Source organism: Mya arenaria, chromosome 12 (genome assembly GCF_026914265.1).
Source record: "Mya arenaria isolate MELC-2E11 chromosome 12, ASM2691426v1".
Lineage (NCBI taxonomy): Eukaryota > Metazoa > Mollusca > Bivalvia > Myida > Myidae > Mya > Mya arenaria.
The window spans coordinates 43,413,868-43,558,046 of record NC_069133.1 but is presented as its reverse complement, the minus strand read 5'-3'; the positions used below and the strand labels follow the sequence as shown (position 1 = coordinate 43,558,046).

The following is a 144,179-nucleotide window of genomic DNA, read 5'->3' as shown; positions in this document are numbered from 1 at the left end:
AGTGTAGATAAACAGTATTTACCCGCCATATCGGGAGTTTGGACTGTTCTTGGTCAAAATATCAACAAGGTTCGTTTCCTATCTTCTTTAAGTGGCCTTTTGAGTAGGTTCTGTAAATGTATTCATAGAGTTATTCACGGATAAAATATATTGAGTAGGCTACTATATTGGAGCTGTCTTAGTATTTCCTAGCGATATGTGTATGGTTTCTTGGGTAAGCATTGTAAATGTATTTCATAGTATGCTACAAGGATAATAATCAATACATATTTCAAATTGAAGATGTCTTAGTATTGGTGCAGAATATATTTTTTAGATGTCCGTCGTAATAGATGTATCGATTATCATATAAATATCAAGTATTTTCTTTTTTAATCCACTCATGTTTTTCAATGAGCAATATATTTGTAAAAATGAAAATTATATAAAAAATATTCGAGCTCGAAATAAACATTCTTTCTTTTTGTGGCAATATTTTTTCTTTCTAAAAACTGCTTAAAACGGACAACCACGTATCATTACTTTGAAAATACACAACAATGATATCAGCAATGGAACAAGCCGTTTCATATCTTATCGTAAGGACGACAACTCTGAAATAGCACGTTGGCAAATACTTTTCAAAGTAGCCTCCCTTGCATTCGTAAGATGTTAAATATGGCACGTATTTCTATCCTATTGCGCGTTATTCATTCACAAACACATGCATGTACAGTGTATAAATAAATTAACGATAGTTACTTCTGAATGAAGCAACATAACCTTCAAAGAAAGGAAAGGGCACATATTTAAGGATACAGTTTATTCATATCTTGTCATTTTCTCTGTGTTTTGGTCCTGTTGACTCGCAAATTGTTGAAACATAGATGCGTCTATTTTTGCATACAATGGCTTAGTAGTGCCGTAGTTTGTTGTTGTTGTTGCCGTCGTCATCGGTTAAGCGCAAAAATCACACTTTGTCTGAAACTGTCGAAATAGTAAACATATTAACAAGAAATCTGGTAAACGAATTTTATTACCATTAATACTTTAATGATGTCTATACAGTCCCATAACTATCTGTAGAGATATGCTCCTTGAGAGAACGGACGAGCGTAGACACCCGCTAGTGGTGTTCCTGTTTAAATTTAAATACAGATTTCGAGAAGGGGGGTTAGTGATGGTGGGGATGGGGTGGGGGTAGGCTTGTTTACGCCAGCAATCGGGTAGGACCCATCCGCCAAGCACATTTACAGTCCAGTTACCATCATTAATATGGTAATTATCACAAGTGTGATTTTCCCGTGCACGTGTGAGGGGATGTTGCTATTGTTATCAAGCTATCAGATGAAAGCCTTATCCCCTGTATCTAACACCACCGATGGTCATAACTTCATCCAGAATCAAGTATCCCAGCAATAAATTAAAGACTGCCCTCTTTCAACGCCCTGTTTGATAAACATGTGTAGAACAGATGATTATTAAGCACCGAAAATATAATTAGTGTTATTTTGAAAGACTCTCTTATGAGTGTTCTCTTTAAGGCCTAATAAAATGTAATAGACTTGTTAGCTTTTTTCAATCAATCATCGTGTGAGGCATTAACCTACCAGCGTGCGTTCCCACAAAATCCCGCAATAAACGGAACGCTGAAAAGACGAGCTCTATCCATCTTTGCGGATTATTCAATATTCAATTTATGGCCACTTCCAAACAATGTCAGCATTTCGTAGACGGGGTTTATTGGCATATTTTCCGGCACATTTCTAGTAAACGCCGATGATATAATTGCCGAGATATTGAAATCACAGTTACTAATTGTAAGAGAATTGGGCGTAATTAGCATTATTGATGGGAATAGAAGGCTAGAATTTCGATTATTTCTCGCCATTTCTCGCCATTTGGGTTCGTCCGAGGGAGGTGTTGAGAATTCATCATGTTTAATGTGCATTAGCATCGGGGTAAAAGGCTTCCCGTCGCTCTTTCCACACATCGTATATCAAGCAGTCAATCCCCGTCTCTAATTTCCCGGTCAGTGCACAATAAAATAGCAGAAATGCCCCGCGCCATAACCACAGAGAAACAAATGGTCAGTTCGGGAAATATGCCCTCTGGACAGGGACTGTCAATGTTCTTTAACGAACCGCGAGACAGCCCTTGGAACGCGTATCTCATCAACAGGATAATTTACATTGGCAAAATATCATGCATGTTTCAAAAACAATAAAGTTCCTGCAACAAAAAGCTTGAATAAACAGATAGTGGGGCTAGTTTGAACTATATTTATTCAATATCATTACAGGCTACGTATCACAACATGGTCTATATAATTCACGAACTTTATATTTTTAGCTTATATAATTCCTTTCCAACATGGGTTAAAGGCACTAGACACCAGATGACACAGTTGCAAGAAAAAGATGAAAGAAAATTGTCAAACAACTTACATACAATTGATATCGTTGTGATCAACACATTGAATCTTACTGACTGATGTAACACATCGCTTACGACAGAAAGTTTCAAAAAACGTCCATATAATTATCTCAACTTATCATGTGATCCTCCGGAAGAACGGACATTGCAGGGAATCAGAATACTTCAGCGAAACAATGTAGACACAGAGCCCGACAGATGATCGGTGATGAAATTAATCGATGGAAATTTTTGAAAGAGATAACTCTGCTGACATGACAGCGATTTGTAGAAACCATTATGCGCTATTTTTGAACAGCGAAACACAGTTGAGACAGCAACATAATTGGTGTGTTTATTCTTTAATTCATGTAAATGATGAGTTATCGACTTTAAACTTGCTCTTATTGACAATTCTAGGCATTGTAAATGCTGTATTTGCCGCATTTGGGACCATCTGGTGTATAGTCCCTTTAATACCAAAAGGTACCAAGCGACATAAAATACATCAGATGTTGGCATTTTCTGGCATTTTAACCGTACGCCTAACGTTCCTTCACATAATAAGACTAGAAGATAATAAATTATACATGTAGGAATCTAAAAATCAAACTCTGGCTATTTCAATATTATAAAGACACGATACTGAACTGTGTGCTACCGATCCACCATTGGTGAAATTATTTCACTTTGAGGAGATAAGTAATAAAAGGTATCGCCCCTCGTAAAAAATGAGTATATACATGCATTGTTTTAGAAATGATTTATTGTTACCTTTAATGAAATAAACCGCACTGGCACATAAAGAGGGGAAATTGATTTTTTTTTACAGAGAGATCCTCTGAACGCACAAATTACGCATGCACAGATGTAATAACAGAGCCCGTTTAATTCATACGGGTTAATACAAATTTATTTTAGCTCGAATGAGAAGACAGCGTATCATTCTCGAGTACGTTTCCTGTGTTGAGACCAGTACTGGTGTCTATGATGAAAAGATCCATGAGAAAGTACCCCAGGTGAGGGTCAAACTCACAACCACTTGAGTGAGTGGCGGACACTTTAACCAATAGACCACTGTTAGCTTGACCAACTCTTGGATAAGAAGCGGACACTTTAACTACCAGACCATTTTCACCCTGATGAAGATCGAACCCACAACCTCTTTGGTGAGAGACGGACGCCTTTACCGTAAGACCACTCTCGCCCTGATGCGGATCGAACCCACAACCTCTTGGGTGAGAGATGGACACCTTAACTACTACACCACACTTGGTGGGAGTGGGTCCCACAACCTCTTGGATGAGTGGCGGTCACCTTTACCTTCAGACCATTCCGACCTTGATGTGGATCAAACCCACAACCTCTTGGATGATGGAATCGGACACCTTCACTACTAGACCACTCTCGTCTTGGTAAGTGTCCAACCCGGACCCTCTTGGGTTAGCGTGGCAAACCTTTTCCACTCTCTCCTTTCACCCTCTTCATATTGGCAAAAATGTTATGTGAAATACTGTCAAAGTCCCAAGCACCGACCTCTTCATGTGTTTTAATTTCATAAGTTTGTGTTATATTCAATGATCTAGAGAGTCCAAAAAACAACAACAAAAAACAGCACACTGTGGACGAAGTAACATCATCACTTTGGTCTGTTTAGCACATGGTCAGAGGGTGAGGCGGACATGGAGGAAAGGACGGAGATAGTTTCAATTTAAATTGTATAATTTTAAAGAGATAATTAAGACGACTAAAGATGCACTCTTACTCTCAAATTAGCTTTACCACACTTAATACAATCGTTTTAATTTACCGAAAAGGATGAATAAATATCGAAAACAATTGTTCTGATGAAGGATACCGTGTTTAATTTGAAAGGAAGGTGCAGAAAACACGGTATTTCCAACTTTGAAACGATAATAAATCAGAATAAATATTTTAGGACACGCCAGTCATCTTATATGTGAGCGTTTTAAGCTATTAAATACAGGGTTACAATCTTGTTATCAATAATAAATATTTTCCATAAAGGCATAATTGAGCAAGGATTTAATGGTGTATCACAAACAAAATTGATGTTTGTTATACATGTGTATGTATTGATTTGAAATTCGAGCATCACTTTAAACAAGGCCCTATGGTTTTATATTGATGCAAGTAACTCATTTTTACCATGATGCCATTCTTTTCTTCGGCATTCAAGAACAGTCACCATGGTTTTAATACTTAAAAATATTGAATATTTTATTGGATAGAAACAATGATCACGATATAATTGTTTTCTAAAGACACACAAAAAATGTCAACCAGTTCTACAAGAATTATACCAATAGCAACTGCATTTAGACGGATCGCGTTGCGCTAAATTCGATCCTGTAATTGCCAGATTGCACCCTCGTAAATCAATGTGGTAAGACCATAAATGTCATGGAAGAAAATTAAAGACATACATTTGCCATCAGTTTACACAAATTCACCAATATGATTTGTTAAAGGTAGTATTTACCCGTCAAAAACGGGCGATTTTTTATCTTGACATGCTGTCAGCCAAGACATGATAAATACTTAAAATACTTGTTAAAATTCAAAATAAAATATTCTATTGCGGATGCATGTCAATATTTTCACACACATTGCCTATTATGTTGTGACATTTCCCGTTCTTGCATGAATCGTTCCTTCAAAATTACGATATGATGTTAAAGTTTTCAACCCATTAAAACAATATATTTATCATCTCATTCTGTGGATTTGGATATGACACGATTATTATCGTTATGTATGACATAGGTCAATGTGAACACACCGATCTGATATTAATGTTCGATGCTTAGGCCAAAAAAAAAATGGTTTGGTAAGGGTTACACTCGTTTAAGAACAGGTGGGTAGGCAGGCTTTTTTATTAGGCTTTATGCAAGAACGTTATTGTCATAATTGGGGAATGGTGTCAAAGTAATCTTCTGAATAAAGCTTTAAAAGTTTTAAACTTCTTGTTAAAGACACACACACACACACAGGCACGCACGCACGCACGAACGCACACACACACAATATATATAACCCTACCTCCGATAAAAGCGCCGATCCTACAGTTTTTTAAGTCAGCTGATAAAAAATAAATAAATAAACAAATAAGTAAATATAAAACTGCCTTTATCGGAGGTAGGGTCAAGTAGCCCGAACCAAATGTATTTGTTAGTTTTTATATGGAAGATATGTGTCGGCAAAATTTCTTGATTTCATGTAAACCGAGCAGGCCGTTTTACAATTGGGTGACAGGTTTAAGAGTTTGTACTTCTTAAACTGTAGTATTCTTTAGTAAGACTTAAAGAATGTATTTAATTAATATTCCCTTCGGGTAACTGATTGAACCATCAACAAAAGTAGGTGTCGATGGTTTAAAAATATATGGTGATGCAAGTGTGATCTGTCTGTGTTGTTTTGTATGTGGTATGTCTGTGCTCATTTGTATGTGATAGATCTGTATTGTTTTGTGGTATGCCTGCGTTGTTTTGTATGTGATAACTGTGTTGTTTTGTATGTGGAAGACCTGTGTTCATTTGTATGTGATAGATCTGTGTTCATTTGTATGTGGTAGGCCTATGTCCATTTGTATGTAAAAGAGCTGTGTTCATTTGTATGTGATAGATCTGTGTTCATTTGTATGTGATAGATCTGTGTTGTTTTGTATGTGGTATGCCTGCGTTGTTTTATATGTGGTAGGCCTGTGTTGTTTTGTATGTGGTAGGCCTGTGTTCATTTGTATGTGGTAGATGTGTGTTCATTTGTATGTGGTAGGCCTGTGTTCATTTGTATGTGATAGATCTGTTTTCATTTGTATGTGATAGATCTGTGTTCATTTGTCTGTGATAGATCTGTGTTCATTTGTATGTGACAAATCTGTGTTGTTTTGTATGTGGTGTATCCGTGTTGTTTTGTATGTGTTATGTCTGTGTTGTATTGTATGTGGTATGTCTTTGTTGTTTTGCATGAGGTATGTCTTTGTTGTTTTGTATGTGGTTTGTCTGCGATGTTGTGTATGTAGTATTCTGTGTTGTGTTGTATGTGGTATGTCTGTGTTGTATTGTATTTTGTATGTCTGTGTTGTATTGTATTTTGTATGTCTGTGTTGTTTTGACTGTGGTATGTCTGTGATGTTTTGTATGTGGTATGTCTGTGTTGTTTTGTATATGGTATTTCTGTGTTGTTTTGTATGTGGTCTGTCTGTGTTGTTTTGCATGATGTATGTCTGTGTTGTATTGTATGTGGTATGTCTGTGTTGTTTTGTATGTGGTATGTCTGTGTTGTATTGTATGTAGTATGTCTGTGATGTTTTGTATGTGGTATGTCTGTGATGTTTTGTATGTGGTATGTCTGTGTTGTTTTGTATGTGGTATTTCTGTGTTGTTTTGTATGTGGTCTGTCTGTGTTGTTTTGCATGATGTATGTCTGTGTTGTATTGTATGTGGTATGTCTGTGTTGTTTTGTATGTGGTATGTCTGTGTTGTATTGTATGTAGTATGTCTGTGATGTTTTGTATGTGGTATGTCTGTGATGTTTTGTATGTGTTATGTCTGTGTTGTTTTGTATAAGTGATGTATGTGTTGTTTTCTATATGGTATATCTGTGCTGTTTGGTAAATGATATGTCTGTGTTGTTTTGTATGTGGTATGTCTGTGTTGTTTGGTATGTGGTATGTCTGTGAAGTTTTTTATATGGTATGTCTGTGTTGTTTTGCTGGTGGTATGTCTGTGTTGTTTTGTAGGAGGTATGTCTGTGTTGTTTTGTAGGAGGTATGTCTGTGTTGTTTTGTAGGAGGTATGTCTGTGTTGTTTTGTAGGAGGTATGTCTGTGTTGTTTTGTAGGAGGTATGTCTGTGTTGTTTTGTAGGAGGTATGTCTGTGTTGTTTTGCTGGTGGTATGTCTGTGTTGCTTTGTAGGAGGTATGTCTGTGTTGTTTTGTATGTGGTATGTCTGTGTTGTTTTGTAGGAGGTATGCCTGTGTTGTTTTGTATATGGTATGTATGTGTTGTTTTGCTGGTGGTATGTCTGTGTTGTTTTGTATATGGTATGTCTGTGTTGTTTTGTAGGAGGTATGTCTGTGTTGTTTTGTAGGAGGTATGTCTGTGTTGTTTTGTAGGAGGTATGTCTGTGTTGTTTTGTAGGAGGTATGTCTGTGTTGTTTTGTATGTGGTATGTCTGTGTTGTTTTGTAGGAGGTATGTCTGTGTTGTTTTGTAGGAGGTATGTCTGTGTTGTTTTGTATGTGGTATGTCTGTGTTGTTTTGTAGGAGGTATGTCTGTGTTGTTTTGTAGGAGGTATGTCTGTGTTGTTTTGTAGGAGGTATGTCTGTGTTGTTTTGTAGGAGGTATGTCTGTGTTGTTTTGTAGGAGGTATGTCTGTGTTGTTTTGTAGGAGGTATGTCTGTGTTGTTTTGTAGGAGGTATGTCTGTGTTGTTTTGTAGGAGGTATGTCTGTGTTGTTTTGTAGGAGGTATGTCTGTGTTGTTTTGCTGGTGGTATGTCTGTGTTGCTTTGTAGGAGGTATGTCTGTGTTGTTTTGTATGTGGTATGTCTGTGTTGTTTTGCTGGTGGTATGTCTGTGTTGTTTTGTAGGAGGTATGTCTGTGTTGTTTTGCTGGTGGTATGTCTGTGTTGTTTTGTAGGAGGTATGTCTGTGTTGTTTTGCTGGTGGTATGTCTGTGTTGTTTTGTAGGAGGTATGTCTGTGTTGTTTTGTATGTGGTATGTCTGTGTTGTTTTGTAGGAGGTATGTCTGTGTTGTTTTGTAGGAGGTATGTCTGTGTTGTTTTGTAGGTGGTATGTCTGTGTTGTTTTGTAGGCGGTATGTCTGTGTTGTTTTGTTTGTGGTATGCCTCTATTGTTTGCGTGTTCTATGTCTCTCGTTTAGTGACAGTTAGGCATGACCTTGTGCCTTCAGCAGGGCAATCGTAAATTGTTTGAACACCAGGCTTGTCCCTGAACTTTTCATTTTATTATGAAAATAACATTAGTTTAATTGTTTTATAAAAAACCTGTTCATTTATTAAAAGTATTGTAATGTGGCAGGCCTTTATGCAGAAAACGAATGTCATTTTTTCCTTACAGAAATGCACTGGTTCGAACTCCAGCATAATCTCAAAATGAACATCAATACAGGATTTATATAGCAAGTAAACGGGTTGAATGTGGAATAAAGCGAGCTAACATAGTGACTACTTTACAGTTCGCATTATCTTATATAAAATATACCCATATTGGTGTAGATTTAATGGTTTTTCCTCAAATATCTTAACCCAAAATTGAGAACACCCAAAAAACTTCAACGGTGTAATATGAATACGTACACCAACACCTGTTTATAGTACACCAGACATTAGAGATCTTGTGTGAATTTTATTATTAATTTCCAAGGCATAATTAGTGCCGAGCCAAGCTATGAAAAATTACTTTCCACCAGGTAACCCTTTTACTAACCAACCGCCTTTGTCCCGGGTAAGTTACGAGAAATTAAATAACTTTATTACGAAATAAATCTGTCTAATTTTTGAAACCCGAAATCAAATAAAAGTTGATAAAAGATTAGTTAAAAGTACGAGCTATTTTGAGGTAATTAACAATACAAAACATTGTAGCATCGCCATCTGTGAGATGGAAAGAAGGCTAACCGCAATGCTAACGACTGGAGTGGTTTTGGGGAGGGTTTTATTAAGATCTGTCCGCACCTATTGCCTGTATGATGGCTTTCAACGTGTGATGAGCTGTATATGGGTGATGTTCTGTCCCCTTGAGCTGTATATGGGTCTATTTAGGCAAGCGGGCGAGATATGATTGAAATAATGTGTACTGTGTACACTGATGAAAACATCTAAAACGTTCATCAGCCAAGAGAGAAGAAAGAGAAAGGGACCAATCTCAGAATAAGGGAGCCCGGTCAAGTTGTTTGTGCATTTGAACCTTCATTATTGACGCTACATGTATTTCGCTAAGAGTTCGTTGTGTCTTGTGTACTGTTATGCTGGTGTGTTTTATTTTTGTTGTGTTTTGTAAATTTAGTTTTTTTGTAACAGAAAAATCCCAAGAAACAATCTGCCGAATTTCCGACTGTTTATTTATTTATTTATTTATTTATTTATGTATTTATTTATTTATTTATTTATTTATTAATTTATTAATTTATTAATTTATTTATTTATTTATTTATTTATTTATTTATTTATTTATTTATTTATTTATTTGTTTATTTATTTATTTATTTATTTATTTATTATTTATTTATTTTTTATTCATTTATTATTTTACTTTAATTTTTTTTAAGGGGGGAGGCATGAATCCTGACAGAAATAAATTATTTATTTTACGCCTTAACAATTTATGGATGTTGATTATTCTTATTTGCTGTATTGTTTGTTTGGATGTTTTGTCGCTTTGACATTATTTATGTTGCAATAAAAGTAATAATTGTATGCTACTGGATGCTAACCTTTTGCCATGTAGTTTCTATCAATATATTGTATTTATCTGTCAGTGTTGGCGGACCAGATGTGTGAGGCCTGCTTACAGGTTGATGTAACACCAAGTTGCCATCAACCACCCTGGCGCATCTTTTCAGAGCCCGTCAAAGCCAGCCATCACTCACCCTTATCTCCATCGCTGAAAAATTATTTCACCATCAGGACCTTAATTATGGCAAAGATATAAACCTTATGACAATAAATATGCCTCGTAAATAACTTCCATATCAGAGCAACATTTATTCTATATTGTAATACCAGTGATTCAGAGAGGTCACTGCGGTGTGATATATTCGCCATATTTGGATGAAAAGTTGGCACAGTTCGGACCACCCGTATTTACGGTAGTTGAATTGCTTATTTGCTTAAAGAGACCGTAGTAGTTAGAAGAAGATATTGGAAGCCAAATCAAGCCAGGTGAGGTGAATGATTTAATGTCGTATTATCTTCAAAGGCTATGGTACCCGGTCCATCTGTCTTCCAAAAATATACCCTTCATTAGTAGTATCTGTTTTCACAGTATTCATACGGTTATACCAAGCTATCTAACATGGAAAAGTTATTCTTTTGTATCACGCAGACGTTTATTAGCCCTCATATTATTTGTCAGATCTGTGAGATCATATATATTTTCGCCATTTAGATAACGCCAGTGTCTGTGTAATCATGGCCATATGGTTTATATGTCTGTGGTCTAGTACACTTATACGTTTTAAAGGGACTAGCTCGTGTTTTTTTTTTTGTAAAATGAACTTCTTGTTTGACGAAATAAAGTGTGGCAAATCATTAGAAGTGTTAATTCTAAGGATATCAAAAGCTGAAACACTTCAGCAAATGTTGATATTTGCTCAAAAATTGTCTTTGAAGAAAACTTTTTTATTACCATAAATAATAGCTTTAAGCGATTCGTTGTTGCGTTATTGGTTAATTGACATGATCACGTGTTGTTATCGATGTATTGTTAAAAGGTCAAAATATTCACCCCTTTCGTATAGCTTCATGTGTAGTAGTGGTTAATGCGTCTGTTTTGTCACTTTATTGGCCAGGGTTTGCACCACACTACATCCAAAATATTTGTTTTTATACATTAATTGTATTTTTCTGCGATTTCGATATCATAGAGTAAAAAAAAGGATAAAATAAGTGTTTTCAAATGCATTTCCGAGGAAACAATGTTTTGGTAAAAAACAAGCGAGTCCCTTTAAGAAACGATAGTAGGTTATTTTATGATGTACACGTGTTTTCACATTTTGTGGTGTTTTACTTACAAACTCACAATTTATAAAAAAAATATGTACTCTCATTGTCTTCTTAGTTATTACAAAGTTCAAAGGCTTTTTTCATGATATTATGTAAATATTATGACGAAGGTGTTATCCGATGTCGCTTGCATCACAAGTGGCTTGTATCGATCAAAGATGGTGAAGAGAATGTTTAAAAGTATGTGAGTAATCTACGAAAACCATCCACAAGTGAAAATAACTTTACGCGAAAAATCACGTTTTTTTTTTCAATTATCTGATTTTTTTTCAGCATGAACGTGATGACGGCGTTTACTGTTAATTAAATGTGAGACACTAGAAATAAAACCAATGTAACGCTTACTAAATCATCGTGGTAAAACACATGATTTATCAAGATGTGTCATTTTGGCCTGTCGCAGGCACTCGCCGAACAAATTCGGAAAAAAAAAATTAGCAATAATTTGGCGATTTTTTAGCTGGGAATTTTGTGGCTATTTACTTATTAATTGAAACCCAAATTTATCCAGACTAATATTTTTTATCTGTACACATATTATCATTCTCATTCATCTGAGGTTTGATAATGATAAATCTTATGGTGTACGCGTAGCATCACCGCTCTGGTGTACGAGAATGACATATCATATGTTTTTTTATATTTTGATTATGAAAGTCAAATGAGTTAAGCATAATAATGTATTAAGGTTGATACGGTTCTTTTGTGTATCTATCAAGTGTAAAACTACAGTGTTCCCCTTTAAAGGGACTCGCTCATAGTTTGTAAATGCAAATTTATAGATTTTGTTTCAAGTACGCAACAAACGGCGTTTTTGTTGATACCAAACCAGTTTCAGTTTTGGTCAAATCATCAAATACTGACAGCTTGAACCCTTCAACAAGTGTTGATATACGCTCAAACATTGTCTTTGAAGTACACGATTTCTAAAACCGTTACTTACGCAATTTAATAAAAGGCTTTAGCGTGATTGGTCGATTGACATTATCACGTGATGAGTTCAAGGTATTTATTTAATGTTAAAATATCCGTATTTGAGTCCCTGTGGCCGAGTGGTCATGCTATCGGTTTTCTAACAAAAAAATCGTGTCTGTTCTAGCGTGTGTTCGCTTCCGACTAAATCCAGATTTCCTTTTTATACTTTAATTGTATTTTTATCTGCAATTGCAGTATCAAAGAGTCAACTTATTATAATATACAGTCGACCTCCGTTGGCTCGAACTCTCAATGACCGGCGAATGTACCTCGAGCCTTGAAAAATTCGAGCCAAGCGGGAATGCTAAGCTTAAGTTTAACGAAATTTGTCCTTATTACATCCAGTTCGAACCAACGAGTAATTCGAGCCAAGCGAGTTCGAGCCAATGGGGTTCGACTCTACATGTTTTTATTGTTGGTGCCAAAACATCATTCTCGTTCACCAGAGTGATGATGCTATGCGTACCAGATTAGATTTATCACGATCAAACTTCTGATGAATGAGAATGCAAAACATGAGCGACGGTCCCTTTTACACCATCTTCTATATGCATACCATAAGCATGGCCTTATAGTTGCATAACCTTCGCATGACGGACATGTTACATGTCAAAAGTCATAAATAAAACTAATATATACCTTTACTGGTTACAGTATCACGTTATGACTCGGAGACAGTTAAGGTATAAATTAACCAAATGTGCATGCTAAAATGCATCTGTCCGCTTCTGTCAAATATAAATCTTCCATACATGCAGAACCAGTTATTAGATAGTTTGCACACGATTTAATTGAACACTTTTCTTGTCCATACGTCAAACTGATATCATAAATCACGGGGACAACATTTGTTTCATTACTGCAAAATGTTCCTTTGCCTCATAATAGACGCATTTGCAGCGATATCAATCAACTGTTTTTCGTGATTTATACCCCGTCAGGACGCGATATGCTAGTCTTGATTTACGTCCGTCGTTTTGATATTTTATGCTAGTCCCACAAAGTTTTCCTTTCGGGTATCGACTGCGCAAAATTACAGGCTTCCGCACCCGTTACCAACAATTAGAACTATTAGCGTAACCTATAGGGTATAATAATAAACACTTAAGTGAACATATGAGATGTCTATGTCTGTCATTATTACCTTAATTAACGACTAATGCAATGTTGCTCATATCCCTTTTACGCTGCATTTACCATGGGTGAATTATCATTTTGGAGATGACATATCTTTTCTCTTTATTATGAATGAAATCATTATAAATGAATGGGAAGCTTATGGTTTTTTTCTTCAATATCAATAAATTGGAAACTTTTGTAACATAAATGGTCAGAATGGTTAACCAAAATTGCTCTTTACTTTCAGTATATGTGAAACGTATTAGTAATGTAGATTTGTATTATATAACATGTATAACATTTGTATGATTTTCGGCCATACGGGTCTATGATCTTCTGGTGAATAAATGTTCTGTTCTGTTCTTTGAAACTTATGTTATATATTTAGTTAGAAGGTTTTCGAATGATTTCTCATCACTTTCGATAAATGTGAAACATATGTAACATATTCGGTCAGAATGGTTTAAGAAGTAATTCTCTCCGCTATCAATGAATGTGAAACTTATGTAAAATATTCGGTCAGAATGGTTTAACAAGTAATTCTCTCCTCTTTCAATAAATGTGAAACTTATGTGACATATTCGGTCAGAATGGTTTACGAAGTGTTTCTCTCCTCTATCAATAAATGGGAAACTTATGCAACATATTTGGTCAGAATGGTTTACGAAGTTTTTCTCTCCTCTATCAATAAATGTGAAACTTATGAAACATATTAGGTCAGAATGGTTTTAGAAGTTTTTCTCTCCTCTATCAATAAATGTGAAACTTATGAAACATATTAGGTCAGAATGGTTTTAGAAGTTTTTCTCTCCTCTATCAATAAATGTGAAACTTATGTAACATATTTGGTCAGAATGGTTTTAGAAGTTTTTCTCTCCTCTATCAATAAATGGGAAACTTATGTAACATATTAGGTCAGAATGGTTAACGAAGTTTTTCTCTCCTCTATCAATAAATGTGAAACTTATGCAACATATTCGGTCAGAATGGTTTACGAAGTTTTTCTCTCCTCTATCAATAAATGGGAAACTTATGCAACATATTCGGACAGAATGGTTTACGAAGGTTTCTCTCCTCTATCAATAAATGTGAAACTTATGTAACATATTTGGTCAGAATGGTTTACGAAGTTTTTCTCTCCTCTATCAATAAATGGGAAACTTATGTAACATATTTGGTCAGAATGGATTTAGAAGTTTTTTTCTCCTCTATCAATAAATGGGAAACTTATGTAACATATTTGGTCAGAATGGTTAACGAAGTTTTTCTCTCCTCTATCAATAAATGTGAAACTTATGTAACATATTAGGTCAGAATGGTTAACAAAGTTTTCCTCTCCTCTATCAATAAATGGGAAACTTATGTAACATATTTGGTCAGAATGGATTTAGAAGTTTTTCTCTCCTCTATCAATAAATGGGAAACTTATGCAACATATTCGGACAGAATGGTTTACGAAGGTTTCTCTCCTCTATCAATAAATGTGAAACTTATGTAACATATTCGGTCAGAATGGTTTACGAAGTTTTTCTCTCCTCTATCAATAAATGGGAAACTTATGTAACATATTCGGTCAGAATGGTTTACGAAGTGTTTCTCTCCTCTATCAATAAATATGAAACTTGTGTAACATATTTGGTCAGAATGGTTTACGAAGTGTTTCTCTCCGCTATCAATAAATGGGAAACTTATGTAACATATTTGGTCAGAATTGTTTACGAAGTTTTTCTCTCCTCTATCAATAAATGTGAAACTTACGTAACATATTCGGTCAGAATGGTTTACGAAGTGTTTCTCTCCTCTATCAATAAATATGAAACTTGTGTAACATATTTGGTCAGAATGGTTTACGAAGTGTTTCTCACCGCTATCAATAAATGGGAAACTTATGTAACATATTTGGTCAGAATGGTTTACGAAGTGTTTCTCTCCTCTATCAATAAATATGAAACTTGTGTAACATATTTGGTCAGAATGGTTTACGAAGTGTTTCTCACCGCTATCAATAAATGGGAAACTTTTGTAACATATTTGGTCAGAATGGTTTACGAAGTGTTTCTCTCCTCTATCAATAAATGTGAAAATTATGTAACATATTAGGCAAGAATGGTTTACAAAGTTTGTCTCTCCTCTATCAATAAATGGGAATTTTATGTAACATATTTGGTCAGAATGGTTTACGAAGTTTTTCTCTCCTCTATCAATAAATGGGAAACTTATGTAACATATAAGGTCAGAATGGTTAACGAAGCTTTTCTCTCCTCTATCAATAAATGGGAAACTTATGTAACATATTAGGCAAGAATAGTTTTAGAAATATTCTCTCCTCTATAAATAAATGGGAAACTTATGTAACATGTTAGGTCAGAATGGTTTTAGAAATTTTCTCTCCTCTATCAATAAATGGTTCATTTATGTAACATATTAGGCAAGAATGGTTTTAGAAGTTTTCCTCTCTTCTATCAATAAATTGGAAACTTGTGTAACATATTAGGTCAGAATGGTCAACGAAGCTTTTCTCTCCTCTATCAATAAACGGGAAACTTATTTAACATATTTGGTTAGAATGGTTAACGAAGCTTTTCTCTCCTCTATCAATAAATGGGAAACTTATGTAACATATTAGGTCAGAATGGTTAACGAAGTTTTTCACTCCTCTATCAATAAACGGGAAACTTATGTAACATATTTGGTCAGAATGGTTAACGAAGTTTTTCTCTCCTCTATCAATAAATGTGAAACTTATGTAACATATTAGGTCAGAATGGTTAACGAAGCTTTTCTCTCCTCTATCAATAAATGGGAAACTTATGTATCATATTCGGTCAGAATGGTTTTAGAAGTTTTTCTCTCCTCTATCAATAAATGTGAAACTTATGTAACATATTAGGTCAGAATGGTTAACGAAGTTTCCTCTCCTCTATCAATAAATGGGAAACTTATGTAACATATTAGGTCAGAATGGTTTACGAAGTTTTTCTCTCCTCTATCAATAAATGTGAAACTTATGTAACATATTAGGTCAGAATGGTTAACGAAGTTTTCCTCTCCTCTATCAATAAATGGGAAACTTATGTAACATATTAGGTCAGAATGGTTTAGAAGTTTTTCTCTCCTCTATCAATAAATGGGAAACTTATGTAACATATTAGGTCAGAATGGTTAACAAAGTTTTCCTCTCCTCTATCAATAAATGGGAAACTTATGTAACATATTAGGTCAGAATGGTTTACGAAGTTTTCCTCTCCTCTATCAATAAATGGGAAACCTATGTAACATATTAGGTCAGAATGGTTAACGAAATTTTCCTCTCCTCTATCAATAAATGGGAAACTTATGTAACATATTCGGTCAGAATGGTTTAGAAGTTTTTCTCTCCTCTATCAATAAATTCGAAACTTATGTAACATATTAGGTCAGAATGGTTAACGAAGTTTTCCTCTCCTCTATCAATAAATGGGAAACTTATGTAACATATTAGGTCAGAATGGTTTACGAAGTTTTTCTCTCCTCTATCAATAAATGGGAAACTTATGTAACATATTAGGTCAGAATGGTTTACGAAGTTTTTCTCTCCTCTATCAATAAATGTGAAACTTATGTAACATATTAGGTCAGAATGGTTAACGAAGTTTTCCTCTCCTCTATCAATAAATGGGAAACTTATGTAACATATTAGGTCAGAATGGTTTACGAAGTTTTTCTCTCCTCTATCAATAAATGGGAAACTTATGTAACATATTAGGTCAGAATGGTTTTAGAAGTTTTTCTCTCCTCTGTCAATAAATGGGAAACTTATGTTAAATATTAGGCAAGAATGGTTAACGAAGTTTTTCTCTCCTCTGTCAAAAAATGAGAACCTTATGTAACATATTAGTGCAGAAAGGTTTACGAAGTTTTTTCAACGTGAAATAGTTGCTTACTGATGATTTGTTCCTATATCTACATAAAACAAACATAAACTATTTCTAAGTTAACAACGATGACCTAAGTATTGGTAAATTTGCAACTTAATTGCTGTTTTACAACCATAAGAATAATCTTAACTTATCTGAATAAAACAAATGAAGAAATAACTATGACAAATCATGTACAGATTTTCAGTATACCAGGGCCCAGCTGCAATTAGATAATAATTATCAAAGTCGTATAACCTACGATGCTTAAGAGTACATGGGCGGAATCTATGTGATAAATGGCCTTACAATATTATTATGTTTTATTGAAACGCAACGGAGATACTCCTGAAAAGTTACGATCTATCTTTGTTAAAACGGGTCCCAGGTGAGCTAGCGGTTGCTCTGCCTTCCTCCGTCGCCATCGGTCGTGATTGCTCATGTTGCAAGTAAAATTACCCGTGTAACCACTCAAAATTTACCATTTGTAATAGAAATTAATTTTGGTTGTTAACAATTATAACAATTCGGTGCGGTATTAGCTTTTGACAAAAACGTCAATGATTTATAACGCCACAAATGTTCATAAACTAACTAGGAATGTTTTTGAAATTTCTAAGGTCCCATAAAGATGCACTCTTACTCCCAAGTAACAAGTACCACAATTAATACAATGTTTTTAATATGCTAAATATGATGATTATATGTCGAAAACAATGGTTCTTATGAAGGATACCGATATTAACATGAAAAAAGGTGCAGAAATCACGGTATTTCTACCTCATGAGATAAGAGTAAATCACAGTAAATCTTTTAGCATTCACCAACCATTCAATATTTTTGCGTTTTCAGCTATTAAATACATGATTATAATCCGTTGTTATCAGTAATTAATAGTTTCCATAAATGCATTATTTAGTAAGCAGCCAAAGGTTTATCACTCAGAATTTATGTTTGTTATTCATGTGTATGTATTGATTTTGAATAAGAGTGTCACTTTAACAGTTATGCTTAGTAAAAAGAACAGAACAGAACAGAACAGAATTTATTACACGTAAACTATACAGTTTTTTTGTGTTTCATATACATATTAGATATATTACAATTATAAACCAAAACATTTTTACTAAGGGTTTGATGATTAGGAATGGAATCTTTTATCTTGCTTTATTTTAATCATAAAACTAAGCAGCGGAATCCGGTCACTTTGGCAAGTTTATAATTATGTATACTTAAGTTTGAAGTGATTATGATAAGAAGCTGCATGCACTTGCCAAAGTAATAAAACAATATTCTATCAATGTAAATACAACATCTTCAAATACGTTACCGAAATTAATTATGATTAAAGCTACTTATAGGTCCTAAATGAGTTTAAAAACATGTTAAGTGCAGTATTTATCGTAAATGAAAAAAGGTACACAGATGCAAAACGCGTTTATATGAATATAACACTGTTACATTAATAACGCAATATAAATAATATGCTGATTTGATACAGATAATAGCAAATTCAGATACAGATAAATTTAACAGCCATAGTTATGGGTGTTTATGTGTAGTTTATGGCAGTTATATGGTTCCTAATTATTTAACAACATCTGCAAGAATCTTGTTCCAGCAGTTAGGAGGGGGAAAGATAAAGCTTAATTGATCGACAGTAATTGTGGTGGAAAAACCGAAGTAGAACATTTCAGGACACTAGTTGAGAGCTTGCTCAAAGAAAGGTTCGCTGGCAACAACCAGCAGATTTATAATAAGAGGTTTGTTTAATTGACGAATTGGCTTTAAACGGTAAAAAAACAACACTTAAATAATTGAGTTTACTTTAAACCAAAATGAATAAATCAGTGTTAAGTTCTTTAATTTGTAACAATTAAACCGAGCTTATTTTGTGATTTCGACATCAGTATATACATAAAACATGACGTGTGCGTTACGTAGATGATTGTTAGCACGAGATCGGCTCATTGTGAATTTGCAGATGATTTAGGGTCGCAGGTTCGATTATTTTTTTTTTTTAAGAATGAAGATCCACAAATATAAGTTCCCACGAAATTGTCCCTTTTCGAAAAACCACGACATTCAAGCCCACGAATATATAAACAATTTCATAGTAAATCGTTTTCAACATGCACGTTAAACAAGAGATCCGCGTAGCGAATGGTAGACGGCCGTCTGTTGTTCTTTCAGGGAAAAGGGACATGACTGGACCATTATCAAATTGACAGAGTAATCGTCCTTGTTTTACAAGTGTATATTATCTCTGGCAATATGTGTACCAAGTTTCCTTTATGGTATGGCCAATCTTAAAGTTAGGGAATCGTTTTTGTCGAAATGGGCATTATTCAATAATTATCAAAGTCAGAGTAGAGTTATGGACCTTGCTATACATAAGTATATTGTCACTGGCACCATGTGTACCAAGTGTCTTTCTTATATCTTGAACGATTTTTGAGTCATGGCCAAAGTTAACATTTTTGCACTAGGCCGACGACGAACACGCCGACACCAAGGCTATCACAGTACATCGAAGTTTGGTCTTCGAAAAAGCAGACGACCGAAAAAAGGTTTAAATCGTTAACGGAGAGAAGCCGCTTGTTTTATACACAGCGGATTGATTCAAAGCAAGCTCTTTAAAGTGACTAGACACCAGATGATACAACTGCAAGAAAAAAGAAAATTGACAAAAAACTTACCTATTTTTATGATATCGTTGTGTACAGCGTGTACAGTTTGTCTACCACGTAAATTTCAGTTTATATGAAAATTGCGTTGTCTTATGTATCTGTACTAATCACGTGACTTTCACGTGCTAAATATTTACATGCAATACTCTGGGAAACCATAATATGCTATTTTTAAACTGGTAATTTCATCTGTGACAGCGACAACATTATCGTGTAAAATGATGCATTCCCGGCCTCATACTTGATCGTATTGACAGTATAAGTACTGTTTTGAGGATATAATGTATTTGCCGATTTTGGAACCATCTTGTGTCTAGTACCTTTAAAGGCGCACAAAATAAGTAGACGCAAAAAATTTATTTAATTTTAATGCATGACTCAGTTGACGTTAATTATTAAAACAAAAAAAGCATATAATTTAGGTACAGTTAAAAATAGTGTTATTCAATGTTAATCAATGTTGTTTTCTTAATAAATTGCTACGTTGCCACAAATTCCCAAGATATAAAAGCGTCAAAATAATTATGTTTTTTAACTGTACCTAAATTACATGCCTTTTCATGTTTTTATCATAAAAGTCAAGTGAGTAAAATACAAAGGTGCATAAAAATTGAGAAGAAACAAAATGTATCGACCTTTACTGTACGCCTTTAAAAAGTGAACTAAAATTTGAGGTTAAATGTCACTAATTTTGTTACAGGTCATATGACACCGAAGCAGGAGTTCATTCCCTTCAATTGACTGTGTCAGGGCTGCGTCACAGCTCGTCAATGATTAATCGATGTGATGACAATTTCTAGACGCATCTCGGTCTGTATCGGAATACTTTAATTTATTCATGGATAATTTACGTCTTAGTGATATTGTCACTTGTTTGTTTTAGAAGTGCGCGTGCGTGGAATTAAAAAGAATACAAGGTTGATTTAACGAGTATTTGAAACATAAATTTTGAGCATTGGACAATTAACGAATATAAATAGTGAATTCAAAAATGATAAAGAGCAATGTTTCAAGTTGTTTAAGTTCTACAGAATTGAGAAATAACAAACATTTTTTCCGGGTCGTTCTCCTGATAAGGTTTAAATCAGGTCAAGGTTAAAATTTACTGTTTTGGAAATAAATATTCGTAGTTATATTTCGAAAACAAGTCGTTAACTTTAAGGTATGCCATCCATCGTTAGGGTGCAAAGATGTGTTTGTGCATTTTAGATACTAACATCGAGATGATTTCTATGTTTGATTTATATAAGTAAACTTTTATTTTATTTTTGCATGGAGTTCATGTTTGAATATTAAACACCATAATGACGCTACTACTATGATAAGATATATTAAAGGGAGCTAATATGACATATTTTTACTCTGATTATATAGTCATTTTATTAATTTGTTTCTTAAATTACATAATGCTTATATAAAAAAACTGAGATCTCAGTAAAACCTTAATAATAATCAAACATTAGTAGCATCTTTTAGTATTAATGATGGATGGCTTACCTTAAACAGAAAACAAACATGTAATTTAGTGCTTTGGAACACAGTTCTGAAACTCTTCCTGATTATTCTTAGAAAGACAAGACTTAGTTTCATACCAATGACGTCAATTGAAATTAAATTTTCAACATTTGGCTCTATCATCTCATATAATTAGTTTGAGTTATGCTATCACCTAAGGTGTTACCATTTGGGTGCGTTATAGCCTTCTTAATTACTAAAATAATAATTTCTAACCCTCTGAATCTAAACTCATTACAGACGTAACTGTTTTTGCACGTGCATGAAGGCATTAAACTAAAGCAATATGCAGCAATTAATATTAATGTGCATTAGTCTGTTTTATTGTGCAACGTAATTACTATTTTCTAGGTAATAAAATAATAAAAAAAAAACATTTCCTAAATCAAAACTAGATAACTAGATATATAATAAAATGAACATACGCCATAATTTAGCATAAAAACAACGTTCGGGTACAAACTATTGTTACAATAGTAAATGAGTTGGTGTTGAATGAACACATGTTCATAAATTTTCTCTGGTTAAGATGTTATTATTGATGGAGGGATGCTGTGAAGGCACAACGTATATATGAAGTATAAACTTGTCTGGTTGAGGCTTTTCATTGGTTCACGGTTGGGTAGATTCATCGCTGGTAATGCTGTCAACGCCGTGAACGTGGTCAACACTGTCAATGTTGTCAACACTGTAAATACTGATGGCATCACCAACTCTGTCAACACTGTCAATAATGAAAACGCTGTCAAAACATCGTCAACTTAGCCAAAGATGTCGACCCTGTCAATACTGGCGACATTGCCAATCACCATTGGCAATGATATCATTGCTGTCAAAACTGGCGACATAGCTAACGCTATTACAACTGTCAATGATGACAACACTGTCTAAACCGGCAACATCTTCAACGCTGACCATGATGTCAACTCTTTCAACACTGGCAATATCGTCAACGCTTTCACAACTGTCAATGATTTCAACTCTTTCAACATTGGCGACATCGTCAGTGCTGCCACCACTGTCAATGATTTCAGCGATGTCACTTCTAGCGACATCGCCAACGCTATGACCACTTTCAATGATGTCAACGCTGTAAATACTGGCGACATCGCCAACGTTATCACCACTGTCAATGATGTCAATACTGGCAACATCTTCAACGCTATCACCGATGTCAATGATGTTAACACTGTAAATACTGGCGACATCGCCAACGTTATCACCACTGTCAATGATGTCAATACTGGCAACATCTTCAACGCTATCACCGATGTCAATGATGTTAATACTGTAAATACTGGCGACATCGCCAACGTTATCACCACTGTCAATGATGTCAACGCTGTCAATACTGGTGACATCGCTAACATTTTCACCGATGTCAATGATGTCAATACTGTTAATACTGGCGTAATCGCTAACGTTTTCACCGATGTGAATGATGTCAATGATGTCAATAATGGCAACATCTTCAACGCTATCACCGATGTCAATGATATCAATGCTGTCAATACCTGCGACTACGATATTGCTGTCAACACTGTTAATAATGTTGTAAATGTCAACGCTCTTAACACTATTAATTATGTCAACACTATTAATGTCAGTACCTTCAAAATTGTAACCATCAAGTATGTCAACAATGGCAATGTCAATATTGTCAACACTAACAACATTGTCGGAGTCAACACTTTTAATTATTGCAACAATGGCATTATCAATACTGTCATCACTGTCAAAATTGTCAGATTCAACAATATGAACAGCACCAATACTTTCAAGGTCAACATTGTCTACACCGTCAACGCGGTCAATGCCATTTTCAATACAGTCAGTGTCGAAGCTGTCAACGCTGTCAATACTGTCAACGCTTACTTCCACTGGCTAAAGCGTAGTTCTGACCTATAAAACTGACATTTGTAGGGTAGTTACATTGTTACATACTTTTGTCTCTATCAATTGTACAACGCAGCCATTTTAAAATAAATGAAACCGATGTCGACACAGAAGTTCGGCTTCTTTTCCGTTCAAAGAGTTAACGCTAACGTTCGATATTTTAATGGTTATGTAAAATGTGTATAGTATTGTCTTGTAGCAATGTGTGTCTTGTTGTATGGTAGAAGGACTTCGATCCGTATGCCATTTATCCACCCCATTTTTAATGTATTGACTTTTGTGCTTGATGGATTGCTTCTTCCCCTCAACAACCCAAATCCAATATGATCCTCTACCGTGTAATGAAGCGAAGGTGACAAGCATTACGTGTCGAGGACTTCGCGTATGCATGGTATGTTCTTCCTCCATCGTGAACAGGCTTGTTTGGATGTTCAAATTTAGCCATTATCGAGTGCATTGAAAAAAAAAAGAGTTTATAAATATACTCCGGTATAGTTAAGTATTTTCGAATTAAAAGTGCAAGTTATTATTATACCAACGATTGAAGAAAGCGTGTAGATTATCTTAAAATATGTTACGACTGTGAAGCCGCCGAAAGGCAATTTCGTCACGAGTTTTATTGCGCTTTACTTGGTGGCGAAAATAAATGCAGAAACTAACAGAAATAAAGATGGAAATAAAATGCATCAATCAGAAGACATAATTTTAAATTGCGTATGTGTTCATATTGATTGATTCTACAATTTAGAAATATTCTAGATCGGACCCGTATTCTCACAGGATTCACTGAAAATGAACACGGTGCGTTTTAAAGTGATAACCTAGATTATATGTCCTACCAGGAAGTATTCTTTCCGATGTAAGTTGAATGCTGTTCGTTGGAGACTCGGATGATTATTAAAAAATAATACCAATATTAACGGCAACTGGTGCTTGATATTGACTGATGCATGCTGTTCCGAAAAACACAATGCATTGTCAGGCGTTGGAACCCAAATTGGACGTTTCTATAAATCGCACAATAATTTGTGGCTATCGCATAACTTGTATTTGCTTTGTGTCGGTAGAAACATACCGTTTTTTTGCGGCACGCGACAGTGAGATTCTGTATGTGAAGAATAATTAGCATCTGTTGATAACAATCAACTTCAATGATGCTACAAACCGCCAGCTTACCTAGAGCTTCGTATGTCTTGTGTAGATACAGATTCAGTGCAAGAGAATGTAGCAGATTCAGTGCCAGAGACGGTAACATATTCAGTGGCAGAGAATGTAACAGATTCAGTGCAAGAGAATGTAGCAGATTCAGTGCCAGAGACGGTAACAGATTCAGTAGCAGAGAAGGTAACAAATTCAGTGTCAGAGAAGTTAACAGATTCAGTGGCAGAGAAGGTAACAGATTTAGTGCCAGAGAAGGTAACAGATTCAGTGCCAGAGAAGGTAACAGATTCAGTGTCAGAGAAGTTAACATATTCAGTGTCAGAGAAGGTAACAGATTCAGTGGCAGAGAAGGTAACAGATTCAGTGCCATAGAAGGTAACAGATTCAGTGGCAGAGAAGGTAACAGATTCAGTGCCAGAGAAGGTAACAGATTCAGTGCCAGAGAAGGTAACAGATTCAGCGCCAGAGAAGGTAACAGTTTCAGTGCCAGAGAAGATAACAAATCAAGTGCTAAAGAAGGTAACAGATTCGGTGCTAGGGGATGTAACAGATTCAGTGCCAGAGAAGGTAACAAATCAAGTGCTAAAGAAGGAAACATATTTGGTGCTAGGGATGTAACAGATTCAGTGCCAGAGAAGGTAACAAATCAAGTGCTAAAGAAGGTAACATATTCAGTGCTAGGGAAGGTAACAAATTCAGTGGCAGAGAAGGTTACAAATCAAGTGCTAAAGAAGGTAACAGATTCAGTGCTAGGGAAGGTAACAAAATTAAGTGCTAGGGAAGGTAACAGATTCAGTGGCAGAGAAGGTTACAAATCAAGTGCTAAAGAAGGTAACATTTCAGTGCTTGGGAAGGTAACAGATTCAGTGCCAGAGAAGGTAACAAATCAAGTGCTAAAGAAGGTAACAGATTTGGTGCTAGGGATGTAACAGATTCAGTGCCAGAGAAGGTAACAAATCAAGTGCTAAAGAAGGTAACAGATTTGGTGCTAGGGAATGTAACAGATTAAGAGCTAGGGAATTTAACGGATGCACAGTTAGAAAATTTAACAGGCTAATTTTTGGGGCATGTTATAGATTCAGTGTCTGAGCCTGAAGGACACGGTCATTTATGTTGGATAGGTTTGTTTTTCCATCAAAAGGCAACAAGCAAATCAGGATGAGGATTTCAACTTGACGGAATTTTGTAGAGCGATGCAATGCTTAAATTTTGGCTAAGGATTGCATCATTAAAATACAAGCAAATCTAAAATAGTTCACACGTGTAGAAGCAGAGCATAACAAAGTATTTTATAGGATAAAAAATATTTTCAAATCTTTTCTGTCAAAAAGTTATTTAAAAATTAACGTCACTTTCTTTTTTGTTAACATCTGCTGTGACCCGTGGTGACCCATGTGAGAACCCCTTTGATATAGCGTGATTCCTCACCATGAAATGAGTATCTAAGGACAGTACATAAGCTGAAGGTCACGAAAGATACTGTTTACCTTAGGATATTTAAGTTTTAACCAAAGGTGTGGACATGACATACCATAGACCTTTGATTTTTAAGAAAATCGAATAAACGTCTTGAATCAGAGTTGTAAGTATTGCTACACGCGGGCGTTTTGTGTCTTGAAACATGTGTTCCTAGTTCCATTCGGATATCTTTAATATGTGTTAGTTATATCTATGTCCAAATTTTAGGTTTTTGCACGTCAACGACGACATTCGACGCAAAGGACATCACAATGTATCGATTGTTTTTCTTCGAAAGAAAGAGATGCAAAACCGAATTCAAAATTAATTCAAAATCGCTTTGTGTGAGATGGGCCTTCAATCTACCCACGTTTGGAAAGTCATGACACATCATTCAAACCATCTGCGGCTGCACAAATATTTATATGGGTGAATTAAATCACCGGTTCAGAGGAAAAGCATACCAAAAAACATTAAAGGTAATTCCAACTGTACTTGGAGCTTGTCTTCCATGGCTAATTTTCATAATGTTGAACTTCTTTTATAACAAAATGCTTAACGAAAAAAGACGCTTTTGAAAAGATCTCCTTATAGTAAAACCTACAATGCTAATTGCGCAAAAACTTAAAGCGCATACAGGTGCATTTTAATTAACATGAACATTAAAAACATTACACACAAAGGAAAGATCACGAAACATTCAACTCCAGATTGGAAGATTTACCAAAACGCGTTTGACCCTTTCTTCAGATATACAACTCGTATTGTCAACCTTCAGATTAGCGGTGGCACTATGCGCGGTTGCCAAAAACGTTTTTGTTCCTCCTCTGGCATTTGGATTATGTTTAGGTAATCAGCTATTCCTTCATGGATCAAGCGTTCAGAATTATTACTACTTGTTTGAAATTGATATTCCATGTAGTTTGGGTATAATGTTTCTTTAATGGAATTATGTTTGTTAATTGATGAAGCGACAATTATATATGAAAGAAGGAATAGATAAGTGTCCAAGATTAACATGAAATACAACTTGATTTTGTCATTTCATTTTGTTGGGCATTAAAAGTACGTATATACACATTTTATGTCATTACCTAAACAGGTAGGTTAAAGAAGAAGATGAATGAATTAACTTTGCATTGCTATAACTACTTTTTAACCCAAATAGTAGTTATAATGAAGAAAACTAATCAAACTCTTTACAGTGATTTCAAACTCAATTTTATGCTAAGGATGGTATTAAAACGTTCACTTTGTATGTTTATTTTAAGACCTATAATATTTTATTACACAAAAACAAAAAGAATTGTCCATACATTAATTTCAAGCATAGCAATCTGACTTACAGCATGTGTGGAACGTATTTGGGATATCATTTTAACAGAAGTGCATAATCTCTGACATTATGTTCTTAATTAGTTTTTTTACTGCACAGGGACAGACCCGGTTACCATGCAATGCGAAATGACCTACTTTAGTAACCGAAGGATTTGCGGCCATGTGGTAACATTAGAATATAAGAATAATTGCAAAAAATAAAGTTTGATTACTTTTAAATCGTTAAATTATCGCCGAATTTCTTTGTGCTACATGTAACTTTTTGTATAATGAACGTATGTTTTCCTTCGAGTTTTTTTAACTATGCCGAAAACAAAAAAGACATATTGTTAAAACACACATTTAACAAAATATACAATATGTGGTAATCATGTGGTAACCTCTTCCATTGAAACTCAACCATGCACTTAAAGCTTTGAAGTTTTCAAGAGACATTTCTAGTGGCGAAAAAAAACAAAAAAAACTATATGAAAAACACATTAATTACTTTTTAATTACATACCACCGTTTTTTACAGGTAGCACAAAAAGCAAGCCAAAGACTTTGACTTGTCGCTGATGAGCCGCAATGCCCTCCAAAACGACGTATTGTACCGCTGTCAAGTGCTCAAGCCATCAACATGCTCACCGCCAGTTTTCCATGACACAAGCAGTTTAGGCTTGACACGAATATCGAATACCTGCCTATCAGATATACGCCCAGAAGGCTCACAAAGGACCCATGGTCCGTAAACATGACCTCGCAGCCCTTTGAGACAAAAAACAACTATGTAGATTTGCGATTGCCTGATAACATTACGTGATTGGTGACGATTTTAGGGATCAATTATCGAGGCCCACCGGAAATATTTTAATCGCTGAAAGATAAGAAAAACACTAAATTGCATCTTTATTACACTTTATCATGATGTTATTTTACCCTTAATATAGAGCAGGCCGTATTATGCGACCGTATTATGCGACCTATTTATAATTTGATAACATCCGGAAGTTCTATTCTTCGGAAGCGCCATCTTTATACCATGTGAAAAATGACTGAAATGTCTTCACAAATTCGACATCCAAAAATGATTCAGTTTGTATATGTTGTTTTAGCTTATAATAATGTCAAAAAGCATATACCTCAAAGAAGTTGCAAGATTTAATGGTTATATCATGCTAATAATTTCTTCCAACTTTCTGGAATACAGATGTAAGGGAGGCATAAACTACACCAACAGTAAAAAAACAAGACTCGGTTTCATTGAGGCTTTTCTCTGAATTGATGCAACATCATAAACTGACTGGTGGGTTGGCCCCTGTAGTTTTCTCTGAAATGATGCAACATCATAAACTCCCACTAGCTTTGCTGGTAAAGATATGTTAAAGGCGCACACTATAGATTGATACCATATTTTTATTTTAATGCATTCAAAAATTGAGGACCTATCTTGTGCGCATTTGAGGCACTTGTGATTTGTCTTCGGTGCTTGTACGTAGTATGTCTCTTATCCATCGTCAAAATAATTTAAACTATCTACCTTAACGCCTAAAAGTTTTACTTGCTCTTCACAAACAATAGTGTGATTACATATATTGAATTCTATTATTTCTTTAACAGACTATGAGCAAACTGAAATTGCTTTAAATTTGTCAGAAATAGCCTGTATTTGATTGGCAGTAAACCAGTTTATCAAAATATTACTTTCTTCATCAAGTGTGGTCTTAACAACATCAGGTTTTTTATCACACACAGAAAGAGTATTGTCATCTGCATAAGTATACAAAGCTGCATTATTGATAAAATGGAATATGTCGTTGATGGAAGATGTTGAATACTAAAGGTCCTAATGCTGATCCTTGTGGCACGCCGTTCAGGATGGAGTCCCACTCACTGGTAAATTGACTATGTTTGACACGTTGCTTTCTGTTTGTAAGATAGCTGTATATAATTTTACATGCTGGGGCTGAGAGACCATATTCATTAAGTTATCTAAGATGGGATCATTGGGGCAGGCAGTCGAATGCTTTTGAGAGGTACATTAGAACTGCACTTACATATTTGTTCTCATCAAGGGCTCATCCATGGTCTGTAAGGCCTTTTTACATGGTCTTTGTTGCGTGTACGTCGTGTAACTCTTGTCTATGGTCTGACAGGCCTTTTTACAAGGTCTATGTTGAATGTTTGGCTTCTACAGTTGTCTCTTTAGATTTATCTTTATTATTATGCCGTATTTTTTTGGAAAAAATCATTTACACATGGCCAATGACGGATCCCGAATGGTTGAAGGATACAACTATATATCTACACTCTACTGAGTACGTGACCACCTTACACAGCCGTTAAAGTATAAGTGTTTTAATTCGTACATTATTTTAACTACTGGGATCGTGTTTAAAGAAAATACCATTATAATCGAATAATAATAATAACGTAAAAACAGTTGTAAAATTGTAGTACAAAACCAGACAAATACCAAATTACCAACGAAGTATAACTTACTGTCAGACTATGCTTAGCATTGACATCGTAACCTTGCGAACAAAAGACTGACAATGTTTCGCATGTCAAATTTCAAGATTATATTGAATGTCTATAAAAACACAAAAAAACATGCAAAAAACCGCAATATCGAAAAGAACTAACATGGAAGGCTTTGTGTTATTTTATCTTAATGGTTTAGAGTGACAAATCGAATATAGTTAGTAACGCTATCAAGATAGTGTTTTTGCAATGGTTTTGTAAGCTTAAAGACCTTGTCACTTTTTTGTTAGCGTACAATTAATGCAAAATATTTCTATGACAGATCTATTAATTCATATGATAATTATGTAATTCCGTTGAGGTAAAATAATTCAATAATCATATTAGTTTTTCACTTCTAAAAATGCAAAGTAGTTTTAATATTTTATGGCATAATTTCAAAGTTAAGTACGGTTAACAATTCAGGTGAATTTAGACTTTCAAAGTAAAGAAATTAATCACAGGTTTACAACAACAAAAACAACCCAAAAATCATTTAATCAGGTATTAATTCAAAACGTTCATTCTCATGACATTGCATTTGTTTTCATATCTATGCTGTTATATAGTTACAAAATATAATTATCTACTTGTTTTATCATAAGATTTATATGAAGTGAATTAAATATGATTGTTATACAAGGTAGGTGCTTTATAATGTTATGCGGCTATTATTATCACTTTTGAAAAACAAATTTTATTGATAGATTTATCATGTTCTCGTAATTAACAGCCATAAAAATATTTTTTTCATCAACATTTTTTATCCATTGATACATTGTTCTGTGTATGTAACTGATACAAGCATACAATGTATATGTATTTTAAGAGCTTTCTGTACACAAAAACTGTTTTGTTTTAATACATGTTGTTATTTAAACATTTCATGAATAAATAAATGACATAGCATTTTATTTACTTTCGCTGCTTGATTTGTATTTCCTATAACCCCATATACATCGATCCGACCTGTCAATCAGACTAATCATTATTGACCAATGAGAAAGCTGCATATTATTCACCGAGTCCCGTCCGCCATCTTTACCCACACACAGCAGCGATAACTGTTGACAACCGGACATTTTATTGAAGTTTTAAGACTTATTTGTGAAAATATAACCCAGTCATACGTGTACATAGTATGAGTCCAAGGAATTTCACCCCATGACCATTCACAAAACTAATCAGCATACATTCAGTAATAAGAACACCCCACTATTAGGACACAATGATTACAATTGTTTAGTTTAAAGGAAAAGGAGGAATAAATATGGAAAACAATGTTTCTTATGAAGGATATCGTGATTAAATTGAAAGAAAGGTGCAGAAAACACGAAATTTCTACCTTATGAGACGAGAGTTGATCACTGTATATCTTTTAGTACCCACCAATCATTTAATGTTCGTTTTCAGCTATTAAATACTCGGTTACAACCTTGTTATCAGTAATTGATATTTTCCATCAATGCATTATTTAGCAAGTAGTTAAAGGTTTATCACTCAAAATTTATGTTTGTTATACATGTGCATGTATTGATTTCAAGTACGAATATCACTTTAAGAAAATAATACATGTAGTAGTTGTAAATTAATAATTTCTCAAATACAATTAGAACTAGGGTTATAAATGATCCAATGTTAATTTTATGATTTCAGAACAGGAAAACACTACTTTGAAAGTGTGTACCATACTCGTGCACCACCCACAGTAAAGAGAAATCCCATTCTCACATGCAGAGGAATCAATCACCAATTCAGAGCCTCACATATGCACCTTCTACTTCAACATGCACCCTCTAAGCAGAAATAATCATAAACCAATTATGCAGCAAAAACAAACAATTTGCTTTCCCAATTAGTAACACAGTATTGGTTTACGTTTTAATGGCGCGGGCTGGATCGAAGTAATGTAGTATTATTCCAAACGAAATTGCAGCCATACCAGTTATTGTCTGATCCCCGGGTGGCTGGCCATAATTAACACTGATTGCAATTGCATAACGTCATTCCAAATCGGAATTGCGTTTAAGCCTTCATGGACGGATATGTTTTGGAGATGGTGGACGACCCTTCAACAATATATTTAATTTGTGTTTTGGTAAAACAATATTAGGGACATAAAAAGGACTTGAGACAGAGGGTAGTTCCCGACAGGTGAGTTCAGGCTGGCCCTATGAGAAATAAACCGGGAAATAAACTTTTATTTCAATGTTTTATTTTATGTCCATAAATTGAGCTGACATACAGATGTGTCAACATAACAGCTGTTTTTTCCATAATTGAAGTTCATATTTATTGCCAAAAAGAGTTTACGATTTCTTGAGTGTTTAAAGATATCTAGATAGAACGAAACATGCTTTGAATATGACCTGAGATGCTTAGTTCTTTGCTCTCCTCGTTCACACTCCAGTCAAATTTCAGCAACTAATAATGGCTACATTTCAGTGTTTTACGTGTTATGGTTGACCATTGTGAAGACTTTTACATTGACATTCGTCGCCGTGAATTTAAGTTTTCATTTAATGATTATTTAACAACACTTTTAAAGGTTTCAAGTTGATATTTAATTCAGTAAACTCCTGTCATACATACACGACAAAATAAACATTGTTGTGAACATATCATATATATAAAGATGCTTTGAAAAATTAACCCAAACCATAATATAATAATTAACATCATGGCATAAAGATGACTACATTATATTCTAAAGTTAACTTTGCTAACAAACTTTAAAAACATATAATACTCTGGATTTAATGTCATAACACGTTTAAATGACAATATTTTTGGTGTTCTTAAAGTAATCAATGAACCGTCGTATTGCATTAATGAAATAACTAAACTCTAACAAATAATGAAATTCATCACCAATACCATTAGAATCACAAAGATGGCATTTTTGTCAATTATGTATATATATTCCGCGAACTACCTACTTCAACGGGACAGTGCACACACAGTATAAAATCTTTAGTAACTGCATGTGCTTCTTTGTGATCAGGTAAATAATTTATCTACTAGCGTCTTGATGCTTAAATGTGTTGTTAACAGTTCCAATTACGTCTCCGCGCTTAATTACTTCACAGCAGCCATTTTATCAATTAATTACCTCGTGTTCTACGAGTCTCGAGGGACCCTTGTTGTGTTTGTCTGTTTTTGTTGCCATAATCACCGCTGCAGGCTCTTCTCTGAAACAACAATAGTTTATAAACTGCTCCCTGGTGAAACAACATCTATCTGCAGCCGTTCTCCAAACTGGTCTCTTGAGAGTCGTTCTTGCTTACTGCAGGATCATTCCTGCTAACAACACCACTGGGTATCTGTTGACATCTTTCGCTGCATGTTCGGCTAATATCTGTTCGGCTTCTGAAAGAACGATCCATTAGAAACACAATCCATATCCAAGATAAAAAAATTGCAGTGACTCTTACCCATGAGGTTGCTGGTTCGAGCTGCACTATCGATACTTTATCATTGCCTCTCAAAATGGACACCAGTACTGGCCCCAATTTCTCGAAACTTCTTAAGCTTAACAGGCTTAAGTCGCTTATTTCAATTAGCCAAAATACATACTGAAAATGTTTTTTGGTAAATAAAAAATGGTTTATTCTGATAATCATACAGATTATTCCTACATAATTTCTGAAAATTCTTGAAGAAGTAAATATAACACATTTTATAGAATAACAAAAATAGTGAGATTAGCTTAATCCTGTTATAAGGGACTTAAGAAGTTTCGAGAAATTGGGGCCTGGTGTCTACCCAGGAAACTGACTTGAGAGGGATTCTATTACCTATCAGATCGTCACAATCGAGCTAAAAGAAATAAGGAAATATTAAAACAGCAGTCGCAGTTTCATTGATACTGTTTAGAGAAGGCTATAGTAAATTCAATACAGTGAACAGTTCCCGCCCCCCCCCCCATAGAACACGCCCTCTAGTACAGGTGCATGCGCGTTCCCATTGTCTTAGTCAATCACATAAACATTACGGTCCTGCATTATGTGAAATACGGCTTTCATATGTCATGGCGACATTGTGAATTGTTTAAAATGATAATACATTCTGGAAAAGAGATTCAGTAAATATGTTTAACGTTACGATTTATACGCTTTAGAAATCACAATCAGTCCAAATACTGTTTTTCATTGTTTGTGCTTTTTGATTATAAACTGGTAAATGTTATAGCATTACGTTTACCCTTTCCCTATCATTATATACTATTTGAATAAAGAACAGGTATTTTAGGTCTTAGGTTAAGACCATTACCCCAACTTACAAAATGGCACAAATATTTTGAGAGCTTAAAAGAACAAGAGTCATTCACCTTACACGTTAACTTCCTGAAGACATAACAGACAGCCAGATGACATCTGATGAGTGCGTGGCAGTTGCTGGATGCCGGACCAACCATCTCCTGGACAAATTACATGGATAGCTTAAACTGAGATAGACGTAGCGATAAACTAATTTAAATCTTCATCTTCCATACTGCTCTTCTGATTGATTACTTTGATCACTACATCAGTACCATATCAATGGTCATCTCGTAGACGCTTGATAAAGCGCCGTTCAGACCTTTGCAGGATCCTTCAGGCGTTTAATAAATAAAGCGTCTGGGGTTCCGGACAAAATGGCTACTTTAGACAGTCCGATCAACTGTGATATTGTCTGCTAAAGATTTTAAGATTGTATCATTGGTTTTCTGCAATATATCATTTTGCCATTTAACAAATTTCTCGGGAATTGCCATAGATTGGTGTAGAAGTATCAGTGAACAGAAAACTGCATACAAGTTACACTGAAGCACCTATTTTCTATTCTAACAGAGAATGCAAACGAGTTGTCAAGGTAAGTATGCGCATGTCTGCTAAATTTATTAAGATAAACGAGGATTCATAATGATGCACTTGCGTTAATCAAGTCCAATTTGTGTAATACTTCTCTTAATATTGATAAGTGAACAACAAAGAAAAACCACTTGGTTCCAAATTATTTATTTTAAATACATTGACTACTGTACTGTATATTTAGGGGGCAACGAATGGTCGAGATATTTTACTTAAACGATGCTATATTTGCAGTTCATTGTGAAAGTGGCGATTAACAGATATAGCTGAGTTTGATGCCAGATATAGCATGTAAACTCTTCCAGTGCCGACTATAAGTAAGTTATTTCCCTTCAATAATAAAATTTTTGGTACAATTTAAATGGACTTAACACCAGATGGTCCCCAAATCGGCGAATACAGTATTTTCTCAAAACAAGCCTAGAACTATCAATACGTACAAGTATGAGGCCGATAATACACCATTTTACATGATTAAAATAAAATTATGTTGCTGTCTCAGCTGAGTTTACCCGTTTAAAAAAAACCTTAAAAGCGTTTATAGTGTGTATATTTAGTAGGGATGCAAACAAATGGCAAAATTGATATTCGAATATTCGGTAATTCTTTCGATCGAATATTCGAATATTCGATAACCAAAATACATCTTTTCGAAGTTGTATTAAACTATTATTATCATTCGCTTAAGTAATAGCCAATTCATTTTGATCCTTCTTTGTCGTAGCAACTACGCGCGGCGGACCCTGATTTCCCCATATGAGCCTCTGAAATTCCCCATTGTTATATAGAAAACGGTAATTCATTATGAACAATCAAAAATCAAAATCGAATAATTCCGCTGCCTTCATATTGTGAAACAATGTGAAATTAGATGGATTCCTAATCATATGGCGTAATGAGCCAATGGAGGGTCTTTCCGTAGGACGAGCAGTCTCGTTCTGGGATAGACCTCTACCTTATATACCAAACCAACTCGGGAACTAGTAAAATGATAAAAAGAAACATTTATGAATTTGATTATTCTACATCAGTAGAGGCAATATATCCTAAAACGCTATACTATACAGTAACATTTCAAAGCAAGAACAGTGCATCGAAACATGGAAAACATTTAACAGCACATACATCTGCATTATTGTAGCAAATGCCATACATAGTATCACGGCAATTTGAGCAATGTTGCATAGCTTAATCTGCAACCAAGACAGCACATTAGTGTGAAGGCCGTTTCCTTAAATCCTTAATTGGCAAAGGCATTGGTGTCACTTGTCCAATAGCAAGTTGTAAAATTACGGGGACTTTTTATAGTACCCGGCGATATGTCCCTAAATGACATATGACGCGTGTTTAGTGTATTGTCATCACATTCACACCTCTGGCATTAGGGGCCAATCATTGTAAAAACATGACAAAAGAACTAAATACACAATTGCAGCCTTGTAGGTCAATGGTTTTTTTATTTTATTTATTCAACTTTTTTTTTCGAATATTCGAATACCGATTTTGCCATTCGAATACCAAACGTTTGATCGAATATTCGAATATTCGAATATTCGTTTGCATCCCTAATATTTAGCATGTAAAAGTCACACGGCTATCTAGAACATATGCATATTCCGACGTTTTTCTTTAAATTAACTTCTTCTTCTTCTTCTTCTTCTTCTTCTTCTTCTTCTTCTTCTTCTTCTTCTTCTTCACTTTATCAAATGCAACTGAATCAAACAATGAATAGTATAAGCAAAGTGTGCTGTTTTAATTTTCATTTCTCAGTTATGTCTCAAGGAATTTGAACTTTTTGTATTATCTGTCCTATTATCTACAATTAAAATGCATTGTTCATAATGTGCGCTGCATAGCTCCGTTTTGAACAGCTCTGGGAGGGAAGATGTCATTAGATGGATGATGGATCGGCCGTGCACCCGCCACCGTGCGGGCCTCCTATTGCGTTGAACCTTCTAGGACTCCAGATGAAAGCATTCTTACTGCTGCTTAGACATTTACGCGGGCTTATAAATGCATCAGCGCTTCAAAAAATAGCTAACGACCGATGAAAACCTGCCGAAACGTAAATAGTGAAGCCATAATGACTGTGAATGAGAATGTTTTTTGTAAAAGAACTAGATACTTACTTCAAAAGAATGGTTCGGTGTAATTTTACGGTATTTACTTGATAGAAATAGCAGGCGATATGCCTTAGATAAGTATGTTTGATTGACAAGGATTCTTTAGATTGTTCCCCCTGAAATTAGACTTGATTACGCCAAGGAGGTACAACAACTGTATCACGTGATTACACATAATACGCAATTAGCCGGAGTTAAGCGTTTTCTCAGAATGATTGAAATCGCATATGTGACGTCACACTCAAATGCTGTAGTGAGTTATTTGATGGGTTGTGAAGTGTTGGTTAATGCTTATTTAATACATTATTTCTCTAGAACAGCTAGAATTATTAGGACTTGGAAAGAGGTACAAAAAACAGCAACATGAAAACAATTACTGACACAAGATTTTATTCATAAAGTAGCTGTATATCAGGGTTTCGTTGCACTCGCCGAGATTCCCCCCTCCCCCCCCCCCCCCTTGATATAGTCCACGTGTACCCAATTATAGAACACGTGACCCGAATATCATTATAAAGTATCAGAGTTTGCTGTGTGTGTGTGGGGGGGGGGGTACAATGTGGCGAGTGCCCCCTTGAAACTGTCCATGTGGACCTATTGATAGAAAAGGAATGCGTAAATTACACCAAATGCACTATTTTAGGCTAACATTTGACTTCGGCGCGACCCACACATCAACCCCAAAACGGCCAACTTTTCGGTTCCTGGTGAAGATGGTGCACGTCTTAAGTCATGACCACAGGTGCACCCCCTCTAATGTACCATCCTGGGTTCGGCATTGGGATCTGCTTCATCAATAGTGTAGTGTACGAGGAATGTTTCATTTGTAGCTGCAATATAGCTGCGAAATCACGTTTTTTTGTGCACATACATGTTCATATCATTGGAAAAGATACTGATTTTTCTGTTAGATTATCATACTAAAAGACGTTTTCCACTTGTACTAGTAGTTCAATGCGATTTTAAAAGGTACCGATCACAAGCTGATTTAGACGGGGGCGCACCCGACGCGCGCCCCCTCTAAAATTGTCTAAGTTTCTTACGCGAAATCCTGAATCCGCTCCTGCCGATTTCGGTGGGCTCAGACAAACATGGTGATACTGTCAAAACCATAGTAGATTTAAATGGCGGTCTTGCAGCGGACGAGATGGGGAACATATCAGGAATAAATGCGTGTGGTGTCTTTGACTATTAAGAAGAAAGAAATTGCTTAAGGTTTGTGCACGCAGAATACCACACTTCCTAACCACAGCGAAGAAGATGGCACGTACCGTGTTGTGCGGGTCAAGTTGCTGCATGATATGAATTTAAAAAAAAAATCCACTATAGCAGCCATGGAGTGGTATTAAAATCTGGTCTTAATTGGACATTGAAACGATGTAGCTAATCGGATTGTTCGATATAAATACCGGGTCAATACAGTGAATGGAGTCAATGGTGTATGACCATAAGATTGACTTAAGTTGCATATTGAATACCACCCCAGACCTTTCACCGTGGGACTTTCTGTTGAATACCCACATCACTTCGTGTCACGGACGTATTTTTGAGACTCTCAGTGCCGATGAAAGTACCTTTTATCAGCGCTTAAGTCATATACCAAATGAAGATAGTTCAGGCATTTTCAGACTAGATTCAAAAAGTGTGTGGATGCCACGGGTGAATACTTGGAAGGACTGAAAGAGACATCTCCGCCGGGACATACACTAAAACTGTACTTTGCCACAGCTAGGAATATGTTTAGCTAATTTATAACATTTTTAGATCGCTAGCGAGTATGAATCATTGTACGAATGGCAGCAGAAATCGGACCCATTGTTTTGATCATTTGGCCGGGATATGCAGGATTAGGGCGTTTTTGTTGGTAATTAACTGGTTTCGGTTTTATATCGGTTTCACGAACTGTGTATTTGTTGTAACAGTTCCAAATAAAACCAAAACCAGTTTCTATCGTTTTTTAACGAAAACCGAAACCGGTTTTTGAAACTATCGAAACCCGTACCGGAAGTGGTTTCATCGGTTCGTTCCATCCGAAAACTAGTTTACATCGAAAACAACATGGCGGATAGTGATCAACTTCGTTTGTTGAAACTCAATCTTTTTATAACAATGCCTTACAATGGGCAAATGAGCTAAATGAAAACGGTTACATTAGTAATTGTGTAGCTTAGTAGCTACTGAAGCTCCGCCATATTGTTGAAAATGTACACAAAACCATGCATTTGTTACTTCAAGCAAAACTATCAAAACCGGTTTCATAACTGCTGAAACCATTGAAACCAAAACTGAAACTGGTTTGGTATCAACAAAAACGCCCTAAAGTACATAATATAAATTTAGCACGGTTTCCATCATCCTTTTTTTGGTTTTGATTAGCTGACAGCTGCGAGGTCGTCACTAAAAAGTATATGGTCAGAAAGTAAATTAAAGTGCAAGTAAAAAGAATATGAATTAATGTTTAGTTTCTGTTAAATAAATCGGAAAACGTACAAATGTTTAGTAAGTTAAAATTTGCTATATTTTTGCTTATGTTAATAAAATTAATTTACATTAAATAATGACAGTTTGTTGAGGCATTTTTGTAACTTTAAGTATTTTGAATGTAAGATTTTGTGAACCTCTATTTCTTACGTTTATTGCATTATTTTGATTGTGATTATGTAAATGATGTATGTGTCTTGTTTATTGTGTTTGGGTAATTTCAGACAGTCGTTCCTTTACGTATAATTGCATTTCGTTGTGTTTTATGACGTTCTGTTATGTTGAAATGGATTGATTGATGGAATGATGATGTGTAATAAATGTGGACGAGTCAGTGTATTAAAAGGAGTTCCTGTTTATTTTTGTGAAAACAGACGATTCCGCGGTAATTAAAATGAAACCGCGATAGGTACCACTACTTATAAAACGCCCCTCGCGTTGCACTGTTAAAAATATCTAAGGTCAAATTATCTCCTTAGGTTATTGATGAAATGGACCGAGGCAATCGTTTCTTCGAACCAATAAAGACAAGGATAAAACAGGTATCTCTTTCAAAGTTGATTTATTGAACTGGTGTGATCAATTTGTTTTATTAATTGAAGAATGATTACTGTTATAATACAATTGATGAGTGAAATCACTCTCATACGAAGTACCTCCAAAATAGATGCATTCATCAATAGGTACTTTGAACAAGGCGTAGTTTATGGTCATCGATCAGTATAATAGGCGAATAGAAAAGCAAAAAGGGTTTAAATGACTGTGACTAATATGGCAAGAATCTTACACAGCTCGTTATCTATTAATTACAAGTTTAGTGTGTTTTTACTTGTTAAAACACCGTTTACTAAAAGCTTTCACATCGCCATTGACATAAATTTACAAAACAACTTGTGTATGGACGTGCCTATTGATTTTTTTTTTCAAATTTGAAAATAAAGCCTAAAGCCACTCAATAAATAACTCGTGTAAGTACTACATATACTGATGAAAAATACTACCAAATGGAGAAGCATTATTGAGTATCCAGGAGTGGTATTAAATACGCAACTTAAGTAAATCTTAGGGTTAATATCATTGACTCCATTCACTATATTGGTCAGTTATTAATAATAAGTTATAAGTAATCCGATAAGCTACATCGTTCTTAGATCCATTTAAGACCAATATTGAATACCAGCCAAAGAGCTTTATTCAATAAGCATCTTAGATTGAACATAAAAAGAAAGTGAAATCTGGCTGTTTTGTTTGTTTTATTAAGATTAATTGACCAATGAAAACACTTAAAATTTCCTCCTCAGATGAAAAGGATGAACTGAAAAAGTTCCATTGTAAATCATAACACTACAATATACTAATACTACAAAAGCCTATTTTGATAATCCTGTACATGTTGGAACACATAAACTTTAATATATGAATTACTAAATTACTTAAACAAATCAAATGAAAGTACTCAATACATGACGTTAATGTAACAAACTGCTGATAAACATACATATCAATTCAATAAGTTAAGCGAATGCTTATGCTATATACATATTTGTACAGCTGTACGGTACCAGTGTAAACATACTAAGTCTTACTCTATAATACCTATAAATATAAGTTTTGTTTTAGCTGAAAATAAGCTGAGCTGAATACAAAAACTGAAATTCGTACTCAATATCATTTGAATCACACACTTGACAATGACGTAAGTACCGCTCTTATATGTTATATCATTCCGGTGCACCAGAGTGATGATGCTATGCGTACCTCGTAGATTTATCATTATCAATCCTCTGATGAATGAGAATGCAATCATATATACGTATACATATTCCTAAATATGAGAACCTCATAAGTAATTTTGAGATAAACACTTAATAGTGCAGCGTTGCAGCGTTCTACAAAATCTCGTCTAGTTGAAATTTTGGCTAAGGAATGCATCATTAGGAAACAAGCAAATCTAAAATATTTCACACGTGTAGAAATAGAAAATAACATTGTCTTTTATAGGCTATGAAATATGTTCCTATCTTTTCTATCAAAAAGTTATTTAGAAATTAACGTCACTTACTTGTTTGTTTACATCGGTTGCGACCCGTGGTGACCAATATGAGAACCCCTTTAAGTCACGTGAACCTCACCCTGACTTTGGGGAATAGCAACAAAGGTTGATAAGATATATAATGTGAAAGATAGCAAACTGTTTTTTTTTTATATGCACGGACTTATTGCACTGCAGATCTTTTCTGTCAAACAGTTATTTTGAAATGAACGTCACTTAATTGTTTGTTTACATCGGTTGTGACCCGTGGTGACCAACGGACTTATTGCACTGCAGAGTCTAAAATACCATGAATGAATTCAGTCCATAAAAGGTCGACGGAGTTAATGAACAACACGCATACTTAACAGAAAATCGTTGATGGTTGACAGACTATGTTATATCAATCTAGTACCGTTAATAGACAATGCAGCTTGTACCTTTATAATTGCGTTGCCCAAACAATGAACATCAGTTTGACAGTGACGTCATAAAAGCAAGTTTTTACTACCTGCCAGAAAACATGAACTAAGCTTTTGTGTGGTAAATGCATTTTAAATGTTTCATAACCCGCAATTATGGTTCTTATAAATGTCATTTAGGGGGTGTAATGGAATCATACGAGACCAGATCTCTAACCGAACGGCGTTGTAATTGTCTAGGGTTACCCCATTTAGGTATGCTCTAAAATGGCTAAGCCTCATCTCTCAGTTTGTCAAAGGCAGCCTTAAATGTCACTAAGGCCAGGTAGTGTGGCATTCATGGGTTTAAATAGCAGTATCTATTTCACAGTCTGCACATATAATGAATATAAAATTGTATACTTTTGATGTGAACCGGTCTGTTGCGAATTGATACAAGACATTTAGCATTCTATCGTAGCCATTATAAACCTGATTGAGTGTTTAATGACACAAACAAAAAATAAAATGGCACACTTAAGATGTTGTCAGCTAAATCTACCATTTCGGACGGAAGACAAAAAAAAAAGAAAGAAACAAATACTGCCAAGTTTTCTTTCGCTCGTAGATGCCCATAAAAAGTGTTTATATCATGTCAAGTTTGGAAAAGATTGGATAAGAAATGTTTAAGTGCTACTCGTATTTAAATTCGATACATACACATGTATTACACACATAAATTTTGAACGAAAAACCTTTAACTACTTACTAAATATTGCATTTATGGAACAATAATTATAACTGATAACAAGATTGTAATAGCTGAAAATGCATAAATATTAAATGAGTGGTGGGTTCTAAAAGATTTACAGTGATCAACTATCGTCTTCAAGGTAGAAATACCGTGTACCTTCTGCATTAAATACGGTATCTTTCATAAGTAACATTGTTTTCGATATTTATTCATCCTCTTTGGTAAATTGAAACAAGTGTATTAATAATGATACTTCGTATTTCTGAGTAAGGGGGCATCTTTAAAGATACATTGTGGACAACAAAAAAGTGGCATGTTTTGAGATCATCTCATAAAATGACTGAAAAGTATATACCAAACAGTTCCCCATTGTTTGCCTTACTTTTGTTTTGTTTGAAGCAAAATCGGTTTCATTCATTGTCTTCGTGTGGTGAAATTAACTTTGTGTCACAGTGCCTTTATATTACCGTATCTATGTGTAAATTGAACATATTTATATCCAGAATTTATGTTGAAAACAAAATTAATATATATACTGAAAATGTCAATGTTTTTGCTTTTAATGATGTTCCTACAGATTTTAATGTTTTTGAAGAAACAAACCTAAAATGAAACTTGCCCCAGGTAGCGTTAGAAACGCCTTTGCCATAATACATCAATGGAAGCGCGCAAGCATTCATGTATCGAAGTAAAAAATATATATTCAATGTGGATAAAGAAAAGCGCGCAAGCATTTGAAAGTATTTGCACAACCATTTACGAAGAAATAAAACACATTATGCATAAACTGTTCAGTAAACGTCAACATAAAAGTCAATCTTATGGTCTTACATCATTGACTCCATTCACTCTATTGGTCAGTTTTTAATAACAAGCAATCCGATTAGCTACATCATTCTTAGATCCAATTAAGACCAATATTGTTTACCAGTCAGCAGCACCCTGCAAGTGAAACCAAGATAATTCTCGCCACAACTCAACTCAACTCCGTTTATTGCGTAGCAAATAAACGTGCTTAAAGCAAATACAAGGGTTGCAAAGGCATGAACTATCATTATCAAAAATGTTTTACATAAGAGCGAAAAGGTATTATTATGGATAAAGGAGAAATAATTACTATTTTTTTAGATGACAGGTGACTCAGAGATTTCTTTTGATAATAAATTGTCTATGGCATAGAGAGCAGTACATATGTGTTTCATTAAATTATTCAAACGTCTGCTTTGCGGTGTATAAGAGTGACTTAAATAAAGAATATATCTGTGTTTACGTATTCACAATTGTTACAAATAATAGAAACTTATAAAACTGTGCCTTTTTGTAAAGGATTCTTTTCAAGAATCGATCAATTATTTTTAATGTTAAAACGAATTGTTTTCTTATCCCCTGATTTAAGTATTGATTTTGCTACTACTAATAATAACATAACTTTGATGTACCGCATGAAATTATGATATTTTTGTTTATTTTTATGTTACTATACATATACACGTTGACGTAATTTATTATAAACATAATTATGTGTTGTTGACGATGTACATTCACTAATCTGTCTGTCTGTTCGTCCGTCCGTCCGTCCGACCGTCCGTCCGTCCGCCCGTCCGACCGTCTGGCTTGCTGGCTGTCTGGCTGTCCGTCTGTCTGGCTGGCTGTATGTCAACTTGTGCACCCTTCTTCCATCTTGATAGGATTTTCCAAGCGTTGTTGTACGCATACACGTAACGTTCAGGTAGCACTTTGCAAAAGCGCAACATTTAGCATGTTTATATTATCTATAAAAAATGCCGTTCGCTGATAAGATTATAACTAATTGCGTGAAAGCACCTGTTGGGGATCTGAAACGATTTAAATATGCAGGTGTATTTTACAAGTTTATGGCGAAAATTGGCGGAGAAGATTTGGAGATTAACTTTTAAACGGTGTGAAAATGTAAGACTTAACAGCTTTGGCAAGTTATACATCACTATATCTTGTATCTTTAACGATGGTTTTAATTGAAAAGAAACGATATGAGCACTGAATAACCTCGGCGAGTCGCATTAACAAGCTCCAAGAAATATCTGCAGAGTGAAACCTTAATTATATTGCCTCTGTAGGAAGAATTATGTCAATGCCGAAGCGTTTCCAAAATGTCAAAGTTCAAGCCATCATGTAATCAACGCAACACCAGTCGTTATATATTGCACATTACTATATTGGTATGTGTAATGTGTCACTTGATCTGTGTGTATGTGTGAGTATAGATTTATTGATCATTTATCTAACGGAATGTATAATACAGTGACACGACTGTCTTAATATATTGACCATTACTTTTATATTTTGTGTAATGTATCGCTTCAGCTGTCTTAACAATACATTGACCATTGCTATTGACCATTTATTTTATATGTTGTGTAATGTATCGCTTCGGCTGTCCTAACAATACATTGACCATTACTTTTATATGTTGTGTAATGTATCGCTTCGGCTGTCCTAACAATACATTGACCATTACTTTTATATTTTGTGTAATGTATCGCTTCAGCTGTCCTAACAATACTTTGACCATTTATTTTATATTTTGTGTAATGTATCGCTTCAGCTGTCCTAACAATACATTGACCATTGCTATTGACCATTTCTTTTATATGTTGTGTAATGTATCGCTTCGGCTGTCCTAACAATACATTGACCATTACTTTTATATTTTGTGTAATGTATCGCTTCAGCTGTCCTAACAATACATTGACCATTTATTTTATATTTCGTGTAATGTATCGCTTCAGCTGTCCTAACAATACATTGACCATTACTTTTATATTTTGTGTAATGTATCGCTTCGGCTGTCCTAACAATACATTGACCATTACTTTTATATTTTGTATAATGTATCGCTTCAGCTGTCTTAACAATACATTGACCATTGCTATTGACCATTTCTTTTATATGTTGTGTAATGTATCGCTTCAGCTGTCCTAACAATACATTGACCATTTATTTTATATTTTGTGTAATGTATCGCTTCGGCTGTCCTAACAATACATTGACCATTACTTTTATATGTTGTGTAATGTATCGCTTCAGCTGTCTTAACAATACATTGACCATTGCTATTGACCATTTATTTTATATGTTGTGTAATGTATCGCTTCAGCTGTCCTAACAATACATTGACCATTTATTTTATATTTTGTGTAATGTATCGCTTCAGCTGTCCTAACAATACATTGACCATTACTTTTATATGTTGGGTAATGTATCGCTTCAGCTGTCTTAACAATACATTGACCATTACTATTGACCATTACTTTTATATTTTGTGTAATGTATCGCTTCAGCTGTCTTAACAATACATTGACCATTACTATTGACCATTACTTTTATATTTTGTGTAATGTATCGCTTCAGCTGTCTTAACAATACATTGACCATTGCTATTGACCATAACTTTTATATTTTGTGTAATGTATCGCTTCAGCTGTCTTAACAATACATTGACCATTGCTATTGACCATTTATTTTATATGTTGTGTAATGTATCGCTTCGGCTGTCTTAACAATACATTGACCATTGCTATTAACCATTTCTTTTATATGTTGTGTAATGTATCGCTTCGGCTGTCCTAACAATACATTGATCATTGCTTTTATATGTTGTGTAATGTATCGCTTCAGCTGTCCTAACAATACACTGACCATTACTTTTATATTTTGTGTAATGTATCGCTTCAGCTGTCCTAACAATACATTGATCATTGCTTTTATATTTTGTGTAATGTATCGCTTCAGCTGTCCTAACAATACATTGACCGTTGTTTTCATATTTTGTGTAATGTATCGCTTCAGCTGTCTTAATAATACATTGACCATTGGTTTTATAGTATTTTAATGTATCGCATTAGCTGTATGTAACCATCTACCATTGCGTTTCTATGGCATTCTATGCAATGTCATTGTTATTGTTTTTGCGGGCTTTAATTTCACATATGGCTTTTGCTTGTCCATTTTATTTTATAGCATTTTTACCTTTAACTGTGGTGTCAGTTACGCATTCTTGATTATAGTTTGTGCATTGTCTTTTTTATGATCTACACTCTTTACTAAACGGTAACCTGTGTACTAGTTAGTAAAAGCGTTTAGTGTATAGTTTCATTTAATTTTTTCTGTATATAACATGTGCGTTGTTTTTTTGCATTCATCATATGGATTTTACATTGTTTTAATCAGTTAGACCAGGGTTTTTAAATCTCCAGCAAATTTTGACCGTTTTTGGATTTGCCTTTTTGATTAATACATTTAAAGGGAAACTACTCTCAAAAACTATTAGACAAAAATATGTCAGCACAAAAATGTGGCAGCAACAAAGGACGTAACCTTTTGATTTATTACATTTATTTTGTCATTTAGGTAGTTATTCTGAATCATTTGGAATTGTACGCACGTACAAATGTGCATATCTTGCCAAATGCGAAGGTCTTTCGTTACTTCAGTCTCAAATATTATAAACGTAGTGAGAACTCATGGTAAGACATAAAACAATATAGAAGAAAACAAACATGAAACAACCATTTACGAGCATTCTTACTGCCAACATTCAGTGAAACTGGGACAAACTTGACCAGTAAGAAAGTAATCTGTTCATCTGTTAGACTTCGTTTTTTTATGTTGTTTTACCACATTTTGGGGAAACACAAACTAATTTGTACACTCTGGCGTACTTGAGTTAGCATAGGTACGCCCCTGCATGTTAAAACACTGTTATGTTGGGTAGAGTAATAATGACATAACAACAAATGAAAACAACAAACACTGCAGAGCACGTGCATCATTTAATTTGCAAGGGCTGGAAAATGCATAAATAAAAATGAAAACAGAAAAACAAAAATTAAAGAAAAAAAAAGAGAAAATAATTGAAACTTACTGGTAAGTTAAAATAAAAGACAAAAGGAAAGAAAATTAGTGAAAGGCATGCCAGCTGTGCATTCGAAACCGATTGCATAAAAACAAACAGTTTAACGAAAAGCCACACGTTGGCGATAACGTTAAGTGCGTATTTACATGCTTTTTGCAGCCCGGCAGTTAATCAGCCATCTATAGAGCACCATTTACGAATTCTGTCAGAAACGCAACATGTTGGTACAAGATTTGAGGCTTATTTATTGCTCTCTGAATTGCTGCATCCCGCTGTCATCGGTTATTTCGTACATTTTTAGAATCGTAGTAATATTCGTAAGTATGTCTTAAAATCCATTTTGTAATAAGTACCAGAAGAGATATAAAATAGCGATATTCTGTCAGGAAAGTCGTTGTTTAGCACTTAAAAATTAGCATCGGACCAATCAGAAACATTCTTTTATTAGAGGCTAGATACAGAAACCGAAGCTGTTTAAACCAGTAACAAGTATATTGCGGATTTATCGACAGACAGTAAAATGGAATCTCCATGGGGGTCCTCGTTTTCCTCTTTGATATCAAATACCTAGGACAGAAAACTCATTTAGAATTCGGCAGTTTTAAAAAACGTAGTGTGCTAAAATGATTACATCTGATTTGTTAAAAAGCTTTAATAACATTTAGCTCCAGAAGTGGTCATAAATCATGGTAAAACTTCCCCTACCTTGGAAAATGTGTGAGAAAGTCTTCGAACTCGGAGAATTTTTTTACTCGTATGGTGTTGATTTCAATGGTCATTCACGCTGAGATATTGTGGCTGGTTGTTATCCGTATAGTACGCAATAACTTCAGAAGATTTTAGCTCTTTATCGGCGTTGCCTATGTATTCCAAACATTTCCTAACATTGTTTTTATATTAGGTTAAGTTTTAACTTTATTTATTTTACGATTGTTATGAAAGTTATATTGACTATCATTGGTACGATTGTACGCAGGTGTGGTCTTGTATCGTGGGGGGAATCCATAGCGCCCGGAGAAGATACAGTTGTCCAGCCTAGTACCTCATATGCGCCCAGTCCGGGATTCAAAACCATGGACGTCTTGGTGAGAAGCGAGTGTGCAAGCAAGACAAATATCTCAGGTTTGTTGAATAAACAGCGTTGCCGACAATGCTAGAAGAGAAATCATTTGAAGATCTCCCATCCACAAACTTCTAAATCTGGGGCACAAAAATTTGGTTTGTTGTATAAGCTAGCTATCTTCTACCAAATTGAAATGGTGTCCATTGAACCTACTGCTTGGTTAAATTTTAAACTAGTAGGCTTGTTCTTACAGTTTCAATTGTTTATTGGTTAGTCCGGGTAACTTCTGTGTTTAGACGTTTATGGAAAAATATATTTCAGAATTCGTATTGTCTTAACCTGCGAGTCGAGTTAAGGTATGAGTTGTACATAACAGTGTCAGCTGGCCCTCTTTCATGTGTCCGATTAGAGAGAAACCCATGATCCCCGTAATGTAATGATTTGTACGACCCTATATTATCCAATATTACTTATTCCGATGTTATCTGGAATAATGCAAAGAACGGGACTGTATAGAATACCTTATAAAGCTTAAGAACGAGCAAACTAAAACTAATATTTATCCGTACATTGAATTCTTATATTTTGCATGTGTTATTTCAGTAGCTAATTGTATCAACAGGCTATTTCCTGCGTTTCTACTGTTGTTGTTTTTGTTGTTTTTTGTCAAAGTTTTCAAAAAGTGTTTATTATTTAGTCAGTATGTATGAAATGATAAATATTGTATAACCTGTCAAACCATGTGGACATTTTATCAAAATTGTATGAAATGCCTGCTAGTATATATCATAAGAAAATAGATGACATACTTATTTTTGCTAAGTTCTTCTACAAGGGCTGTTCGAAAAGTATTGCTTTTTACCGAATTTCACTAAGTCCATTTTGAGCCTAGCTGTTAACCTGTCTTCTATGGAGCGCTATCCAACCAAATCCGATACAACGGTACGGTGAGCTGGGCCCCCGGTGCAAGATAGCGCTTTTTCGATTGTGGTCGTTGTCTGGGACTAAAGTGAACTGTAAACACACGTGGACTTTTTGGCGGCGCTAATTTTGAATTGGTTAATTTATTCTATTTTGATCAGATGACGAATCAGGTCATTGCGCAGATAAATATTGCTGGTATGTGGTTCTGCGCTGGTCCTTTTGCACTAGCCACTGATTGTATATATAAGCTTAAAAAAATGTAAAATATCCATCTTGTCTCAATTAAAAAAAAAAATTCAATAGCTACATCTTCATGTATACATATTGTACTTTAATATTTATACGTACTTCACTTTACAGTAGTATTAAATCATTGTTGTAATTGCTACATTTTAAAAAGAGATCCATCGGAAGAAAAAAAGCTTTCAAAAATCACTTATATTTTATATGTACCTAGATCATATGCCTTTTTTGTCTTGATGATTGAAGTCAAATGAGTGAAACACGATATTGCATTTAGATGTTTTTGCATCAACCTACAGAGTATATTGTACGACACGCATATAAGAGGTATTTCGACAGTTTATTACATCATCTAAACAAAATGCATGTGATATGAGGTACATTTATAAAATATATATACAAAGCACACAATGTGCTTTTAATACACATACCCATAAACTTACAATTGAACCAGGCTGTAGGTTCAATTCATGTTCTGCAACTATTATACAGCTAAACTCATTGCTGAATACACAACATGTCATAAAGTAGATAAATATTATGTTTATTTAACTAAATAGGTTAAGCATAAGTACATAATTAAGAGGTTTTCCCCAGAATCACATCATGTATTGAATGATCCCGAATCATGAACCAAAACTGTTTGCAAACAAAATGCTAATTCACGAGTATGATATGATTGCTCAAAAGTTTAGAACAGATTGTTAACCAAAACAAATCTTCTGGAAATTAAGCATTTTCATTTTCATTTGGGAACTCGGCCGAACATGAAACAGTTCATAGAACCGTAGGTGGAAATTGGAAAAGAAAATTCCGATATGTAGAAACAATCCAAACTTATACACCAATATTTAGACGTTCCAAGTCAGTGAAAGTGACACTAACGCCCAAAAATTCCCCAAAACATATAAGACAGTGTGACGTGAAATAATTATAAATAGTATTCATGATGTAGATCGTGCTCAAGGTATTTCAACATTCAGTGTTTATTTCATCCTTCGTCGCATTTTCAAAGTTACGAATTAATTCTATAGCAGCCAATTTGAGGCCTTTAACAAACTAATTAAAAGACATCTCGTAAAGGGGAATATGAGAGACCTTAAGCACGTGCATACAACTTGTTAGTTGTCAACATAATAGTTTGTCCAATGAGAAGGCATTACACTTTAAATTTACCAATATATTTCTTTCAGCAAATAAGCAGTCAGTCGTTATTAATTGTAATCAGGTGAAGCAGTATATGTAAACAGTTACTGGCCCATTTAGTGGGTAATTTACATTATAATGTATACCTCTAAAAGGTTAAAGATTATTAGTATGTACCTTACACAAAACAAATGATTATGTGGCGCATCAATCCATATATTTTTATAAAATACATACTAACAACCTTTAATCATTAATTATTGTTAAGTATTTGGTTTGGTATAGCTAGTCAAAATGTTTATTGATTGGTCAACATTTAAACCATTCAACTGTTCAAAATAGCCTTAAGATACATTTCGAACGTCCCTCATAAACAGCCATACATCAACCAAAATGTTTCTGTATAAAAAAAATCATCGGAAACCTAATTTACATTACATCTCTTTTCTAAGAACAGAATATTTCAGAATGAGAAAATGAATTATGATCGTTTTGAAGTGTTTTCGAAATGTGTTTGTTAGAATGGCTGATAAGTTTATGATTAACGACATAAAACTATGAAACGTCAGTGTAAATCATTTAGTCCGGGACAATTACTGAGCTTTGCAGACAGTCTTTCACAGCACGCCGCGTCAACAGAACATGATCAAAATTGCCTTTATAGAAATGATGGATTCCTAATGTACTACCTCACGAACATTATAAATCTTGTTTCCCATTTGTCTGTAGATTCAGTTATAGATGTTTCTTGTGCAACATATTGAAATACGTATGATTTATTACTCACTCCATGTGCAGGGTGAAGAATCACGTGACTTCAAAGGGGTTCTCACATGGGTCACCACGGGCCACAACCGATATAAACAAACAAGTAAGTGACATTATTGTTTTAGATATCTTTTGTAAAATAAGGATAGAAAAGTATTGATTAGCCTATATAAGACTATGCTAGTTTCTGCTTCTACACGTGTGAAGTATTTTAGATTCGCTTGTATTTTAATGATGCAATCCTTAGCCAAAACTTCAACTTGACAGAATTTTGCAGAACGATGCAAAGCTGTAATTTTGGCCAATAATTGCATTATTAGAATACAGGCAAATATTAAAAATTAAATATTTCACATGTGAAGCAAATCACAAAGTCAAGCAAATCATATACAGTCGAACCCCATTGGCTCAAACTCCCAGGGACCGGCTAAAAATCCTCGAACCTCGGGAATTCGAGCCATTCAGTAGAAAAAATGGTCCTTTACATCCAGTTCAAGCCAACGAGGTTATCAACCCAAGCGAGTTTGTGCCATTGGGGTTCGACTGTAAACAGATAAACTAACCTCAAATACTCAACGACCAGATTCAGACATGACCTTTGTGGTCAACAACAAAAACCATTACCAAATATAACGTTCTGGGCGTTGTGCTTGTCCCTGCTGTTCGTTATGGGATGCAACCAATGTGATAAAACGTTTCGACACACCTCAGAATCTCCAATGGATAATTGTTTGTTTCGATGTAAGATCGTAATATATTTCACTGAGTGAGCACCAGAGGCTATATTTCATGAGTGACATAGCCACAAGTGGATCATTTACTTTTGGTATTCACAAGGTGATATATATTATGATCTTACACTGACACATTTTTATTACATACATAAAAAGGATAAACTGACATTTGATTGGGGGTTTTCAGAAAAGGCGCGAATTTATTCGCGAACGTAACATCCTGTCGGAAATGACGTCGTTGAAATTGTGTCCTTGTCCTGTGTGCGCTGACGTTTGATTTGAAAGAAAGAGCTGTCTAAAATTTCGAATAAAATGAAAAAAGATTAAAATTATCACTGTTTCAAAAACTGAAATATCATGTTTATTTCACCAAATCTCTATAATCACTGCAAAGCCCTTGTTATGTACTAGGTTTAATTAAAACAATCTTAAAAGTGCTGTTGAGCGAATACATATTGTTTAGAAATGTGTACAAGGAAGTTTTCAAATTGAATGACGATATAATTGGGAAAGCAATTTGTAAAAATATTAAAATGTTACCCATAACGAGTACCATCGCTTTTCCCATGTGTCCTAGACCCATAAACATGGATTTATACTCAGAAGGGGCGGAGAAGCGCGGACAAGACATTTCTGTAATTGTTTCTCATTAATAGACTATTTGATGTCAGTAAAAACATAACACGTTTTAGTAGCATTGTAAATATTCATGTGCGTTTTATGGTGGCTGTTATGGGTCTACAATTAGTGGTATCATAAAACTCATTTGTCTTTTTCAGCAACTATTTCGAGAAAAATGACCGAGAGTGTTGGGAGTTTGGCAAGGAGTATTTTTTGGCCCGTTATTGTTTATGTCGTTTCACATCTGGAGGTGGCTGCTCTAATACTTGTAATAATGATGTAAATGTTGCTACTCAGTTACCTTTTTATCGGGTGCCAGAGAAAATAGTAATTGTACAAACGATGACTTATAGCGGGTGCCTTAGTTTCATTGATGTACCTTGTGTTTTTTTATTGTTAGAAAGGAAAGGTGTAGGGCCAATTAATAAATGGTTTGTGTAAAAACATTCTGAATGTTCTTGGCTACCAATTGACATGACACTCATTTCTCGATAGTTCTTAAGGTGACACTCTTATACATTTTGATAAGCTGTATTTAAAGTATTTAAAAGCTAAAAAACACACATATTAAATGATTGGTGAGTGCTAAAAGATTTATTGTGATCTACTATCGTCCCATAAGGTAGAATTACAGTGTTCATTACCTTTCTTTCAAATTAAATTCGGTATCCTTCATCAAAACCATTGTTTTGACAATTTTTCATTCTTTTTAAGTTTATTGAAACATTTGTATTAATACGTAATTAATAATTGTGGTAAATTTTATTTGGGAGTAAGACTGCATCTTTAAGCGTAACAAGTTTTAATAGCTTACTTTAGTGGACCAAATTTTTACTAAATCTTCACCTTATGAAGAAAAAAATGTAAATCATGATTATGATAAAGATAATTTCCTTTTATACTCCATAAACTCTTAAGAATGTAAATATATCACATTATACCAAAAAGAATAATAGTAAGCTTAGCTTTATTCTGTTATAAGGGGCTCAAAATATTTTGAGAAATTGGGACCTGTCCTTTGCACACTGCATTACTTTTTGTCAATAGGGTAAGCGTTATGGGAGAGCGTTTTTAAGTGGTCCGTCTTGTTACTGCCCCTGTGCACGAACTTTAGGAGTAAGAATGTTTTTCATTGTAACACATATAGGATCTCGAAGTGTTCCATACTTGTGTTAGAAGGAATTTTTAAATATGCGTAAAATTGTTTCTGCTATTTTTCAACAATACGTTGAAATTGTTATTAATATTATTTATTTTAAGACATTTTGCATATATTTGTTAAAAGTTGTGACTCTCCCATTGTACATAACTCATTTTATAATTCGCGAACAATCCGATAATCCATGTGCAATATTCATTCTTTCTTTTGTTAAATTGGACGATCTGGTCTTTTCGATACACTTGAATGTATGTTGTGTCTTTGAATAATCAGTTTGAGCCTCTGAATTTTATTGTCCTTATCAGTTACCTCATTTGATCAAATTATGCATGAATTTGAGTGAATAAGTGTGTTGACTTGACTTGACTTATAATTTCGCTGCTTTCATCAGCATCACAAAATTTTCCTGACGTAAGAAAGTTGCAGTTTTTTCGCTAGATTAATATCTTCCATCTAGCAAGATGCTAATAAGAATCCATTTCCCAAAGTGTTACGACTTTTCTCGCTAAAATTTAATCATGTTACTAGGATTAAACTCCCCGGGAATGTGTCTATTCGTTCATTTGACTGTTTTCTCTAACTAGGCGAAAATTAGACCTGTTTCCATGGCTATTAGAGTATTTCCTACTGAAAAATTGAACAAGAACGCGCGCGTTAACAAGTTCAATCGTTCTTTAACTTGATTACAAGAAAATCTTCCATTTGCTTGGAGTGATAAAGACAACAAGTAATGGATGAAATTTATTTCCAAGCCCTGGATGTAAATGTCTGTTAGGACGCTTAAATCGGATTAACTTCGTCATTATCGCCTCTCTGAGCGTTCTCTCGTTGCTGCAATGATTGCCGTGGTCCTGTATTCATCTCCATTAGCTAAACGAAACTTGGTGTAAATTTGATTTTCACGAGTATTTGGAGTCGGGGGACAGGCCAGCTTTTGTGACTCTCCATTTACGTGAAAACATTAACATATCTCCTGGGGAAAGTCCTTGGTCATAAAAGCAACCGCCTTGTCTTCGAACGCCAAATGGACTTATTAGAAAAGCAACTCCGCCTGGCATGACAATATATAAACACGAATTACGCAAGAAAATTAATTTCTGCCATAGCGTTGTTTTAGTTCGCTAGCAACAGAAATAAGCGTAATGGTTTACGAAACGTAAGCGGATGGGTCGCTGGAAGGAATTACACGCCAAATTATGGTCCCCTAACAACCATTTGAAGAAAATTACGTGTGTTTCTGGGCAATAAACGAGATCACAGAATGATTGCCATAAATCAACGAAATCCACGCAGAGAAATTTTTCATCCAAATTCTACTGGAAAAGGGAAAATTGTTTTCTCTACCAGTACATAAGTCATTCTAAATGCAATTTTGGTAATCACATCATATAGATGTATACGGGCATGAAAGCCGGAACGGAAGGTGTCCATCATTAACCGTTGGCAGACAGAAAATGGTGTTTCCCACCAGGACGGTGAGAATGTACGACGTGGTTACTTTATACTAATTTATTTTCGCCCGATTGGACAGATAGCTTTTATGTTGGAATGAATCATTCTGGAGGCCGTTTTCTCGGCAGAAACTTGTATTGTTGTTCTTTTTTAGAGGCCAACAGAGTGTCTTCTAGGTGGTGTTCGAACCCAAGAGATTGGGCCGATTGTTTAGACTTTTGTTTAAGTTAACAATGTTTAATGGATACACTTGTTATCTGCAATATTTCTAACAAGTTTTGAGGCATCTGTTTCAGCGGTTCTTATTTTATTTAGATATAATTTATGAGAACATTATTAAATATTTCAAGTTTAGAAGTTAACAGCGATCTCGTCAATCACATTGTTAACTTTAAAAAAAAGTTCTGAACAATCGGCTTGGGTTGGTTTATTCTCAATTATCTGTCTATCTATTATCTACTTTCTATTTTCAACATTAATTGATCTATATTATATTTAAATAAACTACACTTAATTCAAGGCAAATTACACCTCTTTGAGAGTGCCTTCTTATTGTTAATTTTTTATTAGCACATGCCTTTGAATCAAAGCAGAGTTATACCATCCCAGACCGTTGGCTACTTACCATGTGTACAGTTTTTTAAACTAAATGGTTTGTGACTTCGAAAACAGACTAAACATGCTGGATCCACTTGATTTACATTTTTGTTTTGTATTTTCATCGCATTGGTCTTTTTACTGAATACAAAGTTCAGTTCCGAATCAAACTTCAAAGCGCACAATTTCAACGTCGTCAGTTCCGTCATTTCATCAATTAAATTACTTTTAACTCCAATGTAAGGCTTATAATAAAAAAAAATGTTTGTTTCAGTGTAAGAGAGCAATATATTTCACCTCATGCACACCAAAAGTGAATATTTCTTTTGGTGCTCACTCGGTGAAATATATTACGATCTTACACTCAAACAAACCATTATCCTCAATATCTATTACTTCCATATTATTATTTTATTTTTTTAATGTCAAATTTACTCAGGTGGCCGGCCATATAAATTGTAACGAAAGCCATTAAATAGCTGCCAGGCAAACTTTCAATTACCATTGCTTATTAAGAATAAAATTTAATGACACATGTTTATGAATTAATTGTGTCTTTATTAGTAATTCTGAATATATACATCTGAGGATAATTGTTTCTTTCTGTGTAAGATTATGATATATTTCATCTAGCGAGCAGCAAACAATATATTTCACGAGTGGCGTAATCACTTTTTTTATTATGAAATTAGAGTCATTTAATTACACTTTTAGAAGAAAAAAAACGCGACAACTTGTATGCGCATGAAAACGTCGTTAAAAATGTGTCCCAGCCATGTGCACGCTGAGGTTTGGAACTGAGAGCGGGCTAAAATTCCAAAACAGTGACAAATATCCGTTTGATATTTTCACTGTTTGAAATGGTAAAATATCATTTTTTATTTCACTTATTAATCTCTATAAACCACCGAGAGCATATGATAAATAGATATATTTAAGGGCTGAAATATACACTACGTTCTTCATGTGAAAGGGGCGCGGGGAACCACGCAATCTTTTTAGAACTAATTAGCTTACCTTATATCTTCAAGCTAAAACGTTCTTTACAAATTCCAGCAATGATGGAGCTTAATTGCCTCCCTATCGGACAGGAACGAAAGGGTTTAGAAGGAAACAATTTATGGGCGTCAGGAGTAATAAGAATTATCTCATTCAAGCCGGCGATACCATTGCCGCTAATGCGCTTATTTGGAAATTGAAATATGTTTTCGGCTGTCCAACAAAAATTGAAAGTGACGTTTTGAGGGACGTAGAGAAATATGGTGTTACAAGTTATAAATACTTAATGAACACACAAGTCGTATACTGCTCCATCTCCGGCAATATTTCTGTCAGGGAACATGTTAAGGAAGTCTGCTACCGTTTGATGGGACCATTTAGAAAACGTGAAATTAAATGGACTGAAAGCAGTAAAAATTGTTACGAGCACGACGCGCAAATTCTTTTTCGCTCAGGTTGTTTTTATGTTTTCAGTTAAAAGACGAAAATTCTTGTTAAGTTAAATTCATACCGATTAAAACTGGCATTAAGGGGGATTGTTACATGTAATGATTGAAGTTGTTAGAACTTTAGCTGTTGGCATAAAAAGCTAAAGCAGAGTATCATGATATGAACACAGGGGCGTAGCTAGCCCCCTATTCATGTGGATTTATAATTGTGCTAGTGGGGTCCGGCGGCATGCCCCCTTGGACAACTTTGAAAACCATGGAGCATTTGGGGTGTTCTGAGGTGCTTTATTTAGTACTGGAAAATGGACAGTTTTAGGATCATGAAGTCAATTACGCATACTGAAACTTTGACTGATTTTTCTGATTATTTTGTCAGAATCATGTGGATTCAGTCGCGTACTCGCGTATATGCAGCTACGCGCCTGAAGATGTTGTGAGCATTATATCATGATAATCGTTTGCGTGCACGATATATGCTTGTTGATTCAGTATCCGAAGCCAAAACTCTTTAATATTTTATGAAATAGTTAGTTAAACCAATAATGACTTTAATAACAAACACAGAAGCATTTAAGAACACTACTTAGGGAAAAGAACGTACCATTTTGGTTAAATTATTAGCCTTTTAAGACCTGGTATATAACTAATGCTTTGATAATGTTAAACGCGATAGAAGAAAATAAAATACGTGCTATTAATTGAAGTCTTGTTAGTAAGGGGCATTTTTGACAACATCAAAAGAGCCCTAATTGATTGTTGGATCGGTAAATTAGTTAATAATGATAGGTCACACACTTCTGAACTATCTACTTTCACATAAGAAAAATGGGCTGTGGCCTTTAAAGGCACAATTCCATGTGTTTCGTTCAAAGGAATGTGATAAACTTAAATCCCTTGTCACTATACTAACACCATGTAAAATACAGTAAAACTGCTGTAACTCGAGGACGACGGGCCCCGACCTAAAACCTCGAGATATCCGATGTTTCGAGCTACCCATTTCAGTTATTTATGAAATGCCTTATATATAAAATGCCTTAGTTTGAAGTAAAACCCGTCTAGTAGTATCATACCATATGGATATGTAAAAGACGAATCCGTCGCCCAGTGGTGAGACTATTGGCTGTCTACCTAGGGTCATATGCTCGAACCCAACCTCAGCAGTGGCCCCTTGTGTCAGCGCTTCTGCTTGGTGCACGTGATAGAACCAGGATTCGATTAAACAGTCGTTAGCTCGAACTCCAAGGGAACGGTGAAAAACTCGAGCCTCAGGAAATTCGAGCCAATGGGAATGCTTATTTTCTGTATAAAAAAATCGGTCCTTAACATCGAGTTCGAGTAAACGGGGAACTCGTGCAAAGCAAGTTCGAGCAAACGGGGTTCGACTGAATCCGCACTTTGCCCAAACCTACAAAGACAAGCCGACGCCCATGGATAGTCACGGCCAGGGCTTCGTTCAGACCAGAGTGCAAATTTATACTTGTATAGAGACCGGTCATTTTTACAGTGATTGCCAATGGGCTTATTTTAAAAAAATGTGGCTAACTTACAAATTTACTTTATTTTATTATTTTCTTGCATAATATGTTTTATTGCTGCTTTTGTCGCCAATGTGTATGTACAGGTTCTGTTGGATGGGTATATCACCTTCTTGGAACAAAATGTTCTGTTCTGTTCTGTTCTATGAAAGCCATGCTATAGGGTCCAAAAACTGCAGTCAATGGGAGCTGGCATAACTTCATAAACTCCAAAACCACAACAGACTCTTGCTGAGAACAAATACAAGCTCTCCGTCCTTTGATCCAAATATTAGAAAATGTTGACAACGCCATTTAATGTAGCTATGAGCACAGTCCCTAATTATGCGTCTTAAAAATATAAATCATTCATTTATCGTTTATTTTTCCCCATTTTTGACCAAATTAGAGTAGCTTCTTATGATTGGCGCGCGCATTCCATTAATTATCTAAAAACGTGTAACAGCGAACTGGTCATTTTCAACATCTGATACTTTTGACTCTCACAGTATTAAATACCATTTATCAGCCTGTTAAATCTATCATCTTTGAAACTGAAAATTTTATGTGTTATAATATAATACTTATTAGGTGTTTAAGTAAGATTTATTGTCAGCTAGTGGTGAATTTAAACGTTTTTAAACATTACATTATACTGTTCAAAAGAACATAACATACCTTTTCTTTCATGTATTTAACCCCTTCAAAAATATATTGTTCGAATGTATTATTCGTTGCTGTTTTTTACTTGCTGCCGTATATTTAAGTTTCACATTTGTTAACTTAAGAGGCACGAAAATATATATTGAATTCAGTAGAGTTTTGTTCTCTTAATTAAAACTATAGGTTACTGTATCGGCAGTCATAAGAAAAATCCTTCGTTAATTGAATTGTATACATCAGAAAAATTCTACCCAATTATAGCATTGTCTACATGATTGATTGATTGGTATAACAAATTAATCATTTATATTGTGATTTCATATGACAGGTTTTAGACAATAAAATTATCGAATATATATTATATTTCTGTGAATATTACCAGAGATTATTATAAGTTTATAATATCAAACTTCATCAAAACCGTAGATTAAGCATTAAAAACAACAACACAAATGCTAGTGGCGGTCAAAATAAAACCTTTGGAATGGCGTACTATATGGGCATTGAATCAAAAGAAATTTTTAAAAATAGCATAATTCTTCTTTAAATGAAAGCTTTTCTCGCGTTCTATGGAAACATAAAATAAAATAAAATAAAAACAATAAGTTTCAACCTTATTTCCCCCACTGATCCTCCGGAAAAATTATGACAAAAATATGTTGCCTAGTTACACAAGTGTATCTAAGAAACAAAAGAAAAATGCTAAATTCAACGAATTTCTGAGACTCCTGCACACGAATATCCCGGAGGCACGGGAAAATGTAACATATTGCCGGAATAACCTCGTATAAAATTCTCCTATTCTGATGATAATTACTTTTAATGTAAATGAATTATTCGCCTATTGAAAACAGCGAAAAAATGTGACAATAATTTAGATTTCTTTGCTGATAGTTATCCGATGATATAAAACATTGAAATTTACGAGGTAATAAAAATTTGATTACTCAAAGGGCATTTTTATTTCTCTATAATGACAATGACCATAGTAAAGACAGATTTTTTTCATGACATTTTAATATCTTTCTCGCATTCTGTTCTGTACCCTGGTACATTTTCGCAAACCTTTTTTTACAAAAATATGTAGACCCTGAGCAAAACGCATATTTATATAATTATTACTGACAAGTAAAATGTATTAATTTCACCTTGAATAAATAACATGAGTTATGAGAAGATATAATATTTTTAATATATTGCTTAATTATTTTTCGATAAATATTATTTTTGCATTGTTAATAAGTAGTGTTATATCTAAAATTCAAAATAACGCATTTCTCATATTTGTATTTTTTATCTATACATAGAAAGAAAACATAAACGCACTTCTTTTCTCTTCATAAATCTTCTTTTTTTTTCTTGGCAAAACAAACAAATGCAATCAATAAACAAAACATTTGGTGCTAATTTTCCGAAAACACGTTTACATGGTTAATTGTTCTGAGTATAAGTGACGTATTAATACTATCTCTTTACAGCTCCCCTAATTAATTTACCCATTTTCAAATGATGCTCATGGTTTCGCTAATGTCCGACACATTTTCCAAGATTTTATTACCCGCTACCGGGAATGAAGGCTTCTAATTAGACTCGATGCGCAGTAACGCCTATTTCTCCGCTTAGCGCAGCGGTGAATTCAACTCGCTCGCTGATTGGCTGCCGAAGTCTGAGACCACGCCTCACTGGTTCGGAACCGCGCCATAAGGTCAAAGTCTAAAGAAATAATTAGCAATCGTACATCTAATGCTAGTTTATATTTGACATCTTTTCTTTTAGGCAATGTATAACAAGATCGCTGGTTTCTTAGTGAAAGTTTAGAATTTCGTTCAGGATAGTTACCAGTACGCCGGAATTCTGTTCAATAACTGTTTTGTAGATTAATTTCTCGTTTCTTCGGAAAGTTTAGGAATTCTACGGCAACTTTTTAACAAATGTGATCACCAATTTGTCTGATATCAAGCCAGTGTGGCAATAACTGAAACTGACATTTATTAGCGCAAAGTGATTTTTGGAAATATAATTTTCATTAGTGCGCTCCGTCAGTTGCCAACGGAATAAAAACGGACGAAATTGACAAAAACGCTAGTGTTTAATGAAGATAATCTATTTTGCAAGAAAATGGATGCATGGTTGACGTTTTGATACTGAAAGGTGTTTTGCCACAGTGTTCATTGTGTACATAAAATCCAAGGCTGAAACCGCCAAGGGCACGATTTGACTCTCGCCTCGCCTGTCCGTTCATCAATCAGTCACACATTAGGTGATCGACAGACGCAATCGAACGTTTCTTATTGACATCGCTAATTATCACCAATACCTATGTATACTCATAAAACTTATATATGAGTGAACTGCGGATCGGTGATCGCGCCAAGAATTGTATGTGTAATATTTACACAATTGTTTTAATAAGGGAATTATTTGTTGTTGTTTAAATAAAAATCGCATTTTTGCGTCACATGAATACCCGTTAATCGAGCACATATTGGCTGGATATTTCTTTTTGAAAACGGATTTTGTTGCTTAGTGAATGGGAAGTGTGATCCCCAAACCTGGATATACGGCACCCCATGACTCTTCCGATGCTGCGGATCCTGCCGCCACCCTGGGACTTCCGGTTGATGACCTCCAACTCCCAGCGGGAGGCGGCCGAGCGCTTCGTCAGCGATAAGTACGAGTCCATCCAGCGGCTGGCCATGGTCCCAGCGCAGCCTCCACGCAATCCAAACAAACCATACACATCTTTTAGAATAAACGATATTCTCAATTCGAGCGCCTGCAGCCCGGATGTGTCCCCTCAAAGGCGGCCGCATCGTCCTTCCAGCAGAAATCCTCGCGGCGTGGAATCACCACCGAAATCAGCGGATACAGAACATAACAGACTTTATAAGTTACAATCTCAACACAGGCACCAGCAAAACTTGATACGTTACCCGCATGCCCAAAAACACAATGGTAGTTCAAAACATACAAACAATAACAATCGTGATATAGTTCACAGGGTGGCTCCACCACCACCTCCACCGCCAGCCCACCTGCGGATCGTGAGGCCGTGGGACGCCTCCCCATCACCCGGCCGCACCTCGGAGGCATCTTCAGATGCGGACGACGAAGAAATCACAGTAGACGACGAGGACGCAGGGCCGCCGAAGCAGCGGACCGCCTCCCTCAAAGATGTCTCGCCCTTGGACGCTCTTATGGAGATGGCAAACAAGACTTTTCAAGGCCTCGAGACCTCGGAGGCTGCAGGTAAGCATCGTACACGACAAACACTATGTTAAATTGTTTTATTTTTATTTTTGAGAATTAAGAAAAATTGGGGGGGGGGGGGGAATGGTACTAGTATGTTGGTAAATGCAATATTTTCCAACACTTCTTGCGGTCTTTTGCAGCACTTGGTCAAACTTTTAAGAACCAGAATCGAGCCTGGTACAGCTATTGAAGAAATGAGTTCCCTGTCTTAAAATGATTGTTTTTATTTAATACGAAACAAATAAAAAAAGAAATAATAGAAATATAAATATAAATGGACTGTATCTGCTACAGAATTAATTTCTGTGCTAAGACATTATCACGAACAAAAATAGAAATATTACTAGGTAAATGTTAGCCAAAACTGAAGACGAGATTATAAAATAAATAAATAAATATAGTCTTTAAAAAAATAATAATGAATAAAAATAAATAATGTCGATTTTTTTTTATTTTTTTTTTTATAAATAATGAATAAATTAATGAATGATTGATGTATGGTAGAATAAATAAATATAAATAGTAAATAATAAATGTATCAAAACAAATATGCATACATATAGCAAAAATAAACAAATAAAGATGAAAAATAATAACTAGGTAAGAACGTAAGTAATTTAGGAAGAAATTATGCCAATTTGTATAATAATATTTTTTTCTTAATAAAATAAATATTAAAATAAAAAGAGCAAATAACAAAATCGTTTATCTACAATAGTTTTGAATTATTTAACCAAACACTAAATCTTCTTAAAATTATGCGTACATTGCGAAAAGAGCTAGCCACAAAAATGCGAGTGAATGGTGTGTATAAGTGTGAGTAATAACAAAAATTGCATTAAATGGATTATCACAAATGGACGAAAGAAATCTGTTGGTGGAAGTATTGTTCAGATTGGAAACAAATATATGTATATATTATAAAATTAAATGCAGAAATACTTTCCCATGATACTGCCGCCTTCTATGGTCATAGATGTGGCCAACCAAACAACATATCGCTGACTGTAAGAATAAGAAATGGTCTAGTGGTATAGGTGTCTGCCTCTCACCAAAGACGCTGGTACTTTCTCATGGCCCCTAACTAGGGACACGAATTCTGGTTCCTACCAAGAACACAGACTCGAGAGTGATACATTAAATATTTCAACTGTCTTATTACGCAATCCAATTCAATTGAATGCAATTTAATTAAAGAGGCGACACAAGCTCTTGTTTTCATGTATGCATATTGCATTAAAAAGTGATTCGTTCATAAAAATATGAATACTAACGAAAGCTAGAGTGTCTGCATATACTTGACACGTTTAAGTATAGACATTTGCATTTATTAACAAACTAGAAATAATTTACCAGAGGGTATAGTTTGCCATCTTAATAAGAGCGCGTCCAAGGCGGACGAATGTTGGAGGAAGGTGGCGCTGGCGGCCGTCTGCGCCACGCGTTCAAACATGCAGCATATAAGGGATGACTTGTAATAAATATACTTTTTATCCATGTATATACTAATGAAAATACGCATACAGAAACATGATTAATTCATACTAGAAGATTTTACAAAATATGACAAACTCCCCTAATTAAATGTCAATTAAATGACCTATTGCATTACTTTATAATTAATTTAATAAAACGAACAAGGTAAGTGTATTCTATATACAACAATTCACTTCACTTCAATTCAATTCAATTCAATTCAACACTTTATTACCTCTAATAATTTAGATTTGTAAATAGGAAAATGAATGGATAATTAGGAAAACACATACAGAAAGAGTTGATGTATAAACATACACAAATAGATATTATGTAAACAAACTATTTGTTAAATGATAACATATGAAACAAGATGCATTAACGACAGTATTCATTCATTCTTATTTTGCAAAACATCTGGTTCAATAACTTACAGTGTATAAATACCATAGCACTAATGTGCAGTAATTCATAATCTAATTTGTTATAAATGTATTATGTTCAAACCTGGTGGTATTTTATATATGCATAAACACAAAAGTATTACAAAATAAATTGACAAAAAAGGTTGCCAAATGTCGTAAATTTGTTTAGCATATAATCTAGATAGCTTTCAAAACGGAGTTGATCCGTTTAATGGTAATTTTTACTTTCCACGCAAAATTAAATTTTGCTTCACCGTAAATCATTGAAAGAGAGCGGACGGGTATTTATGGCGTAACGTATCGTTTTAAATGCCAAATGCTATTGATGGTTTAAAATATGTTAGCCACCTTTTCTTGTTTACGAAGCCCCAGAGACCATTAAAATGTATGGAAGAAGTGGCGATGAAACAAATTAGGCAAAATGGCGTTTTGCTTCGTGTTTGTGCAATAAAATCTAGGGAAAGTAAGCTGATGTTTGAACACAAATTTCGCAAACTTCACAATTTGGTGAGACCAAAAAATGTATGTTATCACGAATTTCAGATTTGTGAACAGTCAATATGTGCTTCAGCTTGTGAATTACATTAATATTTATTTATTTATTTATTTATTTATTTATTTATTTTTTTATTTATTTATTTATTTATTTATTTATTTATTTATTTATTTATTTATTTATTTATTTATTTATTTATTATTATTATTATTTATTTTATTTTTTTACTTATTTATTTAAATGTTCTATAATTCAATTATTCATTCATTCTTCCCTTCGATCTAGTTTATTTACAAAGAAATAGTTAAATTAGAAATATGTTTATTTACCAGTTTATTAACATAATTTCTTATCATATTGAGACTTATATAACACAAGACAGTGATTCAGAAAACGTGATCTTCCATAATGCAGAACAGAACAGGTTTTATTACACGTAATTTATACCGTTCTTTGTGTTATTTATAAAAATCATTTACTAACTTATTAACATAACAATCATACAATATAGCGAGTGACATCAAAGACATATTATAATTAACAGATAATGGATGACCTGAAATAGTACCACTATAGTACAATGCGCTAATATGACAAATACTTTTTCAATTATCATATGCATGTATATGCCGGAACAATCTAATTACAATACTAGTATACATGCACATGTGCAAACAATTAAAAACATTATTTTTTCCCACAATCTGGTGTTAGTTTAATCACTTATTTCATGAAAAATGCATTGAAAGACATGTTACAAATATATCGTCATAAGAATTGAGGAAATCGCTGAAAAATAAAATTATTACCTCTTCTTTTCTAATATGTTGCAATAAATAGTGTTTGCAGAATAGAAAAATGCAAAATAACGTATCATTTCATCATCATTGTAAATATTTAATCTTTAGTATTCTTCTTACATTCTCATTCATCAGTGTTTGATTCAAGTTACAAGTTTTATTGTCAATATCGGCAATACATAATCCTTTGGCCATGAACACTACACATATAATGCGATGAATTGAAAAGGTGACAAATACAAACAGAAAACAAACAAAAACAAGAACTATACATAGGCCTTTAGTCATGAACAATTGTCCTTTCCGATAACTCGGTTACTTCCCCTGATTTCTAAGGGAGGCTACTCCATTTCCTACTTCCGGGGAATACATTTTGCAAGATGGCCGACGTAGACAATGAGATCACTGGAGCGTGTATGAATAACAATGAGTTGACACCATTTAAGGTCTTACAGTCTAACAGTACTTAGGCGTTTTCCTGTCCGTTTTCTTTACTAGTTTTGAATCTTTACTTTCCATTTTCACTTGTTGCTGTTTACTTCCTGGTTTGTGTAGTCCCCGGAAGTAAATTTCCGCTTTCTGCGCATGCCCACTTGAAGAGTATTCAGGGAAAGATAATCGAGTTATCGGAAAGGACAATACACATAGAATGAGATGTACACTAATTGAAAAGGCAGCACATACAAAAACAAAAACAAAAACCATTTCATACTACATACTATACAAAACATAATAATTATATAATTGATTGCAATATCTGAATATGAAGCAGCTGCATCAATGCTGACAGAGCGTCTTAGTATAGAATTGCAAATATAATAAGACACATAATTGTATTATATTGTTGTATTTTTTGAAGACATTTGATAATGATAAAATCTAATTGATGTACTCGTAGAATCATCGCTCTGGCCCCAATTTCTCGAAACTTCTTAAGCTTAACAAGTGAAAAGCAAACATAGTGAGCTTAGCTTAATCCTGTTATTAGGGACTTATATAAAGGCCTAGTTTAATCCTTCTATAAGTGCCCCCCCCCCCAAAAAAAAAAAAAAAAACAACAACAAAAAACAACAACAAAAAAACAAACAAACAAACAAAAGTGTATTTGTATCATGCCAAATATTCCTTAAACTAGGCCTTTAAGGCCTTTTGAGAAATTGGGGCCAGGTGTACAAGAATGGGGTTTTAACTTATTATGGTTTTCTCAGTATTGGTATGGGACGTATCATTAGTATTGATGAACTGATCATCACACTTAGTAACAAGATAAATCTGTTATGTTGACATGACCAATACACCATTGACTGATTTGACATCTACATGTGGCCGACATTCCACATTTCACAATCATTTCGACAAGATAACATTTTTTTATCAAAGTTAAATGGACTAGCCCTGAGGACTATCTTTCAACACGTTAACAAATTTGATGATTATTTCGCATACCCATCGGCGAATGGCCTAATCAGGCATTGGAAATTGTATAAATTGAACTAATTGTATGCTATTTAGCAAAAATGAACTTTAGTTTTCTGTCGTTTGTCCTTTTGATTTACTCGCTTCATCGAACGCTCGTATTTTATATGTCTTTCTTAGATACAATATGTGGATATAATACTAAATTAAACATGAGCTAAGTACACCATTGGCCATGCACCTATGGACAAACGATTCTGTGGGTATCGAGTCTTATGTGCCTGATATTTCCCGTCACCGCTGTAGCGTTTGTAGTCATAATCTAATTTGATCCGCTGAGCTTTCTGACTAATCTGATCAATGCAATTGATTGTGCAATGTCTTCACAAATGTAATTATACAGCCGTTCCTAGTAATTCATTTGTAGTTACATGTGTCGTTATTGTTATCGGCGTATGTTTCCTTGAGTTGGTTTAAAATAAAGGTCTCTCAACAATGGGACATAACTCGCCAGTGTAGTTCTTATCAGGGGCAGATAACCGATAAGGGTTTCTGTTAGTATTTCTGGTATGCAGTTTATTTGTGGTGGCAATCTATGGGCTCACACCATTGCTGTTCTTATATGTGGTTGTTATGCGTAAAATATAGAAGACCGGAATCATATATAGACTACTGGGTTCATGTATAGAATACCGGACTCACATATCGATGACTGGACTCCTATATAGATGACTGGACTCATATCGATACAATTTAGTTCATCCATAGAATAATCGGTTCAAATATAGACTGCTGTGTTCATGTATTGAATACTGGGTTCATATATAAAATACTGGACTCATTATCAAAGACTGGATATATATTTAGAAGACTGGACTCATGTATAGAAGACTGGACTCGTAAATCGAAGATAGGACTCGTATATCTAGGATTGGACTTATATATAGAAGACTGGACTCATGCATCGAAGACTGGACTCGTATATCTAGGATTCGACTCATATATAGAAGACTGGACTCATGTATAGAAGACTGGACTCGTATATCTAGGATTGGACTTATATATAGAATACTGGACTCATGTATAGAAGACTGGACTCGTAAATCGAAGACTGGACTCGTATATCTAGGATTCGACTAATATATATAGAAGACTGGACTCATGTATAGAAGACTGGACTCGTATATCTAGGATTGGACTTATATATAGAATACTGGACTCATGTATAGAAGACTGGACTCGTAAATCGAAGACTGGACTCGTATATCTAGGATTCGACTCATATATAGAAGACTGGACTCATGTATAGAAGACTGGACTCGTATATCTAGGATTGGACTTATATATAGAATACTGGACTCATGTATAGAAGACTGGATTCATGTATAAAAGACAGGACTTGTATATCTAGGATTGGACTTATATATAGAATACTGGACTCATGTATAGAAGACTGGACTCGTATATCTAGGATTGGACTTATATATAGAATACTGGACTCATGTATAGAAGACTGGATTCGTGTATAAAAGACAGGACTTGTATATCTAGGATTGGACTTATATATAGAAAACATGACTCGTATATCTAGGATTGGACTTATATATAGAAAACATGACTCGTATACCTAGGATTCGACTTATATATAGAAAACATGAATCGTATATCTAGGATTCGACTTATATATAGAAAACATGACTCGTATACCTAGGATTCGACTTATATATAGAAAACATGACTCGTATACCTAGGATTCGACTTATATATAGAAAACATGAATCGTATATCTAGGATTCGACTTATATATAGAAAACATGACTCGTATACCTAGGATTCGACTTATATATAGAAGACTGGACTCATGTATAAAAAACAGGACTCGTATATCTTGGATTCGACTATATAGAAGGCAGGACTCAAGTTTAGAAGACTGGACACAAATAAAGAAGACTGGACTCAAGAACACTGGACTCGTATATTGAAGACTGGACTCATGTAAAGAAGACTGGACTCGTGTATAAAAAAACAGGACTCGTTTATCGGAGACTGGACTCGTATATCACGTATTTTAGTCGACTCAAACGTTTCATATTAAAGCAAGTAGTGTTTACGAAGATCCAATATCTCTCAGGCCATCAAAGCACAAACACATACCGTGGCCGAAGACCCCATTGCTCTTTCTAACCTAGACGGACAAAATAAATATTCCATTGCGCATCCTTTTTGACCAAACACACATCAATCTTCGGCAAAGCTGAAACCTCCGAAGTAAATGATATTTAGTTAACTCAGACACAATATAGTCGAAGCCAGTGCGGGAAGAACATTCTTAAAATTCACACCAACCGCGGCGTGGTTAATTTGGCAGCAGAAAATGGCTTTTCAAAGCCCGCTGACTCGCAGATTAGCATGGTAAAGGCATTTTCCGCGTATCATAGTTTTGTTCTGCTTATATGCCTTCAGGCTTGGTAAGTTATCCTCACCGAGACGATCCAAACCACAAACCACTAGATCTCTGTGCTAATTACTTTGTACTCTGTCCAGGTTACACTTTTCGAGGGGATAATACTTTCCCTATTCAGATTTTAAAGTGTTATATAATCTGATATTGTTTTTTTTATAATTTGAATTGATTTTGTGTTTTTATACGTTACACTTTTAGAGGGGATAGTTCTCGTTCAGATTTTAAAATGTTTTATAATATGATCTTGTGTTTTTACGTCACACTTTTCGAGGGATAGTTCCTCATTCAGATTTTAAAATGTTTTATAATATGATCTTGTGTTGTTGTTTTTACGTTACACTTTTCGAAGAAATAGTTTCTCCTTTAGATTCTTAAACGATTTATAATCTGATATTATTTTTTTATATAATTTAATTCATCATCTATGATAATAATTGGTATTGAAAACGCGGGATTGGTTTTTTGGGGCCAATAATATACTTAGTCCCCAGATTTTGTTAATATTTTGCAAATGCTTTTTTAATTTCTAAAACAATACTTTGTTGTGTTCTTTGTATTTCTATGATTCGTCGCAAAATACCGTTTGCAATATGATTTTTTTTCACTTATTTATAGGTGTATTATTTTCCAAATGATGAGTGTGTATACTATTACTGATACGTAAGGAAGTCGCACATATATAATTTCATATATACTAAAATATACAGACTCAAATTAATGCATTTTATAAAGACACTAGGTTATCTTATAATAAGTATACTCTTTTAAGAAAGCTTATGTGAACTTCAAATTAAAATTTCTTAATAATTATATTTGTTCTCCTCCTGAATAGTTTTCAGACGGTGACAGCCTATGTTGCAAGTAGATCGTATTGTAATTTCAATTTAGCTGTTTAACTTAATGGCTTTACTCCAGGGAATCTTAATTAATTATGCAATAATACTTTTCACTGGCAATCAATTTAACTTTAGTAATACAAAAAACACGTTAAAACCTACAAGTAATTAATACTGTTAGGTAACGATTTACGAACTACTTCTACCAATGTATCGGCATACATCCGAAATTGTTTTTTTTAGATGGAAAATGGCCGATGTGTTCCGAATGACATTTCAACAAGAGTGTAACTATTTAGTCGTGGTGTGATCTTGAAAACCAATCCCAGTCAAAACAAGAACATTTAACACAAACCACTGTCGGGTCGGGCATTTCAGCTTGTTTTCGATCGTCTGATAAGCGCAGCCTACTTGGTGGTTTTCGTAAATTACTTGAAAATCCGAGTAAATGGATTCACCCCGGGATACTCATGGGATTCTTAGCACGTTCATTTTGGACGACCGATCTTCCTAGCATTTACTTGGTACTCTCGTCTCCCCCAGTTCTGGGAATTCTTCCTGAAATTGTAGTAATTTACTCACTGGCTTGTTATAGAGCCGGGGGTCTCCGAATGCTACTGTTTTAATACCGATCTTTACGATGGTAATTATTAATAGAAACAGTCGTGAGATAAACATTAAAGACATCTAAATGAAATTTGTTCGCACTAATAACTTGGTAAATCAGCATTATATTTGCTTCTGAAATAAGAAAAAAAATGTGTTTAGTTTATCATCTTGAAGATCTAGGTTGGTATTCAATATTGCTCTTCATTGGATCTAAGAACGATGTAGCTAATCGGATTACTTGTAATTAAAAACTGGCCAATAGAGTGAATGAAGTCAATGATTTATGACCCTAAGATTAACTTAAGTTGTATATTGAATACTACCCCATGTATAGATAGTAACTTACATTTCTGGTGAACATATTTTCATAAAAAAACATAATGTGTGGGAAATTATACAAAAAGCAAACCAAAATTCTTCTTTCAGTGATTTATAACAAAGGGATGATACGATTTATGATTAAATCTGAAATCAGATTGAAAGTTTTCAATACCAGACTTTCATTAATGAGTTTAGTTTGTGTTTTGCTGTGTATTTGCGTTGCGCAGTTAGAAGTACATTGGAATGAGTATAAACAGCATTGAAAACGATTTCATGAGGGTCTAGACCCCTTAAACCCTTTTTGGGGGGTCCTGAATCCCTATTGTTTAGCTAATAGGATTATTGGGCCCCTTAACCCATTTGGGAGGCTTGAATCCGTCATAATAGAACTACCTTTTTCAGAATTTTGAATGCTGATCTGTAATCATCCATGATAACAAAATAATAAAGAATACATGTATGTTAATCAGCCTTTGTAATTTTATATTCTATACATCACATATTTATCTTACACCTAGCGAATCAGAACTACTTGATATGCTAATATATGATATGTATACCAATAATATAGCAAAGATGTTAGGATATCATACGCACTATGAATAACAATACAATGACCCTTTTGTCATAAGATACTCCTTATTTTTCAAACGATTTATATATAAAAAGGCAAGTGGTGTAGTAGTTAAAGCTAAATATACAATCTGATCAGAACACAACAGAATACAATAATTATTCTTTACTTGGGCATGTACAATTGATCGTTTTTTCAATGAAAGTACATGTAAGATACATATGTGCATATAACTAAATTTGTATTTGAAATTTTCATATATCTGTTCTAGAAGTCTGTGATAAAAGAAACGTGTTTAGTTGTGTTTTTATATACATCTTAAAATATTCAAATGACATATTTCTTATGCCCAAAGGATATGTCGTTCATCGATTAGCAATATACTTTGACATTGTTTTACCACAGACATGTAGTTCACATATAATATTTTTCACAAATGAAAACAAGTTTTCTCACTTTTCACAACTATGAGATGGTTCACAAATGTAGTGGTACATAGTGAGTCTGAATGGCATATTTCACAAATGTGGTGAAAAGTGCGATTCACATATTTCACAAAAGTGGGATCGAACAAACTTGCGAAATGTGTGATTCGTGCAAAGTGTGGTCTAAAAAAGCAGAACTTAAGTGGCGGATTACCATGGTGACGTTTAAGTATTAATGATAAAATTGCATAGCACTTAAAAAGCAAAACCAAGATATATTCGTAATAAACTTCAAGCAATAAAATCTGACAGCTATGTAACGTGAAGTTGTTTAATTTTTGTTTTATTATATAACTTTAAAATACAAATGATATTTACTGAGATTGCCATATTTTTTATTATATTCCAATTATCACTTTAACGTGCCGCCAAATTAAAACAGCCAAATTACTCTAGTGTAATATTCCCAACACTCTGTCAATTAATAATTGGATCTTTTTTTCTTCATAAAAAACGTTTTCCCCTAAAAATAAAAAAGGCAAGATTTGCTTAACTAATTATCGTGCTTGACTTTGCGCACAAGATGCGGGAAGCGCTAATCAGCTTCGGAGGGTATCAATTTTTACCTATTATCAACTTCAAAGTTAAACAAGAGACTTATGTTCATATTCTCATCTATCTCTAACTGTATTTCCAGATACATGTATGGGAAATGCAGTTAAGCGTTTATCCAAATTGTCAGACATCAAAAGTACTAGTCCAATTTCATGTTCGTACATGAGTCTCAAAATGAAATGAACAACTCAGCAGTGTTGACGAAAAAATCAACAAACCTAGGAAAATCCTTTAGGATGAAAACATTCAGACCAAAATATTCATTTAAATATATATTTGTTCGTTAATTTATTATATATTTATTTATTTATTATATATTAGTTTGTTTGTTTGTTTTTATTTATTGTTTGTTTTTATTTATTGTTTGTTTTTATTTATTGTTTGATTTTATTTATTGTTTGTGTTGATTGATTGATTAATTGATTTTTTATTTTATTTATTTATTTATTTATTTATTTATTTATTTATTTATTTATTTATTTATTTATTTATTTATTTATTTATTTATTTATTTATTTATTTATTTATTTATTTATTTATTTATTTATTTATTTATTTATTTATTTATTTATTAATTTATTAATTTATTAATTTATTTATTTATTTATTTATTTATTGTTCATTTGTCTTCTTTAATTTTTTGTTCGTCCGTCCGTTCGTTCGTCTGTTCGTTCGTTCGTTCGTTCGATCCTTCGTTCAATGATCCAACCACCAACCCCAAATACACATCCACCCATACATCTACTTAATTAAATATAGGTTACAAACAAAGCCTTTCTTGAAAAAAAAAACAAGCAATAAATATGTAACTGTTCTTACTATGTATAGCGTAGTTAATAAAATCTTATGCTATTCATTAGTGTCGAAATATAGCAAAACAATCATACTTCCATTAGAAAGGGGCTACAGCTTGCATAAAAAACCTTTGGACGGCATGTCATACGTATATATCAGTCCCATGAGACATACTTACGGTGTTCAAAAACCCATTAGCAGTTTCCCGTAAATTCATGTCTTTGAAAAGAGCTCCTCAGGTAAACCCGATAAGCCTCTGTGGCTGAGATAAGCGGTGCTGTGATCGTTAACGCCTCGCTAACGTCTAGCTATCCCGCTGCGTCACCGCGATTTTTTAGGTGTACGTCAAGGCGAGATATGCTTCCCGCTGCGTCACTGCTATTTTTCTAGGCGTACGTCAAGGGGATATGTTTGCGCCGGGTCTTTTTTGCTAATAGCCGAATACACGGAGATGTACAGCGATAACTGGAGATGAAGCTGTTTATCTTTCGTTTTAATGTCTTTAAAAGAGCTAGAAGTGCCTAGTTGATTCCAGTAACAAGACTTTGTAGAAATACTTTAGATATTTTCCAGGCGTTTTGTGACATTTAGTAGTTCTTTAGCGAAATCAGGCGCCACAATTTTCGTAGAATGAAATTAATAGAATTTGCGTTGATTTCAAGTCATATTTATTTTTAAATGACGAACAGAAATCGTTCACTCATTAAACCTATCTGTATTGAAATGTACACTTACAAACTATAACCATACTGTTAAAATCATTACCATTGTCAATTTATACATCATGAATATAGTAAACGTTTCATGAAGACCGCCATCGAATATCGGATCATTTAACGAGTCTGTCGGATATTAGCAACATAATTGATTTTAACACTGTTACAACGGCTCTGAAGTGAAATTTTCGAAATAGAGCTCAGTTTTTGGGGTCGCTGGTGGCAAAAGTGAAATGCTCTTCATCTTGAAAGTCTTGACAAGAGAGATCTTAACAGTGAGATAATTACAGGGGGTGAAGAAAATTTATTTGACAGATTAGATGACCAATCGATCAGACAATCTCGAAGATCAGTGACATAGCAAAATTATTCAAATGACCTTAGGGATTTGGACCACGAATTTGTAAAAATGCTAAAAGTAGTGGCAGTAAAATACTAGTACCAGTGGTAGAAGTATCTTGCAGTAGCAGCAGCAGTAGTTGTAATAGTAACAGCAGTAGCAGAAGCATCAGTAGCAGCAGTAGTAGTAGTAGCAGAAGCAGTAGTAGTAGTAGCAGTAGCAGTAGCAGTAGCAGTAGCAGCAGCAGCAGCAGCAGCAGTAGTAGTAGTAGTAGTAGTAGTAGTAGTAGTAGTAGTAGTAGTAGTAGTAGTAGTAGCAGTAGCAGTAGCAGTAGCAGTAGCAGTAGCAGCAGCAGCAGCAGTAGCAGTAGCAGTAGCAGTAGTAGTAGCAGTAGCAGTAGCAGTAGTAGCAGTAGCAGCAGCAGAAGCAGCAATCATGCGACTTGATGATGTATCAATTACTTTAGCAGCATCAATAGGAGTATGTGCAACACCAGCGAACTATTTTATATAATAAACAATAGAGGAAGCAGCAGGAATAGTAGTAGCAGTTCTCGTTCTTTTCGCAGCTGTTGTAGCTATTAGTAGTTGTAGGAGATGGGGGAGACAAATAGTGGAATGTGACCTGACCACTGGTCAGTGTGGTGTGTCGGTGGTCAGTTCACGGCTGATTTATGAGGCCTGAGCGAAGGCTAGGTGTCAAGTGGTCACTTTTACGTCCACTTGTCCACCTTTGATGGCCTAGTTACAAATTAGCGGAGATGTCTGTATCAGTAATTACGTCGTTATTAGATGTTATTAATACAAATTAGTTATTTATTGCCTTTATATTGGGTGATTTGTCTAATGGTATGTTCATTATTTTCTTAATACGGTGGCATTTATTTCTTGAATGTATAATTAATTTTACGACAATTCTTTAATGAAGAATAAATGTATTCCACCTACGGAAATAGTAAAACAGAACTAATGGGCTTTATGTTACTTTATAGAAACAATAACAAATAAGATATCATAAAATGAGTTTAACATGATATTTCCATTTATAGTGTCTTTTGAAATTGACATATATGTTGCTGAGAGAAACTAAGAATCGTGTTTATTACTTAATTAATCTAGCTTTACAAAACACTAAACCATTATCAGTTAAACGAAATGATAAAACCATAATCAGTTAAAGTTTAAACGCGACATATCGTGTTGTTTTACGTTGAAGTCCGAGATTTAACATCAAATGCAAACTGCATGGAAATGAAATTAAGTGAATAAACACTTAAAGGATCCTTCAATCCTGGATTTCAAATCAGTGGAGATATATTAGTATATAATAACTTCCAGTTCATTTAAAAGTAAGAAAATTAAACAAAACAAAAAAATGCAATTGCAGATAGCTGAGATGGACAAATTTAAGGCATCACCTCAATGCAAGAAAGGTTACAATACTATATATGGAATTGTGAGGCGCATAAAGTCACATTCCTGTTTAAGTGATGTAAACTTATTTGTTTGTAATATCGTTTGTACGTGTAAACACATACTCTTAGTATTGGTTAAAGGTATTAGTATGAACTAACAAAAATAAATGGTTTAATGTGTAAATATATATGCAAAAAATATCCTGGCCTTAACTTTTTAGTAGTCTAAATACTATTGTGCAAAAACTACCCACTAACTAGGTGAGCCACAGTCTACCGCTTCACCTGATTAAAATCAATAACTGCTGATTTGCTGATACAGATTATCTCAAGCGAGCATTAATAAAGAAACATCTGCATTGTTCTTCAAAAACTTTTATCAACACTCTGTGAGTGTTAATAGTAACTACCAAATAACTTAACACACATCGTATTGCCTTAAATATGATAAGCCATGGCCAAAGCCTGAACGGAATAATAATTGTAAATCAGACAATCCTTTACAGTAATGAGTACTTTTTAGATTCCAAGAAACCTTTGTTGAGCGTAAAGCGATTACAAATGTATATGCATTCGAACTAGCACAACCTTTATTTTGGGGTCTTAGTAAAGCGTTAGTTTATGGGAGATGAACCCATAAAATATATGAAAATGCACGTGAAGGCATTTGAGTTGAGTTAACGGCTGCGAAAGAATAATAAATTCTAGTGTTATGCACATTTTCGTTATAAAATCATAACAAGTAATTAGTCTTTATGATCATTTGTGCATTACGCATTAGGGACCGTGTAATGGCTCTTTGGGTTAATAATGAAGTTTCCAAAGTACTTTATATTAAGTATTAACTGTGGATTTCTTGAAATTACCGAGTTCTTAAATATTTTCTTTGTACTGTTCTGCTTGCGATAACGCAAAAAGATATTTTAATCACAGGATCAAACTTAAAACAGCTTGTTTATTAAGTACGACAACAATTTAAATCATATTTCATTGTTTTTCAACATATACATCTTTACCAATAATAACATGATATTGAATTGATTGCTTACATAGAATTTCTCATAAGTTTTTATTGTTGTATAAATTGTGTATGATTGTTTTAAAATGTTAACATTTAAATCACTCTAGAGTGGAAATAAAAATTTAATATACAGTCTAAACTCGCTATGTCGAAGTCTTTAGGACTTCGGGAAATATTTCGAGATAACAAACATTCGATATAACCGAAATACAAAACATGTCTAACTGAACCAAACATATTCGTCTTATTTCGAAATAACCAGAACATCGCTATAACAGATTTCGACTTAACGAGTTACGTCTGTATTTAGTATGAAGAGGGATGACCTAAAAGTTGTAGCACAAGTCTTGAATGCAAACATTTCGTTTAAACAGTACATGTTAAATGAAATCAAACACGAGCATTGAATCAAATAAAAAAATATGTAAGAAAACATGGAATGTTTCAAATATGATTATACTGCATAACACAAATTTAAATTCACAGATTTGAGAAAATGGAACGATTTCATGATTCGATAAAATCTTGAGTCAACTTTCCAAAATACATTTAATTTTCTGTCGAACATCATTTGAACACACCCTAAAGAGTTTAGTGTAAATAATTAGGGCTGCTTTACAATACAAATGTAGTGTGATTGATGTTTCTGCGAATTAGCGGGCTTTGAAGTGATCTGGGGGATATATTAACTGACAAAAAAAACTCATAGAAATGTGCCTCTCTTGCTTTGAAGAGGAAAATACGAACAGTTGATATGTCTTTTAAATTGTATTTCGCTAAATGCACGTTTAGTAAACCTGCGGGGAAATGGTGTATAGCTGAACATTAAGCTTACATTCTTAAAGCGTAGGTATATGATTTCTGTTCTGTTCTATATGAAAAAATAACATTTGTATAATAGTCGGCCATAGCAGTTTCATTCAGCATAAAATATGTTGTAGTTTTTTCATGTTACTCATGAATAACCAGAGTATACACATTTTCAACCTCCATTCAATTCAATTCAATACTTTATTGCCTCCAATAATGAAGATATGTTGATAGGAAAAGACATATAATGAGCAAAATACATACAAAAGTAATTGATTATAAACATACACATATAGACAGGATGTATATAAACTATTGTTAAATGGATGTTAATTTGTTATATATGAACCAAATATTAAACACATTTTCAACCTCACAAGTTATGGTTTTCTAATTCTTCAAAGAACCGAAGGTCTTGTATAAGGAGGCCCGACGCTATATTTCATGTCCATACACGGAGGCACTCAGTCATTTCTTAGAATCTCTTGTTCCATAGTTCTCAGTTTTGGGCTGAGAAGGCGACGGATTTATTATCCCGCAGCGAACAGTTTTTCTCCCTGAAAATCATCCTGCAATATCAACTCGCAAACAGTATTTTCGCGAGAACGAATCGCATGAATTATATCCGACGAAAATAATTAACAATTATGAGAGATGTGTTTATGACTATAGTTGAACCGACACGTGTTAGCCTATTTATAATGTTGAGCCGATAAATCGTCATTAATATAAAAATAATGGACGCGTTTTTTCCCTCAATTAGCTCTCATCTTTTCGCTGTATTTACATTAATTCTCAAATAAAAAGACACTTGGAAGGAAAAAATTAAGGCAGCAAAAGACTGTTGTCTGGGAACAGGGATCCTATTATACAAGACCTCTGTTTGGATTGATGCAATTTGCCTGCATTTTGGTCGCTAGTGCGTCTAATCCAGCGATCTCCTGTTCGTTCGTTTAGCCTTATTTGCCTTTTATTAGGACAATGGCTTTACTGAAAAAAAAAAATAATTTAAATACAATTATATGATGTTTGTGCGATATTTTTTTGGAGAATTCATAAAAAGGATTTGATGATTCACGTGTATGTTTTTGTTGTCTATGTATGATATTTTACACTTAACTTATTATTTATTTATTTTTGGTTAAGCATAGGTTTGTTTCGTGATTACACGTTTTAGTCGTTATAAGATTACATGATGAATTTCTCCTCCCCAGCAGAAGTAGATGGACACAAGGCTTACCTGATTAGTCATTTTAAACGCAACTGTCTGACCTCTGCAATTACTTGAATAACTTGTCAGTCTTAAAACTTGATCGACTACGTATTATTTAAAGCCAGCGGATAATATACCCTTAAATTGACGTGTTAGTTTCCATGCCATTATTTGCAATTCCACTTTCGTTCTCATTCATCAACTTGAAAGATTCCACTTTAATAGAATGATGGGTAATTTATTCTCTTGACTGGTAGAAATTTGTCACCTTTTCGGTCGACGATGTTGCACAATGCTATTTTCATTCGAGAAATATATTATTAGTAACAAATGGCTGCACTAAAACCAAGGGGGGTAACTGATCTATTACCCTGAGGGACACGATTAGCGCTGACCCCGGCAGATGGCGGGAATTTAATTACTAGGCACAAAGTCCGATTTAGCCAAATTCGAATTTCAGTACAAAACATTTTGTGAAATGAATCACTGGTTTCAATGTCTAAACGTGACAGTGGGCGGCATAAGAACCGAGTCTTGTTAGAACCAAGGAGACTTCTCACTTTATTTAATTTCTTCGACATTTTGCGGTGTCTAACTGAATCAAACGCCATTCTACGGGTTGTTATTAATTAAGAAGGAGAATGGGTGTTAGCCGCAATGTCATTCTAATTGAAGGCCATGGGAACATTGACGCGTGTTCCACCGTTTGTTACCATACAGTGGACGGCCGGCGTCAATTTACAGTGTTAAAATCACTTAAATTTCTCGAAATCATTTCTTTTCTTCCTCTGCAAGTTGTAATACGGTTAGATTTGGGCGACCATTGGACTAAAATAAGGGATCCCAGAGGGCTCTGTATCATTCACCTTTATGGAAAAATAACCTGACTGGTAGGCGTCGTTTCTGATATTAAGGACATGCTTTGAACAAATTTGGTGGAAAATGAATGGTCTCTCTTTTGTGTCAAAGATGATTACTAAGTGTTTTTTTTTATCAGGTTAACCAGCAATACTTGCATTTTTATTGAATATTAAACTATCAAGTTAGTGGCAACAGGGCTTATCAGTTTATCTATTTGTAGGGAGTATCAAGTACAAAATCAAAGATACAAGATACAATATACAACAATAATAATCTTTATTTAAAGTCGGGTATATGCTAACAAGACACATTAGCTCAATGAGCTGTTTTCCGACATGAAAAACAAAATACATAACTTATTAAAACATAACAAAGAGCTTGTGACCTCTAAATAAAGTGGCTTAAGCAGAATACTGCGTACCATACGGCCCATGGTCTCTCAAACAGAATACGACGTACCAAACGGCCCATGGTCTCTCAAACAGAATACGGCGTACCAAACGACCCATGGTCTCTCAAACAGAATTCGGCATACCAAATGGCCCATGGTCTCTCAAACAGAATACGGCGTACCAAACGGCCCATGGTCTCTCAAACAGAATACGGCATACCAAATGGCCCATGGTCTCTCAAACAGAATACGGCGTACCAAACGGCCCATGGTCTCTCAAACAGAATACGGCGTACCAAACGGCCCATGGTCTCTCAAACAGAATACGGCGTACCAAACGGCCCATGGTCTCTCAAACAGAATACGGCATACCAAATGGCCCATGGTCTCTCAAACAGAATACGGCATACCAAACAGCCTCTGATCTCTCAAACAGAATACGGCGTACCAAACGGCCCATGGTCACTCAAACTGAATACGGCGTACCAAACGGCCCATGGGCTCTCAAACACAATACGGGTACCTAGTCTCTCAAACACAAAATGGCGTACCAAACGGCTTATGGTATGCCGTACCAACCATATGGTCAACTCTGGCGACGGCGACAGTGTGAAATATCAGATGATTCTCTGAAGATATTCTACCTTTCAGCAGATTGAGAGCATTTGTGATTTTCCCCTTGAAATAAACAAACATTGACAAAGTTAGTTTACTGCATTACGAACAGGACCTTTTTTGCAACGCATAACATGACAAAAACGTCAATGCTCGTTACATAGTTATTGTAAGTTACGGAATACACAAATGCAGACAATTAACAGCCAGTCTGATTCCGATGAACACAACTAGAACTGACGTTCAAAAACACATCTAAGGAAGGGGGTCTTGTTAGCATTTGGCGGTTCTTTGTCACGTGTTGGGATGATTGAGCACGTTGTCCTGCTAATATGCGTGCAATGAACATTTGACACGTGGTATTCGCTACCTGGCTTTTTGATGAATGGACTAATTTTCTTGAGCAGTCGAAATCCTACAGCTTCATTACACGTGATATGTGAGGCTAATAGCAATGTTGAAAGCACGTGAATATACGATTACGAGTAAAAGACTACTTTCCAAAGACTATTTAGCAGCACATAAACTTCAGCTTTTGTGTTACCTGGCACAGTTTTCATTCATTTAATATATGTTTTATGTTGTTATTGTTATTGTTGTTGTTGCTGCTGCTGTTGTTGTTGTTGTTTGTTTTTTGTTGTTGTTTGTTGTTGTTGTTGTTGTTCTTCTTCTTCTTCTTCTTCTTCTTCTTCTTCTTCTTCTTCTTCTTCTTCTTCTTCTTGATTAAAGTTAAGCAACAGGGCATATTTCGTTTTTGAACTTCTCCCATTGATATCTTCATTAGCCTTTCTTTGTTTACAATTTATGGTGAGTAACCACTTAAATGAAATACAACCGCGCATTGGTTATTAATTAATAATCCCGCCATCACATTAACCGTAATATATGTTCGCTAGTATAATGTTGTGCAAACACATCCTAATACATATTTTATTGCGATAGATCATTAAGTTATCTGGCTGATCGATTATCAGTAGTGAAACCGGTTTGACAGTTTTGGCCGTCATGTTGTCAAGTAAGTTGATCGAGTATATCCATCAATTGATAATCGACGAATAATTCGAGCACATTGCGAATATATGGTCATATTCCATAACTGTGGTTGACTATTGTTTCTTTGATGTCTATGTGTTCAAAGAAAATGCAAGATGAGCAGTCACGGACATTTCTATGATGTGATTGAGGCTTATTTCTGCAAGTGTCGTCTTTTCTTACCGGCACCAAACTGACACTTAGATCCTCAATCCCCTACCCCCATACACATGAATATTAAATCCTGATCAATATTGCCGATTTTTTCGAAAAAAATATATGCATGTTTTACTTCACAATAGATGAGACAGAAAAATGAAACCAATCAATAAATTAATAAAACTAACAAAAATATAAAGACAATTGAAATACAACATAATTTTAGCGAATAAATTAATTAATTCATATAATAAATGAATAATTAAGTAAAAAAAAAATAGATAAAAAAATAACAACAAATAGATGTGTTAATAAAAGGTAAAAATAATCAATAAAACATGAATAAATTAAATGTTGAAAGAAATAATTGTATGCAAGTAAATAACAAATGAAACCAAATTAGTTCATGACATTTAACACAATTATAAATTGGATTTTTTTGACATTTTTAAATTTATCACTTTTGTTACTAGTTTATACATAGTTATGATAATTATACGGCGGATGACGACATGATACATGCGGACATGTTTTATAAGCAGTTTTTGTCTCGTTTCAGACGCCAAAAGACGAGAGCAGGCGGCACTGTTTGGGAAGCACTCAGCTCCTAAGAAGCGCCGGAAGTCGCGGACGGCATTCACAAACCAACAAATTTACGAGCTGGAGAAGCGCTTCCTGTACCAGAAATATTTGACGCCCGCCGACCGTGACGAGATCGCACAAAATCTTGGTCTATCGAACGCACAGGTGATAACATGGTTTCAAAATCGACGCGCAAAGTTAAAACGTGATCTTGAGGAACTAAAAAATGACGTAGTAGCTACCAAAGAGCTGTCCACAAAGTCTGGCTCCTCCGATATGGAGTTTAGTATTGACTCCGACATTGAGTGTTCATCTGTGACGGACGCCAGGCCGCCTCAAATCTCCCCAAAAGGGAACCGGAGCGAGAGCCGCTCACCGGAACCGCACGAACACTCTCCGGCGGCCGGCGAGGCGTCCCTCTGCTCTCCCAAAAATGGAGGCGGGGAGGAATGTGACTCTCCTGGAGAAATTGTGGTAGATGACACAGATGATATTCACGCGGAGCAACATACATAGTGATGACGTCATTGTTGGAATTAACTTTTAATGACGTCAATATGGAATTTATTTTGTGTCTTTAGAAAAAACAAATTTCTTGCGCCCAAGCGCTGGAAAGGAAAGAATAGAATCTTGCTTTCAAAAAGTTATAATTATATTGATACGCATTTTTAAGGAATACATGTTTTACGTGCGTTAAGCATTTATTAGCTTGTGTTACAGTATAAAGAATTTTCAATGTCAAAGAGAAGTCATATTATAAAAAAAATTTTTTTTATATCGAACGGACCACAATTGTTTTGCATCTTTCAGGAAATTTAAATTGTCATTATTCTTTTAACATGTAAATGGCATTTGACGGAGTGTTTATTTAAATAACGCAAAAAATAGTTTTTAGAAAATTAGCATTAATACCTTAATTAATACTTTATTTAGCTTTGTTTTTCTTTAATGTTTGGCTACAGCAGCAATACAAATAATAACAATAAGATGTAAAGGATTGTTTATTCTTCAGTGGCGATGTAACTTTCCGAAATACTCCATAAAGAAAGCCTAAACTTGGAAAGTTAAATAGCATTCGAATAATTCCATAATTAATATTGAACGATTCATTTGTTCTTTAATACTATCAGTTAAAAAATCATTTATTTGATGAAAAAACATTGAGAAAAAAAACGCATATTATACATACATTGTATATCACCGTAAGGAATGAGAAAATAGCTAAACGCTAATATCATTACCACTTTCCCTCAGTTTTCTAATATATTGCAATAAACAGCCTTTACAGTATAAGAAATATAGTAAAATTAAAATTAAAATTTGAAAATGGCATTGCATAAATTATGAAATTATGCATTTTTAATACAATTGTTTTATCAATATGATGATTATTTTGTTGAACGTTTGTTTTCTTCAGAAATTTATCATTATGTTCAGTGAAATTCCACGGACGTTACTGTTCTCTGTGCTTTAACTATATTGTCCCGAAGTGAGTGTATATATTATTACGAAAAGTAATAAACTATGATTATGATAATTATCTTTGTCTGCTTGTTTTGTGTTGTTTTCTGTCAAACAATTGAATCATTCAAACGATGTTCTCTTCCAGTCTAAATAAAATCATTTTAGTTTCCAATATTAAACGTTTACAGAATATGTAAAAAGCTAAAATAATATAAAATAATAATAATAATAATAATAATAATAATAATAATAATAATAATAATAATAATAATAATAATAATAACGAAGGTTACATACTAAGTGTACAATCATTACAGACATACTACTTATTTCCAGCATGGCCTTCACACAAAAAGTATTACAAAAACACATATACTAACTTACATATTAAGCAACATACAAAACATACAATCACACTATCACTATCATACGTTTCTCATGTAATTCAACATAAATATACATGTATTCAACATTTCTTCGACAGACACAACTCAGTTTAATATGATGATTATAAATTACAATAATTTCATCCTGTAAATGTACACATGTAGATATATTCAGTAAAACCACATTCAATCATGAAAGTAATATGTATATATAAGTGTATGATACGTATCATGGCAAATCCCTCGACAGAGGTGAACATTGAACGATCAAATACTAACAAATCACGAAAATGTATTTTAATACAAGACAGCATGATTACTGTAGCATCAATGTACAGGTTTCTGACCATTGGGCCAGAGAGAACTGTACAATATATATTAATCTAATGACATACTGATATTGTGTGTTTGTTGGACAGTTGCATTACACATAACATCAAGTACATGAATTTCGTTTTGAGAACAATTTCAACAGGGGTCTTAGCTGCTCTCGGCATAAAACTAAATTTTCAGAGTTTGGAAATTCGGTCTGTTTCGGACACCCCTTTATTCGGATATCGCAATCATCACTAGTAATATACAACATATCTCACGTTGCGTTGTAAGTAAAGTGTTGTTGTTTGCTCTGTCTAAACACAAGATCATAAGTATCTCTTCCATGGCTTTTCCTGTAAGATAGGTTCATCCCAACCGGAGAGCGCATGGCGTTTTGCGGAAACGAGGTTTACCGTCAGTTTCTGCACTCCACTCTGCGCGAGGCCTTGAAAGAATCTTTCTTACACGAGCGGCCGTGGTAGATGCTTTTTTTTCGCAGTTGAAAAAAATAGTAAAAATATTAAATATTTGATTAAATTTTTACATACGGACCTATATATGTACCTATTACATTTGCACGTGGGCAAGATTAGGATATCCAGAATGGCCAATTTTTTGGATCTAACTGTCTGGGTTGGGAGAAATAGATCTTGCTTGTCAAATTTGTAACTGGATCATTTTTAAACAGGAAACACGCAAAATGCGTCCGTCGAAAGCATAAAAATCAACTCAAAATAAATATAGTCATTGTATTTGTTTTTATTCATTTAAACATTGCATTGAATGATATTTCAAGTTAAAGACAAAAAGACATGTCACGTTAAATTTTTCTTCCAAATATCCAAGCAATAAAACGCCAAGCGCCCTATTTGTTTACTTGTAAAATCAATTTGCGCTACCTTTAATGTACAAATTAGCTTTAAACATATCAATTACACCATCCAATGAGCGGCTGTAACTGCAGCGGGCACAGGAGTCCCCTGTTATTATGAAACCACGCCCATTCTTTGTACAGGGACAAACACACGGTTAATTTAATATTATACCGTAATGGTAGGGCCGTGGGTCGCAGTGTTTACATAGGCACGCGGGATTGTTCATAAAGTAGGCGTGTCATTAGTCAATGAAACGGTCGCATTGTCGGTCTATAACCCCTCATTTGGACCTATTAGGGCCCTTAAGTGAAGGGCGCCCGGTCCAGAGGTGAGAGGTCGACCCGCGGAAGGGACATACCAAATTGATTCTATGTTAAGCCCGAATGGGCAAAGCACGAGAGCGAGTAGGAATAAGCTTACACGCCACGTATGTTATGCACAAAACTGCATATTAGAGGAGATCCAAGCACGTTTGTCGATGAAAAACATAAACCAGTCACGGGAATTTTGGCCCGAAACCACTTTTCGGGCGAAAATGAGATACGAGTAATTTCTGACACTCATATATCACTTTAGGATAAATACACTGAAGAGAAAATTCAAAAATCCCTATTTTTAACGAAATTATTCAAAAACTAGAAGGGCACTTGTTTAAGAAACAGCTGAAAATTCGGTGAAGTTCAAGAAGATTCTCCGATTTTCGAAATATGTCCGTTAAATGAAATTATCAAATAAAATATAAATCATGTTCACGTTTGTTCATGTAAACATAGGGCACAGCTCCACCACGGAAATGTCGACAGCTCTTTTTCTTTGCATCACCGTAAAGTGGTGGAGCTGGCGTTTAGAGGCCATGTAAAGGTCCGACATCGATCTGGATATGTATCAAATATTAATCCAAACGCGTCTTGGCCGATGACAATCGAGATTTTTTCAAATGTTCTGTTCTCTAATTTTACGAATATGATTTATCGATACTAACAAATGCACCAAAAATAGTTTCTAGGAGTACATTTCAATCAGTCAAAAATATTGTTAAACTATTGTCAGTATTAAAAGGTAGCACATACATGGAAAGTAAATTGAATCATAAATGGGTCGGTTTTCATGCATATTTTCATCCAGACAACGCAGACAGGGGACACAAAAGCATTAAAATTAAGTACGATTGGAACACGCATGTCAACATATAAATTTTGTCACTTCTTTGTCCGACTGTCATTTTCCTACAAATCAGCATTATCTTTAAATGATTAAATAGATTCATGTCAAAAACAAATAAAAACAGCCCTAATTATTATGATAGATTTTACTGGGATCAGGGAGCAACAAGCGCTCTATTATCTATAATTTAGCCCGAATATCATCTTTCAGACGCTTGTAAAAGGAACACAATGCTTTTTAAGCCCTGAAAAGCTTACTGATATTCCAGTGTGTCCAATAACAAGTAAAGAAACTATTTGCAAATAGGCATTGGATTTAAATACAGAATACTGGGTAAAACGATCTCAATTATAACGTCACAGGAATATGCATCGTCTGCAATTATATGGGTGCACAATGTCCTTATAAAGGGGATGGGTTGGATGTGAGTCAAGTGGTTGCAGCAGTGGGATAGAGAGATTACACACAGGTTTAAACCCCCGGTAAGTGTTAACTTAGTAATCACCGACCGTGTCAAGTTATCACTGACCGTTCCAGGTTATCACCGACCGTGTCATGTTATCACTGACCAAGCCGTGTTATCACTGACCAAGCCATGCTATCACTGACCAAGCCATGTTATCACTGACCGTGCCCAGTAATAACCGACCAAGTTTTCACTGGCCGTGCCATGTTATTCCTGACCGTGACAGGCTATTACTGACTGTGTAATGTTATTACTGACCGTTTCAGGTTATTTCTGACCGTGCCAGGTTGTCACTGACCGTGCCCAATTTATTACTGACCTTGCCAGGCTATTACTGACCGTGCCCAAGTTTTAACTGACCTTGCCAGGTTATCACTGACCGTGCCCAAGTTATTACTGACCTTGCCAGGTTATCACTGATCGTGCCAATTCATTACTGACCGTGACAAGTTACTACTGACCGTACCAAGTTATTACTGACCGCACCAGGTTATTACTGACTGTGTCAGGTTATTACTGACCGTACCAGGTTATCACTGATCGTGCCAATTTATTACTGACGGTGACAAGTTACTACTGACCGTACCAAGTTATTACTGACGGTGCCAAGTTATTACTGACCGTGTCAGGTTATTACTGACCGTGCCAAGTTTTCATTGACCGTGCCAGGTTATTATTATAGGCTTCTGCGGCTATGATAACAAACAGGTTCAAGTACGATTTCATACTCAAGTGGCAAAACTGCAAATATTCCTTTCTTTGCAACTCTCCTTCTAGTTGAGTATTGAGTATTGACGATTTTTTCTGAATTGTAATGCAATTCGAAACTGACATTTATTTTTTGGTAATGGGAATAGAATAATGGTGATAATTAGTAATTTGATATACGTACTTTTCTGTGTCTTGGTCTAGACTCGAACTTGAGACTGTTTGAAATCGTGGACTCTGGTTGTCCCTCAGATTTCAATAGTTTTATTATTGCACCAAATCAAGACGACAAAAAAGCCTTTTTACACGATTTGGTAATATTTTACAAAACGATTATTGGTGTTTACTCGGTGAAATATACTTCGATCTTATACTGAACAATTTGTATTTAAAGATTTTAAGATTAAAAATGTATATTTTTTTCGGAAGTGACGTCGTTGAAATTGTGTCCCAGCCTTGCGTGCGCTGACAATTGATGTGGACTTTTAGTGGGTTTAAATTTTAAAACAGCGAACAATATCAAAATGATATTTCACTGTTTGAAGCAGTGAAATATAATTTTTTATTCACAGATTAGACTTCGCTTAAAATATCCATTATAGTCCAGAGTTTAATGATCACAGGTGTAACACATTTGTGATACATCGTAAATTACACCATGTATACGAATAATTTATAATTGATAATCTAGCACGATTCCTGCCTTTTATTGTCCTAATACAGAGCACCGCATTTCTACAAGATAAGAATCTGAAATTTCTAAAGATATAATGTCATCGAAAGGATAAATAGCACGAAATCTTCAGATCCCGTTTTGGAGATTTGAATGAACGAATGGCACTTAACAGCAATTTAGAAACTCATCCATCATGCGATGAGTAGGCTGTGAATATAACGGTGAAAAGACAGACAATCACGTCTGAAATCTGCACGGGACAAATTCTCCAGCAATTGTCAGTGACGTTTTCACGTCTATTCAGACGGCAAGGTGTGAAACGTCAACTAAAATCAGGACTGTTCGTCAGCGCTACATGCTTTGTTCCTGTACCCAGCGCTAACACATTTGTACTTCACTGTCAGAACCGTTCTGATATTATTCGTTTACATGTTGGAATTTAAAAGCAGCAATGTATCAATACATGGTTGATTTAAGGGACAACACAAATGAGTAAGATTTGCCAGCGCCGGATACAGAGCTGTTATTCATAAAACATCTTAAGTCATTTCTTAACTTATGTCGATTTTCAAAATTGGTTTAATCGTATTTTATTGTAAATAATGAACACACGTGATATACATATTTTCGACAATCAATATTATTGTACAATTGGGTTGGGCCACAAGTTATGACAACATTAGAAAATGGCCCTCCCCGAAGATTTTCAAAATTGAAATGTTCATGGTTAAGTCAAGAAGAAATACAAGTTATTTTAACAAAACATGATGTGTTTTACATAAAATTAATGGAAATAAAGTATTTTAGGTATAAATAATTTACAATATCATAAGACCAGTGAGTTATTTAACCTAAGAAAATGACTTCAGTTAGGAAAGGGCTTAGATGTTTTATGAATATCAGCTGTACTTTCTATTCCGAAACCTTACATTTTGGAGTTTAAACGTGAGAGTGGGGGTTTGAATAAACAGTTGCCGAATACCAAACGAAAATATTGTATTCTGGTGTGCTCTAATGTTCTATGAATAATCCTTCTACAATTGCACAAACTTTTTCATGACAGTATGGTAGGAAAGGAATACATAGGTTACATTTAAAGTTCCATTTTAGCCAAAATTGTTCCCCAACTTTTCCCTACCATGTTTAACGCCTAATTGGAGGTGGGGTGGTCCTGTGGAAGGGCACGCACGCCCAAGTCGCGCTCCATGTAACGCACAATCATGGAACCGCCATTGCAAAATAATAAGCATATACAGGATTTCTCATCAATGGGAAGTAACACGTGTATGCACTGGGACAATGAAGCCTCTGTGGTTGTCGCCAATACATATAAATATATCGAAGCCCTTATCAACGCGTTTAAATGCTATTAAAAAGAATATGGACACACTGAAGTAAAACAAACAGTTCAAAATACGCTGTAAATACATTTTAAGGTTTTAAATGCTTCATTCACGGCCGATAACTCTAGCGATTTGACTCGTTAGCGATCTTGTCAAAAAAATTATGACTTTTTATCGAACTTGTCAGAGATTGTATGCCCATTCCCATCTTTTACTTATGCACCAGTCAATTGTAACCACGCCTCCCCCAAAGGTCCGGAATATACCGGGGATAGCCGGGGAAATGCGCCGTGATTTTACCTTCCCGGTGGCCCCGAAGGGCCGGGTGAATGCGGTGGTTTTGTCTTCGCGCTAAATATAGCTTGGAATAAGCTTTACCTAGGGACCCTGGGGTGTGGGGACATTAGGCGGGTATATTACCATGATATAAGACTGATGACAAAAGATAAGATCGCAGTTTTTTATATTAACGTTCGAAAATTGATGTTTTATCGCTAAAAAGCGTTAAAAAAATCGGCAGTTTTCCAAACATTATTTCCATATATTCTTTAGTGATTTATCGTATATGACTGAATTGAAGATATTGATACCAAAATTAGCTAATTCTGAGACAAAAAAAAACATAAGTCAAAACTGTCAATCTGTGAGAGTGCAGCTTTAAGGTACATGCACAATTGTGCGATATAATCATGGTACTCATTTTGTTACAAGTAATACTTTTTTAATTGAAACGAAATATTATATATAAAATATACTGGCATTTTTGGTTGCATCGTCTATTCCATACCAGAGCACGGGGCTTGAAAACAATGTAAACAAGATAATCTAGCCAATATGTGCCGTACAAACATATCAAATCGCTAGGCATCCAATATAAAAGTGACCGTTATCAGTAATGGATTAACCCACTTACACATTGATTTATACAATCTATCAATTCAACAATTTGCGCATAATTCAGTAGTTTACATACATGTAATTGTCTTTAAGCATGTTTTGATGTCATGATGTACATAGTTGGTCATTTATGGATTATTCTGTCCGTCTGTCTGTGTACTTGTTGTAAGTTCAACTTTAATCGTTTCTTTTTATCATAAACTGTTGTAACTTTCATAGACGTTAGCGATATTAAATGATCTTAAATGAACAATATTGTAAATAAAATTCACGTATTAGATGATGCATGTACAATATATCTGTGATTTGTGAATGTTGTGGTCGTACATGTTCTGATAGAAAATAAAGTACATAATACAAACATGTAAAATAATTGAATGTGAACTGTTTTTAGACTTTTAAATGGACTTTAAAAGATCACGTTTCGAGCTTCAGATATCGAAAAAAAATGCTGTTTGATCTTTGTTCGTAGAAGTTAATATAATAATAAACAAAATTTAAAATCACTGTGAACGAGTGACCTAATTTATTAAAAGGTGCTGTATGTTTAAAGGGAATAGACACCAGATAGTTCCAAACTCGGCAAATATAGTATTTCCTCGAAACAAGGCTAGAATCGTAATATCGCATAATGGTTTCCAAACTTATAGCGTGTTTTAAGGCACGTGATAAGTACAGATACATATACCGACGTTTTTTTAATTTCCTGGAATTTACCTGGTAGACAAACCCAGTAAATTTCAATTGGAAAAAAATATGCAAAAACTGCGAAAGACACATATGTCGTAAGCGATGTGACGCATCAGTCAGTAAGATTCAGTGCGATGTACACAACGATATCAATTTTATGTAAGTTATGGCAGTTTTTCTTTTTTCTTGCAATGGTATCATCTGGTGTCAAGTCCTTTTAATTTGGGCATTTTATCGCCAATCTATGAGAGCGTCAATTCAAACAGACTCATCAAATGAACATCCCGAACAGCCAGCTTTGACCTTTGACAATATATATCATTTAATTCAGGTGCAGACGATTTCTTGTGCAGTCGAAGTTTAAAAACATGGAGGGGAGCAATGAACTTCTGTTACGAACAAGGTGGCGTCCCGGTATCTGTCACCAATGATGACGTCATCAGTATGACGTATTCTTCTCTTGTGCTGAAAAATGGGATCAGAGTGTGGACAGCCGATTACAATTTGCACACACCCGGTATAAATGGTTTGTTAAAGATAACTAAACCTGTAAAGATTTATTTCACAATGAATGTCATCATATAGAAGCTTAATTAGTCCGTGGCTAATTGGCGGTATCCTATGTTGGATGACTTTTTATGGTTATCGCTAGAAATAAAATCACAACTATGAAGGGAGCTTATCTTTTGCAGAGGCGAGTGAAAGGGCGGGGGTTAGTCCCGAAGGAACATTTTTATATTTTCTGGTCCGAAATGGTAAATTTTGGGAGAATTATATTACTTCTTCCTCCCATTTTTGAAAAAAGTAAACTTAGACGATTTTGGGATGAGGGCGCAAGGTCCCCCCTCACTGGATCCACTAGTGATCTGTAATTCTTGAGTTTAACAGAGTGGTAAATTTAATATATTTTAGTTTTTCATGGACGATGTTTTTATAAATGAACGACCCAAAATGGCTCAACCCTGTGCCTGAACGTATACATGAATACCTACATATATTGTGTTTAAGCCCCGAACTCCACGATGTTGCGGTGTGGATACGTCACTGTGACCGACTTTGCACATCCTCACGGAGATGTCATTTACGGAGACTGCCGAGCTCTCAAGTTCTTTATTTGCTGTAAGAACAAATCAGGTAAGCGCAATCGGAACTTCTCGGCCGGCAAGATCGGAAGGTGTGTGTGTTTTTTTAGCCGACTACTCACAATCAGATATCGGTTTTCATCGTCTGTAAATACGGAGACTTCCGAGCCCACTGAAGTTATTCAACACGTAATACCGTTGATATAGCTTTCGTCAATTGACCATAAAATTGTTTTGAAATATACAAAATCAACATTCAAACGTTGCCCGTTCGATAACGATCATAAATCCTATACAGTCATTCAGTACCAATAAATGGGCAGAGTATCACTATTGTCGAAATTCCTTTATAATACTTTCAAAACAGATGAAAACAAAGCGGCGAATCTTTTGAGTGTTTTCTATGGCTTGATTTTTTTAGGCCTTAGAAATAAAAAAGAGAACATTATATCATTGATTTTAGTTGAAATGTACTTGATAAGCTTTTAAAACTCAATTAACACAGGATCTGTAGACATAACTGTTATTTCCGCCTTCATGCCTTGTAAAATTAAAAATTAAATATGGTTTCAAGTTATTTATACAGATTATGTTTCAGAATCCAAATGTCCTGATAGTGAGCTGCACGTGCATAGAGGCACGTGGTACGAGGCTGCATCCTGTCGCATCAATGTTTCGCTCGGATCTCATCGACCACAAGATCTTGTGACAGGCGGCGAATATTGGACGTACAGTGTACATAAAATAGATATCACGTGGAACAGTATAGGTAATTATGACGTCATCAAATTTTATTAAGAATCGATTCGAGCACTCAATAAAAAGATAAGATGTCAGCCTCTATTACATCTAATTTCCGTCTTGTCCAATGCAAAATTATAGAAGCAATATTCTTGTTTCTTTGCAGTCGGAACACCCCGCCATATGACGACACTCGGTCACAAAAGTAGTTCGTAAAATTAAAATGGCGACGACGCCTAAAAATTTGATAACTGCCTGTACTTTATATTAAATGTCAGACAGTCGATTTTTTGGCTTGAAAAAAATAGCCAGCATAGAGTCAGGTGTATTCCGAAATTCAATTCCTTCATTTCATTTTAAAATTACTACGCGACTAACGTTGAAGTGTAGTTCAGTATAAAGAATTTTGACATTGTTAACCGGCCATATTCACCCGAGGTTGTGTCAGAGGAAAACGCCGAGGTGCTCTGATTGTGTAGAGAATTTAGTCAAGGGAATTCCCGAAGCTCGTACCAATCAAGGTTAGGCTCTTTCACAATACAAAAGTGGGTGGGTAATGCCAGCCATCTCAAGGCATCTTTTGAAACCTGCATCCTCTCTGTATTTAAAAAGTACAATACACTCCAAGAATTTTTTTTTTATATTATTAACTTATTGACATGGTCTTTATATTATATATACGTTGTAAATAGGCAGCGACACTGACGCGAATGTGACGGGAGGAGATGCACCGGCACAGTGCGGGATCACTTCCGGTTCCCTGACCACCACCAGGCCGCCACAGTTTATCAACTGCACCTCGTTACTGCTTCCGGCCTTCTGCAGATTTAGTAAGCATATGGATGAACTGGTAGATAATACGATTGTTTCCTTTAAATCGACTTTGTGTCTGCTATGTAAACAAAGTATTTTGTACAAGAAACAGTTCAGCATGGGGGAACTTAAGGGTACAATTTTGTATCCCCCCCCCCAAAAAAAAAAAAAAAAAAAAAAACAAACAACAACAACAACATAAAAACATAGTTATGTTTTGGGGTCCCTTCCCGGGACCATTTTGACTTTTTAGTCTAAAATGGTGCAATCTGTTCATTTGTAACCATTCAGCCAAAAATCGAAAAATAAACATTCTGTAATTTCATTTTCAATGTGTGTGTTTTTTTTCAGGTGAACCTCCCTCCTATTTTTTTTCAGCAATCTCTGTTTCCAAGGTAACAAAACCTTTTTTTCAAGATTGCATACAAATCCTTTAAAACGAATATTTTAATCCAGTTAATAGAGTCATTAACTTTTTTTCTTATAAAATTTGTATATGCAAATATGGTTGAGTAATATAAGTTACGGGAAAGGTCTCTCCCAATATGGTTTCCTTTGCCTCGTATCTCCCATATCGGGTCACTTAAAAACTCCGTAACGTGTATTTCACGTCGACAAGCTGTAGACGCCATTTATGTACGATATAAAGATTAGTGACCAAATATGGATAATTATGGGACTTCACAATTAATCCTTTTATTAATAATTATTTTATAAATGCATCAAATAGAACATAGTTCTTACTTTATCACTCACAGATCGTATTACATACCCTATCTCTGTGACACCAACAAGCCTCCCTGTGACGTCACCAAGCATACACGTGACGTCATCAAGCCCACAAGTGACGTCATCAACCCCACAAATGACGTTATCAATCACTATTCGGACTTCTCCAGTGGTGTCAATATCTCAATCAGCCGGTCCTTCACAACCTGGTAACCAGTTTCGTTACCACAGTTTGCACCGTCATCATGTTCCTAATTTAGTTAAGAGTTTGTTAATTGCGGCAAGAATTAAGTAAATTTAAAAACAATGTTTACAGATTGAGTGAAGACAAGTTTTATGCGTAACAGTTAACATGCGTCGAATACAAACCAATTCGAGATACTGGCCAAAGTGTTCCGTTTATTTTTTTTGGCGGAGATGGCCGATCTGTTCCGATTGACCAAAAACAGCACTAGATGACTAAATGCCGCGTTCACATAAACATTGGCCAATTGTTCAAAAGCTTTGTAATGAAATTAACAACGTTGTTAACTTAGTCGTTGTTAACTTTCAAATCTGTATTGGACTGGACGTTTCATGTATTGATAAAGAAAGGTCATTGATGTCTCTACCCAAATTCGTTCTATATAATTCCCCTGGTCCGGGGAATAACGGGGACTTTGACTTTCGATCCAGCCAAGCCCGGGTAAGATCCCCGCCTTGCAGGAACGAACTGCTGGTTAAATCCGCTCCAAATGCCCCCCCGCACTCAAAGGCCCCTAGGTAAGGCATATTCCCTGCTATTTCTGGCGTGAAGGCAAAACCACCGCATTCACCCGGCACTGCGGGGCCACCTGGAAAGTTAAAACACGGCTCATTTCCCCGGCTATCCCTAGCAGACCCCCGGACCGGGGAGGCGTGGTTACAATTGACTGGTGCATAAATACATGGACTGTGCTTTAAAGGTACTCGTTCATGGTTTGTTGCTGCGTGATTGGGTGATTGACATTATCACGTGATTTATTCAATGTATTGTTAAAATGTCAAAATATCCATCTCTTTGATATCAGTCCTTGCGGCCTATAGTGATTTAGACTTCGATGTTTTTCTTTTTTCTTGAATTTTCGCCCGAACCCCTCTTTAACCAAAATATTGTTTTATACTTTATTGTATTTTTTAAATAATGACAAAAAATAGTTTAATGGGAAAAAATTTGGTCCTAAAACATAAGCGAGTACCTTTAAAGCGAGTCTACAACAACTATTTTACAATGGCGCTAACTGTAATAAAGGCAGTGGTCAATTGCAATCATTTGTATTTTAAGTTAGAAAAAAAAAAAAAAAAAAACTTTCTTTCGTTTTGGTGAATTTATTAACTTGATCGATACTTTTTACGCCGAATTCACATTCTATTTGCCACAGTTTATCTCGACACGATGCTGTATGTGATATGTATGTGATATGATGGTACAAGACATATTGGCATTGATATAATAGTATATGTTCTTAGAGTTCCCTCCCATATATTACTCCCAGGCACGTCTGTGGAGCAGGGACCGAACTGGCCGGGCACATGGACTGTCGGGGCGGCATATAACCGTGACACAACCATTTCACACTTTGAACCGGCAGTGAGCGAAGGTAAAAAAATACAACCGCAATGGAGGATTTTAAGCGGGAAAATCTAAAAATCATTTAAAAACTTGTCAAAGTGTCTTTTTAATTATCATTCGAAACGTGCCTGACCTCGCTTGCCATGTTAAATATCTAAAATGAAAGGCTGCAAGATTGACGTCACGATACCTCAAACCGGAGAAAATAACATACATGTAATCATATTAATTTTATTATTTTCTGCAGGCCACACCCTGATTATCGGTCTCACAACGGGAGCTGCATGTGTGCTGGTCATTACTATCCTTCTCATGGGATTCATCCTACGATTTAGGTAATGCACACTGACTTAACTTACTTAACGCAGAAAATCCACATAATAACACCATGTACACGCGCATTCCTTCTCCGGTGAGCTGATGGCGATATAACACAGTGTACTGACCTGGCCCATGGCCGTCCGGTGACGATATAACTCGGTGTACTGACCTGGCCCATGACCGTCCGGTGACGATATGACTTAAAGTACTTACTTGGCTCGTGGCCGTCCACCTACGGTAAACTTGTGTCGATATGATTCCGTGTACTTATTCGACTCATGGCCGTCCTCCTACGGTAAACTTGTGACGATATGACTCGGTGTACTCATTCGACTCATGGCCGTCCTCCTACGGTAAACTTAATTGTGACGATATGACTCGGATGTACCTATTCGACTCATCGCCGCCTTCCTCTTCCGTTGGACTTGTGACGACATGACTCGGGTGTATTTATTCGACTCATGGCCGCTTTCCTCTGGTGAACTTGTGACGATATAACTCGGTGTACTAATTCGACTCATGGCCGTCCTCCTACGGTAAACTTGTGACGATATGATTCCGTGTACTTATTCGACTCATGGCCGTCCTCCTACGGTAAACTTGTGACGGTATGACTCGGTGTACTAATTCGACTCATGGCCATCCTCCTTCGGCAGACTTGTGACGATATCACTCGGTGTTCTTTCTTTGCGCATGGCCGTCCTCCTCCGGTGGACTTATGACGATATAACTCGGTATACTTACTTTGCCCATAGCCGTCCTCCTCCGGTTGACTTATGACGATATGACTCGATATACTTACTTTGCGTATAGCCGTCCTCCTCCGGTGGACTTATGACGATATGACTCGGTGTACTTACTTTGCGCATGGCCGTCCTCCTCCGACAGACTTGTGACAATATGACTCGGTATACTTACTTTGTGCATGGCCGTCCTCCTCCGTTGGACTTGTGACGATATGACTCGGTATACTAACTTTGCGCATGGCCGTCTTCCTCCGGTGGACTTGTGACGATATGACTCGGTATACTTACTTTGCGCATGACCGTCTTCCTCCGGTGGACTTATGACGATATGACTCGGTATACTTACTTTGCGCATGACCGTCTTCCTCGGGTGGACTTATGACGATATAACTCGGTATACTTACTTTACGCATTACCGTCCCCCTCCGGTGGCTTTGTGACGTTGTGACTAGATGAACTTACTTTGCGAATGGCCGTCTTCGTCCAACAGACATGTGACGATGTGATCCGGTATACATTCTTTGCGTATGACCGTCCTACATGGCTCATGGCCATCCTCCTCCAGTGGAATGGTAACGATGTGAGTCGGTGTACTTACTTGACTCATGGCCGTGCACCTCCGGCGGACTGGTGACAATGTGACTCGGTGTACTAACTTGGCTCATGGCCGTGCTCCTCCGCGGTCTGGTGACAATCACGGTGACTCGGTGTTTTTACTTGACTCATGGCTGTCATCCTCCGGTGGACTTGTGTCGATATAACTCTGTGTACTTACTTTGCTCATGACAGTGCTCCTCCGGCGGACTTGTGACGATGTAACTCGGTGTTATTACATGGCTCATGGCTGTTATCCTCCGGCGGACTTGTGACGATATGACTATGTGTACTTACATGGCTCATGGCCGTCATCCTCTGACGGACTTGTGCCGATATGACTATGTGTACTTACATGGCTCATGGCCGTCATCCTCCGGCGGACTTGTGACGATATGACTATGTGTACTTACATGGCTCATGGCCGTCATCCTCCGGCATACTTATGACGATATGACTATATGTACTTACATGGCTCATGGCCGTCATCCTCCGGCATACTTGTGACGATATGACTATGTGTACTTACATGGCTCATGGCCGTCATCCTCCGGCATACTTGTGACGATATTTACATGGCTCATGGTCGTCATCCTCCGGCGGACTTGTGACGATATGACTATTTGTACTTACATGGCTCATGGCCGTCATCCTCCGGCATACTTGTGACTATATGACTATGTGTACTTACATGGCTCATGGCCGTCATCCTCCGGCATACTTGTGACGATATGACTATGTGTACTTACATGGCTCTTGGCCGTCATCCTCCGGCGGACTTGTGACGATATGACTATGTGTACTTACATGGCTCATGGCCATCATCCTCCGGCGGACTTGTGACGATATGACTATGTGTACTTACATGGCTCATGGCCGTCATCCTCCGGCGGACTTGTGACGATATGACTATGTGTACTTACATGGCTCATGGCCGTCATCCTCCGGCATACTTGTGACTATATGACTATGTGTACTTACATGGCTCATGGCCGTCATCCTCCGGCATACTTGTGACTATATGACTATGTGTACTTACATGGCTCTTGGCCGTCATCCTCCGGCGGACTTGTGACGATATGACTATGTGTACTTACATGGCTCATGGCCATCATCCTCCGGCGGACTTGTGACGATATGACTATGTGTACTTACATGGCTCATGGCCGTCATCCTCCGGCGGACTTGTGACGATATGATTATGTGTACTTACATGGCTCATGGCCGTCATCCTCCGGCGGACTTGTGACGATATGATTATGTGTACTTACATGGCTCATGGCCGTCATCCTCCGGCGGACTTGTGACGATATGATTATGTGTACTTACATGGCTCATGGCCGTCATCCTCCGGCGGACTTGTGACGATATGACTATGTGTACTTACATGGCTCATGGCCGTCATCCTCCGGCGGACTTGTGACGATATGACTATGTGTACTTACATGGCTCATGGCCGTCATCCTCCGGCGGACTTGTGACGATATGATTATGTGTACTTACATGGCTCATGGCCGTCATCCTCCGGCGGACTTGTGACGATATGATTATGTGTACTTACATGGCTCATGGCCATCATCCTCCGGCGGACTTGTGACGATATGACTATGTGTACTTACATGGCTCATGGCTGTTATCCTCCGGCGGACTTGTGACGATATGACTATGTGTACTTACATGGCTCATGGCCGTCATCCTCCGGCGGACTTGTGACGATATGACTATGTGTACTTACATGGCTCATGACCGTCATCCTCCGGCGGACTTGTGACGATATGACTATGTGTACTTACATGGCTCATGGCCGTCATCCTCCGGCGGACTTGTGTCGATATGACTATGTGTACTTACATGGCTCATGGCCGTCATCCTCCGGCGGACTTGTGCCGATATGGCTATGTGTACTTACATGGCTCATGGCCGTCATCCTCCGGCATACTTGTGACGATATGACTATGTGTACTTACATGGCTCATGGCCGTCATCCTCCGGCGGACTTGTGACGATATGACTATGTGTACTTACATGGCTCATGGCCGTCATCCTCCGGCGGACTTGTGTCGATATGACTATGTGTACTTACATGGCTCATGGCCGTCATCCTCCGGCGGACTTGTGTCGATATGACTATGTGTACTTACTTTGCGCATGACCGTCATCCTCTGACGAACTTGTGTCGATATGGCTCGGTGTAGTGACTATGCGCATGGTTTTCCTCCTCCGACAGACTTGTGTCGATATGACTATGTGTACTTACTTTGTGCATGACCGTCATCCTCTGACGGACTTGTGTCGATATGGCTCGGTGTAGTGACTTTGCGAATAGCAGTCCTCCTCCGACAGACTTGTGACGATATGACTCTGTGTACTTACTTTGCTCATGGCCGTCATCCTCCGGTGGACTTGTTACGATGTGACTCGTTGTAAATACTTGGCTCATGACTGTCCTCCTCCGGCGAACTTGTGACGATATGACTCGGTGTACGAACTAGGCTCTAGGCCGTAATCTCCGGCGAACTTGTGACGTTGTGACTCGACGTACTTTCTTAACTTGGACGTTCTCGTCCGACGGACTTGTTTCTATATGACCCGGTGTTCATACTTGGCCTATGGCCGTCCTCCTCCAGTGGAATTGTAAACATGTGAGTCGGTGTTCTTACTTGTTCATGGCCGTACTCCTCCAACAGACTTGAGACGATAAGATTCGTTGTATTTACTTACCATATAGCATGCAGAAATAATTACGAGTCTTTGTTCGGTATTAACATGTTAAAGCTGCACTCTCACAAATTTACTTTTATAACAACTTTTTTATTTTTTGTCTTGGAAATAGCAAATTTTTGCCTAGATATCTGCAAACCAGTGATATAAGATTGCTGACAAAAAATCAGATCGTAGATTTTCATATTTCTGTTCGAAAATTAATGTTTTATGGCTTAAACCGTTACTAACGGTTTAAGTAAAAATGCATAAAACATCAGTTTTTGAACTAAAATATAAAAAACTGTGATCTAGTTTTTTGGCAGCAGTCTTATATAACTGGTTTCCATGGATTTTTCGAGAAAATTGGCTCGTTCCAAGACAAAAAACAAAAAAAGTTGTCAAAAGGTTCAATCTGTGAGAGTGCAGCTTTAAATCAGGAATTCGGTTTTGTAAGAGTCTCGAAAATGAAACATAATAAACCTTGCGTCCACTTGCCTTTAGTTCAATACGATAAACATTTAATGAAATGTTGTTTTTTTCGGGGGGTTTCAGAAGAAGAAAGTCGCAATCATCTTTGATTCACAACGACATCAGTATGAACAACGCATCTGAAGCATCAGCACCAAGGCGCGGCAATAATAATATACACAATAACACCTACAGTATTTCTGCTATAAACCACGCCTGTCCGGAATATGATGATGTTCCCAACGACCTATATCAGAACAGGCAATCGGGCGATGGTTTCGCCGACCCAAACGAAAATAACCACACAAACAGTTTAAAGGATAAAGTCGACCATAAGAATAGCTTCCAGCACCTAGCTGCAGTTGTGAGTCTAGTCTATGGGAAAGGTCAACCTGGTGCGTTATCTAAAGCGACATGCAACGTTCCACGTCCAACTGAAGTTAAAGTTGACAATACAGATGTTTGTGAAGATATCAATGATGAGAAATACAGATTTAACGAACAGTATACGGGAAAAGGCGGAGAAAAGTGTCAGCGTTGCTCAAACAACGACTCGTCGCCGTGTAAAACAAGTGTTGAATTAGAAACAGAAGGGTACTTGGTACCCCGCACGCTAGCAAATAATGTCACAGATACTCGTATGCTTGAAAATCATACCACAGATGTTACAGAACATACATTGGACGAGTTTTTGACGGATGAAGAGGCGTCTTGTTTCGATGATTTCTCCTCAGACGAGTCGTTTGAAGGTGAACTCGTTCTTAAAGACGACGTTTCGTGCGGAGAAACAAAGGCGTCGGGGCTGGACGACGACTTGTCCCATTTTAACACTTATGAGGACCGTATGGGATGTGTGTCGAGGTGGAAAGGTGGCCCGCCTCATTATAATGACGGCGGTGAACGTGGGAATCGAGTGAGTGGCATGTCGGGGTGGGAATATGACAGGCATCATTATAACGGCGACGGTGAACATGGGCATCGGATGACCGGCATGTCGAGGTGCGAAGGCGATACGCCTCATTACCATTATAACGCGTACGAAGACATAGACGGTGAAGGGGGCGACAGTGATACCAGCATCACCGCCCCTTGTGGCAGTAACAGGCCGGTTGGCGATGGAGGTGCTAGGTTGGCTTCTATGATCGACGCTGGCGTTTACCGACTAGACTGCCAAGACGATGAAAATATTTACGAGGAATATTCAGTTTAACTTCATCTTTATCCATCGTCGGATACCACCAATACACACTATGCTATGCTTTGTTATGTATGAGGTGTAACGGTAGAAAGTACCGTGGTTGACGACGATGATCTTTATCAGAAAAACGGGTTTTACGTTTTATTGTGACGACGACTGCATTTCCTCTGTTTTTGACTTTTACTAATTTTGTCTCGTCCCGACGACATCAATCTAGACGTGGCGTTATATACATAAATCAGAAAGTATTGCATGCTCGCTTTTAGCCAGGAGTTCCTTCCCCTTATATTATCGTTATCGTGCTGTATGGATTATCAGTAATGCACCAGTCAATTGTTACCACGCCCCCCCCCCCCCCCCCCCCAGGTTCGGGGGTAAACCTGGGATAGCCGGGGAAATGGGCCGTGTTTTTACCTTCCAGGTGGCCCCGCAGTGCCGGGGATTTTACCAGCAGCGTGTCCCCGCAGGGCGGGGATTTTACCCGGGGTTGGCTGGACCGAAAGTCAAAGTCCCCGCTATTCCCCGGACCTGGGGGCCGTGGTTACAATTGACTGGTGCATAAGCTAGGTACCAGACAAGCTCAGTGTGTGTATTTTCTTTTCTTTAGGGACATACTGTAAATACATGTTCTATCTAATTAACGTCAACGAATTTACGCTTTTGTTGAACACGCATAATGACAGATTACACATGCATATAATATAATATATTATACAAGTGGTGTTTCATATGTAATGTTATCAGGTCCAGAAAAGGCGAAATATTCATCAAATTGACATTGTTTTTATTCTATAAATATCAAGTATATTTTTATTACAAATTATGATATTTTGATGGCAATATGTCATCAAATGGAGTTTTATTGTTGCAGATATCCAAGTACACATTAACTTTAACCTTCGTGTTTGCTTTTTGAAATGATGTTTCGAGTAAAATGATAAAATCATGATGGCTTTTTTTGAATGCTGACAATGTCACACTATTTGATTTACAATAGCGGTGTCTTATGCTCTTATCTTTTCATAAGATTGGCATATTTAAAACCACTTTTCATCAAATAGCATTTAAGATACATGTATAAGAAGAAAAAAATATTTAGATTCCATCATCGTTCACCAACTACATATTATTTTTATGGTATCAATTTGAATTTAAAATGTTTAATTTCAAACCCAGCATTAAATGTGATACCCAATTCCCCCGTCCCGGGCCTTTCACGCACGCACACACGCACGCACGCGCGTGCGCACACGCACACTCACAAACACGCACACGCACAGGCACACACACACGCACACACTTTCAATCAATTAAAATATGTGTTCGGCAAGTTTGTTGACATTTTGACGGGAATATCTCATATTTTCTAAAGAAAAACATGGCATTGGTTGATTTTTTGAGTAATGTGTTAAATTGTGCTTTTAAATGATGGTGAGTCATAGTCAGCAGATCGACCTCTCGTTGATATTAATTCAAAACGTGACACAGAAGGTGACCTTCAGAAATGTGTTCGGTTTATTTTCGGTGTTTTTGTTAATCTAGTTAATCTCCGTTTTGCATATTATACTCTACCACTATGCAATCAAGCATATGCACTTCTTATGCAATTAAAAAATATTCGAACCAAACAGAAAACCTGTACAAGATTCCAAAAGGCGTCACCAGATTTTGATTCTGAAGTGCAAGGGAAATAACCGATGCGAGGAGTTTTAGTTGCATGTAGTCCGTCATAAGCAATACGGCATCGTTTTTATTTAGGGATGCCACTTCCGTTTCTGTTTTGTAATATTTTATGCAGTAAAGTCATCAAACGCACCCAAAAATCATCATGTCGATAGACATTGATGAAGAATTTAGGGTAAAATTAAAATATATGTACATTTGGTCACAATCACTGATATCTAGAGGGTTTATTCACATTGTTTACGTTTGAATTTGTGATTTTCACGAACCGCCATTTTTTCGTTGCAGGCGTCGTAATAATTAAACTTCGTCAGAATCGAAAATACTGGTTTGAGATAATTCTCATTTATCACCCGCGCACAAATGTTATGTTTTATTCAAATGTTTAAAATATAAACGCAATTGCTTGGTGAAAGGATCGCATGTAAGGGCCCTTCTGATGCTCTTGCCACATTGCACTCAACCCAGCCAAATATCGATGAATTAAACAGTCCATTCAGACCCAAATTCCCTTGTTGACATTTCCTGACACATAAATCATGTCTTTTATGTAATACATAAACATAAAATGCGAAAGAAACTAAAGAAAACGAGCATTAGATGGGAGGGGAGGACACGTATCCAATGTCATTTGGAACACTTCGACCATTTTCAATTGAAAACAACTTAGATGTATATGGATATTTAACAATGTCAGAAATCATAACATTTAACATTGCTGCAAGAAGATGGCGAAGTAATTTCAATTTGGCAATGAAGCTTATGTCTTGACCCTTCTTGGAGATCGATGTTATGAATAACATCTACAGATTCACCAGCATACATCTGCGGTTGTTTTTCAATCGAAAATTGCAATGGAGTTCTGAATGACTAAGTCACATGCTGTGGGCTGCTATTTGAATGTTAGTCTCGCCTTTGTCTCGCTTTTAAAAGAGAGTTTGGACGAACCTTCCACCCGTTTAATATTTTACAGTATATTTAGTATTCAATTTTGAGTTAGTGGTTTAGTGATACAGAGCCCAAAAGGATTTGGGTTGGATCCTCATAAGGGGTCCCTTCTCCAAATGGACACCACTACTGGTTTCCAACCATTCTTTAGGCTTTCAGCTTTGATCACAATTGAGCTTAAGGAAATTAATAACATTTTGTAATCAAATCACATTTTAACTACCAATCTAATATACATGTAGTATTATCACATGCATAATTTTGGGTACCTTGAACTTACTGAATAATAAAGAGAGTGCAGTGTTCCATTGGCAAAGTTTCCTAGCCTGTTGAGCTGCCATATTTTCACTGAATTGGCCAAGTTCATGAATATTGAAAATAAGGTTTTATATAGAGAGGTTTGGTTTGAAGTACCTGCTTTACAAATAAGACTTGAACAATGTGGACTTTGTTTATGTAAATTTATGGAAACACATCTTTGCAAGGACCAATTCCTGAAGCCATGTTAAAATACATTACTCTTAAAATATTTTGAAGGAGCTTTGCTTATCACTGAGTCTTGAACTGTTTGTTTTTGAACTTTAAATACTTATGCGGGGGATGTGAATTCACCAATTAAAAATTACTTGTTGTAACTAATAGATTTCTCTGCTTTTTCAGAGGTTGTTTGCCAGTAGGACGACAGTCCCAACTAGAGTGATTGAAAACTTTCTGAAGACTGGGGTGCTCTCTGTGGAGGGTAGTGATAAGAGGAACGCCACGCGCCAGGCAGGTCAGCTTTATAGAATTGTCAATGATGAGTTGTACCGGTATGGCACTGAAAAGGAGTATAGCAAGTACGGGCTCAGAATTGTCGTTCATGACGACCAAGTCGATAAGAAAATTGAGATCGTGCGAAAATGTCACTTGGACGAAATGGGAAATCATCTTGGTACAAGCACAACACAGAAAAATATTGCAGAGACTTATTATTGGATAGGGATCACTTGCAACGTGCAGGATTTTATACGCCGATGTGACCTTTGTAAGGTTCGGATCAGGGAGCCAACTTCCCGTCCGCGTGCCTCCATGGAAGCTGACACTTTTTATGAAGGTGAAGAAAAGCCAGGGCCAACATGTGAAGAAGCACAGAAAGAGATCAAGAAACTTGGGAAAATCAGGAGATCTTCGCCACCAGAAACATTCTTTATTGTTAACACTGATAAGAAGATCAATGTTAACATCAATGATGATGGAAATGAAACTGTTATGATAGATTCCAATAATATTGAGTATGTTGTAGAGACACTTGGTCATTCTGAAGATGGAACTGTTTTAAATGAAGTTTGTCATGTATTGAATGTGCCGGAGATAGTACCATTACCCGACCGATATAGATCAAGAGAAATTGAAAACTATTTGAAGTATGGATCATTCCCTGAAGAGTTTACCATCAATCAGAAAAATGGCCTAAAGAACCCTGCCACACAATATACCATTATTGACGATGAGCTTTATCACGATGCCAACAAGAGTGGCAGTAAAGGTGTAAGACAAGTCATTCATGATGATCAGCCAGCTCTCAAAGTCAAAACTATTGTGGAAAATCACATCGATGATGATGGGGGCCACTGCGGACTAAACAAGACCCTAACAAAGATAAGTGCAAGGTTTCACTGGGTTGGTATGACTCTTGATGTGAGAAAGTTTATGATGCAGTGTAAACTGTGTAATAGCAACCGGGCGAAGAAATCGGTAAAGCAATGGACTCAGGACAATATTGAGGTATTGAAAAAGCAAGCGGAACAGCAAAATATTAAAGCCATGAATAAAATGCAGGCAGAACCCATTGTTAAATCTGCTAGACGAAATAAGCTTCTTCATGATTCAGACAAGGAACTTGTCATTGAAGGCGCAGAAGATGTTGGAGGTGGGGCCGAAAATGAGGAACCTTACAATCAGGTGATCCGCTTTGTTGGACCAAATGATGAAGTCATGGAAATAATGGTTCCTGCTCAGAATGAGAATGACAACGAACCAAGAATGATTCAGTTGGAGAATGGGGAAGTTCTGTTGCTAGATGGACCGGGTGAGTATGCTGAAGTTCTTGAAGAGGCGCATGGTGAGGATGAACGAAGGTTGGAAATTGTTACTGAAGATACAGGTATAGAAGAAGATATTCCTGAAATTCAAGAGAACACTGACAAAGGGGATGATATTGCTGCACAAGTAAAAGCAGAAACTATGGATGATGAAGCAGAACATCTTGATGAGAACCAGTATGTAAAAATGGAAGTTTTAGAGACAGATGTCACTGCTGAAAGGATAAAAATGGAGGATGGAAATCATTCAAATTCCAATGAAACAAATGAGGAAATTCCTTATGAATCACATGTCATTGAAATCGCTCCGATGAATGCTAAACAGCAAAACGAAGAAACCACTGTAGTTGCTGGAGTAGATATTGAAACAGAAACAGACTTCCCAGAAGAAATTGGGAGTGGGGATGGAGTGGAAGAAAAAGAAACTGATATTCCCATTGATAATGATGAAAGCACAAATGCTTTAAGTGAAGCAAATGTTGAGGATGAGGATGAAATGCTAGAAGTTGTCATACTTGAAGCAGATGGTAAGAAACAGCAAAAGTTCCTGCGTAGAAGTGAACTAGAACAGTTAGAAAATGTTGAATTTGTAGAAAACATGGATGAATTTTTGAAATCCGCTCCTGACATTGGCAAAAGACAGATGGAAAGATTGTGCGATGATCAGAGTTATTTGTTCAACGATATCATTCACGTTCCTCATCTTAAATATACTAGGGTGGTAGAAGAATTTCTTGAAACAGGAAAGGTGACAGCAGCAGGTTTCAACTTTGACATGCTGAAGGATGTGAGTAATACATACTACATGGAAGATGGGGTTCTCTTCCGAAGACCTTCACGTTACAAGTCGGGACACATCGTTGTGCATGATGATATGCCAGAGGTAAGTTAAAATATTTAAAAAAATATAATATATTTAATAGATCACTCTGTGTTTATTTTAAACTGTGTGAATGGGGTGGGGCCTGGTAAAAGAAGCAATAAAATGCCTGAAATTTACAAAATAATCATAGTATATATTTTAAACAAAGCAAAGCTGCCTGTCATACAGTCAAAGCTCGCTTTTTCAAAGTTATTGGGACGTCGGGGAAACACTAAGAGTTTTAATTGAAAAATGTTAAAAATTTAAGGCCAGTGTTAGCAAATAATCTGACTTTCGTGCGATAAAGTATGTTACCTGTTAGCCATATTAAAGTTAGTTGAGAATGAAGTATGTTTGGCTGTTTATATTAAACTTGGTGACTTGGTTAACTTAAAATTAATATTATCTTATTTTTTCTTAGTACAAGCTGAAATTGATAGAGCAACACCACCTGAAGCCTAACGGAGCTCACTGCACACGCAAGGTGACGGAAATGAAGCTGGCCTTTCAGTACTACTGGGAAGAGGTTCATTGGGACGTTCACAGGTTCTACCTAAAGGTAACATTGTTGTACATACTGTAGGGTTTCAACTGAAGGGTTATGGAGGGGTGCTGCACCCTGGGCTTTTTTGGTAGCACCCTTCTGCAGCCCAGCATAGGCACCCTTCTGCCTGCTTCAGATCATCAAATAATTATTTTGCTTTGATTTAAACTTGAAAATTTATTACGAATTCATACAACATTGACATATTTGGCAGGTACAAGGTAATATTACTTAAAAAATGTCATGACATTTTCTGTGAAATTCATAATGCTCAATTTCTTTAAAGCCAGACCTAATGTGCCCTTTTCTCTCTTAGCACCCTGTCTGTTTTCTGCAGCACTCATGTCATTTATAAAACGTGGCTAAAACCTTATACTGGAGACAGTTGAGGACAAAGTAAATTATAGGACAAATGTTCGATAATGACAAGTGACAGACTGTGAGACAATATTATACACTCCCCTTGTTACTGATTTATGTTTAATCTCTTGTTAAAGGCCACACATTTTAGATTCAGTTTTTTTTTTATTGCGTTTATGTAATGAGGTTATTTCATGATCATAGTTTTACTACTGTTTGCAAATTAACTTGGCATTTAAAGGTGAATGAGCATTAAATGATTGTGGCATTTGCTCCCTCAAAATAATCTAAAGAATTTCCAAATCAGGTGTAACACCCTTAGCCTGTCAAGCAGCTTTACACATCAGAAAGCTGAATGCCACTGTCAGCGATTGAGCATATTTATTAACATATCAAAGTTGAATTGCTTCAAGGATCAAGGGGGCTTGCTTATACATCCACAAAGGATCCATACATGTACAGTTTCCTTTGGTTTTACATTAACCATCCAATTAAATCTTAGCCTTAGATAATGCTAAATTTGCTGCAACAATACTTTTAGCTTGTCTGTTTTTTCATAGCAAAAATGTCAAGGTATTCAATATTCATAGTCATGTTGCAAGAGACAATTTACGCACATATACAGTAAGGCATTTAACTCCAATTTTTAAACTTGTTAAGTAATGCCCCCTTTTTTCAATGAAAAACAACAGATGAGCATTGGAGTTGGCTTTATGGCACTCTTCTTTTACAGAGCTTCCATTAAAGGGCGTTTGGAAGTACCGGTATAATACTCCATAGAAATGGGTTAAAACTTCCAAAATTGATTCCTTGGAAGTACAAAAACTTCCATAATTTTGAAGAAAACTTCCAAAGTAGAAAGCTGGGAAGTTCAAAATATCCAAACCTTGTGTCAATATTACTTTTATGGTCACAATTTCAATCAGTCTTTAGGTAAAATGAATTATTATAATATAAGTCTTTGAATTTGGCAAGTTAAAGTTGCAAAATACTTGATTTTAACATACTTGTTGAATAATAGTGGAAAAAGATATTGCATCCAGGAGATTTTTATTTCATGATATCAAATTAAATGCTTTTCTAATATAACTCGACAGTGCGAGATGTGCGTACAGAACGGGATTGATCTTCGGCTGCGACGACCTATACTCTCTGTGGAGGACGAGAAATCTATCAAGCTACACCGACGTCTCAAAAAGGTCGTTTCCGGGGAGGTGGCCAAACTGTCCCGCGATTTCCGAAACCGAAATCAACACAAGTTTAATCAGTATGTATCAGAGCTAGTGTTGGGAGTCGGTTCCAGTTTGACTATCGATAATCAGTTCCACTCAATAAACCAATTATAGATAGTATGTATCAGATCTAGTGTTTGGAATCGGTTCCAGTTTGACTATCGATAATCAGTTCCACTCAATAAACCAATTATAGATAGTATGTATCAGATCTAGTGTTGGGAATCGGTTCCAGTTTGACTATCGATAATCAGTTCCACTCAATAAACCAATTATAGATAGTATGTATCAGATCTAGTGTTGGGAATCGGTTCCAGTTTGACTATCGATAATCAGTTCCACTCAATAAACCAATTATAGATAGTATGTATCAGATCTAGTGTTGGGAATCGGTTCCAGTTTGACTATCGATAATCAGTTCCACTCAATAAACCAATTATAGATAGTATGTATCAGAGCTAGTGTTGGGAATCGGTTCCAGTTTGACTATCGATAATCAGTTCCACTCAATAAACCAATTATAGATAGTATGTATCAGATCTAGTGTTGGGAATCGGTTCCAGTTTGACTATCGATAATCAGTTCCACTCAATAAACCAATTATAGATAGTATGTATCAGAGCTAGTGTTGGGAATCGGTTCCAGTTTGACTATCGATAATCAGTTCCACACAATAAACCGATTATAAATAGTACAATCAGTTTTTGTTAATACCTTAATTGAAGTTTTATTCTTGTCGAATAACTCTTAAATGGTAACTATGGTTATGGTATGTATATGTTTCAAGTTGTCTGGTGTTGTTGCTTTAGCCCATATTGTTAACAAAAACAACTGAAAAATTCCGAATTTATAAGTGAACTCAGAGGAGAAAGTTGGCAGACATTAACCGTACGCAAATAACGAGAGGAAAGAAGAAAAACAACTTGCCAGGTGAATCGATGATGAACAATGACCAAATACAATTGATTGGTGCTGATTTCAGGCCCAACCAGTCAATTCTAATTGATCATCGGAACATCACTAATTAAATCCATTGTTTGATGCATAGTTGCTAACTGTGTGTTGTTTTGTCAGGTTCAAGGCATTAGAAAGGGAAAAGACTGAACGAGGGAGTTACAGGGAAGACGAACAGGTCCCGGTTGAGATGTTGCTGTCACTGCAGTCTGCAGGACAAGGTACACAAACTTTTACCCCTGTTTAGTTAAGTTTAAACATTGTATATTTTACAACGATTGTGAAGAAAGTTATTATACTAAGTCACTCTCATTGGCACGATGTTGTGCGAGAGTGTGTACTTGTGTTGTGGGGAAAATCGGAGTGCCCGGGAAAACCCCACTTGTCCGGCTTGTTTACCACTAACCAAACTCACATGCGCTCAGGCTGGGATCGAACCCGGATCAACTTGGTGCGAAGCAAGTGTGCTTAACCGGATAACCCCCGGTTCTCACATACTCACATTTTGAACTTTTGATTGCTATAGATGGCTGATTTCTCAAGGCTTTAAGATTTGCGATTATTTTTTCTCTTTTATATATTACCAGGGTTAATTTCTTGTTTGGTAAAAAGGTAAGCAATAATCTATTGGTTGTGCAGTTAAGGTGTTCTTGATATGGGAAAACATAAAAAAAATTCTGTAGATTATAGTTGCAAAACTGTATTATTTTTATAATAGTGGTGTGTAACCAAGAAGATGGCGAGATGACGTATATAGTGCAAACAGATGAGAATGCGACTGACGCTGATATCCGGGAGATTGAGAGAGCCATTCAGGTGGGAATAACTTTCTAAAGAATTTGAGAAAACATGTGAATTAGTGTTACACTTACAGTAATCATGGTTTAAAGCTGCACTCTCACAGATTGAACGTTTAGACAACTTTTGTATTTTTTGTCTTGGAACCAGCCAATTTTTGCGAAAATCCATGGAAACCAGTTATATAAGACTGCTGACAAAAATCAGATCGCAGATTTTTATATAAAAGTTCAAAAATTGATGTTTTATTCATTTTTGTTAGACCGTTAGTAACGGTTTAAGCCATAAAACATTAATTTTCGAACGGAAGTATGAAAATCTACGATCTGATTTTTTTGTCAGCAATCTTATATAATTGGTTTGCAGTTATTTACGCAAAAATTTGCTCTTTCCAAGACAAAAAATAAAAAAGTTGTTAAAATGGTAAATCTGTGAGAGCGCAGCTTTAATACGCGATAGTCGTTCTCAGAAATTCAATCAAGGACGAGGGAAGTAACTCTTGTTGCAACATGTGCTGTTAACCGAGGCAAGGTTACCATGCATATATTTACATGTATATTAAAAGCACCTTTAGAAAACTGTTCAGATACTTTGAGGAGCAGTAGCAAAATGTTCATATTTTAAATGTGTTCTTTACAAATGCAAGAGACACCTGTTAAACTATAATATCTATATAGGATTCACACACGAGTCTGTCCATCCATCTCATGGTTCTTTTCGGTTCATATTGTTTTCATTCATTTGTCAGATTTTGAAAATTTGGAAGTAGTGACACCATAGTATGAGGATGTGTCACACACAAAACCAGTTTCCTTTCATTGAATGGCAAGGTCACTGCCATCTTCTGAACTAAGTATGTTTGCTATAGAAGCCGTACTGATAATAGTTCCTGTCCAGTCCATATTTTGTCACACAATGTTGTATTTGAAAATTGTTTGGCAGAAGTGACTTCACAGTATGAGGACGTGTCATGCACAAAACCGGTGTCCTACCTTTGTGGTCTTGGTCAGAGCAACCTTATGAACTAATATGCTTTGCTATTTAAGCCTTTCTGATGATAGTTCATATCCGGTGCATATCTTGTCAAACGATGTCTGATTTTAAAATCAACTGACAGTAGTGTCCACCATAGTATGATGACGTGCCATGCACGAAACCAGTGTCCTACCTTAGAGGTCATGGTCACAGCAACCTTCTGAACTTATTATGTATTGCTATATAAGACCCATACTGCCCCCTGAACCCCACACATTTTTTTCAGGAATTAAAATCTGGTTCTGTTAACATCCCTGATAAACCTTACTGGTGAAAGTTTGTGTCTGGTTTATATCTTCTTTATACAAGGTCAGACTTTAAAATGATTACCGTAGGCAATCTGACACTTAGTCGTGGTGTGCAGGGGTATTTATCACATCCTGTCCTTGCACTAGTTTAACCTTGACTGCATTGTGAATTTTTTTGCAGGAGCATGCCAATGGGCGTGCCATAGAGGAAGCTGAGACACGGAAGACTCCTAAGGGAGAGGAACTAGTTGTGGCATCCCAGGTAGTGGAGCCAGATACCCACATGGGTGGGGAGCAGGGGGAGGAGTCAGATGTGGAGGTGCACATTCCAGAGTCAGACGAGGATGATAGCACTCAGAGGTAGGCCTTCTGATATACATTAAGGTTTTCCTTGTGTTGCCCCAACTCAATTTTCATTCGCAAATCTTATTGTAGGACATATTAACACCTGCTGTGAGAAGCACCCAAAAAAGTTTTCGGCTGTCTTACTTGAGAAAACGTACACCAATCACAACTTATTTTGATCACCATGTTTATGGTCAAAATATCTCAGACAAGTTTGATAATACATGTAGCCAGAAAGTAGTTTTTACCCTTGATTTGGCTAAATGACAGTGTCCACTTGTTAAAGTATAACTGTTCCCCTCTATCATCACCTAACAGTCACATTGTTTATGGGCAAAATATTTTGGTAAAGTTAAGTAACTACTGGTGGTTGGAAAGAATTTGTTACTCGTAGTTATGGCCCTTGAAATGACAAAATGAGAATTGACAGTTTCTGTTCTCTTACTTTGGCAAATGTGCGGCAATCATCATTATATGTGGTCACCATGTTTATGGGGGGAAAAACAAGTTTGATAATTTGCCAGAAAGTTCTATTCACTTCAGAATTACTGTCCTTGGAAATTTAAATGACAAAACAAAGTCAAAATTAACGGTGTAGACCTGTCCTCTGACCTTGGCAGTTGTACATCAGTCTTCACCAAACTTGGTGTCCTATAAGCATGATATATTTTGTTAGCACTTTTGTTTATCATAAAATGATTTGAAGTCAGACTAAAAACAGTTTGTGAAGTTTAGCATTAAATTGTCAATCAGTTTCATTATTCGTTCATATGAATTTCCTACAAACAGACACACTGAAAAAAGAGCATTTTGCTAAAATCAATAATACAGCAAACTGTAGTGTAAGCCACGCTTTCTTATTGGTTGCTCTTTTAGCTTGACTATTAGAAGAATAGGTGTGCTATACTACTCGCCCCGGCGTCGCCGTCCGGTTAAAGTTTTAGGGCAAGTTGGGATTTTCACTTATAAGTCCAATACCCTACATTCAATTGACTTAATACTTCACGCAGCTGTTCAGGGCCATCACATGATGAGGTTAGATAACTCCATATTATCTTTTATACAAATTATGGCCCCTGATTGACTATGGAACTTAGGTTAAAGTTTTAGGGCAGGTTTGGATATTGTTTAATAACTTCTATACCCTTCATTCAATTGACTTAATACTTCACACAATTGTTCAGGACCATCACCCAATGAGGTTACATAACTCCATATCCTCAATACAAGTTACGGCCCCTGATTGACTTAGGTTAAAGTTTTAGGCAACTAAAAGTTAAGGGCAAGTTGGGATTTTAATAAAAAAACTTCTATACCATTCATTCAATGCACTTAATAAAATTCAAAATTATTTATGACCATCTTACAACAAGAAACATAACTCCATTTTAAGCCTAAATACAAATCATGGCCCTTGATTTTTTTTGATTTTTTTTAATTTCCTTTGAAAGGCATATTTGTATATTCTTAACCACATTTTCATAACGGGAAATCAAGTTGTTTGAATGACTTGCGTCATTGTTTGGGCAGGCTGGTGGGAGGGCAGCATCAAAGTCACCTTATGCATCAAATAATTTTAGTAAGGTTTGACATAAAGAGACCAAACTTGGTATTATTACATCGTTATTGTATTCTAAGTCAAAGCGGCGTAGTCGAGCGTGCTGTCTTACGACGGCTCTTGTTGTTTATGGCTCTTTGTTCATTGCGCTCTTATAGAGCTAGCTGTTTTATACATTCTGTGAAAATAAATAAGATATTTTAAATAGAATATTTAAGAAATATTACACACCACTTAAGGTCTTTTGGCATTATAAGGACTGGCCAGTCAGCCCCCGAAAGTGTATATGGACCGAGACGTTAGCCGAGGTCCATTCACCTTCAGAGGCTGACTGGCCGGTCCTTATAATGCCATATGGCCTGCAGTGGTGTGTTATATTTCTTATATTATTCGAAATACTTTTTTTTTATCATTTAATAATTTTAAAGCGCCTTTGATGTGCTTTATTGAACAAATCTATTAATATTTACTTGGGAAAAAATGTTGTTGTGAAAATTGCAAGCAGCACTCTGACACCAGTTTTACGGCATCAGTGATCCATATTATATTTTTTGCGAGGTCTGGACCAGCCAAAAACATGATATGGACCGCTGACGTCATAAAAACTGGAGTTTTATTAAAATACATTGATATATGGACCGATTGGCCTTCTATACACAAAGAAGGGACACATTTATGTAAGGTATAATATTAAATAATAACCAGATTTGATGTTCATAGATGGAGTTGAATATCATTTTCATTTACGGATTATGCACATCTATGTATGTTTATGTTGAGGTCATTTTTGAGGTCAAAATATTTTAATTTCAAGAAACCAAGAGCATTTCAATTTGTTATGAAGCATTTATTTATCATAATCAGACTTTCTCAGTTTTATTTGGTGAATAATATTTTGCCGTGATGTAAAATTCATAATGTATTGGTGTTTTTTTGTTTTTTTTTAGTAAGGCGGGCAGGAAGATGAATGTTGTCAAGGTCAAGATCAGCCCTGTGGGCAAGCCTGTTGCAACCCAACACATTGGTATTCAGAACAAAATCCCAAAGGTCATCAGCGCATCTGTAGTGAAAAACAAAGAACCCATCATCGTGACAGAAACATTTGGGCGAAAACAACCAATCATCGTTAAATCTCCCCCTCCTCGACAACGCCCAGCTGTTCTCGGGCCCCTTAAGCCGAAAACCCGGCCCCTAGGGGTATGGAAAACTGGGTTGAAAGGGGACTCGGAACAACCAGGAAAAACTGATATGACAGTAACTGTAGCCTCGAGCTCCATAGGTGTACCTCCATCAAAAAGCTCAGCAAGGACATTACCTAAAGAAGTTGCTGTTAACAGTTTTAAAACAGCAGCCCCTGTCATTTCTGTTGAAACTGTAACTTTGGATTCTTGTGATTTGGAGATGAGAGTTGTGAATCAACGAGGGGAACCTGCAGCCATCATTGAAAAGGGCATGGCTGACCCTGTCATCAAGGACAAGCCCAGCACTGCAGCTTCAACCCCAGGTAGGAATAGGAATGTATGCATGCCCTTTGAAATAATTGTTAATGAGATTATGTTTAACAAGCCAGAGTACTATATGTTCATTAGCAGAATATAAAATAAAACAAAAACATTTTACAAATCTGGGTTTGGTTTGGACATGGGCTATTTTTGATCACTGCCATTGCCCAAATCACTGGCCAAATGTTTAATGCAGTTCAATTGTAGCTTGATCTTAATACAAGAGATTTGTGTGAGGCACTATTGTCTGCTGTTGTTCATACAGCAATAAGTCAAGTGCCAAGTTTAAGTTGGGGCCAGTCTTGTCCTTTACACTCAAAGATGAAATTTAAATCAGATGACAATAACAGTATTATAATTATATTATCAGTGACAGTACATAACACTTGTTGCAAGGTCCACAATTTGGCTATAATATTTTTGTTCATATTGTTGAGTTATGGTATTCGATCAAATGTAAGAAATGGCACAAATGTTAAGCATACATTCCTATGGTCAAAGTGATCATTTTTGTTAACACCTTCTACCAGGCAGAAGGTCATAATGAAGGTTTAAAAGGCCTAGTGCAATTTATTTTTGTGAATATAAATAAATGACCAAATCCGAGTGTCGCTTTAGGTCATCATTAAGTCTTAAATAATAATTCCCAACCTACAAAAAATCTGGGTCAGACAACTGCGAAACAGACAATGGCCCTTGATGGCAGGTATGAACTTCATAGGTTTACATTCATTAACATTCAAAAACATTCATTAACATTCAAAAACATTGTCTTATTTACTTCCAGGTTCCTTAAAGCGACCAGTGTCCGCTGTAACACCAGCCAGTGAGGGTAGACGTCCTAGACGTGAGATTAAGAGGCCTAGACGCTTTAGCCCAGAGAGCACGGACCGAAAATTACTAACAGTAAAAACTGAACCAGTAGAGATACACGAAGATGATGATACAGAAGAAATGATTAAGATCGTCAAACCCGCTCAAACAACTCCAGGTGTGAGTCGAGCTAGGAGGGATCAACAGATGTTTACAAGCGCAGCTAAAGTGGTGAGGCGTAAATCTAAATCTGGTAAAGTTGAAATTACAATCCATGAAAGTCAAGATGACATTGAAGATGGCTTAGAAGTAGATGATGGGGATGTTGATGATGGTAGGACTGTGGAGACTATCGGTATTGAGGCTGATGGTGATGGAGAAGAGGAACAAGTAGATCACTCTGAAGATGAAACAAGGGAAGATAATTCCGATGATGAAGAATTGGAAGAGATGGAAGGTTCTAGCGAGGAAGAGGGTGATGATGAGAAAATCGCACTGGAAACTCTTGTTACTGAAGGTATAGAACAGATGAAAGTCGTTAAAGGAAAGGCTGGTTATTCCTGTTCACTTTGTAACGCTAAGTTTACCACTGAGCGGCAATGCTCCGCTCATGGGGCCAAAAACAGCTGTTACGAGGATTGTGGTTTATGTGGTTGTCTGTACAAGAAAAGTCAGCTTCAGGAATATATGCAGCATGTTGCACTGCATGAGACTGCAGCCAAGTTCCCGTGCGAAATCTGTCGCAAAGTTTTTGTGCAGAAACAACATCAAGAAATTCACGAGCGCCTTCATCAGAAAACCAAGCACATTAAGTGTCAGTTTTGTAGGTATTCTTGCTACACAAACTTTCAGCTGGCTTCACATATGTTGATGAAACACAAGAAATGGGACAATATGGAGTTTCATTGTGACATCTGTGGAGCGAAGTTTCTGAACGTTAAGTTTATGAAGTTTGAATTGAAGGTAGATGGCGAACTATCATACTTCAAATGTATCATGTGTTCCAATAATGAATAATACGTAATTATGAGCAATTGATTGAACGTTGTTAGGATATACATGTATTTAATATATATGCCAGAGAAAAATTGTTTGTAGATTCTCAATTTTGAAATTGTGACGGGTTGGCCGATTTCATTTTTCATTTGTAGTTAGGGCTTAATTCATAAAACTTCTCAAGTCATTTCATAACTAAAGTCACTTTCCTAACTTACATGTAAGTTTCTCTCTTAGCATATGATACACATGTAATATAAATAACTTGATAATATTTGAAATACTTTGTTTTCAATGATTTTATCAAAAAAACATACTTTTATATTAAAAACATTGATACATTTCTTTTAATTTGATTGTGAAACTTAGAGGAAATTGACATAAGTTAAGAAATGACCTAGTCTTTTTTATGAAAAAGAAGAAAAGCTGAGGTATCATTTTAGCCCTTGTGTCATTGTTGTCTGCGTCATGCAAAATACTTGGTCATAGCTCAAAATCTATTCAAGATGCTCAAATGAAACTTGGTTGACAAGTAGCAAGAGCCAATAGGCACATGTAGAGTAAGGTCAATGACTTGGTCTTTATTTTTTATTGAGTTATGCCCCTGTTTGACTCAGAAAAAAAAACAGGCAATATTTGGCATTTGATTCTTGCAGCTTGTTGTTTTTTTTAAAAACATGTATGATTTACCAAAGCAATATTTTTGTCAAATAAAAATAAATTTTGAGGCCATGGCTTGGCAGGGATGCCATGGAAATCTAACATATTCTATGGATACATACGTCAATCTTGTCATCATCTGTCATTTTAGGTTTTAAAAACAAATATCAATCGTTTATTATCTACATGTAGTTCACACTTTTGTGTGGTAGTATTATTGCAGCTGTTTAGTGTATATATACTGTTACAGTAATTTATTATTTGGAAACGAGATGTTGTTAAACTTTTAGGGCATCATCAATGTAGACACTGTACAAATTATGTATTTTAATTAATTTCTTATTTTACACTGTTAAGGATGTCCATCCATCATTTGATACCAGGTATTGCTATTGGTAAAGTTTCATTTTAAAGTTACAAAATGTTTGAATATTTTTTAGTTTTCACGGAGATCATTTTTTATGAAGGCATTATGTTATTTCAGAAACAAATTAATAAAATTTCTAAATTATTTGATTGTTTAAGCAATTTTTATTATTTGTTTCTAAATTATAGTAAAAAGGTTGTTTTTATATTAACACCCTTTAATATATCATATACCCGTTTGCTTGAACTCCCAGGGACAGGCGAAAATACCTCGAGCATCGGAAAATTCAATCCAAGCGGGAATGCTAACATTCAGTAAATATAAATTGGTCCTTTACATCAAGTTCGAGCCAACAAGAAATTCGAGCCATGCGAATTCGAGTCAACGGGGTTCGACTGTAATAGTTTCATCATTATAGTGTTCTTCAAAAATGTAATCCATGCAAAAATAATAAAATGGTTAAATCAGAGAAATTATCTCTATGTTAATATCTAAAATGCACATTTTTGCATTCTAATGATGGATGGCTTACCTTAAAACATTAATGTCACATTTACATTCAATTTATTATTCATTATTTTGACGCCATAAAGCATGTATTACCAATTAAGAAATAAAATTTTCCAACATTTTCCATTGATTGTTTTGTTATCTAAGCCTTCTTCAAACTTAAAACAAATAATAACTTATTTTGTACCTAAGACTCGGAGTGTGTGTTATCAGCGACTGTAGAGACACTATAAAGAAGACTTGTTCTGAACAGTTCAGTGAAGGGGCATTTAAGTTTACAAGCAAAGCGAATAAAACACAGTAGGTCTTAAAGGCTTCAGTTGATTGACTGATTAGTAAATATGTTCATATTTGCAGATTAAATGTCATGAAAAGCAATCTACTGTAACCCCAAGCGGACCGAGTACACCCGTCATTTTCTATGCGAAGCCTGTATAACAATAAACTTACCGAATGATGCCAAATTATGAATCTGCGTACCGAATGATGTCAAATTTTGAATCTGCGCACCAAATGATGTTAATTTTGAATTTGCGTTTCGAATGATGTCAAATTTTGAATCTGCGACCGAATGATGTCAATTTTGAATCTGCTTACCGAATTATGTCAAATTTTGAATCTGCTTACCGAATGATGTCAATTTTTGAATCTGAGTACCGAATGATGTCAATTTTGAATCTGCGTACTGAATGATGTCAATTTTGAATCTGCTTACCGAATGATGTCAAATTTTGAATCTGAGTACCGAATAATGTCAATTTTGAATCTGCGTTCCGAAAGAGTTCTCTTTCAACTTACTTTTAAACCAAGAAGGGGACTTACAGTCCAATAAACTTTCGTAAGATCGTTGATATTAAAACAGGCACATCCTTTGCCCACATTCAATGTAAAAAAATCCATGGTTACCTAGCTGTTAGGACTAGAAATTTTGTTCGGCTTAAGCTTTAAACGAACTTGGATAACAAATATATCCTTACATTCATTACATGTATACATCTACCACTGCAATATCGCGATCTAGCTTATGCACCAGTCAATTTTGACCACGGCCCCAGGGCCAGGGAATAGCGCGACCTTTGACGTTCGGCCAATCCAAGGTAAAATCTCCGCAAAATGCATCCCAACCCGGGGAAATCCTAGGTAAGGCTCATTCCCCGCTATGTTCGGCGCGAAAATAAAACCACCGTATACACTCGGCACAGCGGGGCAACCCGGAAGATAAACACGGCCCTTTTCCCCCGGACCAGGGGGCCGTGGTTACAATTGACTGGTGCATTACAGATTATGGTAATATTTTCGGCAAATATATAATGAAAAACGTTGAGGTTAATATAGCTCAATTGAGAAGGTCACTGTTACGAGGTCAAAATAGTGATTCCTGCAATAATTCACTGTCATTTACTTATATGTATATCCCCTTGAAACATGGGGCATATATGTTTCCAAATTACCTGTATGTCCGTCTGTCGAATGGGCTCATCGGTAGACCATGTCTTGTCCTCATAATAACTCGAGAACGTTTTGAAGTAGAGCCAATCAACATACAACGTCACCAGAAGGTTGCCCGTGACCGGAAGATGACATTTAATGCTTTTAGGACCAGCAGGTCAACGGTCTAAGCCACAGTTAACGTACGTTTCACACAATAACTAGACCAGTTTGACGTAGGACCATGCAACGTCACCAGTAGGTTGTTGCCTTCCACAATTAGATGACGCCTATTGTTCTGAAGAATCAGCTGGTCAAAGTCACAGTTTCTCACAATGACTCCAAAACACTTTGACGTAGGACCATGGAAGTCTACCACTAGATTGCCTTGATGAGTAGTTTTGGGTTCAGTAGGTCAAGGTCAAAGTAAATCTAATTAAATCATATCGTAACGTTCATTTCAATACGCGCAACGGTGTTCAAACGGCCTCTGTCCGAAATGTATGTACTAGTATGTCCTTTTTTGTAACATTTGATAATAACGATACAAATTTTAAGCAAATAAAACACGGGTCATAACCTTAGCCTTTGGGTAAAGCTTGCATCTAAACATATTATTCATGATACTTTTTCATGTCTTCATATTTGTTTGAGCGATATAAACATAATTTCCCATTGCATAATGTCGGAATAATAGACTATCTTGTGTTGTTTTCATGTGAACCCAACTTAGTGGTCGAAAGTAATATTATGTTGTCCAATGGGATGGCAGTGTTTTTCATAGCTGCCGTACATTTACTTTGGTTTATCAGCAGCCAGCTGCTGTTGATTTTAACCTGGTAGATAAGTAAAATTAAACAGAGTCTAGGTCAGTAGACAAAATATAACCTCAAACTTATAATCGTTAACCATTACGTAAGATAAAGCATTCAGTTTTATATCGCTGATAGCAGTAAAAGATCTACGGTAGCAGTTTCATATCGCTGACAGCAGTTTCATATCGATGATAGCAGTTTCATATCACTGATAGCCGTTTCATATCGATGATAGCAGTTTCATATCGATGAAAGCAGTTTCATATCGCGGATAGCAGTTTCATATCGATGATACCAGTTTCTTATCGATAATAGCAGTTGCATATCGATGATTGCAGTTTCAAATCGATGATAGCAGATTCACGCCGATGAAATCTGCTTCATATCGATGACCGCTGTTTTATATCGATGGCAGCTGTTTCATATCAATGATAGATGTTTCATATCGATGAAAGCTGTTTCATACCGATGACAGCTGCTTTATATCGATGGTAGTTGCTTTATACCGATGGCAGCTGTTTTCATACCGATGACAGCTGCTTTTATCAATGAAAGCTGTTTTATACCGATGAGCGCCGTTTAATACCGATGACAGCTGCTTTATACCGATGATAGCCGTTTCATACCGATGACAGCTGCTTTATACCGATGATAGCCGTTTCATACCGATGGCAGCTGTTTCATACAGATGATAGCAGTTTTGTTTATATGATAGCAGTCTAGCTCATATCGATAATTCAGTATTGAGAGCAGAAGTTTTTATATCACTAATTCAGTTTCATATCGATGATACAGTTTCATATCAATAAATACAGTTTCAGAGATGGTAGCAGTGTCATTTATTTGTAAGAAGTTTGATAACGTTTACGGTAGTGTCATATCACTGAAAGCAGTTTCATATTGCTGGTAAAAGTTTAATATCGCTGATATAAGTTTCATATCGATGATTGCATTCACTTCATTGCCGAAGGTCGTCTTTTTTTCTGCGCGTAGCTCTTACTAGTGTCAACACATTGATCGGTAGCAGAGAAGTATGTATCTTAGTGCCACTTAAGTCGATCAATGCAAACAAAACGGGAAAACGATCAAATCGAATATTTACCGAGTATTGGCATTTCATTTCACCGTATTACATTATAGAGAATCAGTGTTCGTTGTCTCTGCTCTTGACCTGGAATCATAAATGTATCGTAAATTGAAACGTCAAACAAATGTAATACGAAGGGAATTATAAAAGTTTTTGTGTTTTTTTTTTGAAAAAGTGGAAACATAGAGAACGGTATTTTAAGATGGACTTACACGACTGCGGTAAGAAATTTAATCATTTTTCATCGTGGGAAGCACTGTTTCAATTTTAAAGCTCTCACCACCACACTCTCCCAGAGGGGAATAACGATACAATTGATAATCAATTGAACGAAATCCCCAACGATTTTGGTACATACGGACAAAATCCCCAATCATTTTGGTACATACGGAAAAAATCCCCAATCATTTTGGTACATACGGACAAAATCCCCAACGATTTTGGTACATACGGACAAAATCCCCAATCATTTTGGTACATACGGACAAAATCCCCAATCATTTTGGTACATACGGACAAAATCCCCAACGATTTTGGTACATACGGACAAAATCCCCAATCATTTTGGTACATACGAACAAAATCCCTCACTCGCCGCAATAAAAATGCCCCATCATAATTATTTGGTACAGACGGACATAATCCCAACTCCAGGAATCAACATATCATATTTTGTACAGACGGTCAAAATCCATCATTCTTTAAACATTGTGTCTGGGTACAAATGTTTATTATGGAAGCGTATGTCGTATATACTAATGATGAGATCATGTAGTATGGAAGCGTATATCGTATATAGTTATATATACTGATGCTGTGATCATGTAGTATGGAAGCGTATATCGTATATAGTACTATATACTGATGCTGTGATCATGTAGTATGGAAGCGTATATCGTATATAGTTCTATATACTGATGCTGTGATCATGTAGTATGGAAGCGTATATCGTATATAGTACTATATACTGATGTTGTGATCATGTAGTATGGAAGCGTATATCGTATATAGTTATATATACTGATGCTGTGATCATGTAGTATGGAAGCGTATATCGTATATATTACTATATACTGATGCTGTGATCATGTAGTATGGAAGCGTATATCGTATATAGTTATATATACTGATGTTGTGATCATGTAGTATGGAAGCGTATATCGTATATAGTTATATATACTGATGCTGTGATCATGTAGTATGGAAGCGTATATCGTATATAGTTCCATATACTGATGCTGTGATCATGTAGTATGGAAGCGTATATCGTATATAGTTATATATACTGATGTTGTGATCATGTAGTATGGAAGCGTATATCGTATATAGTTCCATATACTGATGATGAGATTATGTAGTATGGAAGCGTATATCATATATATTGATGCTGTGATACTGTAGTATACTAGTAGTCGACTTGTTTGTCGACTCGACAAATATAACATGAAATGATGTCAGAATTATGTTGACGTGTTCACTTTTTAACTAGACTTACTACCATATACTTTGTTTACAAATCATGTTTAACATGGTGTGACGACTTTATAGATGAGGAAGTCGACATAGCATGTTCAATAGTAGTGTCGAAAACTTGTTGGCATATACCTTGTCGACAAATCATGTGCAATATGTTATGTCGACTTTATAATTAGGAAGTCGACATAGCATATTCTACTAGTTGTGTAGTCGCCATATCTATTTAATATAGTTTAATACATAGACAAATCGACAGAACTTTGACAGCACAGTGTGCTGTATATTATAAAAGTCGACAAGCACGAGTGATCGTATTAGGCCTAAAAGAAAAATATATCCGTTTTGGGTAACCCGACCCTACCTATAAAAATGCGCCAACCCTAACTATTTTTTCCGTTTCTGAGCAAAAAATATTCGTTAGCGAATAGAGAGTTACGAAGGGCGGATAAATGCAGATTTTAATCAGAATTATTGTTTATATGATAAAACAAAGTCAGGCAATGACAGTAATGTAGGAAAGACTGCCATGTGCAAGAAAACACTCTGAACTTACGACAGATTTTGAAAAAAAAAAAAATTAAAAAAAAATCAAAAAAATCCCTTCCTACCCTACCTAGAAATTTTGGGAAGGTTACCCTAAACGAACAATTTTTTGTTTGGCCTTATTAGAATATTACCTTCTTGTTGACACATCTTTTGTTAACATGTCCAGTTAACAAGTGAACAAGTTGACATTCTTTTGACAACACGAATTGTTACAACTCGTCAAGACGACATACAACATGTCGACAATATTACATGGACGCTGTATCAGTAATGAGTATATACGATATGCGCTTGCATAATGTCCGTACCTCGCAAATTTTCAGGGGCGGCTCCAGGAATTAACGTTCGAGTGGGCGTAAATAAAGGACACAGGCGTTTGTCATACGCCCCTCCCTCAGAGACGAAATTCCAATAGTTTAAACAGTCGGCCGGTGTGTTTGGGGGTAGCCCCCCTCGAATATTTTAACAATTTAGTCCAAAGGGTGATAGTTGAACGTATTTTATTTTTTTCGATATTGACATAAAAGTAAACTTGAACGATTTTAGCTGGGGCGCGCTTGGTGCCCACCCCCACCCCAGCCAGGACGCTAGTGGTTATCAATTTCATCAGGTGCTTTTATCTAGTTTAAGCTTAGTCCTTATATTTTAAAGAAGTTGTGAAGTATTCAACTTTTTTATTTGAGGCTCTTCAGCCTCAAGTCTGTCATAACAAATTCGCCTTAATCTGGGCCTATGTTTTTTAAATACCAACATGACTGCGCTAGGTTAAAATAGGTCTTTATTCGTCATTAAATCAATTTAAAAGTTGATATTTATTGGTCGACAGATAATTCAATGTTTCCACTCTAGACCAAGTCTGATTTATGTTCTTGTCAACATGGATTAAGAATCATCAATCTGCGGACAAGTTGAGCCGTTCCAATTCTTCTTTTTTGTTTGCAGTGGTCCAACTGATTATTTAAAAAAAAAACTCGACACTCTAGATTTTAGCTCGTCCGTTTTTCGTATAAAGAAATTCGGTGTGTTGTTAAAGCTTTGGCGTTATTGTCATAATCATGGCGTTGGCGTCATAATCTTGGCGTCATAATCTTGGGGTTGTTGTCATAATCATGGCGTCATAATCTTGGTGTTGTTGTCATAATCATGGCGTTGTTGTCATACTCATGGCGTTGCTGTCATAACCATGGCGTTGTTGTCATAATCATGGCCTTGTTGTCATTATCTTGGCGTTGTTGTCATAATCATGGCGTTGTTGTCATTATCTTGGCGTTGTTTTCATAATATTGGCGTTGTTGTCATAATCTTGACGTTGTTGTCATAACCGTGGCGTTGTTGTCATAATCATGGCGTTGTTGTCAATATATTGGCGTTGTTGTCATAATCTTGGCGTTGTTGTCATAATCTTGGCGTTGTTGTCATAATGTTGACGTTGTAGTCATACTCTTGGCGTTGTTGTCATAATCTTGACGTTGTTGTCATTATCTTGGCGTTGTTATTATAATCTTGGCGTTGTTGTCATTATCTTGGCGTTGTTGTCATTATCTTGGCGTTGTTGTCATAATGTTGACGTTGTTGTCATAATCTTGGTGTTGTTGACATAATCTTTACGTTGTTGTCATTTTCTTGGCGTTGTTGTCATTATCTTGGCGTTGTTGTCATAACCTTGGCGTTGTTGTCATAATCTTGTTGTTGTTGTCGGTGTCGGTGTTTAAAACGTTAACCTTTGCCACATCTCAAACAACTATTCAAGATGTTGTAATGAAACTCTGTACATATTTTGCCAGAAGAGACAATACAAACATTTACAGTAAGTTCCATAGCTCCGGCTTTAATAAATCCAAATAAGATTTACCACATTTAATAATAGGTTTTTTTTAATAATCTAAAAAGAATGAATAAATGTCGAAAACAATGGTTCTTATGTAGGATACCGAGTTTAATTTGAAAGACATGAGGATAAACACGGTATTTCTACCATATGAGACTATAGTAGATCACAGTAAATCTTTTAGAAGTCACCAATCATTTAATATTTTTGCGCTTTGTGCTGTTAAATGCACGGTTACAATCTTGTTAGCAGTAATTAATAATTTCCATAAATGCATGATTTAGTAAGCAGTTAAAGGTGTAACAGTCAAAATTGATGTTTGCTATACATGTTTTTGTACTAATTTTTAATAAGAGTGTCACTTTAAACTATTACACTTGTTCAACTTCCCTCTGAGGTGCTTAGCCATATGTTCTATTCATGCCTTAGTCTTCTAAACTAATTACTTACTAACAATGTATTCTAAGGCTTAAAAAGGTCCTCCAATGCAAACAAACAAAATCTTATGACGGCCTGAGTGTAGGCGATCTCATTAATTCTTTAATCCTAAATCATTAACTTCATAAATAACAACCAAAGTTGAAAACAGTGTTTTGATCAATAATCTGATATATGATTCTTTCGCTAATCCGTACGCGTACATATTTTTTTCAACGAATAATTACCGGAACGTTCGTCCGTCCGTCCGTCCGTCAGCTGAAATTACTTTCACGAATACATGTCCGTCCGTCCGTACAGACAACTTGCACGAATAACTACACATACGTTCGTCTATTCGTCCGCAAAGATCATTTATCACGAAAACTCGGTTACGCACGCTTGTTTTAATAAAAGCCAAAGATGGAATAAAATCAGTGTCACATTACTTATATTAAACACCTAGTTTGTCTTTCGTGTGCTAGCTTGTGGCATTGACTACTTCTTGTAGATATAATGACATCCTTGAACCCTCCATATTTCGTCTATGTTCGATGTCCTCTCAGATTAAATGCTTTAGAAAAATGAACAACCTGGTTTTTGTAGGTAAAAGGCCAGATACAAAATTAACTATTGGAACTTTTTATCAAAATTTGTATATCAGACCTTCGTCCTAAATCCCTGCCACATACAGCCATATTGTTAGATCTATCTAAAATAAAAAAAATCAGTGATTTATGTGTTAGAAAGGACGTGAAAATAAATATAACTTTGGAATTTCCCACACTTAAGATGCATTTGCGCCGATAGTCTAAAAATGCAATGAGAATCTAAAAACTATTTTTCTCTGGCCTCAGAAATATAATCAGTCCGATCGCTCCCAGTCTTTTATAATAATGCGTTTATACAATATCTAGTGGGGTATCCCGTTAATGATCTCCTGCTTAATAACATAACTACTTTTAATCGTTTAATCCATATCTAATATAGAAGATGAATAGGTTTAAGAATAACTATCGGCTTAGAGCTGCTGTCAAGTAGTCAATAGGTTTAAAATACAATTGTGTCGGAAAATTCCTTTCTAAAATTCATTTTTATTCAGTTCTTCACTATAATGGGATCATTATCAGTTGGATGTACATTCCGTTCTTTTTATCCGGTAGGTGGTTTTGATAAAAAAAAAATACTTTTAGTGTAGAGGATAACGCATGTATGTGTTCATTTCACTATTAATATCACTTTCTGTATTCATGGCATATAATTAAGTATTATCACTGAACTGTTTTATTACATGTACTTTCGTGTCTTCACTAAACTTTAAAATATTCATCTTTGACATATTTGTAGGTGTGTAGACAATATTAGTTTTATAATGCATGTGCTTTCAACTAACCATGGTGACAAGTATTGTTATTGATTACCTGTTCATTAAAAAATCTCCGGTTTGTAAATTATACGATATGACGTAAATTACGCGACAAAATTTAAAAACAACGCGCGGACCTGATAGAAAGCATTGCTTGTTATTTAATTATAATATATCGCAAACCGTCATGATTGTTTTCGCACCTACAACTCGATCTACAGTTCGAAAAAAGGAAAATGTGTGAAATCCGACCACAGGGACTGAAATAAGGGGTTCGACATAGCGAAAAAAAATTGAGATAGAAAAATCGACATAAGCAGAATTATTTTATATAGAATAGGAAGGAATAAATTCGGGCCCGATGAAAAGTTCGACACAACCGGTAAATCGAGATATCCGATGTCGACATAGCGAGTTTGGACTGTATATCGAACACTATAGTGAAGCATTTTTACATGTTGTTTCCTGGTGACCATAAACAATGTTGGTATCGTTTGAAAGGGCATTGATTGTTGCTTACTAATGTATAAAATAAAGGAGAAACACTTTGTTATTCATAAACTTATTGCAGCTTGTAAGTAGATTCAAGATTAAAGATTAAACTTATTTATTAAGTAACTTGAACACAAAGTGTTCCTCGTTACATGATAGATTTAATACATTCAATAAAACATTTACTCAACAATAACATAGGTTTGAAATCTCAGACATAAAAAATGAACTGATAATCAATATTTTAACATAAAACTAAAAGATAAAAGTAAGTAAGTTGTTTATTTTAGTGGCATGTGCATAACACAAATGATATTCACAATACAAATATAAATGATGATAACACCCTTAAGTCACCTTAATGTTAACAAATCTGAAGCATTGGTTCAAAAAATAGACATATATAAGTATGTAAGTTGCAGTGCTTGTATTTGTGTTATTATTTACATCAGCTTAAATCGGACGCGAAATGGTCTAACTTGCTATGTTTTAAGGCCAAAAAAGCTCGTTCGTATTTTTAGTGCCATTATGTTATTTTAAATATGCCGTTCGTCTACACATTAACCCTTTCCATGACTCCAAAATAATATGGAGTCATCAGGCATTCGTGCACAATTCACTAGTTTCAAGTTTTAGTATACCCAAGCCCCAACCATGAACATATGAGTTAACTTGTAAAATATAGGAGGTAACCGTGGCAACAAGTGCATGGTATATACACAAAGATGAAATGAAACAGTTAACCTTATCTACTGGTTTAAGATTAATGCCTTTTAATACTTAATTAAATCTTGAGTAAAGCAAGGTATTATTATATTCGCTATAAAGTACTCATTGTACACTGGAACCACTAGTGGATCGGGGGGGGGGGGGGGGTCGCACCTGGTGTTTACCTTAAAATCGTCCAAGTTTACCCTTTTCAACATAGGACACACAAGTAATAAAATACGCTCAAAATGCACCGTTTCGGACTAAACAATGTGAACAATTTCTAGGGAAAGTAACCCCAACCCCCACCACCCTGCCATCACTTCAACCATAAAAATATCGGTTCTGAAGGAGGGGTGCAGGTCAAAAGGTTACGCCCCTTAGCTTCACACCCTGTAACGTCAATTCCTTGATCCTCTCCTGGAAACGAATTTAAGCATAGCCATTTACTACAAAGAAATTAACCTTAGCGTTCCGACTTTTAACTTCAGGGGTGTAGCTAGCCCTCTATTCATGTGGATTTATAATTGTGCTAGGCGGGTTCTGGGGCATACCCCCTCGGAAAATTTTGAAAACCATCGTGAAATCTGGTGCATTATGGGCGTTTTGGGGTGCTTTAAAAGTACTGGAAAATGGACAGTTGAATGATCTTGTAGTCAAGTACGCATGCTGCAACTTTGGCCGATATTTTTGTCAGATTCATGTGGATTCAGCCGCGTACTCGCGTAAAGGTAGCTACCTTACTTATTAAGTTTTTAAAAAGGGATAAAAAGCTTTTCACATAATTTAAACTGTACATCGGATATCTTTAATAGCATCAAAACAATGTATAAATTGTACCTGGGGTTATTCATAAGAAAACATATCTAAATTATTTTTCTCCTATTGGTGTAGATACTAATATGTCTGAACACAATACTATAAAGGCGGTGGGTATCAAAATCAATGTCATAGTTGAATGTTTATCATGTCATTCTGTTCACTAAGTGATATTTCATGTATTTCCGTGTCTTCACCAAACATGCAAATATTCAACTTGGACAGGTTTGTAAGTGTGTAAAATTGACAAGATAAGTAGTATAGTGAATGCGCCGCTCAACTATCTATAGTGACAACTATTTGAGTGATGACCTGTTCAATATTATCTGATGTGTAAATTATACGCTGAAATACGAATTACAGGACAAAAACAAAACAAAAAAACGCGCGGACCGGATTGAGAGCATTTTTGTAATTTATTTATAAACACATAGCAAAAACAAAGTGCCGAAATGTTTTTAATTCTACATATTCGACTGGTGAACGGTTGATGAACGGTAATAACAGAGTATTATATTCTATTTTCATTACAATACAGGTTGATAAGTTCATTCAATGTATCGCCAGCATAACCATTGAAATGGAATGATCCCTCATTACCGACTTATTTTTATTGTGAAGCGTGTTTAGTTGTTTAACTTAAATATGTTTTTGAACTCGAATGTTTGGTTATCTGCCATGATTCTGCATTCGAGTATCTATTCAGCATAACAAGTATGATAAAGCAGTCGATGAAAAACTTTCTTTCAAAAGTGAATGTCGTGCTGGCACGTCATTGCAAAACGGATTCATTTTTGAATTTCCAGTTTCCAATGTCGTGCCGGCAAGACATTTGTTTTTAAATGACCAATGGCCAATGTCGTGCTAGTACGATTTTCATTATCGAATGGCTAATGTCGTGCCAGCACAACTTTCATCTTTTAATGCCCGATGTCCAATGTCGTATATTTAGTTTAGCTAACTTCACATAGCTGTAGCATTTTATGTTTTAAAAAAAATGATAACCCTTCCATTGAAATAGAATAACCAAGGCGTACCAATCGCTTGTAAATCAATAACGAATGAATCTGCGTTAAGTGGGAGACGTACTTTGTTGATTTTGTGGTATCATTTGTGAATTCAACAAAGCAAATGAATGTTTGCTACTTCGTGTTCGCATTGGAATGATTTAAAACAAGTATGTGGTCATGGTCAATTTACACCCATGAGGTCGTGGGTTCGTGCCCTACCAAAGGAAAGAACTCTTAGCCACTAAAGAAAGGACATTAACCAGGAAAATGACTCGAATATTATAAGTCTTCATCAATGATAATGATGACGGATGTGTTGTTGTTGTTGTTGGTGGTGGTGGTGGTGGTGGTGGTGGTGATGATGATGATGTTGTTGTTGTTGTTGTTGTTTTTGATGATGATTATGATGAGTGATGATGATGAGTGATGATGAGTGATGATGATGATGATGATGATGATGATGATGATGATGATGATGATGATGATGATGATGATGATGATGATGATGATGATGATGATGATGATGATGATGGTGGTGGTGGTGGTGGTGGTGGTGGTGGTGGTGGTGGTGATGAAGATGATGATGGTTCATTGAACATTTTAAATGTTTATTTTATGCACCAGTCAATTGTAACCACGCACGCCCTCTCCCCCCCCCCTCCCCCAAAGTCTGGGGGTATACCGGGGATAGCCGGGGAAAAATGGGCCGTGTTTTTACCTTTTACCTTGGCCGGGAATGTGCCTACCTTAGAGTCCCTGGGGTGCGGGGCATTTGGCGGGGATTTTACCAGCAGTTTGTCCCTGCAGGACGGGGATCTTACCCGGGCTTGGCTGGACCGAAAGTCAAAGTCCTTGCTATTCCCCGGACCCTGGGGGCGTGGTTACAATTGACTGGTGCAATACCATTTATTATTTCATTTATTTACTTATTCGAAGGACGCTTTTCGGTTGTACCGGCTATCAAAACTCGTTTTTACCAATCGACAGCTTGCAATAAAATATATATATTGATTCTACCATCATTAAATTCGTTACATGCATATTATTAAACATTTTGTAAGACCCCCGACTTTCTTTTAAAACAATTTTCAATAGTCCTTGATTTTGTATATAAATTTATTATCAAGTTTACAATCAGTGTATTGTTACCAAATGCGATATCAAATGACACATTATAGATTTCAAAATATTAAATAGTTTGATTGTAATACTTGAGACCTCTTCATATCAATTCTTAAGGAGTTTCCAGTATTTCGCCAACGATTCAACGTAAACTCAGTCAGCTATGTGCTTTAATATCAAAATAAATCTCTACCTTTTGAAAACAGCACTTAACATTAAAGCTCGAAAATAAATTTAAATTGATTTTCCAAAGGCTTTGTAGAGTGAACGGCTTGGCAACTCACAAGACTATGTTCAGGATTAATTTTGTGTAAATTGGTCGAGATTTAAAATCCGACATGCACTTTAAATTGCCGTGAAACAGTTGTCTTAATAATTATAATACTACGTTATTTCGTAGTCTATTTTTATTCATTGGTATCTTGGATAAACAAAAATGGTCAGAAGTTCTTCAAAATTTGGATTTTGTGAAATATTAAAACAGTGATGGTGGAAAGAAAGTTTCCGTAAAATGTTGCCGAACGGACAGGCCGCTTTCATTGTGTGGATAATATTTAAAACAAACAATATTATTATTACAGTGTATTAGTTGCAAAGTTTAAGTTTCTACCCCGTGACTAATTGTTAAATTTGGGGTCTGTAAACAGGATCTTAAAAGTACAAAGATATGGATATATAATTTATTTCTGGATCTTTTACGGATTTGTGCTGATATTCAAATAAACGCTTATTCGAGATGATATTGACCCCTTATCTCGAATCTAAAAGTTGTGAGTGCGTATAATTAGGGGCCTGTTTTAGAGAAAAAGAAACAACATAATCCAGCAGAGAATCCATCGAACAAGCGGTCGCAAGATATGACGGTGAATCCACTGTCAGTAAAGCCTCCGGCTCAAGCTGGAAAACTGTCCTCTCCACGCTATCCTTGGCACGAAACAAGGTCAGGTTGCACACCACCATAAATCGTTATGGGTTACAGACTACTAAATAAATTATCTATTTAATCTATAGACAATTGCCAATTGGCAAGCAAATTAACACTTATTTTTAGTGCTTCAAGACCCAAAACACCGTATATGGGGGGGAAGCTCCACTTGTATATTTAGCATTAAACAACGTTAGAAGCAAAGTTACGTTTCTTACTAGAAAAATCAAATTAGTTGAACATTGTGCAAACATTGTGGGGAAAATGCCAAAAAAGTAGATCCAGCACGTTCAGTCTGAGTTTAAAATCACAAATCATTCAACTTCAAAATCTGTTACTATCGAAAGGTACAAATGGTCTGATATGGTATAACCATGCTTGGATTCACGGTTATGTGTTAATTAAAGAAAAAAGGCATGTCACAATGAGTAGGCACTTCCGAATTGGTGTAGTTTGCACGGTATAAGTCGGCTATCTTCGGATTGATCGAAGATAGCCGACATATACGGCAAATTACACCATTTGCATTTACACCATTTACAGTACCTACTCATTGTTACCTGCCTTAAAAGTCGGTTATCTCCGGAATGATCGAAGACGTGGCGGATCTGTGGTCTAATGGTAATGCACCAGTCAATTGTAACCACGCCCCCCCCCCCCCAGGTCCGGGGGTAGCCGGGGAAATGGGCCGTGTTTTTACCTTTCAGGTGGCCCCGCAGTGCCGGGTGAATGCGGTGGTTTTGTCTTCGCTTTAGATATAGAGGGGAATGGGCCTTACCTAGGGTCCCTGGGATGCGGGGGCATTTGGCGGGGATTTTACCATCTGTTTGTCCCCGCAGGGCAGGGAGTTTAGCCGGGGTTGGCTGGACCCAAAGTAAAAGTCCCCGCTATTTCCCGGACCTGGGGGGGGGGGCGTGGTTACAATTGACTGGTGCATAACACACTTATCTGTCAATCCTGGGGTCGCAGGTTCGATTTACCGCCGCATCACTAAACAAATACTAATTGTCTTCCATGAGGAACGGTAAATGGGGGGGGGGGTCCTGTGTGACCGTGCTAGATTGATGACAATTATCGAGCGTGGTTAATTTGGCTCGTATCTCTAGTTAACACTTCTACGGCCATTTCCGATTGGGTCATTTCGAAATTTGTACTAATCGGTTTGGTATATTTACTAAGAAGTATATCGGCACTGAATATGTGTAGTGCCAAACGACGGCGTGGTAATTTAAGGTATCTGCTGTACAAGTAAGCTCGTCAATTCATCAAGCTATGGGCAATATAATAATTTTGGATGCCCGTTGACCACATGCATTTTTGTTATTACTTGAAATGGTATTACTTTCTGATTACTTATATGTAAACCTAACGACATATATAAGGGACAAAGTAATTGCAGGTTGTATATTTTCTGCCTATGGGGCTTGAAATGACCTATTTGCAATCTTTGAACGCGAAAATGCTGGTTTGTAATATATTGCTCGGTATATTTAAAAAAAAAAATATTCCTTCGGTACAACTCAAAGCCTTTCAAATGATACTAAAACAATATTGGCATGGTCGACATGCATAGATATTCGCGTAAGGATAGGTTTTATGGAAGGGAATATCCGCCAGGACATTCATACTGCTAAATGACATTGTGATGTTATTAACTTGTTTATGCGTTCTACAACATGACAACTGCATTTTAGTTTCTTACATTTGATATACAAGTAATTCATCTTTCTTGCTTCTTATTGTTAAGGAAACAATACTTTCATGAATATCATTAATTCTTGCATGATATTCACAAGTGCGTTCAACCTTTTTGTTTGCTTACTGCAATATTGAAATGTTTATTTATACTATTCATAACTGCATTCTATGTTTTTCTTCGCGCCTACTGAATGTAACGAGCAATTAACTTCCTTGTGGATCTTTCGTAATTCTTAACTTGATTGTTACTGCCTTTTGGAATTTACATTATTCATGTTTGCAGCCATTTTGTTCTTTTTTATAGAACAGTTTCCCTGAAAAAAAAATAAACCAACACACACGGCAGTAATAAATATGTAAATTTGCAGTACAACGAAAATTTTATTCTGGTAAGTGCATCATAACATTACAGGGAACCAATAAAAATGTCAAATTCTAGCGCAAATTACTATATACGGGAGACCACTCTCGACAGCAAATTCAGGTGTTCGGCAGTTTCCGTGGGTTAAACGGTGAGAGAGTCCAAACTTACCCGTCTACTTCCGTACTTGTGTTGTTTTCGTTGGAAATGATGATGCGGGAAGTTTTGTCTTCAAATGAGTTATTATCAACAAACGAATAGATCGTTCGATTGAAATTACAGAACATACACTACTACTGACTGACAGGGATATATCCTGTCGGCAAAGGTAATTTTACAAGCTTTAAAAGCCTTTTCGATGCCTATTTCGTATTGACATTTTCTGTTTGCATACGGAACACATTATATAAAATAAAAAAATGATAGAAATCAATATGTGACGTTTAATGAGTAGTACTACTCTTACCTTAGACTTAGTCAGTTCGTACCCTAGTCATCTCATATGCTGTTTGGTCAACTGGTTCTTGAAAGTTGGATATGTGTGTTGATTATGCACCAGTCAATTGCAACCACGCCCCCACCCCCATGGTCCGGGGAATAGCAGGGACTTTGACTTTCGGTCCAGCCAAGCTCAGCAAAGTCCTCACCCTGCAGGGACAAACTGCTCGTGAAACCCCCGCCAAATGCCACCGCACCCAAGGGACCCTAGGAAAGGCCCATTACCCACTATATTTGGCGGGAAGACAAAACCACCGCAGTCACCCGGCACTGCGGGGCCACCTGAAAGGTAAAAACACGGCCCATTTCCCCGGCTATCCCCGGTATACCCACGGGCCTGGGGGCCCGTGGTTACAATTAACTGGTGCATTATTATGTAGTGTTAAATTATATACCCATGTACATGTTAAATAAACAATGCATCTCATACTATTTATTATAATTAAATTTGCTATTAGGAGCTGGTCATGGACCTTTGCCGTCCTTTATCCAGAGCCTTCCACAGCGATGGCAGATATATCGCTGCTTGGATCAACACTTGACCACGCTGTTGAGTCCAGGATCTCAGTGGCAGCCATGACAACATCAACAGAATGACATCCACATACATTTTGCACCTCTTCCTTGTGTAAGAATAAACTTTCCAAGACCTCAGCATCAACATTTCTGTATTTAAAACTAAAAATAATAACCTGTTTAAAACATATTAGTTAATAAATAATTATATACAGACAAAGTAAATTATATCATTTGTTTCATAAATGTGTTTTATTTTAAATGCTGTAAACGCCATAGCTTCATACCTGTAAAATTACTGTTTAATGATTTAATTGTATATGGGTAACATTTGATGTAACATCACTTAATGGATTTTTTTTTACAAAAAAGTCATTGCGAATATGAACAGTTTTCAAATGAGTACATGTACATTTAAATTGCAGGCTGTCAGATTGAAACATCTCTACTCTGACAGAATGAAGTGAATGAATCCCCAGGATTGTTCCTCAGGAAAATCTCTTCAACAGGCTGTTGACAGTTTGCATGCTCTTTGGATGGAATTACCTTAGCTTGGCTTGCAGAGAATCTGTTATTTAAAAAAACTGGGCTGCTTTGTGTTATTGATTTATTGACCTTAAATGTATTTTATATGTATTTTGCCACTATTGTAAAAAAACAATGGGCATATACACTAGCATATGTTTGCAAACAGACACATTTTATTTTTGTAAATATCTTGAAAATACATTTTGTAGGTTGACCTCAGACCATGAAAGATTAATGGTAGGTTATCTTTGACCAGAACATGACCAGTATTGTTTTTGAAGTTTGTTGGCCATCACGGTCATGGCAAAGAGTAATTATTCTGCACAATGACTCTTAATTTATTTGACCTTATACCATTGATATTTAGTGATTGATATATCAGTCCAACACATATGTAACAGGGTCCTGCTGAAATTCAGCAAGAGCTTATTAGCATTGCAAATCATTATTTGTGGATGTAACTGTAAATACTATTACGCTTTGTGTCAGAAACTTGACCTTCACAAATTAGGGTCATTGTTGATCTTATCTTGTTTCATTATTTTGCATGTTTTGTCTCAGAAGCATCCTTCATTTAAGATTAAACAATAGAACAGATCTCAATTGTGTGAAAAACTGCTGAAAATTTTAATTTTCTTAAAGCGTCTATAGGTAACTTTTGTAGCCATAAAACATAAATTATTAATTCAAGGGGGTGAAAGCAAAAAGGTTCTATCTGCTTCTTTATTTAATGTCACTTGGAACCTTTTTGCATTCACCCATGTTATTGGAAATTTAAGAAAAAACTATCTGATCTTTTGACAGCAGTCATATATATCACTGTTTTCTAGACATCTAGCAAAAAATACCTCATTCCAAGACAATTAAGATGTCAAATCAGTTGATCCGGCTGTGAGAGAGCAGCTTAAAACAAAGACTATATGATATGTTATGTTTCAGAGTCAATGTTTTTGTATAATTATATAAAAAGTTTTGCATTTACATGTTATTAAATCTGTGTAATTTATTCAACTTGCTTATTATGTCAATATTGTAAAAAGGTTATAAAATAGGCTAAATATGCACCATGCACATGAATTGTTTAAAATCACCCTGAGCCTCACTGCAAACATTTAAAACTGTGTAATTTTCATCTCTGAGGGAGAGGCATGTGTCAAAAGGTTGCGCCCTTAGTCATCCCCTCTTATATCAATTCCTGCTTGTACTAGTATTTAATATCAGGAAATCACTGGTATAAATTAATAGTAAAACATTCTTTATGGTCAAAAGTCAATATTACAGTCATTGCTTTTTAACCAAATTATTTTAATAAATTTATGTAAGATCTTTGCACATACTGACAGATAATTGTCTTAATTAGTTAAATGAACAATAAAAGGTTAAAATGCAGTCATATTTGACTGACTTTTAAAAAAGCCCAGTGTACAGCTAAGGCGAAATGTTTTTTTGTTTGTTTCCACAAACCTGACTGATCACTATTTTTTCTGCTGGACCTACACTTTTTTGCTGTAGTGTGTACCGGTATTTGTTTTCTTAATTTCCCCCAAAAAACGTGTTTTTTAGTGAACATGTAAAATTTTAACCATGTTAACAAGCTTGACCATTTGAAGAATAAGGAGGCTGTTGGTGTCCAGTTCAAGGTTTGGGGCAAGTTGGCATTTTCACTTAAAACTCCAATACCTGTTACACAGTTGTTCAGGACCATCACACTACATGTACACTCTATAATCTTCAAAGATATCTCAGGTAGTCATGATCAACTCTTCAAAGATACCTCAGGTAGTCACAATCATCTCTTTATAGATACCACAGGTAGTCATGATTACATTTTCATAGAAACCCCAGATAGTCATGATCAACTCTTCATAGATACCCCAGGAAGTCATGATCAACTCTTAATAGATATCCCAGGTAGTCATGATCAACTCACCATAGATATCCCAGGTAGTCATGATCAACTCTTTATAGATACCCCAGGTAGTCATTATCACCTCTTCATAGATATCCCAGGTAGTCATGATCACCTCTTCAAAGAGACCCCAGGTAGTCATGGTCACCTCTTCATAGATACCCCATGTAGTCATGGTCACCTCTTCATAGATACCCCAGGTAGTCATGGTCACCTCTCAAAGATACCCCAGGTAGTCATGGTCACCTCTTCATAGATACCCCAGGTAATCATGGTCACCTCTTCATAGATACCCCAGGTAGTCATGTTCACCTCTCAAAGATACCCCAGGTAGTCATGGTCACCTCTTCATAGATACCCCAGGTAGTCATGGTCACCTCTCAAAGATACCCCAGGTAGTCATGGTCACCTCTTCATAGATACCCCAGGTAGTCATGGTCACCTCTCAAAGATACCCCAGGTAGTCATGGTCACCTCTTCATAGATACCCCAGGTAATCATGGTCACCTCTTCATAGATACCCCAGGTAGTCATGTTCACCTCTCAAAGATACCCCAGGTAGTCATGGTCACCTCTTCATAGATACCCCAGGTAGTCATGGTCACCTCTTCATAGATACCCCAGGTAGTCATGGTCACCTCTTCATAGATACCCCAGGTAGTCATGATCACTTTTCAAATATACCCCAGGTAGTCATGGTCACCTCTCAAAGATACCCCAGGTAGTCATTATCACCTCTTCAAAGATATCCTTTTGTAACGATGCAGTTGTGCAAGCATACTTTAAGACTACGATCCAATAGGCTGGTCGAGGGGAGATCAATGCAAACTGTACATGGATGGTTTGTGTGGTAAGGAGCCCGCTTTTTCAAGGGAAAGTTCTGTGATTAGTTAAACAACAGGTCAAATTACTGATGGTGTAATAGTAAAAGTTAGTGTTTTTTCGATGTATGAAGTTGAATGATAAGCCATAGCTGACTTTAAAGGAAATTCACTTGGTGGTTTAAGCCTGAACAGACGCCAAGATCAATCAATGCTTCAGATCCTAGATCTAACGTGATTTGCAAACAGAAGTGTATAATAGTTACTGTGTACTTTCAGAAGAATTAATTGGTGACACAATTCACATTAGTTCCACTTTATGTTGATATTTCCATGCAGATAAGTAACCATACTTGTATGAAAAACTATTTCTTAATTTCACCAAGCATAGAAAACTACCTACAATGGAAGTGTTTTTTGTCACAGACTCAATCATGTCATCAAAAATCCACACAATTCTTTCATATTATTTCAATCTTCTCTTCAACTTTGGCCCATTTCAGATGAACTTTTTTCAAAGCACAGAAAAAAAAGACCTTCATCATATAGTTTCTTGTAATTCCTTAAGGTGAATCCAATTCTGTTTATCTAGTAGTTTCTTCATATAATTTCAATATTCTCTTTAATTTTGGCCCATTTCCGTTGAACATTTTTTTAAAGCACAGTAAAAAGACTTTCATCATATAGTTTCTTGTAATTCCTCAGGTGAATCCAATTTTGTTGATCTAGTAGTTTCTTCATATAATCCAATCTATTTTTGTAGATCATCTTCTTAATTTGATGTTCTTGTAATATCTCAGGTTAATCCAATTGTTGATTTAGTAGTTTTCTTCACATAATCCAACCTATTCTTGTAGATCTCTTTCTTAATCCAATGGTTTTCTGACGTTTTCTCTACATGTAATCCCATTTTTATGTTTTTTCACTAAATTAAAAGTTATCTGTTTCTTTACACAACCAGTTAATTAAGACTTTCTTTCAAGTCTTTACTGATTCTAACCATATTTCTTCAATAAATCCTGTGTATTATCTGTAGACTTCAAAATCAAGCAACATTATTTTAATTTCATAGTTTTTTCAACTGAATCAAACTTAACATAACTTTTGAATCCAAAATCCAATCTTAGGTCAATGATTCCAGGTATTCAGTTGATAAACTGCATTGTTTAAGATTTAGAACTTCACATCAGGTGTCATCACCATAACTATTCATATGAAGGCATATATATATACCAAGTTTTCTAGATGTAGTCCTTTAATTAAAGTGAATCGCTTATGTTTTTGGACCAAAAATTAGTTTTCCTGGTATTGCATCTGAAAACACTTACTTTATCATTGTTTTATGATATAAAAATTGCAGAAAAAAATACAGTGCTTAAAACAGTATTTCGGTTTTAGTGGGGTTCGAAACCACGCTGGTAAAACCAAGAAAACAGTAGAAAACAGCCGGCTAGTCCACAAAACCACCAGGACTTTAACAAAAATGGTGGATATGTTGACCTGTTAAGGAAACATTCATAATATCATGTGATAACATGACTAATGCATTTAAAATTGTGTTCATCAAAATGATATTGGAGCAAATATCAACATTTTCTGAAGGTTCCAGCTTTTGGTAATTTTGTTTTAACACTCCTTATGATTTGCCACTCTTTATTTCGGAATTAATTTAAAAAAAGTGCATTTGACAAATCATGAGCAGGTCACTTTAAAACATATCCCCTAGCAATGGTCACCAGTATAGAAATAGACGGTCAGTTGTCTAACAGCAGCACCTTAAAATGTGTATGTCAACTATGAACATCAGTAAAAATGGTCATATGTCATCTACAGTGCTTTAGAACGTGCCCCCCCAGCTATGATCACCAGTATAGAGATTAGTGTTGTGTCGATGATTGATTATAATCGACAATTGATCAGAAAGACCTACGTCGGCAACAATCGATAGTGAAATTAGAACAATCGATTATGGAAACAAGGGATGTAGTCGCTACTGACTTATTTTCTTTTTCTGGTTAATTCTAGTTAATGTTGAAATGTAGAGGTGTTACTATATGCTAATTTATTTAGTCAGATTCTAAACAAGGCAGTAAGTCACTACAGACCTTATTTCAAATTTTCTTTGTAATTTAACTACTAAAGGATTGGTTCTCAACTTCTCATGTTAATGGTTTGAAAGAGGTTTATAAGACATGTTACGGTTTACTTCATACCGTGTAACAATTTAGTTTTCTCAGTTTTTTGAAAGAAAATTTCTTGCAAAACATAGAATATTCAACTGCTTGTTGTTATTCTTGTTACTGACTGAATAATAAAAATTATTATAAAATAAAATAATATTATGCACCAGTCAATTGTAACCCCCCCCCCCCAGGTCCGGGGAATAGCGGGGACTTAGACTTTCGGTCCAGTTAACCAAGGCTAAAATCCCTGCCCTGCGGGTACGAACAGATGGTTAATTCCCCGACAAATGCCCCAGAACCCCAGGGACCCTAGGTAAGGCCCATTTCCGGTTATATTTAAAGCGAAGACAAATCTACCGCATTCACCCGGCACTGTTGGGCCACCCGAAAGGTAAAAACAAGGCCCATTTCCCCGGTTATCCCTGGTATACCCCTGGACCTGGGGGGCCGTGGTTACAATTGACTGGTGCATAACCTGTCAGTGTATCATGTATGGCTATGCTCTACTGAACAGATTATTTGCATCAATGGCTTAATTTGGTAATATTATGCACCAGTCAATTGTAACCACGCCCCCCCCCCCCCCCCAGGTCCGGGGAATAGCCGGGACTTTGACTTTCGGTCCAGCAAATCCCGGGTAAAATCCCCGCCCTGCGGGGACGAACTGATGGTTAAACCCCGGCCAAATGCCCCCCGCACCCCAGAGACTCTATATAAGGCCCAATCTCCACTAAATTTGGCGCTATGATAAAACCACCGCGGTCACCTGGCCCTGCGGGGGCACCTGGAAGTAAAAACACGGCCCTTTTCCCCGGCTATCCCCCCGGACCTGGGGGGCGTTGTTTCAATTGACTGGTGCATAAATAACAAATATAATTACAAAAATATGTGATACCGTTCTTCCAAAATTCTTTGT

General features: G+C 35.9%; 5 protein-coding genes and 1 long non-coding RNA gene across 7 annotated transcripts in view; all 6 read left to right on the top strand.

Annotated features, from left to right (window-relative positions):
• Nucleotides 1-24,442: 24,442 nt before the first annotated feature.
• On the top strand, nt 24,443-25,033 carry LOC128210723 (ring-infected erythrocyte surface antigen-like). Its single transcript, XM_052915076.1, has 2 exons — nt 24,443-24,694; nt 24,791-25,033. The coding sequence occupies exons 1-2, from the start codon at nt 24,443-24,445 to the stop codon at nt 25,031-25,033; spliced, it is 495 nt and encodes a 164-aa protein (XP_052771036.1).
• Nucleotides 25,034-61,342: 36,309 nt separating this feature from the next.
• On the top strand, nt 61,343-84,752 carry LOC128211847 (transcription factor LBX2-like). The gene is made up of 2 exons (XM_052916940.1): nt 61,343-62,835; nt 83,222-84,752. The coding sequence occupies exons 1-2, from the start codon at nt 62,157-62,159 to the stop codon at nt 83,758-83,760; spliced, it is 1,218 nt and encodes a 405-aa protein (XP_052772900.1). The 5' UTR covers nt 61,343-62,156; the 3' UTR covers nt 83,761-84,752.
• Nucleotides 84,753-92,632: 7,880 nt separating this feature from the next.
• On the top strand, nt 92,633-102,379 carry LOC128210967 (uncharacterized). The gene is made up of 9 exons (XM_052915319.1): nt 92,633-92,745; nt 93,237-93,362; nt 93,909-94,079; nt 94,744-94,881; nt 95,216-95,259; nt 95,623-95,802; nt 97,108-97,212; nt 97,432-97,519; nt 102,101-102,379. The coding sequence occupies exons 1-6, from the start codon at nt 92,673-92,675 to the stop codon at nt 95,647-95,649; spliced, it is 579 nt and encodes a 192-aa protein (XP_052771279.1). The 5' UTR covers nt 92,633-92,672; the 3' UTR covers nt 95,650-95,802; nt 97,108-97,212; nt 97,432-97,519; nt 102,101-102,379.
• A 2,583-nt stretch (nt 102,380-104,962) lies between these two features.
• Nucleotides 104,963-120,819, top strand: LOC128212466 (uncharacterized). Its single transcript, XM_052917942.1, has 9 exons — nt 104,963-105,072; nt 106,506-108,809; nt 109,210-109,347; nt 110,790-110,959; nt 111,999-112,099; nt 112,597-112,694; nt 114,141-114,319; nt 116,810-117,366; nt 118,152-120,819. The coding sequence occupies exons 1-9, from the start codon at nt 105,043-105,045 to the stop codon at nt 119,192-119,194; spliced, it is 4,620 nt and encodes a 1,539-aa protein (XP_052773902.1). The 5' UTR covers nt 104,963-105,042; the 3' UTR covers nt 119,195-120,819.
• A 13,146-nt stretch (nt 120,820-133,965) lies between these two features.
• Nucleotides 133,966-144,179, top strand: part of LOC128210177 (uncharacterized) — a 15,028-nt gene continuing 4,814 nt past the window's right edge. The window contains exon 1 of one of the 2 annotated variants that reach the window (XM_052914354.1): nt 133,966-134,764. In XM_052914354.1, the coding sequence (XP_052770314.1) occupies nt 134,682-134,764 (83 nt within the window). In that variant the 5' untranslated portion in view covers nt 133,966-134,681. Of the gene's footprint in view, nt 134,765-136,702; nt 136,837-144,179 lie in introns of those variants that run through there. The other variant, XM_052914355.1, reaches the window with a different exon arrangement.
• Nucleotides 136,856-139,419, top strand: LOC128210178 (uncharacterized). Its single transcript, XR_008257110.1, has 3 exons — nt 136,856-137,136; nt 137,765-137,934; nt 138,248-139,419. It is a non-coding gene; the product is annotated as an uncharacterized LOC128210178 (long non-coding RNA).

Bases quoted from the DNA above. Each gene is read 5' to 3' on its own strand.
- LOC128210723 (XM_052915076.1), top strand. From the start codon at position 24,443: ATGTCTTGTGTAGATACAGATTCAGTGCAAGAGAATGTAGCAGATTCA. The intron at 24,695-24,790 runs GTAACAGATTCA...GTGCCATAGAAG, and splicing joins CAGATTCAGTGCCAGAGAAG to GTAACAGATTCAGTGGCAGA.
- LOC128211847 (XM_052916940.1), top strand. From the start codon at position 62,157: ATGACTCTTCCGATGCTGCGGATCCTGCCGCCACCCTGGGACTTCCGG. The intron at 62,836-83,221 runs GTAAGCATCGTA...GTCTCGTTTCAG, and splicing joins CGAGACCTCGGAGGCTGCAG to ACGCCAAAAGACGAGAGCAG.
- LOC128210967 (XM_052915319.1), top strand. From the start codon at position 92,673: ATGACGTATTCTTCTCTTGTGCTGAAAAATGGGATCAGAGTGTGGACA. The intron at 94,080-94,743 runs GTAATTATGACG...CGTTGTAAATAG, and splicing joins TATCACGTGGAACAGTATAG to GCAGCGACACTGACGCGAAT. The intron at 95,260-95,622 runs GTAACAAAACCT...TATCACTCACAG, and splicing joins CAGCAATCTCTGTTTCCAAG to ATCGTATTACATACCCTATC.
- LOC128212466 (XM_052917942.1), top strand. From the start codon at position 105,043: ATGTCGATAGACATTGATGAAGAATTTAGG. The intron at 108,810-109,209 runs GTAAGTTAAAAT...ATTTTTTCTTAG, and splicing joins TGCATGATGATATGCCAGAG to TACAAGCTGAAATTGATAGA. The intron at 114,320-116,809 runs GTAGGCCTTCTG...GTTTTTTTTTAG, and splicing joins GAGGATGATAGCACTCAGAG to TAAGGCGGGCAGGAAGATGA.